This window comes from Chroicocephalus ridibundus, chromosome 1, assembly GCF_963924245.1.
Source record: "Chroicocephalus ridibundus chromosome 1, bChrRid1.1, whole genome shotgun sequence".
NCBI classification, from domain to species: domain Eukaryota; kingdom Metazoa; phylum Chordata; class Aves; order Charadriiformes; family Laridae; genus Chroicocephalus; species Chroicocephalus ridibundus.
Window position 1 is genome coordinate 122,503,387 of NC_086284.1, and position 144,179 is coordinate 122,647,565.

The following is a 144,179-nucleotide window of genomic DNA, read 5'->3' on the forward strand; positions in this document are numbered from 1 at the left end:
CTGCTGGACAGGTGACACAGCTTCACTGGGCTACTGGAGTAATTTCTTTAGCAGACACAGCAGGAGAAGGGTCTGTCATTATGGCAAGCCAGTAACACCTTTGGAGGTGAAAAATAGCATGGAAATGATTGAGCTTTTTAAAAAAGGCATATGGAAATGCAGTGACGAGACTTGGTTGTGGAAATGAAAGGGGATAACATTATGGAAATAGTCATTTTTCAATGAGGTTCAATGAACAGCACAGAAAATGTTTAAAAGATAAAAAAATAGAAATCTACTGCCTGCGTTAGCTAGGAATTTTTGACAAAAACTAGCTAGGGGGAAACAAAATAGGCAAGTTCAGCTCCTAAAAAGGAGGATGCCCCACTGGAAATGGGGCATGATTTATCTAGTGAATATTCTTTGTATTTGTTTTGGGTTTTGCCTCAGCGTTATTTCTCTGTCTTCAGTATAGACCCATAAGAACTGTAGTTTCAGTTAGTTTTTGTAAAGCATCGTTAACACGCTACCACATGCATCATCCAGTGATGCTTTTAGAAGAAAGTTCAAAGTTGCTGGGGTTATTTTTTTTCTTCTTTTTCCTGACTTTTAGCTAGGGAGAATGACAGATATGACAATAAATCCAGATTCTGAATTTTTAGAAGGAATGTCTTAGAAATCTTGATCCTACAGGGAGCAGAAATGGACTAAACAGAAAGGAGGTACCTAGTGGCCAAGAGAAGGTGTGAAAAAATAAAAAGCATTGAGGTTATGAAAGATGAATCCTACAGAAATGCTGTAGCAGCTGGTGGTGTACCCCGAGCACACTATCTTCTCTTCTAATCCCCCTTGCTTTGGTGCAGATTTCAGCAGCAAGCACTGGTGAGCACAAAGGAGAAAGGACCTTTGGTCCTGGAGCAGAGCTCCCTGCAAATGGGAGAAGGAAGAACAGAAAGCAGTGGGAGGGAAACACCACAGACGTTGTCCTTCGTGGTGACAGTCTTCCAAAGGCTTTGGCTAAGAACTTTGTTCCAGGGCTGGAACAGGTTGCCCAGAGGAGCTGTGGAGGCCCCATCCCTGGAAGTGTTCAAGGCCAGGCTGGATGGGGCTGGTCTAGTGGGAGGTGTCCCTGCCCATGGCAGGGGGGTTGGAACTAGATGATCTTTAAGGTCCCTTCCAACCCACACCATTCTATGATTCTATGAAAGGAAAGAGCTAACAAAGCAACATGAGCATGGCAGAGGAGCGGGGCTACCTCTGTCTCTCCCAGCAACTCAGTCTGGATTCCACCTTGCTTTTCGCTAGGACTCTTTTCATGCAGGACAGCGGTTCCTGGTCTGTGGTTTAGTAACTCTACAGGACAGGAATGCCTTGTGCCTACTCCTGTGTGTCATTAAATCCCACTGACTGGTAAATTTTCATCCTGCGTGGCCCCAGCATGCCATTATAAATCTTTTTTCTAGCCAAGTATAAAGAGTGTTTAGTTCTGTTAGACTCAATTTTAGTGAAGATGCTCAAATGGAAGCTTCCTTGTGAGGATCTGACAAACTTAAACTAAAGAAAATTCACAAAATCCTCTAATTTTTCACGAAGCGTGTGGAGGGCATCCGGGACACCTTAGCTTAATAGCTCTGGGATGGTTGTATGTACTTTGCTTATTATGCACTTAATATTCTCCATACAGTAGAGTTTTCACTTTGTGGTCTGCAAATAAACTTATTTGCATGTCAAATATTTCATCCTTCTAGGATGACACAGTCACTGGAAGGCTATATAGCTATTATTGTGTTTTGACCCATGATGAGAATATTTTTTCAAGCTGAGAATGCAGAGGCAAACGACATGCCTTTTTTTTTTTCTTCTCTAGACTCAGGTGAGCAGATTTGCATTGCTGTTACACTCTTAGATATTTTAATTTTCAAACTAATGCACTTGAAAGCCTAATAAACCTTTTTGTCATGGTGGGAAATTGACTTAGATGGCAGGGTGACTTATAATTTAAGCAAAGTTCAAATCACATTAGCAGGCAAGTCTGCTTAAGTGTAACCATCTGTGACAAAAAAACTTGGCAGCCACTGCAACCTAAGGCAGCAAACATGGTACTAAATACAATCACCTTAAGAGGCAATTTTTTTTTTCTTGAGTGTCTCCAAAGTGTATAAAAGTTGCAGTATAAGATTATGGGTCATTTATGCAGCTCTTTTATAAGGGAACCTTAATCTTTTAACACGTCATTTACACAGAATTGCTCCTGAAGTAAATCTTTCCATGGCTAATTAGTGGACAGATTCCCACTCCTGTTGGGACCCGATCCAACTCTCTCAGATATCAGCAGAGAGAGACTCCTACAAAGTGTACAAGCTGAAGCAATCCATTATTTAGCAGTTAGGTTGTTAACACAGGTTCTTTATGGAAAGATTGATCATTGGCCCTATCAGTCTGTTGCACAAGTGAAGATATATAAAATGCTGCTGAGTCTTATTGTAGATGAGGTATGGTACAAGGGCTCTGCTAAACGTACTTCCAGTATGTGAAATGCAGCTCATCTGAATAAAGATACTGGACTTTCAAAACCCAGATAACTGGCACAGAGTGGTCCTGGGTTCTCTGGGTGTTCAGCCTGTGTCAGATAGATTCAGGTCAGGCACACAAAAAAAGTTATCTAGGTTCATCTTTCTTTACAGCCTGTGGCAGATGGATGCTGGTGCCACAGGTTCTGTAAGAGCTTTAAGCAAGTCCTTGGGAAGACTTGCTTCCAGTCCTCTTAAGCTGTTGGCACTGATGAATTACAAGTTTTGGCATGCTGTTCCCTGATTGATGCTCCTTGTATGACAAGACATGATTTTTATTTTGATCTGGTCTGTCATTTTTATCAGGTTTAAGCTTACTGCTGTTTAGGTGATCGTTTTCTTATCTTGTATCCTTTGTAGCTGTGGAGTACAAAAGTAGATTTTTCAGAAGTACTTAACCTTGACCTTATTTCTGTCTTCTTGAGTTAATAGTGTTCGGCCAGTAGAATGCGCTTTCCCTGCCCGTTGCTTGTAATCTGCTTGTTTGCTCCAGGGTGAGGTGCAGATTGTACCTGTCATACACACAGCTGGATGTCATAAATGATTCACACCTATTTTCAAACAAGTGCACTTTTTAGAAAAATCCTTGTAGTAGATGTTTTATAAGCTCAGCAAGCCGATGAGTCTAGCAATGTAAATAGGAAAGAACCAAGAGTCTGCTGTGTGTTTCAGAAGATGAACTTACTTATACTTAAAACAAAATTCTAATCACTGAATCAGCTGCTTCAGCTCAAGCTTCTGAAATTGTGGATCACAAACATGTGGCTTTCCTCTTTTTGTCTCAGGCTCGCCCAGTGCCTGTCTTATCCTGTCACGAGTAACTCTTCTTCTGTGCCTTTATTTTTATACCCTGCTGAGCTTGGCTAAGGGCTCTTTTAAGGATTTCTTTTGCTTTAGATATCTATATTAAAATGTTTGGGTTCACAATAATGATTTTCTTTCCAGCACTGTTAGCATTTCTCCTGCTTCTTTTTCTAATCATGATAACTCCTCATCAACAATAAAGTAACTGCTCCTGCTAGGCAAAGTTTTCCAATCTGAGCCATAAAGAGTTTGTTCAGTCACTAGAGTTGTTTGGGCAGATTCATTACCTATCCAAGTATTTGTGTGAATTTTGTCAACGTTTAAGCTGAAATAGTATCTAAAGTCAACTGCTGAGCCTGGTAAATAGTAGCATACAAAAAAACTAGAAAGGTACAATTGGTAGGGGGAGGGATATCAAAGCATGGGTGACATCTTGTAAAATGCTGAGCACAAACTTAAGAGGAATAAAGAGATACGCTGAAGAGTGCTGGCTTGAAGAAAGTGAGTGTTGAAGAGTTGTGGTATTAACATAGCAAAATCTTTAGCTTCTGCCCTGCGGAGCTGTTTTTCATTGCTTGAAGTCTCAAGGTGGCTCCCTGTTAAGAAGTGCCAAGAAGTGAGTCGCTGCAGGTTGCCTGTTTTGAATTGGAAAGCACTATGGATCAGAAAGGATTGTAGCAACCTAAGCCTTTCGGCTTCTCCAGCAGAAAGCAAGTTAACCGGTATCTTCCAAATGACCTCTGAAAGTCACCTGTAATTCTTCAGCATTCAGGCGGGAGAGCCTGTGGGACACGGTGCTGCTGCAACGCCACCGCAGCGCGCACCACCTCGTGATTAGAGTCTCCCGTAACAATAATCGCCCAGTGCCACCCTCGCTGCCGATGCTACGTAAATGCTAAAATCATTTATGAGGGACCAAAAAAAATATCATTCCCCCTGAAAACAAACTGACTATTCTTTTGTTGTAAACGTGTGGTTTTGTGACAGTATTCACTTTTTCCATCATTTTCAGTCTCATCTCTTTCTGGCATTATATTCATTTCATTTGCATGTCCCTTCTTTGTTCAATCACTTTAAGATATTAAGCCCATTATCTTGGTTCTCAGTCATATTTAATGGACTTTTCTGTGATTTCTTCTATTTTAAGTACCGATTGCCAGTTCTCTTTGTTAATGTATCGTATTTGCTCTTCCTCATTTTTCCTGTGAAATCAGAATCTCTTCAGATCTTATAACATGCTGCCACGTTCTTACATTTGTTACAAATTGAGAAAGTGATATTAGAACAAAATGAAGTCTAATCAACTCCATATATTACCTCTCTCGCTCAAGAGATCGGAGCTTGGTTCATTGGTGTTTACCTGCTCATTTTTGTTCCCTCCACCAATGTGTGCTATTTCAAAATCTTTTTATTTAGTTGGGGGAGGCAGCTGTAGGGCAAGGAAAGATCAATCTGATTGATTCTTGATACTGTTGCCTTTAATTCATAAACTGTTTTCGTAACTTTTTCAGTAGTGGAAATGTCACAGAGAGCCATGTTTGTTGTTCATGTCAGCTAAAACCTGTCTGCTCTCCATGTCCCTCAGCTCCTCCACAAAACACATCAGTTCAGAAGAGTTCGCGCTGAATGTTGTCATTGTCACTGTTCAACAACCCTAATACAGAAGTTTGGTTTCCATGCTTTTATATCTCTTTTTCTTCATTCACCAAGGCCGCAAGCATCAAAGATGAAAGGGGGTTGTTTATGCTATAAATCTTCAATTTATAATTCTTGTATCTCTGTGTTGATGGAAACTATCAGCTTCATCCACTCTTGGCTATTTCAGGATTTGTTCCTTACCAGCTACCTTCCTCCCATGCCTGCCTTTCCTGCTGGCTTGGGATCCAAGTCTGCACTCCAGACTCTGTTTGTCAAGAAAATTCCTTTGCACAGACAAGTGGCAAGCAAAACACACTACATGCAGGACCGAGATGTGCGCACAATTTAGTCTACCTTTCAAGGAGTCTGACTCTGCATTCCCTCCCCACTGATTTAAATGTTTTCTTTTTAGCTATCATCTTTCCAGCACTTAGGTTGGTTAATTGCAGCAGGCAAACATTAGGCACATGTTCAAGTTCCAGTTATTATCAGTGCCATTTCTTGTTTGGTTTATGCTCCATACAAGTTCTTTTTTATTATTATAATTTATTTTTTTTACAGGCCAGGTTCTGCATGTTTTGTGTTACACCGTTGCTAACGCTCTGTGGGTGTTTGGACCCTGGTAATCCTCTGGACTAAATGCCTCATCAGTCTCCTATTATATCTGTCATATTGTTGAACACTCCATTGTTTCAGGTGAATATTTAGATCTGCTGGCTTTCAGACACAGATTCAGCTCATTGTGAGAATCTTTCAGGTGGCGTTAAAGACTTATGCTATCCATACTCTTCCTATTCGGCTGTGTTGCCATATTCCTTTCTGCTTTTCTTAGTAAGTGTCAAACACTAGTTATTAAGAAGTTTTACTTCGGCATCTGTCAGTTATTTCTCCCCTGTCAACATGGTTCCAATGTGTAGGAAATACTTGGCTGATCTGCTGTTGTCTTAAAGGTTTCTGCAATAACCAGAATTTCTGGCTCTGAGCCACTCTCTGAACTCACAAGGCATATATATCAGACCAGCATTCATTGCAGTAGCATATTTGATTCACGCTTACTGTCATCAGATTACAAAGTAAAGTCTATCTGCTGAAACTCTAGCTACATGATTACATTTTTTTACAAGACTGATTTTTTTTTTTAACCTCCCAGATATTCCTCCAGCTTAAAGTGAACTTCACGTTGACCAACCTTTTCTTTAGCTTTTGTCATACGCCAAAAAGTGGCACTGAAGGGCTGAAAAATGCTTGCTCGCTTTGAGGTCCTTGAATAGACAGAGCATCTGTCGCTTCATCAAAACCACCAGAGTGACAGCATCCATCCGAAGTAAAGGCTGTGCATACAAAACTTGACTTTTGTGCTAGCCAATGACTGTAAGTAAATGCAGGAATGACCCTGTTACAATTCATGTGAGTTTCAAAAACAGGCTGCTGCTTCTAGCAGGGCAAGTTGATTGCCTCCCCCTTCTTTAGTACGGCTTACTGTATCTGACGCTACCTGATCTTGAGCAGGAGTGCAAGTGCTGATCAGATGGCTGTGTCAAAAACAACAACAAAAAAATCTGTTTCAGGGTCTGCATTGACCCTCAGTTGCTCCAGTTCATTACAATGACTAATTATACCCCTTCCAATCCTTTCTTCTTGGTTCAGTAGGTGGAGCTGTAACATCTGTTTAAATTTTCCCTTGGCCAAGATGTACCATTGTGGGCGGAGTGACAAGTATAACTTTGGGTTCCCAGCACTGCACATATTTAACCATTTTATACGAGTTGGCATTGTCGCATCGTTTTCAAATTGCACATAAAAAGGAACCTCAAGTTCTGTGCTCAATCTGCTAGTAGTTGGGAAAAGCAATCAGTCTCTGTTTTTAATATGCAGTCTTCATCTCTTGGATGACTATTTTCTACTGTTCAAAAGAGCACAAAACATGTTTCAGCTCAATTTCAAAATGTTGGGCTTTCAGAAAAAATCATCTCTAATTTAGTACATTTTGCTTGTTTTGCTAGTTTCCGGTTTGAAACAGACTCTTTGCAGAAATAAAGAATTCAAGAAATCATTTCATTAATTGTTTTCCATTTTAGAATCATATCCAGTCCACTGGCAATTGTTAGTTTTCATGTTCATGAGTAGTTTACACTTTATAGTATCAATGAAGGCTTTTTAAATAATAGGCGACTATTACATAAATGGACATTTCTGATAATTTTTGCAAAATTGCTCTTAAAAATTCACTGCGAGTGGGGAAAAAAAAGGCACCTGGTAATGAGACAAATTCATTCTTCAAATGTTACAGCATCATTTGAGCATTGTCCCATCCTCTCAAATCATTCTTAATTCTAAGGGCCCTTTTTTCTCTGGAAAGCTTTCTGCAAAGGCAATAAGAATAACCAAATTAATTTTAAAGATCACAAAATTGCTATTTCTTTTTAGAGGAAGAGCTGTCTTCTGTTGATTGCCTGTATGCAAAATTATCTTAATGATATCTTCTTTCATCTTAGTATTCTCCCTTGAGCGATTTGAGTGCTTTCTGGTTCTCTTTGGTTGCAGCTAAATATTTCAAGCGGGTGTCAGAAACATTGCAGTTTTTGGCTTGTCTCCTTTTAGTTCCCAGAGCTTCTTTGGTGGGGGCTGGTGACATCTTTTCTGAATGCACGCTATAAACCAGCAGTTCCCCACCTTTTTCTTTACATTTTATTTTTTGTAGGTCTTTTTAATGACCACGACCTTCTCTTTTTCTGCCAAGTCTCCGCTGCTGCCCGTGGGCTCTCCCATCCCTAGGTGCGCAGCCAGGCTGCTGCTGTGAGTATCTCCAGCCTTGGTCCCTCATCCTTGCCCGGTCCCTTTGGTACACTGTGCTTCCCAGGGGCAGGAGGGATTTAAAGGGGTAGGTCAAAGGATGGAGAAAGGAGGGTTCATTTGCAGTATTAGTGCCTTTTTTGGCTAGCCTGTGTCCACAGTTAATACACCCAGCAGAGCTCAGCAGCTTCTGTCCTGCTCAGCAGTTTGCCTTATACTTTGATGTGTCTCTTGGCTAAGGTGTGTATCAGCTAGAAACCACTAGTATAAACAAGGACTTCTACAAAATTCCTGCTTTTTCTTGCTGGCTGTTGTGCAAGCCTTTTCATGATCTCTAACAATATGCAATTGTATACTCACTTTCAGCTTGAAATATAGCTGACCCTTTTGGAAAACACTATTATCAGCACTGGTGTTATCCAAGAGATTTTATTTGTCTAATCAGTTGAGTTGTCAGGTTGAGTTAGCAAATCCATTTGTATGAATCTAAGAGCAGCCTGTGGCTGTGGTGTACTTTTTTTATGATATTTGTTAGGTAACGCATGCTGGATAGCTTGGATATAGAGATTACAATGCCTTTGCTATAGTCCCATAAATTCAAAACCACATAAGTCATCCTTTTGAAAACAGTACTGCAGAGATGAGAGGAAACTTGTGGATTCGACGTTGGCTTTGGGTGGCAGATAATTTTTTGAGAAACTTGTTTAACATTATAGCTAGCGGGTGCTGTGCATTGTAGAGCCAGGTGTTATTGCTTTGTCAGAAGGTAAATTAATCAAAAGAAGTGTAGTAATGCATTACATAGCCTTTAATGTATTGAGAAACATTGTATGTGCTTGTAACTGTCTTGAGGGGTGTGTAAAATCCACCCTTCGAAGAAAAGCTTATAACGATTTGCTGTACTCCTTCATAGCATGTATCCCTTCATCTCATTCATCATTAAAAAGGCTACAGTGAGTGAAGTTAAAAGGCAAAACACAGTTGAAGATTGGTATGTAGTATCAACCTGTTGTCACTATTTTGCTGCATTGCGTTGCGTGCTCATATCGCTCTTTAGTATGTGCTTGTGGTTTACAAAGGCTAGCTAAGCTTATTTGTCTAACAAAAATCAGTAGTATTTTTATTGTGTAACTTTACACTTTGTTCATAAACCTTCTCTGTACTTGCAGACTCTTAAGACTGTTTGAAAACATTCTAAACATTCTGTAGTGATTACTTTTGGGATAGATAAGTGCGAGATGAGTAGGGAGAGAGTGGTTAAGGGTAAAGTATAAAAGCAGAATGACAATTGACTAAATACATCAGTTTGTTAATACATACAGTTCTTCTGTATATCTTCAATTTAAAGAAAAACACTTCCAAACTTTCTAATTTGATAAACTGATTTGTCCATGGCAATGGACCTAAATTTTAATAACAGCAGTGAACAATTGCTTTAAAAGGAGGAAATTCTCCTTTCTGTGAAGGAATGTTCGTTTCCTTCTCTCTTTCCCCATCATCTTCCTCATCCCTTTGAAAAAACAAAACAAAACTTTTCCCCAAATGCAAATCTACTAATTGCAAACATGTTATTACTGCAAAACTATAGCAAAGGATTGAATTCCAAGTTTCCTAGAAGAGAGAATTGTAAAGCAATTATTCTAAAGCGAACCAAATTACATTTTAGTTATTGCCCCGCCGTCTGGAAGCTATGCAATCCCGTCTCTGGGAAGCAGCCATCTTTTCATCTGTACATCTTCAAGCCTGCCATCCTGTCCCCCTGCGCTTCCCATTTTGGTTTGTCAAAAAGATTCAGCAGTCAGCACGCTCCTCTCCTCGGGAATATATTGGGTTTGTTGAACAAGTGTTTTCTGGCTGTTGCGGGTTGCATTATTCACTGCTCTTCCTGCATCTCTAGGTCTGCAATTCAACTGCATTTCCTCGCTCAGAATGGGCGTGTTGTGAGCCGTCTTGTAACACGAGCGGGCGAATATACCCCTCAGTCCAATAAACCTCTGGCAAATTTTTGTTAGGGTTGCGCATATGACTGAGGCTCTGAGGCTGAGCTTTCGCAGGCGACGATGCCCCTGCCTCCCCCAGCCCCTCTGTCACCCGCAGTGGCTGTAGCTGCGTTCATCCCCAGGCAGCTCCACTCCAAAGGTACCTCCAGGCGGTTTAGGAAGCGCTCCTTGTTGCTGGAAATGCCCGCAGGTGGAAAAGCACTCAGCACCTCACAGATACGAAACTAATGATTTTTTAAATCTAACATGGCCGAGTTGTCATGGCAATTATCAAATGAATGTTCTTATTTCCTGTAAAGATGTGTTTTATAATACCCTAAGCAACACTTTCAGTGGCTAGGCTGTCTAGCCGAACAAGCTGTAAAAGAAGCAAAGTGCCAATTAAAGCATTGGGAAGAACCTCTCGTGCATGAACTCAGCGAGGCACTGTAGCATACATAATGTCTCTTATACAAATTTTGAAATGTTGCCTTTCATTTCCAATATGCCACAGCAACACCTGGGTTATTGGACCCAGGGCATTCCTGTGGAAAATCAACAATGGCGTGCTTTTGGAAAACTACACAGTTTATTTTTAAAGTAATTGTTCCAAACCGTGTTAAGAACAAACCGAATAAAGGCTTTTGAAATTTATCCCACTGGTAGCATTAAACGATAGAGAAGATCAACAGAACAGTTTGCTGTTCATTACATATTTACTCTTACCAAGGAGGAAGTATTTAGTAGCTTTGGGATCAAATGCTATCACTCCTCCAACACAAGGTTTTAAGCAATTGGGCTGATTATACTTTCCTAAGTTTACATGTACTGCATTTTTTATGTTTCCTTATGTTTAAATCAGTTGTATTGTGGGAAACAACAAATAAATATTTTTTCCCACTTACTTCTTTCCCCAGTCTTCTGTCTCTTTGCATGCACACAGGCTCGAATTCTCTCTGTAGTTTCTCCAGGGGGTGATAACAGTAAGGCTTCTTCCCTCTGGAAACATATACGATTTTCCTGAGTTAATAAAAGCATGGAAGAGGAGAACTAGCAGCAGATGCAGGCAGGTAAACCACTGTTAACCATTGAACTTAATTTACTTTCTAAATCTTTATTTTGACAGTGTTCACACTTTCTAGTATTTTTAACTATGTTCCACTGTTTATTTTATTTTTACTTGTCAATGGCATTGGTTTTGTTTCTTTGTTTTTCTCATCTCACAGGACTAGTTTTGCTTTTTATTTTGCCTCTGTGGAAAGTAAATTCCTTCAAGAGGTCAGCATCAGGGTATTCCGCTGTTGCCTTCAGCTCCATCTCTTCTACTGAACAGCGGGAGCAAAGGCTTACCAGCTTTTTCAACTCACTCAGATTCAGTTTCCAGTGGGAAAACATTAAGTAGAAGCACCGGGTCAGCTTTCAGAATAAGGGACAGCTTTGCAAGCAGCATGAGATCCAGACCATTTTCTCTTTTACAGGAGGATGTAACTTGCTCCGTTTTACCTGATGCAAAATTAAGTTGATTTTCCTCTTCCTTCCCCTGATGAAACTGCCTGCTCGAGCTATATTACTATACACTCAGGAAAACACAGAAAGAATGTGTTAGGAGCTTAAAGAGAAACAAAGGCAAGATGCAAACTATGAAAAAAGTGGTTTCTCCATTTAAGGGATGAAAAAAAATGCTGTGGAATAGTTGTAATGCATAAATGAAAGCATCGTTCCCTTTGTTAGAAATGTTGGAGAAAAATTCCCTCTGTTCCTGGGAGACTGAATCAAACCTATGTCAAAGTAGGTCTTCTGGAGCCCCTGCGTGTAGCTGAGCTGCTCGGGACAGCGAGTGTGCAACACACAAGGCTGCCCATAGTCTATAAACTGTATTTTTTCAAGAGGAACATTCTGCTGCTAGACTCCAGCTAGTATTTTCCTGCAATGGTTTCTGGATGCAGCCTGTACTTGCTTCTTTGCCATTTTCTTTGGCTCATAATCCCTACTTTTAGGAATACTTTTATCTGCTAGCGTATTCTCCTGTAAAGTGGGAAGGAAGTAAAGAACCCAGATTGTCTTTTTGGCCAGATCATCTTCCGAGTAGATCTAGGATGTCCTTGGGAATACCTCCTGAGGACAGCAGTATCCTGCAGTATTCTGTCAGTATGCTGAACCCTTTTATTTCCTCCTCAGCAGAGCTGTGGCTTTGTGTTCTCTGGAAGAACACCTGAAATCTAAACAGGTATCTGTTAAAAACTCTACTAATCTTCTGTTTAAGCAAAGTGCTTTGACTTTTCATCTTCGTGATTGCAGTAGAAAATTATTTTGTGGCACTTATTCACTATATCAGCTGCCAGACTGTCTTTGTTATCAGAGAGGATAGGTTTGTAATTTTTTTTTGCTTGGGATTTTGCTATTATTTTGGCTTTCACATTTACAGCAATTCAATGTCAATGATCAAATTCTTTCCAAACACAGCTTGGCAATGGCCATTAAACTGGAAGTGTGCTAAGTATTTAAAAAATAGAAAAGTAACAGCCTGTTCATTTTTCACTATCTAGAAAATTAAGAAAATCAAAGAAGTGCTATCAAATATTTGGAATAAATGAGGAGAACAGAAGTCAGGGTGGATATTTCATTTATAACAACAGCCATGTGATCAGAATGCGTGAAAAATTACAACCCAAAAAGGAGCCACAATCTTAGTAAGTATTCTTGGGGTTTTTTTTTTTAATAAGACCTGGCTTAAAAACTTATATGTGCTTTTCCATGAACCAGCAAATTTTGGCTGGTGACAAGACATTTACCACCATTTAGGATAGCTAAAACTTTATGCCAGGATGAACTCTGTTTTGGGACAGCTGAAAAATAACTAATTTGGTCTTGCTTTTTTTCCAAGTCATCCTGTCTACAAAGTTGTTGATTATGTTATTTCAAGTTGGAGTTTTTGCCTGGGCAAGCTGAGAGCACAGGTGACGTCTCTGTTACACTTCTAGACTCCAAAGGCTTTTCCTTTCTCTCATATGCAACACGTTTTCAGGTTCTTGCCTTATTCTCTGCTCCAAGAGCTTTGGGTTCCAGTTGGTTTTCCTCAGGTGTGGAGCTGGTGCAGTAGGTATGGTGGGTGTGCCTTTACAAGTAATGAGGGCAGACTTTTAGTGGGAATTAAATCCCCGTCCACACAATATAGTTTGGTCAAGCGCTGGAAGGACACGGCAATAAGCAGGTCTTAACTGCTTGGCCCAGCCAAGAAGGGATTCTTTTGTTCTTGTTTTTCATGTGGGGTTTTTTTTGTTGTTGGGTTTTTTTTTTCTTTCTGGATGTCACTGTTAGCCCATTAAACTTATTTGTAAAGCAGAAAGCGAGCACAGGGAGGGTGCACAGGTCAAAAATGGTACCAGTGGCAATTTCTGGAGATTTTTTGCATGCTGACTATAAATGGTAACCAGATAACTGATGTCCTTGCTGTGCAGCTGTCACTTTGTGAATATGCGTGGGAACAAAGACCAGTAAACGCCCTGACACCTCTTAAGAGGTGTATTTTGTGTAGATGGATATTAGCAATTCAAAAGCTAAACTGGGATCTAAGCAAGGTCACTGACTGGCCAGACAGTTTATTTTTGACCTAAGCAGTGTTTAATTTAAGAAGCAGAAGGACTGGGATAAGCAAGTACAAACCTAAATGGGCAGCTCTCTGCCGAGGGATTTTGAAGCTGAGTCATCCTAAAGGGCAGCCAGCCCAGTTGTACCCTCACTCAAGAGAAGAGAAAGGTGAAGACCAGAGTGAGAGAAAGGAGCCCTCGGGACTCCTGTGATGCTTTAGTTGCAGTGAACACAAGCCATTTCTGTTCCACTAGCAAGGAAAGAAAAAAGGAAAGGCAAATACAAAAATATGTAAATTTTAAATAAAATATGCCTATATATGCATGCAAATTAGGTGAGACCCATGGTGTGTCCAAGTTAAAGCAATGTTTTAAAAACGGTAATCTGTTTTTTGTAGAATTTCTTAATTCCATTGTGTGTTACAAATATATGCAGTGTGAATAAAACCTCAGCTTTCTCATAACAACTCAGAAGTGAAAGTAATAAACAATCTTAGTATGGCTTTCTTATAAATAAAACATGCTACTCTGTTTTGTTTAGGGTCTTTAAGTCCTCAGTTCTATGCTGGTGGCTGCAATAATTAGGTTCTGTTTTGAAGGTAGTGATTTTTTTCAATATAAGCATGAATTTATCACTTTGGAAAAAGTGATATTTTTTCTTCTATTTCAGAGATTTTAAATTTTTTTTTGATGGTTTGAGCTTCTTGCATCACCCAGCTCTGCTTCCTGCTAAGTCTAGTTTCCTCATCCTGCACTACCATCAAAAGTGTGCTTTTGGGGAGGGGCTTTTGGCTGCCTCAGAAGAGTCACCGTCTTTTGTACTTCATCTTAGGTTTGCCTGATAGCACTCTCTTTTCTACCTTGGGCACGGAGGTGCTGTTGCAATACTTAAAAGCAGTATCAAATAGATCAGGTGTGACAGAACTCCCCTAACGCTCTGTAAAAAGCTTTTTGCCCAATTCCCTCCTGAAATATCACTGAAGTGGTGTTTGACAGATTTGTGTAGCTATAAAAGCTCTCAATTGCTATTATTACACAGGTCTCTGGAAATATATTGATAGGCTTAAGTCTCCAAATTTCTGATTCCACCCACTAAATGCAGCCCCAGCCCCAGTCTGGCTAACTACCTTTCTCCTCTTGGCCAGATTCATCTGTTAGCTTGACTGGGGAAAGACAAAAACCAAGAAGACAATTGTTATTGCCTTGGCCTCAACTCTAGCTGGGAAGGAAGGGTGGAAGGAATAAAATACTTCCGGTGTTCCAGTGGATGAATCATAAAAGCTGAAGTGGGGTACCTGCTTACTTCGTCAACTCATTTTTGAAAACAGGGAGTCATCCAAGCATGAACTGAACCAGGTAGTTAATCTCCTGTGTAAAGGGAGCTGTAGGTTTGATTTCTGAGAATATTTTATGCAACTTTCCTTCTCTTTCTCATTCCGTTGGCCTTTTTTTTTTTTTGCTATGGCATTTAATTTACCAGTGGTGAGACATAAATGAACCACTTGTTCTCAGTCGGTGAGCCTGGGTATTAGTGACTGCTGTGAAGCCCACGTTCATGCGCAGTGTGAGAACCATCCTCTGGTGACTTCGCCACAGCTCTGAACTCCGTCTGAGAGACCAGACACCTGGGCCGAGGACACATTGTGATATCAGGAACGGTAACATAGAGCAGAGGAGAACAAGGTGCTGCTCATCCTTTTAGGCCGCCAGTACCTGTGAGTGCAGCACTACGGCTTGTTTACTTAATGCTTATGGGATTTAGAAAACTAGTGATAGGCGCTGACTCACACGGGTGACCTCAAAGGTAATTTGGCTCTGGCAAAGCATAAAATTAAGCAAAAATCTCCACTTCTAAAGATGCGTTGAGGCCCATAGCTAACCTGGTCAGATGTGAGAGGCAGCACCTGAGGATGTTTTAAGAAGAGAGGGACCGGATCGGGGCAATGAACTACCAGTTCTGCAGTCACAAGGAGCAAGGGTGGCAATGCGAGCGGAAACAGTCACACAGGGCGTGCTGTCCTTCACCCCATTATGTCACTCTGCAATTGTGCATTTTCTGTGCTGAACACAAACCAGACAGGACTGCCTCGATCATGACATCCAGGTAACTGGGCGTTGGCATTTAGTCCTCAAGTCCATTCACCAGGGACCAGGACAGCACTTTCAGCAGCTCTCAGTAAGCTTCAGACCTACAGCAAGAAAACAAGTTACACCTGTGTGTGTGCCATATACTTTTATTAATTCTTCCTGTACTGTGTCCTCCACATGCTTCATCAAAACAAAATTGTCTCTCCATTTTTCTGAGACAAATTGTGTCAGGCACAATGACAGGATGAGAAATATTTTCTAGAGGTTTACTGACCTCTATTTTTTGACAGTACAGCCATTATACACAAGAGTTTTAGCTCCATTTTAGCCAGCTCCTCATTGTTTTTCCTGTCACACGCTGTGGCTGACTTCTCTGTGTCCTGTCATCTCTTTAAAAAAATACTACAGTCTTTGCCCATGTTGTTATTTTTCATCGCCTCAGGACATCGTAATGTGACTACTGTATTTGCACCTTTGTGATTTGTGGCTTCAGCATGCAGTTCATTTAAAGTTCGCTCATTTACCATTCCTGCAGTATACTGCAATGTGGACCAGTTTTCTGTGCTCCCTGTTCTCCTGTTCATGGGGCTCTAATTTCACCTGTATTCAGCACGAGCAGGACAACACATTCCTTTTGTAAATGTTTTTGAAGTGAGGTGGTTTGGATGTTTATGCTTGGATCAATTGACTCCTGCGGAGATGCTGGCTGGCCATACCAGTGGCCAAAAGGGATAGTTAGGGAAGAGTACAGGGACAGAGTAGGCCTATGGAATGTTCTCCAGAACATTCTCCTAGTATCTTGTAACTTATGGCTTAGGTTGCTCTTGACCAGAGGCAGCATGTTTGCGTTCAGTGGCCTTTGAGGCAACTTTCTTTGATATATTTGTCTAATTGCATTTGAACTCCTGCACAGCTTCAGCATCCAAGCCAGTCTGTGGGAGTATCCCAGCTTAATTCCTTGCGCAAAGACCTCCTTTAGTACCTTTTTCTACCCACTGCCTCTTTCATTTGAGGTCCAATAGTTCTTGCAGTTCTTCCCCATGACTCTCATGTCTTCACAATTTTTTTGCACACCACCACCCTCCCTCCACATCTGTTGACTTTGTTTGCGGTACAAGAAATGCGTGAGCCACTGCACGTTCCCCATATGATGTAAGCATTGGTTACCTAGCACTGACTGGGATGAGGTGGACTACAAAATTCACTAGTGCACAATGGTGATAACTTTGATACTTGATTTGGAGCAGAAAGTAGAGGAAAGACCATTTGGGGCTCTTCCATAATTGACCTCACTCATCATATAAACCATAAGTATCATATGTTCCTGGTAGCAACACACCAAGAAAAAAGACTGTTCTTACGTCAGTCCCATGCCACAGGAATCTCTGTAGGTTAGAGCTTTGTGTAAGCATCTGTTACTGCCTGCAGCAATTTTGGAAGGTGGAACTGGATGACCTAGCTTTGGCATTCAGAAAAAGGGGCTGGAGAAAAGCTCATTTAGTTCAGGGTTCACACTGCCAAAAGTAAGCAACCTTTCAATAAGCTTTCTATTATAAATGCTGAGTCTGTTGAACCAAAGCTATGGCAAAGATACTATGATGGGAAAATCCAGAATATGCAGAAATGCAAGCTGTGCTAACAGTTGCCCGAATGCTATAGACTTATTTTTACTTACTAATGGCACTCTGACTTTGTTTCCCTTTCTTATTTTTTTTTTTAAGGAAGTTCATATGTCACAAAAGATGTTTCAAAAAAATTTGGAAAAAAACCCCAACAGACCAACCCAAAGAGGTCTTTCTCTTACTTGTTCAAAATGTGTATTTTATTTTTGGATACTCTACATGGATTTCTTTGGATTCTGGTTTCTTTTATTTTGACTTTATATATCTATATACTTCTCCTTCTGTGGGGGCATTCTCAGAGCTTGGACAAAGGAATGACAAGTCAGCTTCCCTGTTTGCCTGTGACCTTGAGATTCTCAGCAATTTATTTTTCAAACCTAAATGGCAGTGAGTAAGTTTAGAAATCTTTGGAGTTAGAATCAGTAGAATTTAAGCCCAAAAATTAAATATACAAAGCAACTACATAATTTAAGGATTCCATTATTATTTGCTTTGATATAGACATGTCTATGAAATTGATGAGCACACCTTAAAATTGTATTTTGAATGCTTCAATACAGTTTTTTGGAACTTAAAACACATCTGCATTCAGAAACCTTGCCTGGTCTGTCACTGTTTTTCATAGTAGAAGATTGGAATATATTCAGCTTCAGGGAAAAATGATTTAGTTAAAGTGTAGTGTGAAAGCTCCCATGACACTGCAGTCTTTTTAGGGGGCATATTTTACAAATAGATGCTAAAGTCTCTTCTTTTGTTACAGCTGTATTTTGGTATTTTTGGCAGGTGGGAATGGCTTTCATTTTGAAAAGTATTTAAGGACAGCTGCTTCTGTTGAACAGCTGAGGTGACAAAAAGCCATTGATAGGTAAACAACAACGTGTTTCTGCGGAGTGCTCTTCTAACCACACATCCCCTTTTCCATTTACACGCTAGGCATTTAAAGCATGTCTCTAAATTATAGGTACGCAGGAGTTTTCAACTTACCGAGTGGAGTTTAATGACAAAGAGGTGTTTCCTGTGGATTTGAGGCTTTTCAGAGGACCTAGCAGAAACAAGGTAATCAATCTCACTACTACCCTTACATTCAGTAGGTAGTTAATTGAGAAGAGACAGCCCTGATGCTTTTGTGGCCACTGGAAGAAAGCCCTTTTTCAGGGCAGCATTAACATCACTTAGGCCTGTGTTCTGACACCTACCTGCTCCAGTTGCCTTCCTGTCCATGTGTGCTGCTTGATATAGTTAAAATTTCCTTCCTTGATGTACATTCTTCAACTGTAAACTCTGCAAACTAGTTTTTGTTCTGGCACAGGATAACTGGCTGTATTTTTATTTTCTTTTTTTTTTAAAGCCCAAAGCAGGTAGCTTCATTCTAGAACATGTTTAGTTTGTAGGAGACAAATGGTCTATGAAACCCTCAGAGGCAACTTGTTATAAATGAGGCCAGGCAGCAGAAGTCCCCATTGTTGCTCATTGTGGTGAGCCGATATAATTGGAACTATATAAATTGAAACTGAACTAGGATTTAGCAAAGTAATACCAAAAAAAGTCATGAAAATAAAAGATCTTGCTTCAGCTCTTTCCAGCACCTTAAGAATATACAGCCACAGTCTCATTTGCTTCTTTCTACATATGCTAAGTTTTATTTCTTAATGCTTTCTTGCTTCATTTTTCATCTTTGCCTAAAGAATGTGTCAACATTCTGTAAGGGCTGATTTCATTTTGTCAGTTTTTGTTTAGTCATTTCCAAAGACACAGAAGAGAGACGGCAACAGTTTGGAGCATTGTAGTATACGAGGCTTCATTACTTCAAGAAAGCAATAACAGGCAAAATTTTAAATCTGAGTCTGTAAATTAACCATTATTTTGAATTAACTTCCTAAACTCTTTTTTACAAGTATTGTTATTATATTAATACTTTACAAGTATTATTTAATGGGAACACACAGTAGTGTGCTCCCATTAAAGCTGGCTCACTCCTCCTTCCTTGCATACCAGGGGCGTGCAAGGCTGGACCCTTTATGCTTTCCAGCTGGGAAAGACCAAGTCTGGAGTTAGCAGGCTCATATAGAATCACAGAATCATAGAATTGCTTAGGTTGGAAGGGACCTTTCAGGTCATCTTTTCTAATCATCAATCTAGCCCTGACAAAAACCGTCACTAAACCATATCACTAAGTTGGTTTTGGTTTTGTTGCACTCTTCATACCAGCAGTACGCTGTGAAGAGAGGTCTTGCCAGTTTAATTCAGGTTTACTTTTCAATATTTTTTTTCTCACAGCTTCCAGCCAGCCTATGGCAACAATTATTTTACAGATGGTCAGTTTGATCTTCTGACTTTCTAATAGGAAAGTAATCCCATGTCTCAGTTTATCATAATGCAGTTAACCAAGTACAGCACAAGTCATACTGAAGAACAGAGGAGACAGATGTTCCAAGTCAAAAGTTTAATAAGAGGTGCCTTCATGGAAAAACTCCTGTAATAGGTTTTTTCTTCCCCTCAATGTCTCTGAAATACAATATTTTCTTGATTAAGTTGTCTGTTTTCATGAAGGAGACTACTGTAATAACAGTAAGAGTGAAGAACACAACACTTAAATTGCCTTTATAGTTAAAAAGGAAAAAGACACAGTTGGTGTATAAAATTTTAAATTTCTCTACCTCAGATATGCTTCTCTGCTTCAATGTAGAGTCAAAAATATCAAATTATTTTCTTTATCCATTAGGTACGTATATTTTCATACACTGAAGACTGCAAAATTGTTGCAGCAGAACCGAATATTTCACGTGCACGAGCAACAGCATTTACTGCGCAACCTGGATTAGTGCCAGAAAGGTCTCCACCATGACACAGAAAAACATTGAAAATCATTGAACAAACAGGGCTCGCCAAAATTTGCCTTAGATCATCAGAACCTCATGTTGCTCAACTTCGAAGCAGCATGCAAGGTATACTCGTTTTCAGCTTTAGAAAGACATGAGGTCTTGAATAAATAAATAATAAATCCTGAAATTTAATGTCTGTCTGACTTCCCCAGGGCTCTTCAAATATAAGTGATCACCCTCTGTAGCAAAAACAGTGGAACAGAAAGGCAGCTAGACTGAAGCTGTCTAGAGCTGCTTCTTCCACAAAAATACCACAATTCTTTGTGTATTTCTAAGACTGCTTACTGAAAGTGTTGGAATTCAGTGGAGTAGAAAGGAAAGCCAGCAATGTGAATTTAATACATAGTATTCAATTATTCGAATTGCCCACAGTATGACATTTTGACTGCAGTTTTACTGGTTAGTAATTTCCTAAGTATCTTTAAGATGTTGGACTGATAATTAGAAAAATATTGACTTCTGTCACATAGGAAGCATAATGATTGCTAACATTTAGAAAATATTCTGCCTACTTTATTACGGCTTAAGTCAGACAACAGGCTCTACAAAAGAACAAATTAACTCAGTTTTGACCAAGTAGGAATGAGACGAGTGTAAACATTCAAACTACTGCTAGATGTTCAATGAATTTACAGAAACTGTACCAGGAAAGAAAAATCACATGGTTGAGCCTTTTTGTTTTGTTTTCAAATTTGGATGGGTGAAGGAAGGGGATGATAATTGTTTCAAATAATACACATTAATTATGTAAAAGCCTGGCATGAAATGGCCTCTGTAAGCAGAATTGTATCTACGTATCGTTGCCCTGAAATTCTTATTATGGGCAAAAAAGAAACACACATTATATGTAAAGCCGAGATTATTATTTTTTTTAAGTCCACTTGAAATCCTAACAATTTAATTAAATACTATTTATTACCCCAGATGAAGTCATTACAGGACAAAAAAAATAGTACTGTACAGAAAAAGTACAACATAAAGTTGTCATACACATACTTCCTAGTCTCTGCTACTTTTTCTGATATTACGCTCAGCCTTCCAATGCCCCTTGGGCTCCTAGCATTGAAGGTTTCAGAAAGAAGAGGGGATCATGCAGCTCAAATCCTTAGCCATGAGGAACATGACAGTGTTTACTTCTCCTTCCTCATCTTAGGAGCCTCTTGAACTAATATTTACATGTTTGCTAACGTGCCATACACTGCTCATTCTTTACAGGTTAGTTCATGGTACAACCGAATTACCTATATATAGTGCCTTTCATGTAAATTGGGTGCTTGTTTTTCATTCTTTTTGCACCTCTAAATATGGTTTTCCTTAGCTCTGAGTCTCCATTTCTTCAACTGACTGTCAGTGAGTTGCTTATAGTGCTGGGGCCTCCAGTGTCACCCTATGCTGCATCTCTTACCATCCCATGCCTGCACTTCCCTAGACCACATCCTGTGTCCCCACTTTTCAAGTCCTTTCCTATCATACCATGTCTTCTACAGAGAATACCTATATACAACCATGGTTATAGCATACAGAGATAAGCAAAAATAAACCAAATTAGGCATAATGACCTCATCATGAGAAAAATTGCAATTATAGCTAAGTTGGGAAATTGCAGATAGGTCAAGAGAAGTTGAGACCAAGTAAGCTTGACAAGCTGCTGTCCTGAGGCCTTGCAAACTCTGCGCTGCTGCTAGCATGGGCAATACAGTATTTACTGGGCTACAGGGTTACACTATACCAGCTATGGACTGATATATGTTGTCTTCCTTAGTAATGTGATTCCAGTTAGGGACATTACTCTTGGAAACATTTTGGAACTACGTCAACTAGGTTTTCATATGTCATGTCATTTCTACAGTACCATATTTTCTCTCCTCATAGGATTTATGGCCGCAGATCCTGACTTTTTAATGAGAAGGCTGACAGCAGGTTTCAGTCATTGTGTATGAGCCATCATCTCTCACTCTTTGAGTCACGGCACTTCATCTACCCTGAATGTTAGCCGTTCTGGGATCTGGAGGTAATTCAGGGAATATGAAAAGCAAGCTCCTCCGTGATGGGCTACTTTGAACGTTTGCTTTCTTTTTTTTAATGCCAGCTATTTGCTTAAATTTCTCTTTATACATTAAATTAATACGACCTCCAAGAAATGATTAGGCATGAGGAATGCAGTCAAGCATAGTATCCAGAAGAAATGAAAGATGTGGTACAAGGTTAGACATCAGGTCCCACATTTACCATAATTTGGTAACTGCTTTGGTTTACTTTCTCTGGGTTCCCCCCAGATATGCACCTTACGTGCAGAGTTCAAACATATTTCTCTAGTTTAGAAAGTAGAGAGTCTAAAGACTTACGCAAAAATCCCTAGGGCTTGGGAGGAAAGTAACCTTTCAATTAATTAGTTGAGTCTTTTTGATGTAGTTGTTCCTCTATTAGCTACCTTCAATGTTGCTACAGTAATAAATCACACCCCATAAAAATATATATAGAAAGCAAATGTTGAATGACTTTTTGTGTTTGTGATTTGCTCTGTTATTGTGTAAATATATTGTTATATAGGTATATATGTAGCTATAGAGAATAAAATATCTAGCATCTATTTGCAAGCCACAGCTGACAACTAGTTCCCTAGGATAAGTTCACTCTTGTGATTTAATAATAGTGCATGGTTTTGTTCCATCTCTGCAAACATACAGCAAACATTGAGGTTATGCTCCTATTGGACCCAGCCTAATAGTAAACTTAGCTTTTGAGTCACCCCACTCTTTCTATCATGTTCATGGTCTGAGGACTTCATCCTGGTGAGAGCAAATGGATATATATGACTGAGAGTCAGGTGGCAATGGGATTTTAACAAAAAACTGTTCTGCGTTGGAAGCAATGAGAAATACATCCCGATTTCATGTCTCTGGAGAAAGCTGGGGACCCTTTTCTTTGGGCAGAGGATACAAAACCATGTTGGGGACCAGCATGCCGGGTGCAGTTCTACTCTGAAAAATAACTTTGTAAAAGAAATTTCAGATGAAACCTTACTTCTGGTTGCTCTACTAAAAGAAATTAAGGGACAAGGAAAAGCTGCTGTCCCTGTGATGCTCACCCAGACTTTTCACATCAGTGCTCTGTTCTTGCTGTATGATTTTAGCATAATCTTTAGAAGAAAGTGGCTTTTACCTGCCTTCAGTGCAATTAACAACTATCCTTTTTTGTAGATCTAGTAAGCAATGCTAGTGTACATCCAGTGCGTTTCTCTGAGCAGTCTATGCTTCCTAGAGCTAACAGCTAAAATTAGAAAACCCTATTTTGTCATTTTATGTTAATAGGAATGGTACAGAGTGCATTCAGAGAAAGATCTATTGTATAAAACAAAGCCTTTCTTATAGTCACTCAGGAGAACAATCCCATATGAGAACAGTGCTGTACTTTAAATCATTAAAGATAACTTCTTGCCAGGCGATGCAAGATAATGATAGCACATAATATTCCTCTCTTGCTGCCTCTTTCTCATGTATTGATTGGTCCTATACTGTAGGTGTGATAGACCAGGGTCCTTACCCTCTATTCCTCTGAGCACTTTGAAGAAACTACTACATTTGTCAAATGACAAAAAGAATCACCTTAGAGAGTCAATTGAGAGACATCAAAAGCAACTGGAAAATCTGCAGTCCCGGGTGAGCTGTTACTCGAAGATTATCCAGCTTTCGAGTCATCTGTGGTTTGTCTTTGAAAAGTTCTGCTGAACTCAGAGACCTGGGGTTTTTTGTTTGTCTTCTGGGCTCCCATCCCTCCTTATCTCCTAGGTCGAACAGATAAAAAAGCAGCGTAGTTAAAGGGATTGTGGGCTACATGGTACTTGTCCCATGGCAGCTATGGGGTTACCATTGCCTAGTTAAAGATTGTTTGAACCTGCCTTATTAAAAAAATCATAAAAAAACCCAAAACAGCAAAAACCTCTAAATTGTTCTATTTTTGAAATAAAATATTCTGACTGTAAAAGCATTAAAACAATGAGTGTTTTTTCAAGTTTGTCTCAGCTCACGGTTTTTCAGATAAGCATTAGGGTTCTGGAATCAGCTGCTGTAACCTCTTATCCAAATGCAATGTAGAAGCTAATAACACCTGAAATAATTACATGTTTTTGCTAAACATCAAGTTTGCTGGGAATGAAACTGAGAGTGATCAGTTTGAAAGAGGTAGACCTTCCTCCTCCTATACATGGAATATAGAAACCAGTGTTTGTTTTGAAGTAGTAATACATTTAGGCATTGTGGTTTGCTAGGAATAGGATATGTCAGTAGTTTACCGGCAAGTTGTTTGCAAAATGCCCTTAAGGAATTACCTTCCTTAGTCCATGAAAACAGTGGTCAGGAGCACAAATGTGAGTAAATCTTTCAGGATCTTGAGCCTGCGCCCAGCATTTTGTTTCCAAGGAGAAATTCTGCATCAAGAATTGTTGCATTAGATTAAGGGGCAGAGGGGGTAAATAAACATCTGCTGTTTGCAGGAATTTGCATCACAAAACTATAGTTTAGTGCTTCTTCAGATTACAAAGTGCTTGTTCTCAGAAACAAACTTTTAATAGTGTGAACAAGGACATCTGCTTGTTTCTGCCATATTTAAGGAAGGGAAAATTACTGTTTGGTCAAGTTATCACTTTGTGATATGTAATATCATTCTTTTAATCCTGATTTCCAATTCAATTGTCTTGAGGGAAAAAGAAATCATAAGACTTTCCCTAAATATATTTCACGTCTAATTGCTGTCTTAACAATTGAAATTTTCCTTATCAACTAGATTTGCAGTAGTAGCATAGTTCTAAAAATTACTTAGCGTGTTCATTTTTAGACTACCTCTTTCCATCTTTCTGTCACATCATCCTCTTTATCCAATTATTGTACTATTTTCCAAGAAGGGGCTTGATAGTGTTATTATTAATAATCAGAGATCAAGACATAGTGCCTCACACGTTGTAATTTCTACCCTTTCCTGTGTAGTGATAAAAGGACAGGAAATGGTTTCATGTTTTATTTGTCTATATATAATCGCAAGCTTATATTAAGTGGAGTTCTGTAATTCTCATAAAATCAGTTCTCATACGTCCATTGTGCTGTTGGCTCACAGGCTGTGCAGCATCTCAGTCCGTGCACCCTTCTGGCCCATCCCCAGCAGCTGGAGCACGCTGCGGTGTTTGGGTTCATATTGTGGGACCGTCTGATCTTCAGCTGTACAGGGCTACACCTCCATGAATACTGGTCTCTGGCATCCTGGCATGCTCTGGCCCCATCTACAAGCCCGTCTACTGGAGTTTCCTTCTGAAAGTGGGTTCTCTTCCACCCTAGAGTTTCCAGAGTGGTAAGCGCTCTCTTTTCAAGAGCCCTATTCCACTGCTGGGGCTCCTTTGTGCTTTGTCTTTTTGGACACATGTGATAGTTGAAGAAGACGGATTTTGCACAGGATTTCTAAAATGTTTTTTTTTTTTCTTTCCAGGTCTTTGATCAAGTGGGAAATAAACAGTGTGCCATCATGCCACGGGTCCTTCACCTCTTGCAGGTGTTCTGCAAGGTATGGTTTGATGTCTTCTCACGCTCACTTTCTTTCCTGACTCCATCCCTCCATTACATATCCCTTCAGAAGATCAGGCTTTTCTTCTACAACACGGAGTTTCCTCTCTGTCTTGCTGTTAACCGCATCTTTGTCTGATCCTGATTTTTCAAATTCTCCCTTTTTGCCTGTCCCCAGTTTCACAGCTGATGTGCTTTGTGCCTCTGTAGTGACATCTGTTTATCTGTTGCTTCACTGGATTTTCCCTTCAAGTCACTACATTTTGGGGAAGTTAATTTCATTTGGGGTTTCACCACTGTGCTGAGGGCAGTATCTGTTTGGTCTATTACGGCTTTCTGACCACAGTTTATATTACAATCAGATGCTTGAACATATCTCAAGTCTTGCAAAAGCTATCAGACAAAAGTATGATCACACAAGGATGGTCAGTAGTTGTGTGGATTTTTGAAATCTGTTTTTAATAGAAAACCTGAAATCACTTCAACTACAGGAAAGCACATCACCCCCACCTCTTGTGATGTTCTTTGCTAGGTCGGTAATACTCTTCTCTTCTTTTCTTTTCAGCTTATCTAGTGGTTTTGATCTGTTTTCCTTTCTTCTCTAGAGATTTACAAACAAGTTCCTTAATATGAAACGTCAAATTTTCTTTTCATATTTCTTTCTTTTCTAGAACAAATTACGTCTCCCTACACACTTGATAAATTGATCAGAAAATACCACTAAGTTACAAGTAAAGTTCTTTGTGAGTCAGCATTTCTCCTTTAGTTTGCCAAATTCTCACCTCTTCTGTTCTTAGTATTATTTTCTTAAAATTTCTTCTGGGAATGTTGCTTCTCAGCAGTTAAACAATTGGATTACTCTTCTCTTCATCTAGTTCTCTTTGTTTTATGATGCTTGTCTATTCCAGCATTGATTGTGTTTGTTTATCTTCTGTATGTCTTCTTTATCTTAGTATTTAATTGCCTGAAAGCATAATCTCTGCATTCTATTTAGCCCAATGCTTGCAATTGTTATTTAATCCTGCTTCATTTATGCTAAGTTGTTAGTTCTCCCAAAAGGAATATAAGACAAGGATTTAGTAAAGTTAAGAGTTTAGAACATACAGAATATATGAATTCACTTATGGTTCATAAATGGGGCAAATAAAGATTTCATGAGTCACCATGCACCAGCTATCATAGAAATGCTGAAATTTTACTTTGAAATTTAATTTGGTACATTTGTGTTACTGCCTTACTGGCTATTTGTTTCTTGTAACCTAATCTATTGGCTTTTCATCTACGGGCAATCTCTAACTAGCTCCTAGAACTGCCCCTCCAGAAGGCAGAAAGAGTGCAGGCACTGGGTCATCTCTGCCAAACTGAAAAGCTTCCAGCTATGCAGCTTTTCCTTTTGTTCTTCAGACAGCTTTTTTATCCCATATTCTATTGTACCTTCTGTTTCTTTGATTGAAATCCCTTGCCAAATGCTTTTGGAAAATCTAAATATAACTACGTCCTCTGAATTTGCCTTTGTCTTGGTGGTAAAACCTTCAAGGGACTCCTGCAGGTAAGATAAATGTTCTCTCCACTGTCTGAATTAATATGGAATAACATTTCAGTTGTGCATGGATCCTATGGAAATTTGAAAAATGTACAGGTGTTATCGTGGCAGCTTTATACTACCTCTTTATGCTGCAGTCTTTTCAAGTAAAGCATCTTTGCTGTAACTACAGTCCATTTTTTCAAAATTTTCACTCAAACTTCAGAATCTTTTGAGCATTTTCAGGTGAAGAGGGGTTAAGCTCTTTTTGAATGCTTCTTGAACTTAAGTCACCTATCAAAGAATAATAAATGAATTCCTAAAATGTAGTGATAGCACAATGCAGAAAAGGGATGTGTGATATATACTTTTCAAAATGCAGTACAAACATTTATTTTTATTTTTTTTTAAAGAGAGAGAGAAAAAGAGAAAAAGGAAGGAAGGAAGGATAAATACTTTCATATTTTTGAAAATTTTTATTTGTTTTCATGCATAAATATACTTCAGCTATTTATAGAAAATGTACGAAAAATTTAATGTAAAAAAATTCAGCTGAAAGTAGCTGAAAGCTGTTGCAGAATTATTACATATGGCTTGCCCTGTTCCTGATCTTCCTCAGCATTTTCTTATAGCACTTCTGGGAAGAGAATAGGTGGTGAGATGGGCCCTTGGGCTGAACCATGTCACCAGCTCATCTGTAGTATTTCAGCCTCACGTTTATGAAATTGATACATCCATTTATTCTATCAAGAAGGTATAAACATAACTTTATGCTGTGACCGCTCTTGCAAAGCCCACATTCCTTGTGCAAAGGACATTAGTTAAATAATTTCTCCACATAACATGTTTTATATGTGTTGGAAATGTATACAGAATAGCTCTTAAATAATCACAAGGTGAGCTATAATTTAGATGTTGAACTAGTGTTAATTTATTATGCAAACTGCTCATATTAAAACATATTACTATTCCCATTTTTTAAGAAATATGCATTCCGCTTATCTTGCAGTCTTCTGGATAGTCTAGTTAACACCGAACATCAAGACCTTTGAGAAGCAAAAAATGAAGGGCCATTTCATATTCTTATTTCTTGAGTTTCCTAAAACCAGAAAATACAGAGTTCAGGTGTTCGCTGATGCCCATTGATGCTATCCTGAATTGTCAACAAATGGTAGAAATCTTATGTGTACCGTCCGTATAGTTGCCCTGCCATGGGGGTGAGGAGAGCTGACATGACATCACCTGAACATGCCCACGATGCATCATCTCAGAAAGAGCAGGTGTCCATAGTGACCTTTTTTCTCCACAGGCTTGTAAGGGTAGTTAGAAGTCATTTCGAAAGGGGTTTTGCAGCTTATTTCTGTAGTTGTTTCTTTGTGCTGCTACATCAGGGGGCACACTGAATCTGAGCATTAACTTAAAATGTCAGTTGCTAACCTTTTGAACAGTCATTCAGCAAGCCTTTACCATTTAATGACAGGCATATGTAATTAAGTGCCTAAATTTCATGCTCCTTTTTTCTAGAGGGCTTTTTCATTAGGACCACAAACAGCTCTTTGCTCTGGAGGCAGCAGAGCCCCGGGAACAAATGGATTTCATTGTTTGGTTTCGTGCTTTCTGACAAATACCTACAAAACAGTGCTGGAAGAAGAATGAAAATACTCCACGCACACAGTCAGCTTTTGGCTTTACATCATGCAAAACAGAAGCTTGCCCTCAGAAAAAGTCACATTTCATCTTACGGAGACGGTCTACCTGATTGGAAACTCATTTAGCACTAGCAGGGAACTAGAAAAGGTCAAACTTTACACTTATTCATGAGTTATACTGTAAAATCAAAGACAGACAATTCTCAAATGGACTGGCCAAAGCAGGAGAAGTGCAGGTTTCAGCATAGCTGGCCTCTTCCTTTCTCTAAGGAACAAGTGCGTGGTGGCAAAAGAGTGCACCAAAACCAATTTTCCTTGAGGGATCAGTTCTGTCATTTCTGTGCCTAGACAGCTGTAGGGAGGAAAAGGCCACATGCAAATAGCAGGCTCTAAAGGTGCTGTACTTCAGGACAGAGACTTCCATCCCCAAAGAAAACTAGATCACCTAGATGACCAACATACTCTCTTTCCTTTTTGAACCATGGGGAGCATGCCTATGCTCCTGAGGTACAGCATTGCAATCCCTCATTTCCCTCCTTACTTTAGTTCTGTGTCTGCAGGGTGTTTATTTTGTAACCAGGCAATTTCAAATGTGCTTTCAGAAACATTAAAGATTGTGCAAATACTACCAAAAGTAGTATTCACCGGACCTAATTTGAAGTAATATATTTACCCCTTCTTTGCGAGCCCAGTTACCTCTGCGTGATGGCTAACGCACGCAGCTAGCGAGAGTCTGTGTGCAGATGAGAAGCACGCGAGTGTCCCCAACAGCCTCGGCGGTCCCCTGTGCTGCCTTTTGAGTTGTGTTTTTACGCAGCTGCCTGCGGGCTCTCTAGTGACTAGCTGCTGTGCCACCGTGGTAGCAAACGGTTTCTTCACTAAAGCTCTGCGGACTAAATACCAAGAGATTAAGGCAAGACAAACCTCAGAAAGAGGTTTGTTATATAGCAGAGTCTGATGTGAGGGGACATCAAGTACTGAATCTTGCTTGCTTTAGACACATTACAGAGTAAGTTTCTTGAGGTTCGGATTGTTCTCTGTATTTTTAAAAGGGTCCTTGCCTCCCAAAAAATGTCCTTAAAATGCTGTTGGAGTGTGTATAGTAAATGATTTTGTGTTTTCCTTTCTGACAACGTGAGAAACCTCATTTCACGTTCTGAGGCAGTTTTTAAATAAGTAAGGAATCAAACATTTTCCCCAGGGGATCTGCATTTGTGTTCACAGGCCACAGTGTCACTGAAACACAAGTTTTCCCTTTGTCATTGGACAGCCAGAGCCACAGGGAAGTGGGGACGTGGTAAAAAAATCTGTTCTGTCAAATACCATACAGGCAAGACTCAAAAAATGAGATCAAGCAAAGAGCAGCCTAAGGTGCAAGGCAGTTACTGAAACTTGTGTACAACCTAAGTGGCATTTGATTGTACAGGAAGAATTAACACATTTAGTGTTATGCTGGTTTGGTTAGGCTTTCATACATAAACGATAGCACTGCTTACCATTACAAGGGGTTCTAGTTTCCCTTGAAGAATCTCCAGGTCTGCCAGCAGTAGGTATGCACTCCTCCTGCTGTTGTTACACACCTATTTTTCATGTACCTCTCCGTTTGTTTGACTCACATTTACTGCACACCCAAACACAAATGTATGGTTAGCTCTTGCTGGTGATGTTACCATGGTGGTGGTTCAGGGAACCTTTAATATGTTTCCCTCAAGCATGCAGAAGTTGGTGTGTCTGCTAAAAAGTTGCTCTCCTACGACCTTTACCCTGCGTGGTGTTTTTAGAATTGTAAATATGCTGATTAAATTTTAACATATCTCATTTCTCAGTGAAAAGTTTCCTTGTAATTAGAGACACCGACTACAAATTTTAACATCTTCATTTTGAAACCAGTGTAGCAGTTAAGAGCACAATGATGATTTTTTTTACTGCCCTTGACACTGGCTGTGTGAAACACCAGGTTCAGGAGCATGTGTTTGGTATATACAATATAGTTAGCAAGCGCTTTGGAAAAGGACATTTGTATGCTGAACCACAAACATTTCCACTCATCTTTTAGCTCATGAATGATGATGAAGCTCCTCTTCTGCGTTGGTAATTTTATTACAGTGATCAGATCAACTCAGGATTAATGCTTCTTGGATTTGGCAATAGCCTCTTATGCTGTGATATTGCAGGTCATGCCTTTGACAAGAGGACTAATTACATTGCTCCTGTGAAGGTTTGTCTGTATTTATGTTTTTTCATTAGAATAGCTCCTAAGCCATTTTTCAGTTAGCTTACAGTACTTTGCTACAATTTTTTATTCAGAACAAAAAAGTAACTTTTCTTGAATTAGATTGTTCTCACATTCCCTCAAGCGTCAAAAAGACAGAACCACTTTTATTTCAGATGGCTGAAAATTCCACCCCCCCATACATCTTCCAAGATTAACGGGGGGGGGGGGGGAAGACTAAATAAATGGCTTTGCCTTGGATAGAGACCAGGCCTCCAGCACTACATATTTCATTCCCAAAAGAAAAGGATCAGAATGTTAATGTATATACAATTGGGAAAATAACATTGTGGTGTTATAGCTCCTATAATTCAACTCGCCCAACATTTCTACGTTGTGCTAGAAGAAATAGAATGTCAGAGAGCAGTAAATAAAGTTCTATGTTAATACGAGTCTAAATTATAAGGCACGGCATGAGTAATGCTTGTAGTTAAACTGGCTGGGATAAAAACTTATTGGTGCTGTCAGTCTTCATGCTTCAGGATGTACATCGATCACTCAAAAAGGTCAGGAAAAAATTCATCCCCTCGCAGCCCATTCGTCCTCCTTTCACTGCAAGTTTGTCGAGTATGAGTGTATTGATTGTTTGCATCCTGGTTTATTTGCTTTTGCCTGTTGTTGACTCCTGCTGAGGATTACATGAAATATTGGCTTAACCTGATAAAATAATTCCTGGTCATATCTGCAGCAAGCAGTGGTGAGGAATTATGTGGCCACGTGTGAACCGATTAGCATTTTATTTGTTTTCTGATTTCCTGAGAAAGAGGTGTGTCAGATCTCAGCCTTCGGAAGATTAACCTGTCATTAAGCTAAGTGCTACCAGCAAGACAGAGGGTTGTCAGCCAACAAGCTGTTAATTGAAAACCTGTTTTTTTCTATGACAGTCAACCAGAGAAAGGTAAAAGCATCCAATTTCGACTACATTTTTCTACAAAAACTGCAAGCAGGATGTTGCACAAGGAAACGGTGCTTTAAACACAGAGGCCGCTTGCTTGAAAATTTGGCCCTAAAATCAGAACTGTGAACCAGGATGTTTTAACATGGAGGTGTGTTCCCCAAAATGTCATTTAACAATTTGTCTTAGGTTCTTGTAACTTAATCTATTATGGCAGTGGTTTGTAGGGGAATTTAATTATATCTTTCTAGACAGATGAATCTGTGTTGCTAAACGGGCATGAGATAGCTCTCTGGCTCCACGGTCCTGCTCAGCTCCAGGCAGTGGTGCAGTACACAGTCCAGAAAGGTCCACGCAACATCTCTTCCACGCACCCCAAGCTTTGAGGTATTAAGTTGCATCCGGAACGCAGGGGTGATCCTAAATCCCCTGCTGCTTAAAAAACGTTTTTAAAACTGCTGTCTTACAGTATTGTACTATCATTGAGGATTGAAAGCAGTTGTGTATAAATATGAATTTACCATGTTTCTTGTAAACTGTGGTGGGTTGACCTTGGTTGGATGCCAGGTGCCCACCAAAGCTGCTCTATCACTCTGCCTCTTCAAGGGGAAAGAAAAATATAGCAAAAAGCTCATGGCTGAGATAAGGAGAAGGAGAGATCATTCACTAATTACCGTCACAGGCAAACCAGACTTGACTTGGGGAAATTAGTTTAATTTACTACCAATCAGATCAGTAGAATAATGAGAAATAAAACCAAATTTTAGAACACCTTCCTCCCACCCCTCCCTTCTTCCTGGGCTAGACTTCACTCCCAATTTCTCTACCTCCGTCTTGGAGCTGGCTGGCACTGGCTCTATCAGACATGGGGAAAGCTTCTAGCAGCTTCTCACAGAAGGCACCCATGTAGCCCCCCCCCACTACCAAAACCTTGCCATGCAAACCCATACGCAAACCATGATAAAAGATGCTGTGGCAGGAAAAGTAGCAGGGATGAGCTCTAGCATGGATGGGCTTTCAATGGCTTAAAGCCAGTAATACTCTTAACACAGTGACTGAGCACTCTAAATCGCTGGCTTGGGATATCATTTGCCTTAATTACTTGTGGATCATCTGTCTTAAAGTGCTGACTCGTTCTTGTAAACATGATGTTGGTGATGCAGTGAGAGACAACCTACAAACCTGCTAGAGAAGTTCTTCCTTACAATTAGTTACAAAAATATAATCAACCTAGAATAATATCAAACCCTCTACATAGTAGGTTTATCTTTCCCTTTCTCCCCCTCTCCCTCTCTGAAAGAAAAAAAAAAAAAAAGAAAAGAAAGAAAGCCCACTGATATAGTATATATGAGGTGAAGGCATCTATTATGTATTAACTTTCAGAAATGGAAATCTGATAGCCGGAGGCTAATTTACAAAATTATAAAGAAATACAGGAAAAGTAATTTCCTGACAATAGAGTGAATTGAACACCCCAGAATCAAGAGGGTAAAGCATAAGCAGAGGATAAATCAGGCAAAGTTTAGAAGGTATTAGTAGGTTATTTTCGTGAATTTGTTGTAGCGCTTCACTACAGCGCACAATGGGTCTTTTAGAGTACAAAGAGTATAAAAAAGCCTTCCTAATGTAATTTTTAATTGAACAAAAGAAATCTGCACCAATTTATGACACCTTTGGCAGAGAAAGAGAGGGACTTTCAAGTTGAGGAACAGTTTCTATAATAGCAGTATGGATGGATAGCAGGCTTGCATTAGGAATTAGCAAGTCAATTTAAGAGCAGAATAATCCTGAGCTGATTGAAAGCAAAATAATTTCCTTCCATTAAACTAAATGTCAGTAAAGTTTTGAGTGCTTATAGCACACAACTGTTTCTCATAAGGAATACACGGTCTGGCACTGAGCAAGGCACTAAAGCTGCGTGTCATTTATTATCAAACCTTGGAACTTATCCATTTTGGGGTGATATCGCAGGAAGCTGTTTAGGTTGCACTCCTTTTGGTCAAAATGAACCATTGTTGTGTTGCCTTCGCTTGCATTGTGTTCCATGTTTTTCCTACAAATAAATACCTGTCTATATACAAATAAAGTAACTTTTAAAAGGCAGCGTGTGTGATAGAACTGGAATATAAGTTAGTATCATCTGGCCCAAATTTACAGGTCTTACCAAGTCATGTTACAAATGAAATTGCCTGCTGGCTGTTTCCTCTCTGTAATAGCGGATCTGTGCTGCCGATGTGCAAACAAAAGTCGAGTCCATACACAGTAGTTATTGCTGCTAAGCCAATTCCATCTTGTGAGGACACTTTTTTGTGTTACACTGAAATTTTTATTTTATCACCAAGAATTCACCACGATACAAGTTCTCTGTATCATTTCATCCTAATCTGTCTTTAATGACTGCTTAGACACTATTCTGGTTGTCCTATAAATGACAAATAGCTCTAAGATCCCTACAAATGGTTGTGCTTGAAACATTAACTTTTCAAAGCTACCGCATAATTCTCTCCAGGTATGCCACCCATTACTATGCTTGTCTTTTCTGATTTTTTGTGGGTTTCTTTTAGCCCTTATGCTACTGTCTCAATTTGTTTAAAACGTATGTCTTACCCTAAGACTTGTCTAAACCACAACTACATGATCACCACTGACAATCTAGTCTCAGATTGTTGGTGAACAATCAGGTCAGCTGATCACTGCCTCATGTACCTTTAATTGCTTTTCGATTATGCTGTTCTGTGCTAGAAAATTAACCTAAGTTTTAATTGCTTTGTGTTCCCTTAGCAGCTTCTGTTACCCTAAAGCTGGCAGGTTTTAACCCCACTTCCTTTGCTTAGCTATCTGCACACAGTTCTTCTCTCATTTTTATGTTTCAAAGCCATGAAAACTCTGGCATTTTGGCAGAATAAAAGAAGATCATAATTTCCATTACTACTAGGCTCAGGCTCTTTGTTTGTGAAAACTGGCCTGGGTCGTCTTAAGTTGCTGGATATCTGGCAATTTCACAGGCACTGAAGCTCAGCCATTTAATCTGTCAGATGGAATAACGTAGGATAAGTTTGATGGATAGTTTGCAGAACACATATTATCCCTGTTTCAGGGCTAGCTGAAATGCCTGATAATCATACATTATATCGTGCTTTACCTCATTTTCATGTGCTCAGATAGGTAGTTCATTATTTTTAACGCTTCTCGTCACGCCTGAATGGTGACAATAATAGTTTCAGTATTGCTTTATATTTGTAGGAATGTGATGCTAAGAACTGGAGTAAATTACAACTGTCTTGATCCTTTCTTTCCTTAGAAAGTATGATTTCACTTCCTTTCCACATCTCTTTAATCATCTGTTGGGCCTTGTTGTCATTAGCTATGTCAACACACTTCAGGGAAATGACATAGCTAAGCCTTGTCTAAACTGACTTGAGAACTTACTGTGGCCGTCAGAGGTGAACAGGAGCACTTAATGCTGTTCCTCCTGCTGTCCCCTTCTCATCCATTAATAGCATCCTGCACTTCAGGAGCTCTTTGTTTTCTTTTCTTACATCTTAAAGCTTTAATTGTGGGGAGTTTGAGGTGTTTGTTTGTTTGTTTTTTTCTTTAAGCTAGAAGCTTGCCTGTCTCCTTTTGCGAGCTAATAATTCTTGACTTACCATGACTTCTATACTAGACATCTAGACCTGTAATTAACTTTTGTGGCTGGTCTGATTCGTTCGTAGGTGATAATCAACTTGCTTTTACCACAAAGAAAGTTACAGTACTGTACACGGACACTTTATAAAACCATCGTTCCAGGGTATCTGTACTGGTAAATGACAGTGCACACGGATGGAAGATAATCAATGTCAATTACTCTGTGAAAAAGCCTCTACTATTCTCAAACAGTAACTCCTCTATAATAAAGGCCTGCTGCTACTCTGTTCATATACTCTAAGATAAAGCTTGGTATAATAAACCTAATATCCAAGAGCAAGTGTGAAATTACCCACTCACTTTTCAGTAGGCAATAAAACAGGGCAGTTGAAGCAGTTATGTGCTATATATAAATGACAGGAAACTGTAGGCTAGTACAAATCTATACCTCTGGTCAAGCAGGGGATTCAGTTTCTGTCTCTGATAGACAGCCTGCAAAACCAATCTTGCTTCTGCTTCTTCCTTTTGGACTTTGCATGTAGAAGGGCAGAATGAGCGAAGAGGCTGACCTGCCACTGCCTTGGGCTGTCGGGTGGGAGGTTTGAGCTCTTTCACTCAGCCTTTCACAGCAGATGTTAACAGCATTCTTCCACTTGCAGCACCAGCTGAACCACTTCCCTTAAAGGTCTGCAGATCTGCTTATGATAGCTTTTTAGTAACTGTCAGGATATAGACACATTTAAGATAATTAAGCCAGTCAAAGAGCTTGCAAAAAGCTTAATCTTTTTCACCAACTCCAGTAAAATGCTTTGTGTGTGCACATATATTTCTTTGTTCTATATTGTGGCCGGCAACTGAGTACCCACCAGCCACTTGCTCACACCGCCACCCACCTCCATCCCTCAGGAGACGGGAGAGAGAATGGGAAGAGCAAAAGTAAGAAAAACTTGTGGTTCAAGATAAAGACAGTTTCATCATCTGTTTCATAATAATAATGATGAGCTGGTGTCTGAAAATGCATTGGATTGAAATAGGAAATAACTAGCAAGGAAGTATTTATAGCTCAGCTCTGCCGTTTTGAACCCATTAACATCAGTTTCTGATGACAATAAAAGCAATGGTAAAGTAGGATGCAGTTGCACCTGATGAACCAATAGCATCTGACTCTTGTTAGCTATCTCCATGCTTTTATCAAAAGTTAAGTAGATTAACACATATAAAACTTGACTTTATTGTAAGTGACATTTTATAAACTTTGCTTTAAGATGAGACTGAAGACTTACTTTGGCATGAGGAAAGTTAAGCATAGGCTTTATTGATGGCAGGGAAAAAACTGATGCTCTGAGCTTTAATTTGCATTTGCAAGATTTTATTGCTTTTGAGTGTTTTTTAACAAAACTACTTATATAATAAGACTAAAGCCTCATTTTTCTAGTATGTCATGTGGAACTGCAACTAACCAATCTGAATGCCATCTGCTTGTTACAGATTATTTGCCTTAAAGAAAAGTCATCCTGAAGAGCCTTTTGTTCTGCTTGCACTCAATACAGAGCAATATGATTCTTCTGAATAAGTTCTTTGAAAGAAATGATTGGTAATATTTTTAAAATAATAAGCATGTACAGCTTTACAAAAGGTAGATAGGTTTAAAAGTTCTTTACAGATACCATTTTCAAATAATTCAACTGATGTTCTTGCCCAAGTCTGCAGACTTGTTTGAGAGCAGTGAAAACGTTATGATGTACAAACATGTATTTGATGGGGAAGAAAAGGGAAGTAGCTTGCTGCTTCTAAACCAGACAGGCGAGAAGAGTAGCCATGCTATTTGGAATAGCTGCAGCTAATGATACAAAACATAATGGGATGCATAACATAGATTGTTCTATATGAAAGAATGAGTTAAAAACTGGGGTTAATGATGCCCTCAGGTTTCAGTGATGGGATCTTCCCTGGAGAATTATGTCTGATGTCTTGTATTTATGCTTTATTTTTGGTGACTGCGTAACCGTTAAATCTATTTCATCGATCTTATATACCAAACCAACTGCTAAAAATGTCCTGATTTCCAAAACCATTCAGACTGTTTGTTTTTTTTTTCAGTCAACAGGCACACTGATATATTGGAACAATCTTCAGTATGACATTTAATTTCCAAAATATAAATATTAGAGTATTAGTATTATCCTAGGATTACATGATCAGGCGTATCCTCCTGAGAGTTTACCACCTCCTCATCCCAGAGTCAACTGTGTCATATAACTCTGTTCATAAACCAATTTAGATCCATCTTTTAGTGCAGCAGACAATCAGCAGCCTCTCCTTTTACCAAAAGCAACAGAACATGTTCTCTTTGCTAGCAACCCTTTCCTAGATTTGAGTGTGATCTTAATTGAGCCTTATGTAGGAAATTTGGCCTTCCATACCCATTGAAATGATTCTTTTACCCTTTTAAAGATTTAAATCATAATTCCAGTCAATTTTGAGAAACTAATAATGATTTTACTGTTGACATTTTTCTGTAAATATATGCCTCTTGATGTGAATTAAATCTATAGAATTCTTGTTTATTCTTGTTCTTCTTAATTTCCTGGTACTTTATTTGATAAATATAGGGTTAATACAATAAATCTGACATTCTTCATGAAAACACAGCCTCAATTATTTTCAGAAAGAAGACTTTAAAAGCAGTGAATAAACAGCTATTCCCTAAAATGCCAAAAACCAGAAAAGGTTCTTCTAAGACCCTGCTGTTCATCCAGTACATTAAAGTCAAGGACTTGCCCAAGGTTTCAGATTCCTTAATCGTGCTAGCTTAGCTTCAGTTGTACATTTTTAGCATGTCGTTAGACCAATATAATTACTACTTTATGCAGCTGGGAGAAAATGTGTGTGCCACTGTAGCTGCTTAACTCCAGTGTGCCAAACACAACACGTAGTCTTGCAAAGCTTGGAACAACATCTGCTCTCATAAATTTTCTATAATAAGACTCCCTAGGCCGGGGTTGTTGGATGCCTGACCCTAGTCTTGTCAGGATGGTTAAATGCAATGTAGCATTCAGCCAACTGTCTTGGCTTTGTTGGATGAACGAGTTTAAAGACATGTAGTGTGTTGCTGCGCGGAGGTAAGATACAGGGAAAAGGCCCTTCAGTAACACTAATGCAGGTGTTAAAATAATGCTATATCAGAATAAGGTAGCATCTGGGTGATTAATTTTTCTGCAGTACCTTAGTCATTTATCTTTATGTGGTATCTTGGACTGCTGTTGTCTGCATTATCAATTTCTGCACTTTAGAGTATGTATCAAAACTGGCAATTTTTACTTTGAATTCCTCATGTGCTTCTCTTAAAACTCGGTGAAAGGAAGCCCACTGAATACAGTTTTATTTTTAGCAGATTTCTCAAAGTAATTTAATTTTTTTTGAGAGAGCAACAGTCAGAATATTGGCTTTTCAGTACTAAAATACTAGATATTTTAGTGTAAAATATCCAACATTTTAAGAAAATCCAAAATGCATAACACTAGCTGTTTCTTAAAAGATTTAGTCTGTTTCCCATCTTCCTTATTTCTTTGCAAAAGCACCTATTCACTTGTTACTTGTTTAACTTTTGCACATTTGAGCTAATGAAGTTCTAAGGTTTCACTCCACCAACCACTTCTTATTTGTTCTTTAGTAAAATTTACAACTCTTAATTCACTTTTCTTCCTAGTCCGAAAGTACCTGTCTCCTGTTGGATGGAAGAATAGGTTGAGAGATGCCTTCTGTTCATCCCTGTCTGACATTATCAAACTCCAGCTGGCAAAACAGTTGTTGTAATCAATGTTTTCCTGGCTCAGACTGTGCGTATCACACTCTACCCTACACAGCCAGGCTGTCAAGGAGACCATGCTTTTCCAAGCAACGTATACTCTTGTTCCAAAAGCAAAAGCAGATACTTAATACTTGGGCTGCTTTCAATACACTTCCAAACTCTTCCAGCCCTTTCTGTTCCTGAGAGGTATTAGTACTTCCATAACTTGGAAGGGCTCAGACATATTTGGCCCCATCTGCAAGCCTTTCTGTCAGCCCTTTGTTTTCACTCTGCAGTCTGCTCTTACGACTCGAAATGCACTTTTTCGGCTCCCTGGCTGAAGAGGCTGGGGCAGCCATCCCTTACCCCCTGCTTTCAGGACAGTGTGGGCTTTAGGTTTGTGCTGCAGGGTTGGAGAAAACTGGAGTTCCCCAGTCCAGAGCCCCGGGGGCCAGTGCCCTCAGCCCAGCGGAGGTTTTACTTCCTTCCACAGCCTTGACTCAAAAATAAGGACGGTGCGGTCTCCCTGATTTCAAGTTTTAGTTTGACACTCACTGTGGTGGCTTTAACACGTTAACTGTTAAGAAGGGGATAGGAAGGTTACCTCTGGCTTTCTTTTAAGTTTATTCTGTTCTCTGCTTGATTAGAGTATTGAAGAAATCAGTACCGTTAGACGGGAAGCTGATGCAGTGACAGCATCCATGGGATCTTCCCTGTGCATGTGCAGAAGGACACTGGAAACGCCAACCTCTCATTTAAGGTAAGCTTTTCTATGGCAAATACCTGAGCAATCCCACTGTGCTCATCTTGCGCGCGGGCAGGTTTGAATCCAATTTCAGTCTGTGCTTCAGAGCCTTACGCAGAAATACAGTCAAAGTTTGAGCACTGTACAAAATACCCAGAACACAATAAACATCTGGTCAAGTTTTCACCAGTCTAGGATGTGTCCCCTTGCAGTTTTAGTTAAGCTGAAATTTTCAGGTGCACACGGATCACCTGGTGTGTGATCTTGTAAGACTATGCTTGGGTGAGCATTATGGTTTTGAGGACTTGGCTCCTCTGTGTTGTTTGTTCATGTTGGGGCAATGCTATTCAGGTGCAAGAGCAGATTCGAAATAAGGAAGGGAACGGAGAGATTCGTGCCTTCACAAGCTGAATTCCCATTTTACCACACTATCTAACTCTAATCCTGGTTTCAGCACTTCAGCAGGATGAAAGTGGCAGGTATTTGGCTCCTTTCCTGTCACATCACCATAGTGTAATGGTGGATTTAGCAGGGTGAAACGAGGATTTTCATCTCTTACTACCTCTTATGTCTCTCTCTCAAGCCGGTAATAGCCATGCTCCCCGTGGGTGTTCAGGGCTGTTTTTCAGGGACTGAAAGACTGTTCCTTCTTCTGGACAGTGAACTGAATTAAAAGTAAAGCTGCAACTAGTTTGTCCTTGGATGAGGGAGGAAATCTTTGGTTTAGTGCTGAACTCGGTGGTCAGGAAATAGCACAAATTGAATACGTACGTTTTTGGCAGATGTTGTGTTTCTGCTGGATTTGGAGGAGGAACAGAGGCTTGAGAGTAGAACTTTGAAACATTGTGCTTACAATTTAAACTATATGCGTTGTGGCAGCAGTGATATCTAAAGTCTCTTTGCAACTCTCTCTCACTTTTTACTGCATTTTTAATTTGGCTTGTCATACACTATGTGTTTCACATAGGGAGTAAAATACCAAAGAGATTCACCTGCAGATTTGGCTTCTGCGACTGTCTGCTCTGTAGTAAAAAGGAAAGTGTTATGTCAGGTTCTGAAGACAGAAGCAAAACCAGTTTTAAATATTTTCAGACCATTTATCTCCTGAAGCAAAAAGGAGTGATGTACTAAGCAAATGACAGAATTAGGGCCATATTCCATACTACTATAACATCGATGATCAAAACCAAGAAGCTCTAGGACAGGTATAAAGAGCACCAGGTCCCATAGTAGGCTTCTGCTCTCCAGGAGTATTTTACATTGAACAATCACTGGGTAAAACAGAGCTTAGTAGATTCTTCTTAAGCTAAACAAAAAAATATAGGCAGGAACTAAGATTAAATAGATAAAACTTAACCAGGCTTCTTATTTAAGGATTACCAACTTGTGAAATGAAAAAGTAGAGAGATGAAGAGCTTTAAAGATATTTGTTAACAATATGACGACATTTTTGTTTCAGTGAATATAGTTGCTGTGTCCAGCTACATCATTAAGATTGTTAATATAAGTGCTCTAAGTCATTTTCTGAGAGGAGAAAAACAATTCCTAAATTAGAAGAAACGTTGAAATCACTCAAAAACCTTTTAATAACTTTGACAGAGGAAAAACTGTTGTGTTTTGTTTTGTTATTCTTTGATTCGGTAGATGCAGTTTGTAAGAGCACGAGCACGCTGCAGCTGAACCGTCAGATTTCAGTTCATGCACTAAACAGTCTCTTCAAATGTGTGTTATAAGCATGATACAGCAACCTTACCGTTATTATGTGCGTGAAACTGAGCAGATGTCCAATAAAATCGCCAGAAGTACCAGTGGTTCCCCAAGGTGATTTTTTCTGTCAATAGAGAGAATTGCATTAAATCCAGCCTTTCAACACTGTTCTGTGGGAAAGCACAACTGCCGTAAGGCCAGAAGTACAGGCATCTGAAATGCCACCAGTGTCAGACTTTTTGCAGGTAAAATTAAGCTTGTAAGAAACCGGCTTCCCTTACTCTCTAAGTGCAGTGGCACAATAATTGAATGTGTAAGGTAGGGTCTCACACCAGCTTGCAGTACAGTTTCCAGGTGTGTTAAGCCTCTGTCTGTGATCTGGGTTGCACTTCATTTATTGAAAATAGCATCCACGATTGATTTGCATCCATCTTAAGGCATTCAATAATTCAAGCAGGGTTGTTAGGCAATGCAGACTAGGCAACATGAATATTCTGTCCGAAAGAAGATCCTCCTTCATTCCCTTTCTCTGTTGCTACTAGTACCCTCCTTATCGAACTCACAACCACTGCGTATGCAGATAGTGACATGAGTAAATACACTGTACATTGTTCAGTGGAAGCTGTCGCATCCCTGCAGCAGAAGGCAGCTCTTCTGCACCCCTTCCAAGGACGGAGCAAGTGGAATGGGAGGGAACCTCGTCCCTGAGATGCCAAGTGAATAAGTCCGGTGTCAGATTTGCACATGCTATTTCTGACCCCAGAGTGGTTTCGCTGCAGCTCTGAGGCAAATCTCTTTCTGTGCTGCAGCGTCTTATCTGAAATACAAGGAAACATTTTGTAAAACATGGAATTTTTCCATCATTGATGTAAAAATAAAATAAAAAAAGCTTTATGTTCTCCTGCTGGCACTATGTGGAAAATACATTGATGGCACCGGATAGCACAGACGCATAGTGAAGACACACTGGGTAGCACAAATAGTTGGCCTGCCATCCAGTTCGTTAATTTTAAACACAGCAAGTTACACACGATGGCTGCCAGGTGGTTTAGTATATCTTTAGTATTCATGGTTGAAAAAACAGAATTAATATTCATAAAATTGAGAAGACTTCTCCTACTTAAAAGTGAACTAAATAGGAAACTGCCCACTAGGTAAATTTTCTGCTAGCTTTTCTAACGGGATGGTCTGCACTGAAGTCTTGTAAGTGCACTTTGCCTGTAGGAGGCATTTTCCCAATGTTTCCTTACTCTAAACAGGGGCAATATCCTGCTCTCTTTAGTACTTCCAACAAATAGATGCAGGCAGGGTTCCTATTTCATTGGAAACCGCAGTGACACCGTGTGTGAGCCAACAGAGGCAGGACACAGGAACAACCACAAAACCACAGATGAAATGTAAAGAGTAAATTTAATCTTGATATCTCGCCAACCAGGGTATCTCTGAAGCAGCACCTGGGCAGAGGCGCACAAGCAGGGGACGCAGGCACCGCAGAGCTCGAGAGTCCTTGCTAGAGAGTTTTTGCTTGTTAGCGAGAGAGTCCTTGCTGGAGAAAGAGAGAGAGAGAGAGAGAGCGAGCAAGCTCGAACCTGCTGTTCTTGCCTGTATATCAGGGATACAAGCAGGCGTATTTTTTCACTCTGCTTTGATCTTCTTCAGCAGCAGGGCAGGAATCTCAGGCATGTTTGACAAGGTGTCCCCGAGTCTACCACAGGCCTATGTTATCTAAGTGCAGATGTTCTACTTGTTGAGCACATAAGACTAAACAACAATTAGTGTGATACACGTATTTTCCGACACCCCAGGTGCAAGTCACTTGAGTGTGTTTACAATCCCCCTCATCGATCTTCTGTTACTTTCCCACACACCAACTGACACCTAGACACATGACGACGTTACAGAATTGGTATCAAGACCTGCATTGACACAATTTTTCCAATGAGTTTTGTAAGTGAAGCGATTGGCCTCCTGTTTTTCAGTGTGAGCAGTGTCTGCTTCTGTCCCCATCCTCAGCTGCGCTGAAATTTTGGTTGAAGCAATGTACAGGGTGCAGGTGTTGATGTGCTGGCATCCAGGAGCTCTAGGGGTGGCTCCGACCGACCCACCACAGGGCACGGCTGAGCCCCTCCACCATAGTGATGGCACCCTGGGGAAAGCCTGTGTCAGAAAGGGCAAAATGCTGCACAGTGAGGGGAAGAGCATGAGAAACAGCCCTGCAGCCACCAAAGTCAGAGAAGGAGGAAGGGAGGACGTTCTCCAGGCACTCGCACAGAGATTCTCCTGCAGCCCCTGGAGGAGACCACACTGCAGCAGGCATCCACACTGCAGCCTGTGGAGAGGACCATGCTGGAGGAGGTGGACATGACCTGAAGGAGCTCCGACTCATGGAGAGCCTGGACTGGAGCAGGTTTATCTTGAAGGACTGCAGCCCATGGGAAAGAGCCACCCTAGAGAAGGAGACAAGAGTGCGGAGGACAGAGAGACAGAGAGGAGCTGTTACGGACTGATCACAGGTCCCATTCCCCATCCCCTGCGCTGCCCAGGGCGGGGAGGAAGAGGAGTCAGGAATGAGACAGTGGAGTTGAGCATGGAAAAAAATGGGGCTGTGGGAAGGTGTTGCTTTTATTTGTCTGTCTTTCTCAGCATGGTACTCTATTTTAATTGGGGATAAATTAAATTAATTTTCTCCAAGTCAAGTCTGTTTTCCTCATGACAGTAATTGGTAAGCAATCTCCCTTGCCTTTATCTTGACCCATGAGCTTTGTCATCTTATTTTCTCCCCCATCCTGCTGAGGAGGCAGAATGAGAGAGCGGCTGTGTGGGCATCTGGGCAGCCAGCCATGGTCAACCCACCGAAATAATGTACAACAGAAACTGGTACACTTTAGGAGTCCCGCTTGGTAGGTACAGGTAGTCAGCTTGATTATTTTTACCAGTCCATATTACATGTGCTTAGTTGCTGTGTTTTGTCTCCGTGGACAAATTGTTACCCGCTTGTTTCTGAAACTTTGCAGATGTATGATGAACTCGGAAGACAGGATTACAGTGCCATTCAGAGAAGCTGCAGCTCACTCTACCCCTGTTAATAAGCTGCTTTCCTCTGCCTTCTGCATATTGCTAATCCAATTTAGAAAGGGAAGAGCTTCCAGACATCTTTAAGGTGAAAGGCAAAGATTGGATATTTTCATGCGAAGTCTGAATTGCTTCCCCATCAAGGACTCAAGGAACATATAGATTTGTTTTCAGGAATCCTTTTATATTTTGTCCTACGCTGTCTCGCAGCATCAGGAAAGTTTACTAGCTATGCGCGTTTTCTGGGGGCTTGTGTAACTTTCAGATGCCAGAGGTTTTTTTGTCCAAAGTGCACATTCACATTCTCTGACATTTGTTGCAGTTTATTGAAAACAAAGGTTTTCAAACGTTTCCAGGAATTAAACAGCCTGTTATGGTTCTTCTGGTGAGCTTCATTTTAGATCAAAGGATTTGATACTTATATTGGTATCAGAGGGCAGGTTTACCAGTTGCCCTGGCCTTCTTTTTCTCCAGTACTGCAGACTTATAATTTTTTTAAATACTCCAGTGTCACCTTTAAGGTAAAGGAGGATAACTCGGTTTTGAACATGTCGTTATTCAACAGCTGAGAGTAAAGAGTTAGTTTGCTCACCTAGGGCTTCCATATCCTCCTGAATTTAATTGGTGTTCTCTCCTTTCTCTATTTGCTTTTGTTCAGCTGTTGTTCCTTTACAAACTTGACTCCTTTTATACATGCACATACTACTCACCTCCTGAACATAAATTCTAATTATTTTTCCTTCCAAATAAGAACAACCAGAGATTCCTCCTGAACAATTAAAAAAGTCAGAATCATGCTACATCCATGCTAATAAAAATAAATATCTAAAATTAATTTCTATTCCAAGATGATGTGCCACTAGATATGTGTAATTATTTTTCGTGGATGTTACTTTCCAAGAAAAAGAGCATCCTTTGGTTTATTTTCTTGAATATATTAACAAAAGCATGATTAATACTCCAGAGAGCCTTCTTAAATTATGTGAAGTAGACAAAAAGGTTCTGCTATGGAAAAGAATTTATTAAAATCTTCATGTTCGCTGCTGCATGCTGAATATATGATTTTTAAGGAATAAGAATTTTTTCTTGTCATACCGTATCTTCCTGACACTTTCTACCATTGCAGTGGATATTGTTATTCTCTAAGGAAATGGAAGTTTGGCACAGATTAGAGACTTTATTAAAATGACAGCTAATGAAATTGTAAGATCAGCTGAGGGCTCTATTTCCACCTAACTATAATGGCTGAGAGGAACCTTACTTGTTTCACAGAACATGTAACTTCCACTTCTTAAGCTAGAGAGCACTTTTCATGAAATTAAACCTTCAAACAGTCTTGGAACACAAATCACTCTTTTCCCCTTTGTTTCTTTTCAAATTTTGATTGCAAGCCTGAATCCAATTTTTCAGAGCATAGAGTTCAAGTGGTTTACTCTTAACAGTGAATGTTCCTATGCTGACCTACATGATGATGAAAATGACAAAAATGCAAAAAAAATATCTGTACTACATCAGCAAATTTGCTTGGAAACAGTGATCTTTACTTTCTAAACTCTGAGATTTCCTGTGCCTTTATTTTAATTGCGTGTGCAATTAAAATAAGCACGTACATTCCTCTTCTAAAAGCATCGAAGTTGTGCCTTCCTACTCATAGAGTGCAACTTCTTAGCGAAGAGAAGTACTTCTCTAACATGTATTTTCATCAGTTTTTCAGGCTGAAACACAGAGGAATATTCTTTGTCAATACTCAGTGAAAAAACACTTGAATAAATGTTGTGCCTACTGGGTTTTTTCATATCTTAAAATTTGTCAAGAATTACAGCAGTCAGGAACTATCTTGGAGATTGCTGTGGCGGTGTGAGACAACTTTGCAGCACAGTCAGTGCTGCATCAGCACAGTGGTGAAGAAATTCGTCTTGAGGAACATAAAGTATAAAAGGTCAAAAGATTTTCCTACATCTTTCTTTTAAATTAAATTCCATGCTGGTTTTATTTTTTGTGTATGGCCTCTCAGGATGTAATACCAAATGCTGATAGTAAGATAAAAAGATACCAGTTTTCTTTTTGTTTCCTTTGTCCTGTCCTGTTAACAGATCTTGCTCTCAACTATTTGGGGTCCTTCTGACAGAAAAACAAGAAGGAAAAACCAAAACTTACAAGGTTTTTCAGTCTGACCTCAATAATGTAAAAAACTGGCGTTGTGGCTATCAACAGGCTGGCAAAGGTTCAGAAAAAACTTTTTGGATATGCTATAAAGTAAGTTACTGTAATCACCTGAGTCCATTCTGCATCAGTTGCTGTTGACCAGACGTGAACCTTGGATGCATCTTACAGGCCATTGTTTGCATGTCCTCTGTTATGGGTTGTTAACCATGACGGGTTATTAGCTAGTAATTTATAGGAGTTCTCAGTAGAAATATATTTTAAGGGGAGTATAGGGTTGCCTTTATCCAGGATATAAAACAAAACAGACTCTTTAGATTTGAAAGATTATTTCATTCAATTTAAAATAAAAATTAAAAAAAAAAAGAAAGAGAAAAATTCCGTCCCTCACTTGCTGCATCTACAAAGCAGAGTATGCCAGCAAACCACAGCAAAGCTGTGAGCTGCAAACACAGCTGTTCACGGAAAACTTAGAAGCCTGAGAGGAAAGATGGCAGAATTACTTAATTGCCCTCACAGGGTAAATGACATTTAATTTCAAGTATTTCTTGTTATCGAACAAAAGAAGAAAAATGTGGCCTGACCTGGGCTTCCAGAGTTAGTTGCATGTTCATGTATACACATAGATGCATATAGATAGCATAGATGTCCATCTACGGATTATTTGTGGTCTGGGAGATCTGCCCTGGTGCACTGGAGCTGAATCTGCTCCTGTTTCCCACCGAGTCCCTCTGCACCCAGGTGCTCAGAGGGAACATGGTGCTTTGTGCGCTGTGAATTCCTGTGCCCGTTCACATAGTGCTAATCCCGCCGCTTAGACAATCCCAGACTCTACCCCAGCAAGGATGACAAATTAGATGCAATTAGCGCTGTCAAATCAAATTATGACTTACTTATTAAAAGTTAGATTTCTATTCAAGGCTAGCGGTGCTAAGCATGTTATGTACGTTCTTCAATTTAAGTTTGTATAATTACTTTACAAATAATAATTGTTAATTTTTTTCATTAATACCTTCTGGGGAATTTTATGATATTTAGTGTCTTCTGAAGGATGTATAACTTTCATTTATTCTGTCTCTTTTTTCCACTTATGGTGGGGAGAATGGGATGATTGCCTTTTGTTTGACTGTTTTAAGATAAAATAGTGTCTGTGTTGTATAAGAGTCCCAGAAAGACAATGATGTCACCTTAATACTTTATAAAGGGCTTTAGTAGCATTAGACTATTACTTCAGTAACCTTACCAACAACTTAGAAACAATTTACCGAACTGATTTTAAGACGCATCTAATAACGTTTATGAGAACCACGCAAATTAATTAATTATAATAATAATAAAAACAATAAAAGAGGAACAATTACAGGTTAATTGCCATCTAGTCATCTCCTCAGTGTAGGCTATCATGACTCTTTCTGATTTTTGTTCTCTCATCTGCTGACATCAGTAGAACCCTGTTTTGTCCCTCTATGCGTCTTGACTTTGGTAGAAGACAGATTTCTGCATATGCATTGCTTTGTCACTTAAGAAAACAGATATAGTACATAACACAATAATAAGCCACTAATTTACGAGTTTCTTACTATGTATTCAGAGTTGCATATTTTCACGTACAAGCACACTGAGTTTACAGGCAAATTAAAACAGAAAGGGTCCTAATAAGGAAGCACTAAGCCTGTGTGAAAAAATGATGGGAAGATGCAAATAGAAACTGTACGAAAAAAATAATTTACATCAATGCTTTTATGATAAATGTGAAAATTACAAATAAAATGGGTTTGCCTGCATTGTACCCAGACATCCATCTAAAATAGGATGTTTGAAATAGATTGCTCTTCATTTGGCCAGTCTAAGCACCCGCTGGATAACTATAAACCCATTAAACATTCTTTGGATCATGTCTGGTGTATAAAAATAGCCATGCTTCACTGGTCAGGTCAAAAGTAATCCTAGTCCACTCTCCTGTCTCTGTCAGTAGCCAGGAGCATGTGCCTAGGGAACAGGTAGCCCACAGTAACCCTCTCTGCTTCCAGCAGCCTGTGGCCATTCAATCAAATAATCAAATAACAGGTTCAATAAATGGGTTTAATAGGCTTTTCCTCCATGAAATTGTCTAATTGCTTTTTGAACTCATATTTACTTTTAGCCTCCATACCATCTTTTTTAAAGAAGTCTGAGTGATCCTTTCTCAAATTATTTTGCAGGAATATTTCAAAGAATTCCAGAAAGGCTGTCTTGAGGTTAAAGGAAAATAAGACTTTTCAGTTGGGTGACCTGAAATTTTTATGGCCACAGTTAAGATTGTTGCCTGTCACCGTAGCAAAAGGATCAGATAAAAATTCTAAATGGCACTGTCTTCCTGTGTCCTTAAAATCCAAGCATCTTATTCCTGTGGATTTCAGAGGCTGATGGTGCTAATATATAGCACTGAGAGAGACTTAGTGAGAATTTTGCTATGGGGAAAAAACTGGGGTCTGAGTTTTGTCCCTTGAAACTTCCCCATAAAATAGCTGTTGATTTCTCTGTCCTGATGTTGTTGTTCTTATTGCCTGCGATTTTCATGTTTCGAAGCCTTCATTATGTTTTCCCCTATACTTCATAGCATCATGCATAGAAGACCTGAAACTTCCTAGATGCAGTTTATCAGGGCCTCAAGGGCCTTTATTTTATAACCTGTGTTAGTGGCCTTGAGTCGCTTCTATTACGTATGAAGGTCTAAGCACAGGTGCCATCTGGTACGGTGCTGAGAGGCTCCAGGTGGCCTGGCTTTTTTTTTCCAGCCATGTTCAGAGGAAACTAAGCACATGGTATATATTTGATACAGGCACTACTCAGGCAACAGGTTACTGTGTATGACTGTTGATGCTGGGTTGAAGTCTTCGGAATTAAATTCTGGTTTTCATTCTGATGCGCAAGTTCAGATTCTTCTTTCCAAGGCTCACACTTATTTTATGGCAAAATTTTATTTTTTATCCTTTCTTGAAGTGCCTTACATTCTCAAAGTCCTGTCAGTCTCTCTGCTATGTGTTTCTTTTCCTCTTCGAGCTGCTTTCCCTCCCCTTTACGTTACATGGCCTGCAGACCTACAATTCCAGTTCTTCACCGCTTCTGCATTCTCCCTCATTCTACTTCTGCACTTTGCTTGTAGGGTCATACGCATAAAGAAATATAATCCTCAGCTAACCTGGATGTGCCGATATGATAAATCGGAGAAAACTGTGCTTTACTAGAGAAGTATCTTCTCCTCAGAGTGAAAGAGAGGATAGTATTAAACTGCTAAAAAGAATAGTGTTGCCAGGATAGCCCTTCTCATCTGCGTGTTCTTCATGACTATAGTCCCCCGGTAAAGCTGTCCTAGCAGGAACGTGGCCTACAAGAACTCCTTTAAAATCAGTTTCTTCTCCTACTTGCACTCAATTCTAGCTACCATGTTTCCATTTTATTCTGGGCTATTGCACTGCTTCTTCAAGTCTTCTGGGTGTTCTCGTATTTCTTTTTTTAATTATGACTTTTGCTGATAAGCATTTCGTGTTTGTTCATACACTTATTTTGTCAAATGCTGCAGTGTAAAATTTAAGGTTTTTTCAGATCCTTCAAATAGATAATTTAGAACAGCTTCATGATTATCTTGAAGAGTTACTTAAATAAAATGTGGATTTCTCTGATGTTTTAACCTTGTCTTCTGTAAGGACAAACGCAACAGAATTAGGAGATTCTTCCATGCCATATGAAAGAAATATGCATGTTTTCAAGCACTGCGATGGCTTAGTCTTTGATACTCACATTTAAGCTGTCATACTTTTCAGAAAATTAAAAACATACAAAAAATGATTGTAGACTCCTGTGTTTACAAAAAAATGGTCTATGACTTCTGAAACCTATGGCTGAAATCTTTGATTTTTTTTTTTTCCTTTGAATACTGCTATTACTTCTAGGGGAAAAAAAATGGAACTCTGAGTAACATTTGAGTTTTAAAACAATTTCTCTTTTTGTTGAACAAGAAATTTGGTAGGTATACGCTAGAAAATTCTGTGTCAGCATTTCTAATTACTAGCTATTGAAAATTTAGATTTGATAAGCAAAGATAAAAGACTGAAGATTGCTACTTCAAGCTACCTTTCTTTTGCTTGCTGTTCTTGGTTAGTAAATATACAGTATTCTTTGCCTGCTATTGATATTTTGAAGTGGAGTGTTTCCAAGTACTACTTCATATGTTTCAGATTTATTCTGGTTTTATTCAATATTTTACATAGGTAATCCCTGCTGCTTCTCGGTATTGAAGCTTGATCCTATAACTGACAGCACACTAGCAGACAGCTATTGTTGCTCTGGGAAGACAGTTGAAAGAGGTGCAAGGAAAGACTAGAGATTAGAAAAATCACCTTTTAATGATAGCTACAGTATATGTCGCTATTGAAGTCATCCAGGCATTCATGTGTGCCTTTTTACCCCTTCTCCCCCTCCTCAGCAGCATTGCCCTGACTGGCTGCAGACTTGGGTTTATGCAACATAATTATAAATATACGCTGAAAGCCTGTAGTCACAGCCCAGCTTCTTCCAGCCATCACCTTTTGCAGTGAAGGCTTATACATACTTCTGAGAAATATTTCGCAATTCTGATCTCACACCATTAGTGTCTCCCAGCTCTTGATTTGCCTGTAGAATCAGAGAATTCAAAATACTGGATGGCTACGTGAAGCTGTATGCTGGGACATAGAGCCTGCCCTAAACCTGCTGTTGCCGGGGCAGCTTGCCCAGGTTTGTTACGCCACCCTCACTGTGCGCACCCAACGGATGCACCACCACTAGTGCCTCCTGTCACCAGAAAACCAGGTTTCATGGCACGTCCAATAGTAGCATTCCATTTCTTTGCAGTTTTGAGATCAAATTTGTCTCTCATGGCTGTTGATACCACTTTTCATAGAATAGAATCGTAGAATCATAGAACCGTCTAGGTTGGAAGAGACTTTTAAGATCACAAAGTCCAACCATCAACATAACACTGCCAAAACCACCACTAAACCACGTCCCTGAGCACCACATCTACCTGTCTTTTAAATACCTCCAGGGATGGCGATTCCACCACTTCCCTGGGCAGCCTGTCCCAATGTTTGATAACCCTTTCGGTGAAGAAATTTTTCCTAATATCCAATCTAAACCTCTCCTGGTTTAGCAAAAGCTTCAGTTTTGCAACTGAACCAGCCTGGACTTTGGCGCAGGGGAAAATTCAAGTCATGCAGCTGCACAGCGCTCCAGGGGGCATCCAGACTGCCTTCTGCTCTGCAGAGTGAAGGAGAAATGCTGCTCAGGTAGTGCTCACCTTTCCTCTTGTGAGACACCACATGTGAGTGCCACAGGTGAGACAACACCTTTACGGTTAAGTGTAACAATTATATTTTTACATTCCAACAGTTTAGTCTTTGACTACTGTGTGCCATAGTATATAGTGTAATAATACCATAAAACTGCAAACTGCTGTGTGCCACTACAAGTTTCCACAAGTAATTTAAATCAGCAAAAGAAGCAGTCCTCCACCCCCTCTACTGCTGGCCACCCTCTTCTGTCCTTCCTTAACCTGTTCTCTTGTACAACCCAATGTTTTCTGTGACCAGGAAATGCAAAATTTAAGTAATGTTTTCTAAAGCTAACTACATTAGTATTCAATTTTATTGCAAGCTTTTGCCTGGATCTGTTCTTACAGTTGCTCCCAAGTGCAACCACAAACACTCGTGCTGGCCTAAGGGCAGGGAAAGCACGGGATTAAATGCGCAGTGGCAGTTGGGGAGCAGTTTTTAGGACAATATTGGCTTATGCAAGCCTCAGATGCTTGTAAAACTGCTTTCTAAAAACAATGGCAAGTATTTTGTGCTTAGTGTATAGCTGCTTTCAGGTTTTTTTCAGGATATCCAAGTCAAATCATGTTGCAGTTTTGGCCTAAACTGAGATTTGGACAACAGTATATACAGAAGTAATAAAAATGAAAAGTCAGTTGCTACAAAACAGCTGCACAAAAGGTATCAAAATAGTGAAATGGGGCTGAAGGTTCAGTTAAAACCTTGTGAATTATTAAAACCAAGGTTTAGAAACTACTGTCAAAGTCCCTGTGTGTTTCTTATTCAATATTCATCCAGTTTACTTAGCTTTAGCACCCCAGAGGCCAACGCAAGGTAAGAATCAGCATAATCAGTCCTCATGCCCTGCTGAGGCTCTGCAAACTGACTGTGCACAGACTGTAATCAGCTGATAAAAGCATGGTGCACTAAAACTGGGCACCAGTAATCTTGCTAGGGTGCTATATTTACCTATTCTATATTGGTAGTGACCTGTAAGAGGTTTAAAGTAGCTCTCAAAGGTAGATTTGGTGTTCGAATGATCATTGTTGGGAAGCAAGAACGACTAAATACTGAGAAAGGTTACCTGGTATGTTTGATGCTATGGGTGCTGCTGGATCAGCAGATGATATTAATGCTATGGAAATTCACCACTGGTACACAAAATTTATGAAGGAGTGCCCATCTGGACAACTTTGTCTGCATGAATTTAAACACGTCCTGGATCTACATGGACTTACTCCAGAAGCTAACAGCTATGTTGAACAAGTATTTCACACATTTGACATGAATCAGGTAAGAACTCATGCTTAACTTGCTGGTTTTCTTATGGATGTATCATTTGATGCATTCAGCGACACGTCTCAGAGGGCTGGCAATGCTGACTATTCAGAGGTAATGGAAGTGATTCAGAGGTGATTCGATAGAAAACTACCCGCAAATAAACAGGAGTGGCAGGCAAGCAATTTTGAATGTTCTGTTCCCGGTACATTTTGCCACTTTGAAAATTGCATACAGTCATTCTAATACATGTTGAACAATTTCTCATCTTTGAAACCCAGATTTTATTATTATTTTTAGAGTTTGTTAATAATTGAAAGTTTCATTTATATGACTCTGCTTGGAAAATCTTTTTTTAAAGCAGTAAATGTTTGGCTGGGTCCATAGGTACTATGGATGTTTTAAGAATATGCAACATAGACACAACATGATTCCTTCTGTTGCCACATAAAATACTGCTGGATTCATTCCAAGCACCTTCTGTGGCTTAGTTTGGTATCGGTCAATCCTCCTTTTCCAAAGATGCATTTGTCTGGTTTTGATCCCTCATCAGAATTTTACTGCTTAACCTCACAGGTCATCCCAAAGGCATCCAGGGGCTGTTAGCTGTATTGCTGTATTTTCCAAATCGGTGTTCATAAAGGTTCCTTCTAGTCATGAGACCCATCCAGAAGACTGTGCCTTGTTATTTTCCCCTTAAGCCAAAATAACACTTTCTATCAAATGCTACAAAAGAAGAGGAGAGTCATCTGTAATTGCTACAAAAGTGTTTGTCCTTGACTGAAATAAGGTTTAGGCTGAATTGCCAATACTACACAATCAAAGTCTGCTTCCAGCTAATAGAACAGATGGGCCCATCGTGGTCTAAAACCTTATTTTAAAAAAGTAAAATAAAATAAAGCATTAGTGTTCTCTACCTATGCCATTGATCTCAATGAATTCAGAGATATAATGAAAAATGTGTTATTACATTATATTAATGACTTTAGTGTCAGGTTAAAACTGGTCCAAATTGTAGCCAGAACTACTCCAGACAGTTTCAGTTTCCAGAAACGTCCTTTCTGTTTTTTATTATTAAATGAATTATATTTGTTTCAGAGAATGCTGAGAGTATGAGGTACCTTGTGTGTTTTTACATCCAACTTGTAATTTCTTGTATGGTGCCCAGTAGACTAAGAATTCCCAGAGTCAGTACCATTGTTACACCAAGTTTTCTTGTTATGCTTTTTTCCACACATACCCCCATCCCCAATTCAGCTTGCTTTTTTGGTATTAGGTAATTCTTTCTTACATAATCTTCAAGTAATGTTCCTATAAAATCAGACTCATTGCACGCTCTTTTATTCCCCCATGCCAATTACCAGATGGTTAGATAGAATGGAATTTGATTAAGTAGAATCACCTAACTCAATACATGTGCTAATTACAGTTGGTGAGCAAACTTCAAGTCTATCAATATGAAATTTGAATGGCAGGAATTGTCAGCTTACTGTGTTCTTTTCATTTAATAAATCGATGCATTATGTTCCCCAGTAAAGCTTTAACAATGCTAACTTTCCTGAAAAATGCACATGGACAATGTTTGAACTCATCTAACAGCTTTTTCAGTTTAGCTTTAATGTGCGTTGCAAAAAAAGCCCCTGACATCTGAGTGCTATTGAGAAATATTTGGAAAAATTTCCAAAATTTATTTTAGACAAATACTTCTAAAGCAACTAGTGACTTGAGGATGTTTCAAAAAAATGAGGCCGCAGCTTGTTTTGGTTACTTTTTTAGAAAACTGGAATGTGATCTGGACACTTCTTGAAAATCAGGCTTCTGTCAAGATCATAGCATTCCAGTGCAGGACCAACCACAGACATTGGGAAACTGAGTATTTGCCATGGAATAACTGAGGGTGTGGAGAGGGGAGAAGAAAGCGCCCTTCAAATAATTTTGCACCAACAGAAATGCCTAGGAGAACTTGCCACTACTATTGGTATTGAGCTATATATTTGAAAATATCTATTGTACCCAGCGAACGGTGCATCCAGCACAGGCAGAGAGAGCAGAATGAATTAGACACAAACTTTCAAGTTATGATTGCTCTTTACCACTATTCCATTCAGCCGTCTCTATAATTTGTAGTCCTTGTAATACTTGTGTAATTAAAACTAACAGTTTTCTTCACGTGTTTATATTACTTATTGTATTGAATAGACACTGGCGTTTGCTTTTTATATACTTGTGAAGAATAATTTTCCATATCTAGTTTCTTTAGAGTACCTTTCTGTAAGGTAAAACTATTTTGCGAAAATAGCTAGTCATTCGATATTAAGATATATTAAGTTATTATTAAGAACCTGAGACCTGTCTAAATAGGGAAAGAGCTCCAAACCAAAAAGGTGGGGAGGTTTCTGAAGTTTCAGGTTGGTTTGTGCGTTTGGGTTTTTTGCGGGGGGGCAGGGGTGGTGGTGTCTTTTTGTTGGTTGTTTTTTTACAAGTTACTAATCACAGTGCCTCCCTCCCAGTACAACTAGCTTAGCACCCAGGCAGTAGCTCGCTCAAGTTATCTGATGGATATTAAGACACATGCCCTTAAATTTGTCAGGTTATACACCCATCAGAGTTTAACTGTTACACAGTCCTATCCATCAGGATCTGATCCCCTTGTCCTGTTTCCCCACAACTTCTAAATCAATTGGCATATTTCAATGACATTGTAAAGAGTAGGCATTTCAGATAATTAGTTCCTAAAGTTTTCATAAGAACGGCAGCTGGGTGGCAAGGACACAACCATAATGAATGCACCACTCGTGCAGAATTCAGCTTTTATTCATTGTTTAAGGCAACAGCTGGCTGGCAAAATAATCAGGCACTTGTTCCCTTTTGCCTGGTGAGGATACCGGGTGGAGCTGGGGTACTAGGGTGAGGAGATTCACGGGACAAAAGACAGAGTCTGTACAAATCTAGGCTTTTGTTTTGCTGTTCCCAGAAGAGCTTGTTTAATTAATGTTCCACATTAGACAGAAAAAGATGTTTCAATGTTTTATCCATTTGGAAGTCTTCCCCCCATTTTAATGAAATTAAACAATGACTTGGCCTTTAGGGCTTCATAAAATCCACTATAAAAACCGCTTATGCTTGGCTTATAACTTCATTATTTAATAATGAGCTCCCACTAAAGATCTGATACTCATTTCCAGTTCTGCAAGATGCTGTAACAATCCTCCATTAGCTACTGTAATCTGAGGCATAGATTTTATTGTATATTTTCTTAATTGAGCTGTTGCAGCAATAGGCCCAGGAAAAGTTATTTTAGAAGGCAGGAGTCGAATGGCACATTTAGAATAGTCATATACCTGGGACTGTCTGTACATACCTATACCTATACCTAGTCTGTATCCTTTGCAATGGGAAATAATACAAAGAATGTGGCATCTACTCCCAGATAAAAGGCTGGCAAGTTTTTTTTCCTTGTCCAAACTATTTGTATACTATAGTGTCTGGAAACACTTAAAAACTTAGAGAAATTAATCAAACAAACCATAATGTCGTACCTGGTTGGTTTACTTTCTCATTTTTAATAATAGGAAAAAAAATCAATTTTTGATTAAATAGCAACAGTATAATTTTTAATGAAATGGCAACAGTATAACTAGAAGATTCAGATACAACACAGAGCATCTAGATAAGCTGTAGCTCAGTTTGATTTTTCTCTTGCCTTAAATAAAGTCTTGTAAAAGCCTCAGTGAAAACCCCGTGGCAAACGAGGACCAGGACCTCTCGAGCCACATGCCGGGATTTCATAAGCTTCCCCTTTGGTATTCACACCACATCTGTTTAGTTTGATATGATGTGTATATTTAATTGCTGTAACGTATGTTTCCTGTGAAGTCATTCTAAGCGGCTTCAGGCTGGCTTAGGGAACCAATTTACGTAAGAAGAATAATGAGCTGTTGGTATACCAGCTTGCCAAGCGTTAACGCATACGGGATTTTTACAGCTTGGCACCAGCTTTCTCCGTAACAGTACCCTCATACTATTCTTGATCATTCTGACTATATCGACACTTCTCTAACAAGAGCGTGACTTACGTGTAGTACAATCAAAACTCATTTGTCTTCTGGATTCTGGTCTTAATACAGAAATCCAGCTCAAGAATCCTTTACACGCTTATTAGAGCTGAAGGAGCTTATTTCAAGATGACTCAGCTCTTTGCAGGTTAGATGAACAAAGTCTCTACATCCTCTTCAGTGGAATAACAACCTACCTGATTTGGTCCATGGAAACTATTTAACTCTTTCTTAACAGAATAAGCAGGTATAATTTTTTTTGTGACAGAAATGTCGTGGTTTAACCCCAGACGGCGACCAGGACCACACAGCCATTCACTCACTCCCCGCTCCCCCCGAGTAGGACAGGGAGAAGAGGGAGAAAAAGGAAAAAACCTCATGGGTTGAGACAAAGACAGTTTAATAGAACAGCAATGGAAGAGAAAATAATAATAATAATGGTAAAATACAAATACAAAAATACAAAATGAGTGATGCAATACAATTGCTCACCACCTGGTAATTGGTTGCCCAGCCCATCCCAGGCAGTGATCGTGGATTCCTGTCCCCTGGCCAACCCCCATTCCTGTACTGAGCACGATGTCTATGGTATAGAATATTCCTTTGGCCAGCTTGTCCTGTCTGTGCTCCCTCTCAGCTTCTATGGGAAGCTGAAAAAGTCCTTGACTTAATATAAGCATTACTTAGCAACAACTAAAACAGTATGTGTTATCAACATTATTCTCATACTAAGTCCAAAACACAGCAGCTACTAGGAAGAAAACTAACTCTATCCCAGATGAAAACAAGACAAGAAACTACACGTAAGTCAAGCTTATGAAGTGTCATAACAACTTGCCCACTGCAATGCAATTAAATTTTGAAGTTGAAAATTGCAGCGTTAGTTTTCTTTCTTTTTTTTCTGAAGTCTATATGTTATTTTTTCTTCTGTTAGAGGATCAGATTTTGTCTACTGCCATGATGGGTAAAAATCACTGCCAGGTCTTTGACATCACTAGATGAGGAAAAGAATTTGGGATTTAATCTCTTGCAGCATGTATTCGGCATTTAGGAAGTGAGATTTCAAGCAAATAGCAGACTTTGGTGCTGCAAGCTTCTCCCTGGACCTGAAATTGATGAAGGTGCCTCTGTTAGCTTCCAGTTTCTATGATACTGAAAGTGCCATGCTTTAAATATTCAAATTTATATCACTGTATTATCTGAAAACCCATCCCTGAGACTGTGAACAGAATGCGTGTGCTAAGTGGATTATGCAAACGAAGCAATATGATTACTTTTTAGTGCCTCCCCACACTCTTACTGTTTCAGAATTATATAAATAAGGACATGTTCCAAGTTAGTCTTACCTTAAGATTATATGAAAAGTATTTATCACATGCTTGCTTGAGATGAAACGTTAAGTCAAATTCAAAGTACATACTTTTAATTGGAGAGTCATGAAGAGTCTGCCTTCAGTTAAAAAGTCCCCTTCCTGAGTTTCGCTAGCTCTGATTTATATCCTTTCCTCAGGTTCTAGTCTGTGAATTTCACCAGTTTTTGTATTTAAATAACCTGATATTTCCTGTGAGACATTATCAGAATATCTGTTTTCTGCTAACGTTATGATTCTGTATGGTCTGTTTATATATCTTCCTTCAGCTGGATGAACACTTCCTGGCACACACCAGAGCCACCATACACATCGTTAGTATTTTGCAGGATTTATGATTCTCCCTGTTTTCCAAGGGGCTGAATGCAAAGCCCTCCAAACAAAGCACAGCAACGCCATGTCACGGTTTGGGAAGCATTCAAAGTCATCTTAGCCAGAGCATTTTCAGTGCAAAGCACTGTAAGTCTGGCACATGTAGCGAGGCTGCAAACCTGACATAGGATCTCGCACAACATGAGCACAAATTTCGTGTTTTGTAAGAGCCTCTGCAGAAGCAGGTTGAGCCCTGGGAACACACTGAGGTGTTGAGGTAGCTCTGGCCAGAGAGAAGCACCCAGCTATTCGTAGGCCTGCTTGCGTTCATACAGATCATGAAGGATGATCCTGTGCAGTTTCTATTTTTGCCTAATCCAGATCTGCAGGGATCTTTAAGAGGTTTATGGTAATTTTGCAGCTCCTAGTTTGTTGGCGTATTCTAGCTGGAGGTGAGCCAGGGCACATAGGAGCACTGCGCAAAGGCAAACAGTGTGGCATGGATGGAGAGGAAGGGTAGATGCTGCGATGGGTGCTGGGGAATCAGTTGATGTTGCTGCAATAGACAACAGTCAATGGTACCAGAAATTTCTGAAATACTGCCCCTCTGGGCAACTTACTCTCTATGAGTTTAAGAAAATACTGGGTTTACGTGACATGACCCCTCAGGCGAACCAATATGTTGAGCAGGTGTTTCACATCTTTGACAAGAATCAGGTAAGAAATTTTCTTGGACTATTTTCACCATAAAATGTGTGTGTTAGCATGAAGAGTAGAGGACTTTGGCCTAGTGATAGCAAATAAGAAGTGTTGGGTAACCAGGAATTGGCTTTTTTCTCATTAGTTTCCAGCAGCTGTGCAGCATTACTTAAACTGAGAAAACTGGATTTGCTGGACTGTTTTCAATGTCATTTAGGTTGCTTAAGAGAAGAGCTCTTAAAAAATCTACTAAACAAGATTGATTCCTTCTAGGTAGGACTGGGAAAGAGCCCTAAAACCCTCATGGTCCCTTCTTTCGCTATTGGAAGGTTGTGTGACTCTTTCTGTCTTCCCTCTCTTTTTTAAAAATCATTTCCCCCACCATTTCCAAAGCTAAGTCTCTTCAGATCTATTGAGCTGCATTTTTGGACAGTTACAATGAATCTTTTTCTGGTTTGTTTTTGGTTTTTTGTTTTGTTTTTTTTTATTTTATTTTATTTTTTTATCACCATTTTTATTCTTATTTGTAAAGTTTGTAAAAGAGTGATACAGCTGTTTTGCTTCCGTATCCGCCCCTTAAAAAAAGCCTTTAAAGCTCACCAACGGAAGGAAGGTAGACTTGAATTATTGCATAGATCAGAAATCAGAAGACTCTGTTACTTCTTCTGAAAGATAAATGGAAAGAATCAATAAATGCAGTGGAAAATGTACAGTCAAAAACAGGAACAGGCAAAAATAAGAAAAGTAGATACCAGCCCTCCAGGAGGAAGAAGAAATAAGTGAAATGTAAAACAAACAAAAAATCAAATTAACAAAATTAAGAGACAGGTATAAAGAGATGGAAATAAATCTTCAAAGAGTAAAAGGAAAGAGGAAATAGAGTATCATCCCTTCTTTGTACATTAATTGAAACCCTTGTGAAACTGAAATGCAAGCTATGGAGAAAAAGTGTTGAGAAGTTAGTTAAAATCTTAGCAAGAGAATAATTTTCCATCAGAAACAGAGCTGCTACCTGGACAAAAACATGTGGGAATAAATGTGGTCGTTTGCTCAGCTGCAGTAAGAGGGAGAAGAAGAGGATGGGAATGGCAGGCACAAGATCCAGCCCCTCAGGGTGTCCCTCCACAGGGCCTGCCTCTTCCACTAGCCCAGAAAAGCGCTCGGACAGGGATTACCAGAGAGAAATATCGCCGTGCTCTTTAGCAACCGCAACAAACCCTTGCTTTGCTAACTGGAGCCGCTAGGAGATGCAAGTTGCTCAGTGTCTGGCTCGGTTTGGGGAAGACTTCAGACACCAAGAAGGAGATCATGTTGAATCAAAACAATGGTACCTAATTAAGGAAGACAGCCTCTCCTTTTAATTAAATAATTACTGGTGTCTCTCTCCATTGGCTCAGTTCTCCCTCTTCCAAAATGCTTAACTCTGGATTTTATTGCGGGGGGGGGGGGGAAGAAAAAAGAAAAGAAAAAAGGATGTTTTAATATCCAAAGTTCTTCCAAATAGCTGTGCTGTGTAGGCAGATAAAAACAGGAAGCTGGGATTTAGAGTTGTGTAAGGATGTATACGTAACATCATTAACTGTAAAAAATCCAATTTGTCTAAGCTGAAATCCTTCATGAAAACTGACTGTGGCATCAAAATGTTGTTGGGTTGGGGGTTAATGCTACCCTTAATACTACTACTTAATACTACTCTGGGGACTCTTGAAACAAGACTTTATTAACTTAAATTGAAAATTACTTTTTATAAATTTAAACTAATGGTAGCTACAGACAGTTGAAAATCAAGTATTTTTAAAATTTCAAAATTAAGTATTTGTTTGTTTTTCCCCCCTCTTTCCTCCCCTGGTTATCAGCATGCAAAAGTTGAGGAGTTTCTTTTCTATTTATTTCTCCCAGCTGGAGTCAGAACATTTCATTGATCTCCCAGATTGTCCCTGTATGAGAGGCCTCTTTCCCTTCAGTTCCAGTAAGGCCACTTAAAGTTAACAGTTTAACAGTTTCTCTGCCCTTAATCAGAGGTTGTTAGTCCCCTTGGAGTTCCCTGATGCCCACAAGGCAAAGCACAGCCCAAGCTCTTTGCCAGCCCTGAGTTCAGGAAAATCAGTGAATTTGCAATAGCTACAAAAAGATAGTATTCCTGACTTACTCACCTGACAAAGGAGGCTGCATCTCTTTGGCAACTAGAAACCTTGATGAAAATAACAGCTTCAGGAGTGGGCCCTCATTGTGTTAAGTCTTTAACTTCCAAATGGAAAACGTAAAGTCGGTATCTCAGAGCACTTCCCATAATCACTAACATGAAAACAACTGCACTTCAAATGGTTCTGTGGGAAGTATAAGACTTGTTATTTCATTATGCACGGTCTGCTGGTTATTTATACATACTGGTGCACTGGAGCATGTGTGGCTAACAACACCCACAAAATCACATCTGGAAGTGGTTAGTTTAATGGCAAAAAAAATAGCCTGGGCACACAAAATAGCGCACAAAACTAAGATAAGCACAATTGCTTATCTCATCACCAGGACATGGTTCATTGTGCTTCACTCATAATCTCCATGTCAGGAATAATGAAGCAGTAGTACAAAAAGGAATCAGACATAATAGGCTTCTATAGATGTATTTTTAAATGGTTACTGCCTTGTGTTTCAGTTTTAAATCCATACACAAACCCAAGGAATTAATTGCTTGTAAAAACATAGTAGCAGGCACACAAGGAATGCGATTATGAACTAACAAAGTTGTGCCAGTGCTTGATCAGTTTTTTCAATTATTAAACAATTGTATGTATATTCCTACATACTTTGCTGTGTATAGCATGGTTAAAATGCCATAGAAAGTAGCGATGACATCTCTTTTCCTCATTCCCGTGCTTGAGTTAGTTAGGAAGAATTTGGTGAGTCCTCTTCTCTCAGGCAGGGAGATTAGAAGTTGTGTCCTACTAGAAACTTGCCTCATTGGGGCAAAAGCTTTCTGGTTTATGAAGAAGAGAAAAACAGTCCTTAAAACCAAGCTACCATTCTGATGAAGACACAGGAGGAGGAAAGGCTAGCTTGGTCCTCCTCCTTGTAACCAGCATAGGAGAAGGAGTGCAGAATTTAGAAGCTAAACGTTCAAACAGTTAGAAAAGTGTAGGGTGGGCCATAGGGAAAAGATGGTGATCCTTGGGACCTCACAGTTTTGGACTTGAAAAAAAAAAGAAAAGTTAAAGCCTTCATAGGGTAAAATTTCTGACCAGGATAGGCCATTCCAGCTCTTCCTGGAGGATAACCTCCTCTTTTTATAATTTTGTTTCTTGTCCAAATGACTCTTCCATTTGGGCAGCCTAGGGAGTCCCTCTGAAAACACTTCACCAAGGTCTGCCTGAGCTGGGAGGTAGGTCACATCTCCCTTAACAGAAATAAATGGACTCTGAAGCTGGCTGGAGATGAGGAGTAGCCATGTGCGTGTGGGGAGCTGGCAATGAAGTTAACAGAGGGAGATGGCAGGATAGGGGGAATGAAAGTGTTCTTAAGTCAGCTGGCTAGGCTGGGGCATGGGAACGCCTGCAATGGTGCGTTCTGTGCTCCTCTAGCTCCCGTCTGCAACTGGAAGGAGCAGTGGCAGATCTCCATCTCACTCAGCACTGGTAGGACACAGCATCTGATAGCAGTGAAGTGCAGAGAAGGAAGGGGATGGAAGAAGAGCAAGACAGGGCAAAGTTCAGAGGCACAAGCTGAGTCACGCAGGAGAGAGAAATGGCATTTTTCACAGTAAATGGCAGTCAGAAATTGCTGAGGAAGGAAAAAGGAAATGTGCTGGAGTGAGTCAGAGCGGATTAAAAAATCAAGAGGAAAAGACAAAAAGTTAATTGGCAAAGATGATGCAACTTTTAGATAAAAAAAATAATCTGTAGGTAAGCTTTTTATTCAAATGCATTTAAAACCTAACATTTGTTACTTCAAGTGCTCGCAGTTGTCTTTTTTGTCTTACACTTCAAACAGGTAGCATTCAATTAAATCTATCAGAGTGGAAAGATGTGCGACCTCTTTGTTTCACAAAACAGGGATTTAGCATCTGCTGCCTCCAGCTGAGTTACTGCTGCTTTCACAATACCCAAGAGAAAGTCATCTTTATCATTTTACTTTTCTGCTATTATTTTATATCAAGTTCCTGACCACCCTGCTGTGCGGTTTTGGGTTTTTTTAATTAAATAAAAGAGCCACTGCCACTTTCAAACTCTGTCAAAAAGCTACCTCTTTTTCACTTTTAAAGAAATCTAGATGACATCATCCTTTCCAAGACTAATGAGATTTGATACCATTTTCAGAGCAAGATTAATTAATCTTTTTTTCCCTCATGTTTCCCTACAGAGAGAGTTTTGCTTTACCTGCAGTCTGCATTTTCTGTGTGCCCCATGTTCTTGCTGTGTAGCAACAGTCTGCCCTCGAACAAGCCATCTTCTTTATTACAGGACTGTCATTTTCAGTGCAAGTACATAGTTCCATTGTTGCCTGTTTGTATCTTTTTCTTTTCTCCAGAAAGCTTCTCGGCATCTCTAATGTAGATCTCAATAGATACTGTAATTTCATCTTCGTCTTTTAGCATCAGTTCAGTTTGCTTCAAATAACTCGTTTGGAGTTGCTTCACTGGGCTTCCTATACACAAGCTGGTCTCTATACCCATTGTTTCAGCGTTCTTCAAAATGGCTTTGTCATATTAATTTCATTAGTTCAGCTCCACATTGTTATGAATTTTTCTATTTTTATTTATAAAAGTAGAAATGTCCCATTGCCGCTGGCTTCAGGAACAGGTGATTTCTGTAGAATTTCTACTATCTCAGCTCATGCTTTGTCTGTGAGTTTATTAAATGCTGTCAAACTATGCAGTGGGTTATAAATTCTAGCCTTGTGCTCCATAAAACTCACCTTCCTTTTTTTTGTCAGGTGTAATATCAGCTATTATATACTACTCCAGTCCCCCGCTAGGAGTGAGGGATGCTGTCAGACTGAAGTATAAATCAGATCACTTTTTCTTCAAGCATTTTTGCTGTCTTTTACAGGTATTTCAGTTATTGTTATTAAACTAAAGGGATACTGAAAACAGGTATTGAATTACAGCTGGAATGATTTTAAATTAACATTCTCTTGGAAGCTTTTTACCAGGACGTACGAAATCTGACAAAAATCTGGCTTTTGAGGCCCCGTCTTTAAGTCAGTGCAGTGGTCTCTCTCATGTGCCACAGTGACCACAGGTACGCTTCCCCGAGACTTGCTATTTGGAAGCAAGTAGCAGTAATGTGGTTTTTTTCGGGGGCAGAAAACAGGAGGGAGGGGAGAGGGATGAGCAGATGCGAGCAGCTCCAAAGTTCCCTATGCCTAAGTGGGATCCTGTGAGCGGTGCTTGCACAAGGTCCCGTGAAGAGATGCGAGAGCGCTGTCATTTTCCAAGTGGAAGAGACAAAAGCGGAAGGATGACTAGCACTGGGTGAGTTACCTGATCGTATCATGTAGAGTTTGCAGCCTGCTTAAGTCATGTTCCTGGTGCCCTGTCTTTCTCTGGTGTTTGACACAATGACTGGTCATTGCTTTAAGAGCGTGGCATGATTGGCTGAAGAAGAAAATTCAGGATTTTTGGCAGACTGTGCACACCCAAGAGGTTTGTCTGCTTATTTCCTTTCACCTCCCTTGTCCCCGCTTCCTTTTCACTCACCCCACTGCTCCAGCCGGCGCTCTCCTGCGGACGAGATGCCCACTGGGGTGACACATCAGCTCTAGGGATCAGAGGTGGTCTCTGGGGGAAAGGCAACACACCAACCATCCAGTTTGCTGTGCTGTATGTGCTTTGCCTGCTGGACCAGCTTTGGCTAAAATGATGGCGATGTCTGTATCTGCCTGTTTCATCTTCACAAGTTCACGGGCATTTGAGGTGTGTTCACGCCTTATTACTTGTATGCCACATTTAGAAGTATATGATATTAAACTTAATGATGTCCTTACGGAGAGAGCTGTAGCATAGCCTGTTAAGAGTACGAGAGTCCTTCTCAAAAATTGACCTGATCCTGTGAGGTATCAATTGCCCTCTGGCTTAAGTTGGGCTGGAGGGAGGTTGCCGTTCTTCATGAGGCACTCAGCACCTCACAAGACTGTGCTCTTTAACTTCACCATGTGATTATAGATGAAAAGGATAAGTGAGTGGGAGTGTTTTGTTCCTGCCTTTCTAATGTCCTATAGTTTTACACTGATATTTATAGCTCCGAATTTGTCTGTGCTATAGTAAAGCTCCTGAGCCGCTCATCTCCTTGTATAGAGGTTAATCAGTACAGGAGTAAAACTGATACCTAACCCCTTCCCTGACCATACAGAGGAAGAAGGAATTCAGCTTCTGAAAGCTGTAAAATCAAAAGCAGGACTACAGCACTGACCATCAGCAAGAAAACTTGTATTTAATTCGCTTATCAGACCAAGTCAATTCTTGTTAAATAAGTTACTGTAAAAGATTCCTCTTCCACTCAGGTTCTGTCATGAGGCTGGTAACCAAAATTGTGTGTTTTTTTTCCTGGGGATCCATGCTGAGAGCAAGGAAATAGATGCCACACAGCATGCTCATGATAAGTGCCTCAAGAAGGCGCCTAAAGGGCTCTGTCTTTAGAAAGGCTTAATCCACCTACAACAGAGAAAATGTAATAATGGGCATGTCTTTTTGCAATTCCAACCTTTTCCATCCTTATTTACAGCATAAATTGTAGCTATTCCTTACAGTCAATCCATGATTAGACTTTTACGTGTTGATAGTGGTTTGCAGATAACTCAAAGTCAACCACTTTGAGGACCTCTTCATTTTTCTTTTTCTAACGTGCGTGTTTGTAGTCAGTGGGAGAGCCTGGGTTTTCATGAACTAAAATTCAAGCATGGCTCTCTTTACTTCTACTTTAGGCATATTCCGAAATCCCATCTGGTTTAGAATTGGGCATTAAAGGTAATCTCACATGAGTACAGATAGTTACTAAATAAAAATAGATACTTATATTGTAAGAGGTTTACCGTGGACATTTAAATGCAGTATTTGCCCGAGTTAGGTCATGAGCAAGACTCTGAATCTCAGAGAAATATATGTGAATAGAAAAAAAAAAAAGGGACACTTTCTGCATAGTAACATGGGCGCCAAACAATCATTACCAGGTGACGGCCCTGCCCCAGAGATGCCCCATTATTACAACAAATTTATGAGAGAATGCCCATCTGGGCAACTTTACACAAATTCAAGAAACTCCTGGGCCTGCAAGGTCTGGATCCACAGGGAGATATATACATTAAACGAGTGTTTGATATCTTTGGCCTGAACCAGATAAACCTTCTTTTCTTCATTTCTTTAATCTCATGCTGTTGCTTTGTTTGTGAGTTGTAGCCTGCAGGTTCTTCTTTGCACTCTGCTCACAAAACTGTTACTGGGGACAGGGTTGCCATTATGGTGCATTAGAGGTGAAGAAGTGGGACTGTGCTTTGAGGGCTTTGAGTAGGACTCTTGTTAGTAATTTCCAGAGGCACTTAAAAAATGCTAAGAAACAATTTGGAAAATGAGATGTAATTTGCAGTTCACTGGTTATTTTTCTGTCCTTTGCTTGTCCTGTGCTTGTATGTAAGCATATGAAAATACGCGTATGCTCAAATACAAAGTTAATAAGTCTTTACAGCAATGTTAGGCAGAGAGGAAAATATGGTCTGCACTTAACTGATGATGAAGTGCAGCGTAGATAAACAGATGTCTAAAGCACTGTATTGAACCTATGGCAGAGAGGAAAATGTAACTCAGATGAGGTGATCACACAAAGTGCCCAAATTACAAGACCAAACAGACTACCGAATGAAGAGGTGAAGCAGCTTCTCCAGGCTGTATTTCTAACCTACCCTCCCTGCTACTGCAACAACTGCTTGTGATTGCAATCAGCTCTCTGTTATGTAGCTGGCTCCCAGACAGACAATACATGTTTTCCTTACATGTACAGACAAGGCCAAAGCTACAGCCATCTGCTCCTTGTGTGTAGCACCTTTCACTCCGTGTAGAAGACCTTAGACCATGTCATTGTGGAAAGAGAGGGCAAAAGACATCAGAGAATCAAACAACTGACAGACTGGCAGACAAGTGTCGGCTGTTTCCTAGGTCTGTCTTGAGCATTGCCTTATGCTCATGAGATCCTGGAGCTGGTCACCTTGAGCGCTCCACTCATTGCAATGCCAGATTGTCCCAGGACGCTGCCTGTAAGCACATGCTCCGCAGAGTTGTGAAACCTTCAGATTTGTGAGACCTTCAGATTCTAGATTAATGTAAAAGTGGGGAGAGTGGAATAAAAGCAGGTTTCAGAAAAAGCACCTTTAGTTGCTGTAGCAGTGGCGAAACACACTTAAAACAATTAGCAGGGAACCTCCTGCTAATTGTTGCTTCTCTATCTGGTGTTTCGGAGCTGTGTCACCCTGCTCTGCAGGCTGTCATCACTCTCATACATGAAGTCATCAAGTTGCCAGACAGCAAAGCAACTTTTCCCTTAAGAAGTAGAGGGCAGATGCTTGGGGGGACTTAATACATGTATTTTAAACATGGAGGGACAGTATGTATAGTGTGGAAGACAGAGAGGCAGGAGGAGCTGCACCAGGATTGGCAGCTGGAGAACGGGCTGTCTTTTCAGCATGGCTTTCAGGACCATCCTGAAAGCTCTCAGCTGCTTCGTATGTGTGACTGAACCGCCTCTTTCACCATGAACTTTCTTACTACATCTTTCTGAACTTTACCTTATCGTTGTTGCTATGTTAGGTATTGAGAGGATCAAGCCTGTTAGGGAAGGATGCAAGGCAAAAAAACTGTATCTATCTGGGATGTTTGAAACCAGCACAGATTTTTATTCAGAATAAGAATGGAAAGGAACAAATCAAGATGTAAAATTTATATCATAATCCCACAATTTTTCACAGAGCTTTACAGATTCATTGTATTTTAGTCTCTATTCAGTATAGCGATTGCATTTCTGTTACCATACAGCCTGAATTATTTTCTTTTTCTGACATTGTTAACAGCACTCTGTTTTCATAAGTTTAACTATATTTTTTTCCTTCATTCCAAAATTAATTACCACTATTTTTGAAGTATACTTTTAGAAATAAAAAACATCAGTCAAATGCTTTTTAAGTACACGGATATGATGCTTTTTGTGGTTAAACTGGGAATAAAGTGGCAACAGACCACCCTCTCAGGGCAGGGGAAAGGAACATGTTATTGATGAGGTAAAATAAGAGGAACTCCTTATTCCATGTGGTCACTTTTTGTTTTATACCCTTTTTACAGCTTTTTCTCCTCCCCGGGGTTTTTGGTAAAAATGTAGGCTTTGATCCTGGGAAGTGCTTCCAGCTAAGTACAAATTTGTGAAGAGTGGCCAATGGACGTCTGACTTGGAGTATCACGCTGTGGGCTCTGAAATGGCAGCTACGATTGTACAAATAGGGGGTTATTATCCTTCCAAGAAATTATGTAGAAGGTTTAGGCACTGTGCAATAATAAACAGACGATAAGTTAATGGATGCAAGTGGTTGCCTGCATAATGCACAAATTCAGAATTAATTTGGTTATTTGAGTTTTTGCTTATGTTCAGTTTCCTTTAGTACTACAGCACCTTCTCAGGTTTGTAGATCAAACTTTTATTTCCTTTGCTATTTTATTCTTGTCTGGTTGTTGGTTTCTAATAAAAGGGTCATTACCCCAGTGAGTGGTGAAGTATACAAAACTTCTTGATAGAAATTATTTCCTTTTTCTTAATAGTACCCTTTATATAGAAGCGCTGTTTAGCTAGACAGCAAGCAAACTTGAACCTTTCCCCATGCTTCCCCCAGCTGACTTTTAAAGATACATGATGACCTGATTTTTTCCTTATCTAACTTTTTGTGACCAGGCAATACCATGGTTTAATAGTGGGACTTTTACAGTTTAAAATTATTATGACTTCTATTGCTGAAGCTTATATATAAAAGCGTATCATTTGGGGCCTAGTTTAGAGTTGATCTAAATCTAAAAATCCTGGAAAACTTAAATCATTTAATAAGGTCTTCTACTCTCAGCATAAAATATATTTTTCTTGTGTAGGCTTCTATTTTCTCACAAATAACAATCTGCTTAGAAAGCTGTGCTAAAGTGTTAGGCCTAAATTAATCTACAAGTCCAATTATAGCAGCCTAATGCTCATTAAGTTGGGGTTATCCATGCTTGGAGGTATTCTATCATACAGTAAGATCATAAAACACTCTTAAGAGGTGCACAGATTTTCTCCTCTGTGTTTCATGTATGCCCAGTTTAAAACCTCTAGCAGGTAAGGTGTGGAATGTTAACCTCATAAAACGCCAATTCCACCTCCTTGTTACCCTTGTTGCTTCCAGCTGAAGTCTGTTACAGGCATCCTTCTCCTACTTAGGATTTCCATTTTTAAAAAAAACAACTTGCCAGTAAACTGGAAAGAGTTAAAAAGGAATTATGGCAGCATGGTAGGTTTTTTTGACAACTTGTGACAGATTGAAAACCTAGTGGAAGCTTGTTTCACTCAAGTCATCTATACAAATAGCAACAGGAATTCACTTACAAGCCAAACCTTATCATTCCCTGGATTTCTTTACGTTGGAGATAATAGAGTAGTTCAGCTCACCACTCATGGAAATGACTATGGTGAGTGTACGTACGACAGGGAGGGGTAAATCTTCACAGGACAATTCAATGTCATGTAGAGGTTGAGGTTACCTCTGGTCTTGGCAGCAGGCAGACGACGTAAGCGCAGAGCATTGCACTAACTTACCGTGCCAAAGAGGCAATTCTACTGTAGTTGTATGGCTTCTTGGACCCAGTTATCGTGCATATTTATACGTGGCAAAGCATAGTACTGTGCAGGTATTCAAACCTCTGGCTCAACAGAGTGCATCTCTTCCTACGTACAAAAGCAGTTTCCAGTCAGTGCCTGTTTCCATTGGAGATTAGTGACATAGGCTATGTCCTAAAAGCTTTCTTCTCAGGAACATGCTACACAAATGCTAACCATTTCTGCTGGGTCTCTTGTGCACACCACCAGCTGTTTCATAATTAAATGACCTTATACACCAAGTATGCAAATGTCTTTAATCTTTCCATGTTTCTTAAAAACAAGGGTTCTGTGCCCAGGCTTTTCATCCCTTCCTTGACCTCCGTGGGATGCTTTGCTAATAATTAAGCAAACAAACAAACAAACAAATAAATATGCTAGTGAAGTTTGAAAGTTGTTCTTCATCATTCTTAGCTCCAGTGAAAAATAAAGTTGCTGAACGTTCAGAACTGCAATTACAAAGTTAACTTTCCTTGAGATTATCACTAGGAGTGCAGGAGGTAGCATTTAGGCAAGCGTTTTATTCGTGTCTCATACATTAATACTTGCAAGCATTATTTATATAATGGCATTGGCGGTATAATAAATGGTGGGTTTATCTTTTGCCACAGCTTTCCAATGAAAGCCTTCAAAAATAATGTTTTTATTAAAATACAAGTGCAAGAGAGTTCATTTTTTAAAAGAGTCCCTATATTAGATTATTTTAGGGAAAAATGATCTCAGTCTTCTTCACCCTTAAGCTATTTGTAATACAAAAATGAAAAAGCTGTAACCACATACAAATAAGCTGAATTCCTCTTGCTTTTTTTATTCCCTCTGTATCTCAGTCCACACATAACTGTCATGCAGTCCCAGTTCATGCAGCCTACTGATGAATTTTAGAGAGGAAACAGTTATGTTTATCTAAAATACTTCAGTAGTTGCCAAGTATACTGATGTATACTTGGGTTTCTGTGAGAATATGTATCATATTTCAGAGAGATTATATCCTTCAAAATGAGTTTACACCAATGTTAAAGGAAAGAGCATATCTAGAAAATCGTCTGGGGTATCCATAATATATTGGAAGTGTTAGTTGCTCTTAAACAGAACTAAGGAAACATTCTATAGTCATCACTGCTACTATTTGACACTTACTCTAAAAAAAAAATCCTCTTTCTTCAAATCAGAAACCCAGATCATTGCCATCCACTTCCACTGGCCTGCAGATAGGTTTTGCCACCACTAAAAAAACCCCAACTGAACACTGTAAGGATTGATTAATTGATAAATTGGGTTCTTATGACCTGTGAAGGATAAAATTTGCATAGCCATTTAACATGTGAAGCACTGTACTGAAAATGGGATACTGCAATTTTAGTTCTCTTATTGCTTATTTTGACATTAATTGAAACTAGCTGCAGGAATAAGTGTCCATGGATTTGTAAGAAAATTGAATTTTAAAAAGGCAGGATATACTGTGAAGAGTAAAGAAGATTAATAGGTATGTGGCACCAAAGGAAAATTATGCAAGATCAAGGATCTTCTGTTAACATTCTATAAAGCATTGGATAGTCCAACAGACAACATTATTTTCTGCTACACTTCTCATGCACAGATAAAGTTGGTAGATGCAGAAAAATGGACACTCGACAGCAAAGAGTTTAAAAAAATCTGTAGATAAAGAGCCACCAACTGATGTCAGTCTTTAGTCATGCTTCCAGTTTGTGCTTTTTCATTTAAAATTTAAAGTAGTTCTGTGATAAACTAGAGTTCATCTGACATCACTATGCAGATTAGAACTATAAAAAAAGATTTTAAAAGGAATCCATTTTAAAATCTAAAGAAGAAAGTTAAAACAGGCTGTTTGATGTAGAACAGATAAGAAATGCAAAAATGTGTTACTTCAATAGCACTTTGTTGTGTGTCAAAAAGACTACATAGCAATGTAAACTAAATCACAAGCTACAGTTATTTTAATTTTTTTTTCCTGAAGAGTAAGTTTCCCTTCACTCCTTATACATTGCACAATGCTGACAGATGTTGGGAGGCAGACCACCATTCCTTTTTCCTTATCCCAGCTCCTTCCCCACTGTCCTGCTGTGTCTTTATAGTTCTGATTTTCAGGTAGACTTTTCATCATCTGATTCTGTGTTCTGTCTCTAAATAGATGTCACCCTCTCTGATTATAAGGACATGAATAGGATTAGCCAAGTATATCTTCTCAGGTCTTGTAGTAGATGGAAATGCGAATCATTTTGCCATGAAATTCTCTATGAAAGCAGTGGTTGTACCTCATATTCCAAGAAAAGCGTGCCAATGTTCACAGAAAGATGTAATATTTTTCAGAGATGTTTTGATGATTAATGCTAGTCATTCTTCATTTGACTTTCAATTGTTTTCTCTCTCCACTTTTTCCCCCTTCTTAGGAATTTTGAGGGACAGAGGAATATTCTTTTTATTGATATGAGGCAATTAGTTGCTAGAGATTCTACTGCAGACATTATTTTGTTAAAGATTGACATGGTCCAACTATGCAATTGTTACCTATCACTATGTGATAGCTGCCTTCCATGTTCTTATTGAAGGCATGAAGAGCTCTTAAAAGATAAAATAAAATGACTGCTAGTGAGCGATACTTGGAGCACTACTAGTGAGCACTACCTGGAACTGAAAAATTAATTATAATGGCTCATGACATCTTTGCTAACTGTCTTTTACTGGAAAATTTGATCTTCAGTTGGGCTTCTTTCTCATATTGTGTTGCTCTGATGTGTCCTCAGGACCAGGAATAGCTGCTGTGATATGAATTGTCAGGCTGTCTAAGGAACTGCCTAGACTGTTTGCTGCATCCTTACATGCTTGCAGGCATTACCAAAGTTGGCATAATAGAATTGGGTGCAACAGTTAATAGTTATCCAAAGCAGGGTGAGAGGGGGTGATAATTATAGAAATATTTTCCCAGACTTTCCTGAACAACTTTCCTCTTTTGTATCCTAAGTCTTCAAATAGTTGTGCAAACATAAGTTCAGCTGCACACATAATTTTAGGGACGTCTTCAGGCTGAAGTGACTCTTTGGCCAAGTACACTTTTCTATAGCTTACTCTAACCAGACAGCTTAACCAAGGCAGTAAGGTTGCAGCAGCAACGTCTGCATTACACACTACATTACGGGGCCAAGAGCCACATAAGCAGGTATTGTGGTTGGCAAGACATGCCTCGTTTTATGCTATTCCTTTTCCGCGGTTCTTGTGTTGGCCCAGCACATGTGGATAGCACTACCACTTTGCCCAGAGAAGTCTAACTCTTGCTTTTTCCCATTTTGAACCCCAGAAGAAAATAAGAATCAATATATCTCTTGGCTAGAAAGAATTCTTTTGTCGGAAGTAAAAAAAATCTACAGCTCTTACTTCCTGAAATATTCGGGCTTTTTGGAGTTGACATGTACATGTACAAATCCTTTTCCCATTAGTTTCGGACACAATCCAACAAAAGCAACAAAAACAACAAAGCGAAACTATTTGCTTCCCCTTAATCTCAAGTAATGTTGCATAAAATTACCTCAAATGGAAAGTAACTAGCCTGATTACTGCAAATAAGAAGGAAGTTAAATTATGCTTTGCTGTGTTTAAGGCACTATAGTTACATCGTTTTTCTCAGCATGCTGAAGTGACTTTGAAAGGTACTGTACCCTATGAGAAATTCCATGGAACAGAAACTATGTTCTATGAATATTTCACTTGGTTCCATGAAATGCTACTCTATTTATAGATTGCCTTAAAGAATGTCTTTGTTCTTCTTAACTACCTCCAGAATTTTTTTACATCCAATTTTATATATTGATTCCAAAAAGGAATCTATTATTTTGTAAGGACTTCCCACAATTATTGGTGCAATTTCACAATCTTAATTTTGTTTTCTAGTAGTTTGGCACAGGACTTACTGCTATGATAGTACTAACTTATGCTATAATAATGTGTCATTATCAGCTAAAAGCCTACATTAACATTATCATTAAAATCATCACTTGCTTAATGTCAGTACAGTTGAATTCTTGACTACAGGATTTGATGGTACGAGTTATGATCTAAAAGTTTTAGACTGGAGGTAATTCCCCAGTAGCGGCACAGCACCATCAAGCGTGGAAGGCTGATTCTTTACATGGGACATTGAAGTTAGGTCAGCCGCAGATTTCTATTAGAGGACTGTAGAATTCAGTAGCTTTTTTTTGCATTTCAAAAGGGGTAATCTGAATGTCCAAGAAACTTTCTCTTTAAAAACAAAATTTTGAAATATTCATGTAGGCAAGTGCTATTAAGTAATATTCCAGTTGAATTTGCCTTGCATCACAGTCTTGATGCTGGACTGGATAGGATTAAGCTATGCAATGGGGCAACGGTACTCACAGTGCACATCATGAAGTGTCCCCACCTCACCGAATAGCCCCTTTCTTGCCATCTGTGCAGAGCGTGTCCAGGCTCATGGCCTTTGCAGTAGAGATTTTCTGCACTTGGCCAGTAGGTCCACCACACTGTAGCATGCCTGGATCAAAGACACAGTTTGTGCATGGTGCAAGTCCAAATGAACTACATTCACCAACGCTCTGGCACCTGGCTGCCAGGAGTCCCCTTTCCCACTAGGAGCCAGCACCTGAGATCCACAGGTTAAGAGCATGGACCGTAGGTCCCGTATGAAGCTGTAATGCCAACTATGTTGCACAAGAGACCTAGAGGAAATGAATCACTACATTGGATACAGAGAAATCAGTAGCAAAAACAACTGACAATAAAAATTAAGTACTTAGAGGTTTGGTCAAGTCATTCTTTGGCTTAATATTTTTTCCTTGTTTTTCTCTTTAACATGGATTAAATTAGTATCACATACATTTTTACTGAATGTCCTGCAGAAACAAATGTAGCAAAATTCAATATGAGTCAATATAGAAAGGGAGGAATATGAAAGAATGATGAAGTTCAATTTTTTCTGCAGAATGTCCTGCAGAATGTCCTGCAGAATGTCCTGCAGAAATGTCCTGCAGAAACAAATGTAGCAAAATTCAATATGAGTCAATATAGAAAGGGAGGAATATGAAAGAATGATGAAGTTCAATTTTTTCTAAAAATAATCTTCATTGTCTACGCAGTCTCCCATTGAGTTGTGCTACCTGCGTTCCTACACTTCCTGACTGTTTTTAAAACAAAAGAAAGGGTTTAGAGTTGTTTCCTCTGCAGTTACTCGGTGACAAATATTACACATCAAACTGAAGCAATTACATTTTTCTAACAACATGTTGTTGTGGTTTAACCCCAGCTGGCAACTAAGCACCACACAGCTGCTCGCCCACTTCCCCCTGGTGGGATGGAGGAGAGAATCAAAAGCGTAAAAGTGAGAAAATTTGTGGGTTGAGATAAAGACAGTTTAACAAATAAAGCCAAAGCCGTGCATGCAAGCAAATCAAAATAAGGAATTCATTCACCATTTCCCATCAGCAGCCAGGTGTTCAGCCATCTCCAGGAAAGCAGGGCTCCATCACACGTAATGGTTACTTGGGAAGACAAAATGCCTTAACTCCAAATGTCCCTCGCTTCCTTCTTCTTCCCCCAGTTTTATGTTCCAAGCATGGCGTGATATGGAATATCCCTCTGGTCAGTTGGGGTCAGCTGTCACGGCTGGGTCTCCACCCAACTTCTTGTGCACCTGCTGGTGGGGCGGTGTGAGGAGCAGAAAAGACCCTATGTAAGCACTGCTCAGCAAACTCAGCAATAACTAAAACATCCCTGTATTATCAACACTGTTTCCAGCACAAATCCAAAACATAGCCCCATACTAGCTACTATGAAGAAAATCAACTCTACCCCAGCCAAAACCAGCATGCACATGTAGGGTTTCTTTGAAAATTTCATTTAAGTGTAAACAAATTAGCATGTACTCTGCAGCTTTCACTGCAGCGCTCGGAGCATATTACTACCATTACCAGCTAACACTGTAATTTTGTCACATTACATGAATAGGCAATGAAGACTAACTTTGTACAATTCATCATAATTACTCTTAAATACTACTTGTTAAGTTATGATGTAGATAACAGGGAAAGTAATTTTAACAACAGTTCAGGAATCTGCTATTTTATTTAAAGAAATTTTAAGTAAAACTGCAACTGCCTTTTTTTCTGTTTATTTCCTTATTTATTATGAATAGAGCAGTCAGAGGCTACTCTAGGTTTACGTTTTCTTCTTTTTGCCCTTTATCATTTAAGTGTTGCTTTGAAACATCCGAAACTATGCAATCATGACTCACACATTTGTTGGTGACAATGATGTTGGTGAACCATGCTTTGGGAATAGTACTTGCATAAAAAAATGCAGCAGAAATTGGATGATCTGCTTTAACTAACTTGGCCGCAAACTCATGTTATGACAACAAATTGGTATCTGCTTTCTTGTGACAAAACATGATCTATAATCTCCCATTTTTTACAGAAATAAAAAAATGCCTACTAGATAAAGAAGGTAGAGAGTATTAACTTTTTCCTTCCCTGAGGTCCTTTATCTGATAATACTGAGTAGTTTAGGGAATGATAGTATATGTGTTTAACTCCTGCATACATCCATTGAGACATTAATTTCTAAAAACGTTATTTAAGGAGCACCCGAGATAATCTGCCAACTAGAGCATCTTTGCCACTAGAAGACATGTATGTCTTCAAAGTGCTTTTCCTCGAGGTTTGTCCTGCTATGTTCTTGGGTTTGTCAGCCAAGAAAAATTTGCTTGAATTGTCAGCAAGAAGTTTTCTGAAAAATGGATTATGTGGTCATGGCTATGTTTTTAGTTTTCTCTCTCTTGCCTACCCCTTTGTTTTAAGTTGGGAAAGATGCTCCTAAGAGCACAGGCAGAGGCTCAAAATTAGGGATGTAGAAAGATGAACCCCACCATCCAGGAGATGATGGCAGAGGGCTCTGTTTGAGCACATGCTATCCCCAGTACAGCCCTCCTGGGCACTGCTGTGCCACCCTGCAGGCTGAGCACAGGACCCAGCCTTGGTGACTTCCCCGTCTCCCTGCTTCTCCAGTAATCTTGAAAGAAAACCATGAGTGTTGGCAGGGAGTTGGGGAGTAGTTGTTAATTTTATACAAATAAAATTGCTTGTCATCTTAACATTTTGGATTTCACCAGGTTCTACCAGGGCAGCCTACAAGCCTGAGAGCCAGGATATATAGCTGGCTTTGCATTTCCAGCTCCTCGAACACAAAGGTCCTGGTATTGGTCAAGTCCCCAAACCTTGCAGGTCCTCTTCATCTGGGCAAAGCAGAACCTTGTGTAACAGTCTGGTGAAGACAGCCTCACTTCTTCATATGACTCTGGGCAGGCAACTATCACAGAACCACTTAACGAACTGCAGCTCCTAATTCCCTGCTTCATTCTTCATCCTTATCTAATAGCCTTTGCTTGTTGAGAGTCTCCCCCAACTCCTGACAAGTGCCAGCTTTGTTTACTGAGGAACCTGGTGATTCTGGACACAGCCTGTAGGGAATCTGGAGCTCTCTCCAAGCCCCAAAGTCCAGTATCAGACCTTAGGGACGTGTCACAAGTCACAAGTAGATCTGTATTTCTTCAATAATGCCTGTGCGTCCTTTAAGGAACAGCTGAAAGTCTTCCTTCAGAAGTAAAAAGAAAGCAAGGAAATGGGGGAAGATGAAATGGAACAAAATGAATTCTCCTTTAGGTTTCCAAGGGCAGAGAAAGCTGCGCTATATTTGAAATTGAGTCTAGAGAGAAAGAGATTAGCTGTAAATTTCACAGTTGTTCTGAGCTGTTGTAATCTGCTGTTTGACCTGTGCCTCCTCCTTCTGCCTTATTAGGTTTAAGTAGTATTCTGAAAGACAGGGGGTGGGGAGGGAAGGTGGCTTAATGTCCTAAGCCCTACGTTTGAAATACCGAGACCATCTATATTTGCACACTTGTTAATCCTGTTAAAGCCTGTTGAGCTATTCTCCTGGTGTCAGGTTGGGTTTAGAGATTTTCCAGGAGCAAACCTGAAAACAAGACACTGCTTATTGTGTACAGACTCTTTGCAGAGTCCTCAGTGCGCCAAGTTAAGACGATGGGTTCACTCATCATAGGGTTTTGCGGGGACAGAAATCTGCCCTTTCCACACGCGTAGCCACGGTGTGCTGTGGAAGATGGCTGGCTCACTGTCCCAGTAGCACTGCATCCACACAGATAGGAAATCGCCTTCCAGTAAAGTCCAGGCAGCCAAAACGCCGAGTCCAGATCATTCTGGCTGAACCTCGAGTTACCATGCCATTTAAGATCAGCTGCGTACTCACAGCTGACAAGTCAATTATTTTTAATCCGTATTCAAACAGTTTGAAGCTGTAAATTTTTTAAGGAGCTGTGAAGATTAGCAGGGCTATTCTGGGAACCGTCGGGTAAATGCCCTCCTACGGCTCCAGGACTGGGGTACTTATGGACAGCTGTTGCGTAACGCTGACGTCCCTCCCTGCCCAGCATTGCCCTCACAGGACACACCGAACAAAAGCGAGCAGCCTCCAGCAACTGCACGCAGGCTGACATTCTGAAGCCAAAACATTCCATAAAAATATAAAACTAAATTACTTTCTCCTTGGGAGATCCAGTAGTTAATGAACAACTGAAATGCAGCCTAGGCCTGGGACAGGGGTGGACAGGGGCAGTCAGGGCTAGTGGTACCCTCGGGGCTGTGAGGATCAGTTTCATATCATCAGGAAATTCTCCTTCTTTCATCTTTGTTTTGTGAATCCAACTGTTCCAAGCAGTTTAAAAAACTCACTCATCAGTGAAAGCACAACAAGTTACAAAAACACAGCATCAAAGAGCACAAACACATGCACAACCATAATGAGTCTTTAAGCTTCTAGTTCATCTGGTCAAGCCATTAAAGAGACTAAAAAAAATTATATATTTTTATTAAGTCTACTATGGTAAGCAGAAAGTCCAGAAGACTTTGGGGCGTGTAGAAGAAGTTTTGAAACCTTTTTTTTTTTGGTATCTCTCCGGCCCACTCCTCAGAATTGCAGGAGGAGATTTCTGACCCCCCATTTCACACCACATCCGGGGGGGGTAGGTACCCTGTGCCTTCACCCCAGCTGGCTCTGCAGGGAAGGGAGCAGGACCTCACTGTCCCTCCAGATTCCATGGTATCCCAGTGTAATTGTGCTGCAGCTGACGAAGGCATGGCCAGCGCCATACAGACATGGCAAATAAGCCTTCACAGACAAAAAAACGCAGCCATCACCCAAATCTATCCCGTATCCTAAGCTGCTAAAGATGCAGGTTTCACCAGCATTAACTCAATTTAATAGAACTACTAGAAATTTGCCCTTTGGAATAACACAGTAAAACACCAAAAGTAAATTATTTATATTTTCCACCACTGGTAATCAGTTCTGCTTATTATGTTGTTGGTGGGTTTTTTTTAAATTTTATTTTATTATTGTTTATTTTATTTTTATGGTAGCCCTTTTTGCTTGTGAATTACTGACTTCCTAATGAGCAACAGATACTTTATTACGTGCACTGCACAGAGTGAAGTTTTATACAGCCTGGAGACACGTAAGGACTTACCTAGGTACTTGTATTGTGAATGGTTATAGAGCAGCAGATGGGTAAATCAGCACGGCAGTATTCTTTTAACAACAACATAACACATTTATTGTATTATTTTTTGTACTCACAGAACCACAGGACGATCTTCATAGGTTACTGTAATAGGTTACTATGATTTTTTTCAGTATTTAATGGACTGTTCTGAGGCTCTTGGATGCTACTCTAAAAAGTGCAGTATTTCTCTTTATCTGAGAAAGCTGTGTATATGTGTAACAAGATCGCCACAGCCTTCTGCATCACATAAATGTTTTCTTTTTTACCTACAATATACGTCTGTTGGTGTAGAAAGGAAAAACAGTACATTTCTCATCAATGCTTTTGGGCAGTGCTTCTGGTTCCACATCCTGTAGATAAACATGTCTGCCTTCTCAGTATTTCTACTCCTGGTGCACTGGCTGCTGAAGTTAACGTGTCGCCAGTGGTCTTTGCATGTCTACTGAATGTGGCTGGGGCTTTCCTGGCAACTACAATTTCTCTCAGGTGTTTTTCAGAGGTGGGAGTTTTTTGCCATGGGCCTTCAGTCCATCCGTGCTTGGGGCAGGCTAAATGATGCACCACATCAGAATTACATTCCCTGAACACATTAAGATGATTATGATGTTTTCCAAACTTCTGATATTTTGTAAGAGCAACAACAGTGACACCAAGACACAGGAAGAAAGTGAACAACATACTATTTTCCAAAATCCCAAGTGAAATGTAAGGGAGAAAGAAGAAAACTAATCTCCTCATGGACATCTAGCAATCCTAAAATTAATCTGTAGTTTCAATAAGTAGTATGAAATGCAATAAAAAAGCAGTAATGTGAAATGCATCCAACCACATTCTCAATAGATCTATCAAATCAGATGATGGAAACATAATCAGCTAAACAAACTTTGCCCTCCAGTAAAATACTTGATGAGATGGTTCTTGGAATAATACTTGCAAAATTGAAATTCAAGCTGGTGTGCCAAAAAGAAGTACAAAGTTTGTGGTACATGATGTGTCATTTTTTGGTAAAGCATCTGCTTTTAATACTGGGCGTAATCTTGTTTGAAAACTACATGCAGTTACTGCCAACTTTCATTTAATCCCAAACAGTGGTTGAATGGCGTCTTTGCCTTTGCTGACTTTGCTGTGATTGCAATCACAGTAAATCCAGCAACTGCAGCAGAACCTGCACAAAGAGTCTGTGAAGCTTTTGTGCCTCAGTCTGCATGAGTTGTGCACACACCACTTCTGGCATGTACATTGAATCCAGTGTGTTTGAAACACTGGATTTACCTCTTAGGTGCCACTCTGCTGAACAGCATTGCACAGAAGTCAAAGCAAGCACTTACAAGTATGGCAATGACTCCCACTGCACCTTTACAGGACTTCTTTTCGTTTAGTCTCATAGTGTCTCGAGGGCAGATTAATTCCTGCTGGTTGTAAAATCTCAACTGGCAAGATTTGTGTTTATGTATGACAATAAAAGTAAGTAACATACTAAACCCTCCCAGATGCTCATCCAACCTTCTCAATCACAGGCCATCTGAAACTGATGACAGTCTTTCCAAGGTTTTCCAAGTGATTGGATTCTGACCAACATAAAGATCAGAAGATTAAATTTAACAGCTGTTAATTCTTTTTATATGCGCATGAGAAACAGTTGAAACAAGTACTCTCCAAATTCAGCAACTGTTTCTTCCATCCTCACCACATTTTTACAGAAACAGAACCGTCACAGTGGCTTAGACCACCTGACCACAGAGGCCTGTCACGGAGGTTTCCATAGCTAGCTTTAGAGAAGTGAGCAGAAAATACGGAATTAAATCAATCTGAAATGCTAGTTCCCTATGAATATCCCCCAGTCCTCACTATTTTGAAACTAGTTTATAACTTGAAGGCTTTATATCCTGTGCAAAATGTGTAAGTTGAAGAGACCCGGTGTTTATATGGAAAAAACAGTATTTGGAGTTCACGCCAGGTTATTGGTTACCATGTACAACACTTACTACATGGCTTCTCAGATGAATAACACCTGAAGGAGCTCTGTTGCAATGGAAATCATCCATAGTTCTACAGTACCCATATGAATATAAGCAACTCTGCTGTAGACATCTCAGTAGTACCAAACCAGATATCCCAGACTCCTCTTTTTTTTCACATGTGGAGGTCTACCACAAAACTGTTTCTCTTCTCCTCAGAAAATGTCAATAACAATTGCCCGGAACAGATTTGCCCCCCACCCCTACTGCCCCAAGCTTTCAGAGGAGAACAAAACTGTCTATATTAATGCCCCTTCCTATAGTTCTTCCAGTTGAGCACATCCTTTTTAAACACCACAGGGGATTTCTGTGTTAAGGTCCTTTATAAATCAGTGTGTATTATAGCGAATTCGATGACCTGTTTCTGTGAAATTGCCAGAATCAACAGAAAACCAATGTTGTTAAATAGTTTGTGTTGGTTTTTTTTTTCTCTCTCTCTCTCTTAGGATGGATTTATAGACTTCTTGGAGTTCATAGCTGCAATAAACTTGGTTATACGAGGGAAAATTGACCAAAAACTGAAATGGTATTTTAAGCTATACGATGCTGATGGAAATGGATGTATTGACAAAAAAGAACTATTAAGCATATTCACGGTAAGGAGATTATGACCAATAGCAAGAGCATTTGACATAGTGCATTGCCGTGGAACAGTGGTTCCACCATGTGTTGTAAGTGGATTGACTGTACTTTACCTAATGTTTTACAGTTTGTAAGACCAGAACTGTTCTGGCTAGCGACACTCCTGCCATTAGTTTCTTGCTTATTAAAGTAAACATATCTAAGTAGTATTTTACTTTAAACCATAGTGCTACAGATATAATGCTTAACTGAAAGGGAAAAACTGTAGAAACTGTAGGGACATTATTGTGATAAACTATACTATAAGACAGGGTAGAACTGAAGCAGTATAATGAATAAAACAGCTGGCTACAAGTGTTTGTGCCAGTCTATTGTGGAAAACTGGCTTCTCAAACGGAACTTGCTGCAAGAAATGATATGCATTTTATCAAAATATTCCAATATTTTAATTCTTTGAAATGCTTTTAGATTTGTTTACTACAATGCCATTACCCCTATTTTAAAATTAAATGGGGGAAAATTAATTTTATCATTAAATCGTGCAGTGACATTTAGATACAAATATTGTAGAAAATTTTGCAGAAAATGGGTCTATTTCAAACCCATAAAACCAAAGCAGTGCAATTCTTTCTTCGAAATTATTTCTGTATCTTTCAACTTACTCTAGTGAAATAATATTTTGCAGTTCAGTAGCTGCTTTCATCCAAAAGATATTACAGGGTTCCTTGCAAGTACGAATGACTTAATACTGCTCCCTAAATGTACAGGACTCATTGCAGATCAAGGTTTTGCTGCAGGGAGCATAAAATCTAAATAGGGATTTAATGTCATAATAAACAAGGAACATAATTTGCCTGGATTCTGTATTACTGCTGGTGCCTGGCTAGTCGCTGTTAGAGACTTTCAAGACTTGCTGCCCAAATTAAAAGGAACTGGAGCCAGATGGAGCCACAAGGTCAAACAAATAAAGTTGATGCATCACCTTCTAAAAAGCAGCTTTCTAAAGGTAGAAGGAGAGGCTGCATCTCCCAGATTTCTCCTCATTTAAGCCTAATGACGTCTTTCTTTTGCAGATATTCTCCATCATTTTTCACCCAGAGGCAATGAGGCGACTGTGCTTTGTCTTGAGCTTTATCTGAAAAGAGAATTAAAATCCTTTTAATATAAAGACTTCTTTTACAACATACTTGATTTTAAAACCAGTTTAGAACATGTGTATTTTCTTCTCAAGTATGAGAACTTTAACTTAAACCTGCCTAGCTGATCTGGGCTAGATTAAAATTGGTGGGCTATAAACAAAAATAAAACTACAGGCTCACAGACATTAAGGGCCCTGCTTATACTAAGCATCAGTAAACAAGCACTTGTCCAAAAAGATATTTCATATTTGAGACATTAATTTAAATCACAGAAGTCCTACTAAAACTTCATCTGTCCCTACAGCTATGCAAACTTTGGACCAGCAGGTCATTACCAATCATCAAAATTCCTTCCAGACAACCATGCACCCTCTCAGTGCCTTTTATTATTTTATTTAAGGTGATTCTGTGGTAGTCAGTGATTTAAGTACTTCAGGAACCACTGCTTTACTCTTAGCACTACAATAAATGTAAGTGTGGCAGAGGTACAACCTTACTCTGAAGACTGCATCAGGGTCAGATATCTAAAATACCAAAAGTATCTAAAGAAGAAGAAGTTTATCTACCTGTTTTTGTAGAATTCTTGCTGTCTTTTTGAACTTATTTGTGCAAAGTAACATAAAGACAGTGATAGTCAAGAATTCCACACCAGTGTAGGTTTAACTAAATATAATGAGGTTTCATCTAAATATAAGGAATGCAGGTTTTATCTAAATATAATGAATTCTAAAAAAATATGAGGAATACTGAAGGAAACAACTCACATATACAGTGAATTATCTTAGACAACACAGTTCATCTCAAGACAATTCAAGTGTAGAAAACCAAATCCTATAGTATGCCCATTATAGAACATGTATGCATGTATGTTTATACATACATAGGTATGTATTTTTACAGTCACTTACTAATTGTGATATGACTGTGAGTCCAACTCTGTAAACATATGCTTGTTGCTTCTGGACCACTGGCTATTAACATATAGGCTCCCATTTTATTAATCCGAATGATCACCATAACACAAAAACTACTGTCTCAGTGAACAGGATAAAATTTTGGATAAAATTTTGCAAAAATGTTCATGTATACCTTTACTCCAAACATCGGGTCCCTTTGCCACAGAAAAAGTTGAGGGGAGACTTCTGGTTTTCTTAGTTTCTTTGGAGGACAAGTAAATTTTGCCAACTTCCAGGACTGCTGGTCTGACTTTATTTGTGATTACTAAGTTAAACATGTCTTAATAGAAAAATTACTTAGGCTTTCTCCTCATGTGCTTTCAGCTGTGAAAAATAATACTATATTTAAATCACACAGACCACAGGGCACTCTCCAAAGACACTGAACTCTCTAGGGCCAGATAAAAATGCTGGTGTGGAATCAAAAGTGTATTGCAGAGCAGAGGTGTCACATGGTTTCAGAAGACCTTCAGAGATACGTAAATTAGTCTGTAATCGTCAGGCTGTGTGATGTTAATTAAATTTCCAATCCTCATTACTGAAGATTTACTTGAAATAGCTATTTATTTAGCAATTTTTGAAAGGGTTGGTGAACTAAGAGCTGCATCGCAATTACTGCAGTTGCCAGTGTATTGTTTTTACAACTTGATGGAAAAAAAGTCTGAAAGAACTTTCTGCATTTCTTCCTTCAGGCAATTCAGTCTATTAATGGCCACACCAACATGTCTGCTGAAGAGTTCACAAATATGATATTTCAGAAGATAGATGTGAACAACGATGGTAAGAACCTAGGTTTTCTTGGCATTGTCAGGGATTTTCCCTCATAAGGAAGTGTGGGATCAAGAGGGGGGTCGAAGAACTGAAGAACTGACTTTTAGATGAACTGAAAGCATGAACTTTTTCTTCTTTACCCATATTACATCAGCTTTACAGTGAAGTGTAAATCAACCTACTCTATTAAGTTGACAGAGGGATTACGTCCAGTAAGAGTTAAAACATGGAAGTCTTGCACTGTTCATCCAAAATGCCACTGCTCTTGTTGCAGAGCAAAATGAAAGTGTGATGGAGGTATTTTTTTAGTGTATTTGTGCAGCCTTAATCTATTTAAAATGGATAAGAAAACAAATTAAGATGCATGGTTGCACACGGTTAGCATGTTCTAAAGATTGGACAGCATACTGGATGTCCCTTGAAGTCTGATTGTTAACACATGCTAAGACACATACTACTGTTTTTTCTCAAGATAGATAGATTAAGTCAATTGGACTTACATTTGGAAACTAAAACTTTAACTCACTGCTTCAGAGATGTTTCTAATAGAAAACTTGTCACATACAAATGTCTTCCCCCATATTTCTAATTATGAAGATTCTCTTACCACTGGGAATTACGTTTTACAACAATTACTGCAATCATTGGCAAATTAGGAATATTAGGAAAGCGTTGCAAACCAAAATCAGATCCCAGACGGGAATTTTGTTCATTTTTTTGTTCATTTTTCTGGTCTCATTTGGTGTATTAAGGTTACTTTTTAAAAAGCTGTTTGAGATATATAATCAAAGTATAAAAAATGATCTTGTGATGCATGGGAATAACTTGTAGAGGATTTTTTCCCCAACTGCTTGGTTTATCTTTTGGGTGAAGGCAAATTACCAAAGGACTCCAAATACCTTATAGTCATAGCCTAGAATCTAACCCAAATTCTATGATTATTTGTACTTTGGCCCCTGCTTTGACCATATGCGTACTGCAAGTAATAACTGTATCTAAGTTAGACCATCAGCTGAAAAAATAACTTCTGTCTTACATTTTAGCAATGAAATGCCAGAACATGAATTATTCAGAATTATCTTCATAATACTCCAATTTCAATCTGCTTTCCATAGTTAGTTATTTTTCAAATAGCTGCAAAGCAGCAGGACTAGCTCCACCTGAGGAATGGGACAAATTTTACCAAGTTTAGCTTAAACTATGCTACCTCCTTGTAGCTCCTTATCAAAGAAAAGGGCAAATAGACAAATAAATTGCAATGTTTTTCCTCACATTAAAATGCAAGAAATAATCCCACGGCTGTAGGGAACAATTCTTAAAACAAATCTCCTGATGGCTTTGCAATTTATTTTCATTAGCTCAAGGAAATCTGAGACCCGTCACAGTGAGTCTGGCATGCCAGCGTAATCACACCTCACTGGTAACTGCAGTGGGTTTTGTATGCTTGCATGCTGGTATTGGTACTTTGAAATATAAGCTGGGATCAGGAGGAGGGAATTCAAGACCAGTTGACCTGCATAAGCAGGAAAATGATGCAGCATGTCCATCTGACGAGTCCAGGAATCCCACGCAACTGAAGACCTCAGTCAAAGGCAATACAGAGGGAAGGATACGGGAAGTAAAAGAAGTGTCTGGGATAGGAGGAGACATCGGAGGAAGCGAGCGGATCAGGGGCAAAGCAGTAGGACGCAGACAAGTGTACAGAGATGCCTTGTTCGGTCTCTGCTCTTGGGATGACTATCACCTCCTTGAAAGAGGAGGTGTGAACATCCTCAGGGCACCACGCACCAGACCCTCTCACTGAGGCCTAAGACTTGTGTCAAATGACGTCTTTCCACTTTTAATAGCGTGTATATGAGCCTGCTCACCAGTGCAGTGAGGACACATATGACACATATGAGGAAGCAGCCTTTACTGCCTATGGGGCAGAAAGTGGGTTTCACATTTTTCAAATGCTGATCATTTTCCTTTTTCACATCAGATGAAGTTTCCAAGGTTGCCACAAACAAAAAACAAAACACAAAAAAACCTCCAGGGAGTACTTAAATCCGAAAATAGCCAAAAGTCACCTAGCTAAGCATTCACCAGAAGTGCATGAGACTTGAATTGCTGCTCCCCTGCACCCCAGAGCTCTAATTCATCCAGCTATCTTCCTCTTTGCCTGGCCTCTTGTCATTTATTTCAGTGAGAAATCATTCACTGTTGTGATTTTAACAGAAACTTTAAACCGTTCTCAGAGGAAAGAATCAAGCTCTTCCTGTTAAACTAGGCTCTGTTTCCCCTTTCAGAGAAAAGCAGTATCACTGGAACAACTTTTAACCACAGAATTGTGTAGACTTCTGTGTACCATGTGAGCAGACACATGCCTACAATTGGTCTTTGCCTTTGCTGACAGGGAAGAGAGCAGGAAAAGTGGAATAATGCTAAACGATATTCCCGCTCCTCAATAAAAGAGATTTTATAGCTGGCATGCAACTTCCGAAGTATTAAATGACTTTGACATAAGCCAAAAAAAATCACTCTCTAAACGACCATTTCATTTGCTTGGAAGAATTTATCTAATCAAACCACTTAACCAATTTTTTTACTACATCTTATCGTGGCTCTAAATAATCCTAGTAGTCAACACAGGGAGTATCCCCGGTAATCCTCAGCAAATCACCCACTAATCTCCATTTAAACCAGCTGTAAAATAAATTCCAGTTAGCTCAGTAAGAATCGGTCCATGCAGCTAAATTCAGCCTTGATAAAGGCTTCATTAGTGCCCTTTTTCACACATTTCTGTCACCATAGATACTAAGCATTCATAGTTGTCTTGACTTCTATGAAAGGTGTGTTTGACCTCTTTTAACAGTTTTTTCTGGGAGTGAGTTCTAGGATCTCATGCAAACTGGGAAAACAATATAAAATATTCTGCCTGCATTTGCCTGTCAACAGAGAATGGGGAACCTTCTTGAGGGATTCAATCTGGCATGAATGGCCTTGTGTTGGGCTGAGAGTGATTGCTGGGTTCCTCTGTTCCTAAGGAGTATCTGATTTCCTTTCAGGGGAACTGACTTTAGAAGAATTTATCAATGGTGTGGAAAGTGATGAGGACCTAATGGAATTGATTACGAAAAGTTTTGACCTTTCCAACGTACTCAAAGTCATACAGACTGGAAGGAGACACAGCGTCTGAAGGATCCAGTGACAGATGTGGCATCTGTGTCACCATTTCGAGGATGATAATATTTGATATGTTTGGAGAGCTTTGATGCTGTCAAAGCCTTCCCAGTCAACGCCGAGCAATCTCCTCCAGGAGTAACAATTTTCACTCTTGACTCCATAGCTCTCCTTTTCTTTATTCTTTCCTTTGCAAATGACTGTGGCAGCCACAACACAAACCTTTCCCACATATAATAGAAAACTATTTGATGCAATACAAATAACTTATTTGGTCTCTATGACTGTTCAGAGTAATCAGTAAGACACCGAAAATAATGCAAAATGCAACCTTGCTAGAAGACATGGAGTTAATAAATTTCTTCTTTTAAGTACGGGCTCTTTAACCTGCTATTTAAAGTGTGGACATAAACTTCTAGGTAGGACTGGATTCTACCCAGATCAATTAAGAACGAAGCCTGGTTTGCATTAACTTAACATTTGCTCTAATCAGTACTCAAAATTGGAGTAAGTTCTCTGGCAAACACCTCAGCTTAATATTCCTGAGATGTGCATCCACCTTAACAAACTGTCTACCACTCCTGATTTTGTTACATCTATAAATTGAAATAATGTGATGTTTTGATGGTTTCGGCAGGGTTCAGCTATTGTGCTTTCAAATTAACCTTTCATAGAAGCACTGGAATGAAATTTTGTTATCTTTGTAGAGTAAAATTAGAAGTTCAAAGAATAGCTAAAACCAAATAATTTTGTAAGCACTCTGTTTTCCCAGAGATTTGTGTCCTTTGAATTGTATGTCCTCCTTTTCAAAACAAATCATTTTCACTGGGCGCTTTGCCACAGCTGAATGAGACAAAAGGTAAGAGGTATTGTGACTGGTTCCTGCTGATGGGACTGCTGGCTTCTGCCAAACAGAATGTTTAACAGCTGAATTCTTCCTGCCTTTCCCTGACAGGCAGTACTAATTTAGGTATCTTTGCCCTGCCCAGATACCTGGGCAAAAGCTTTTAGCAATTCTGTCTTTTCGAGACTTACACCTTCTTTCAAACTGGGTTTCAATTGTCTCTGAAGGTGGTAGCTATTAGGAGTGCAGGGAAGGCATTCACAGATGGCATGATCACATATGCCTCATTTTCTTAGGAAATCACACTAAAACCAATTCAACCTTACCTTATAAGTAACAAGATTAATTCTATGAGCTGAAATGGAACTGCACAAACTGTCTGCAAAGGGAAAAATATAGTTCTCTCTGGTTCTGTTGGGACGGATTCTCTCTCACATCTGCAACAAGTTTTATCAAATTACTACATTATATCATAAGAATAAGTTCTCCTTGGCTGACAGTACCCTGCAGGCATCACACACAATATTACTTACTGTTAGAAGCATCAGCTTTACGCAAAATAATTTGTGCACGGATCAGTGCAGGTTGAATGAAACAATTAAGACTTCGATATGAAAATGTTTTTCTTCCAAATCCACTTCAAATCCATGTCCACTTGCACATGAGGTGTGCTTCATCATCTGCAATTATTACCCCAGGTTCTGTTTTGATCAATGGAATATGCTAAGAGTATGCAACAAGCATCACTTGACATTATAAACAGTTCTGACATTATAGTTCTGACATTTGAATCTTTTATATCCTTTCCAAAAAAATGGAGAACGATGTATGAGATTGCTGGTGGTTTGAATTTTAAGTTCTTGTATTTATTTATCATCGACACATTAATATGTCATTGTCAGTATCAGTTTCCTCACACCCAGACTTCAAAAAGTCACTTTTCTTAATCTAAGAGTTTTGCATTTACATCCTATAAGGGTGGTGTCCTTCAGAATTGGCTTTAAAATATTTAAAATGAAATGGTCCCATTTAAGCAATTTGGGTGTATGGGAACAGCTGTGGTTTGGATTTTTGCTTTTAAACTAATGAAGTTACAGACTGAAAAATTACTACTATCTATGTATAGACTCTTTTTTTCATAAAGGGATGTTAGAGAGAGTATTTCCATTTAAACCTGTCCAATTTTTCTGTGTAACTGTAACTATATGAAGTGAATTACCAATTCATGAAGAGCGCCATGTGGTATTAAAAGAATTATCTATGTGAGGAAATTCTTAGCCGTTTTTTGTTAAACTAAATTTTAAAGGAGTAGCTGACATGCTCATTTTCCACACTTTAATCTAAAATCACCTAGCAGAAACCTGTGTAATTAAGAAGCAAGTATCTTTGCTGTTTAATGTAAAAACTCTGGCACATCATTTCCAGAAAGATTTACCTACAGTAACTTCACATGTGTTTGGGACTAGTCATAAGATTCTATCTAGTTTTTTATAAGTTGAATAACATAAATTTCCTTTAGCTACTTAAGCACCATTTGATACACAGCTGCTTGAGAAAGCCGTGTTATGGCCACAATTTTCTATTGGTTTCATTCTTCTAAATTTGTCAGCTGCTCATACAGCCCTGCTGAGAAGGACTTGGAGGTGTTGGTGGATGAGAAGCTCAACATGAGCCAGCAATATGCGCTCGCAGCTCAGAAAGCCAACTGTATCCTGGGCTACATCAAAAGAAGCATTGCCAGCAGGTTGAGGGAGGTGATCCTGCCCTTCTCCTCCGCTCTCCTGAGACCCCACCTGGAGTACTGTGTCCAGCTCTGGAGCCCTCAACACAGGAAAGACGTGGACCTGTTGGAGCGGGTCCAGAGGAGGGCTACAAAGATGATGAGAGGGCTGGAGCACCTCTCCTATGAAGACAGGCTGAGAGAGCTTGGGTTGTTCAGCCTAGAGAAGGGAAGGCTCCGGGGAGACCTTATAGCAGCCTTTCCAGTACCTAAAGGGGGCCTACAGGAGAGATGGGGAGGGACTCTTTATCAGGGAGTGGAGTGATAGGACGAGGGGTAACAGTTTTAAACTGGAAGAGGGTAGATTTAGATTAGATATTAGGAAGAAATTCTTAACTCTGAGGGTGGTGAAGCACTGGAACAGGTTGCCCAGAGAAGTTGTGGATGCCCCATCCCTGGAAGTGTTCAAGGCCAGGCTGGATGGGGCTTTGAGCAACCTGGTCTAGTGGGAGGTGTCCCTGCCCAGGGCAGGGGGGTTGGAATAAGACAATCTTTAAGGTCCCTTCCAACCCAAACCATTCTATGATGATTCTATGATCAAGTGTACCAGTGAAATCAGGTGGCACATGGAAAAACTCGTGTGACTCCCCAAAGTCTTGTTCTAAACCTATGTGAAGCTGCAACTTGTTGTGGTGGAGGTGCTTTGTAATCATGAAGGTATATTGTAAGTTGACCTGACAATTGGAATGCTTATTGCTAGTTCAGCAGGCAGCAGAAAAGGAAAAAGAAAGCCTAATGTTAGCTCATGTTATGTTATACCCCTTAGGAAATACGTGAATGGTTAAGGGGCAGTGCTGAGCTGCGGACCCTGAGGGCTGCCAGAGCCCGCAGGAATGCTTTTGTTTCAAAGCTCTGCATGCATGGGAGAGAAAAACATTACAGCACATGCTCTCAAGAAGAGCCTTTGTCAACAAGATTGACGCAGATGCCAGCTGTGAGTGTCTGGAGAAGCTGGGCTGCCTATATCATCATCACAAGGGGGTAGGTTTTAATTAAGATAGATGTGTACTGAGAATGGTTAATGATTTGTCACTATATTCACCTTGGAAAGAATCACAGGTTTCAAATTCACTCTGTGCAGCTGGGTGAGCTTTGCCAATCAACGGGGTAATTGATAGTTTCTCTTATAATATAAGCTCTTTTACTGTTAAGAAATCCTTATGACTTTATGTTCTTTTTATTGCATCTAAACAGCTAAAGGTAATTAGTATGACAGTCCCCTTTTTCAAACAATTCTTAATTGTCCGAAAATTATCTTGTTTTCTTTTCTGGTTGCTCAATATGCTGGGAAAATACATAGGCACTTTTTCTTCTGAGAATCCAGGAATTCAAAGCCACGAGCAAACTGCCTTTTCTTGTAGATATGAAACTGCTTAAGCATTAACAGGCACGGTTGAACCTCATGCCATAGTTATGCATCCCTGACAAAGTGGGAAGACGGCTTGCTCTGGTGCAGAAAAGATCTCGTAGCTGCATTTAATTTTTGACCTTATGTAAGATTAGCTGTACCATACAGATCGTAACAGATAAATATTCAACCAAATATTCAAAGCTCAGGTTCCCTGTGTGCAAGGGCATATGTCCATTTACTTGATACTGGATCAAGAATTTCCACGTGGTAAGATTTCTAGAAGTCTTGCGTGATTATAGAAATTGCTGACGATATCAGGGAGGGATTTTTAAACACTGTATTTAAAACTCCAGCTAAATACAGTAGAATATTCAAAAAGTTGGAAATGTATGTACTACTGTACGCTGTACTTTTTGACCTGCCCTTATTAGAAAGCTGAGTAAGAAAACAGCTTAGGTATATGACTTTAACATGGCAAAATCTAACTGACTTTAGGTTTTAAGAACTCTGTCTGAAATAACAAGCATAATGAATAACAAGCCTCTGTTGAGACCCCACCTGGAGTACTGCATCCAGCTCTGGAGTCCTCAGCACAAGAAGTACATGGGCCCGTTAGAACGGGTCCAGCTGAGGGCCATGAAGATGATGAGAGGGCTGGAGCACCTCCCCTATGAGGACAGGCTGAGAGAGCTTGGGTTGTTCAGCCTGGAGAAGAGAAGGCTCCGGGGAGAACTTATAGTGGCCTACCAGTACCTAAAGGGGGCCTACAGAAAGGATGGGGAGGGACTCTTTGTCAGGGAATGTAGCAATAGGACAAGGAGTAATGGTTTTAATAAAAGAGGGTAGATTTAGATTAGATATTAGGAAGAAATTCTTAACTCTGAGGGTGGTGAGACACTGGAACAGGTTGCCCAGAGAAGCTGTGGACGCCCCATCCCTGGAGGTGTTCAAGGCCAGGCTGGATGGGGCTTTGAGCAACCTGGTCTAGCGGGAGGTGTCCCTGCCCGTGGCAGGGGGGTTGGAACAAGACGATCTTCAAGGTCCCTTCCAACCCAAACCATTCTATAATGACTGACTGAAACAGGCTCTTTTCTCCAGTCCCTGCCCAAACTGTCTGCATCACTGGTGTTCCTACGTTAGTAACCAGGCTATGGTGAACCTTTGCTTTTTTCTCCAGTGACCTGACAACTTCTTCTGACCTAAAGATTTGGAAAGGAGTCCCTGCTAAGCTGGCACATGTAGCAGGCAGGGAACCTTTTACTTCTGCAGCACGACAGGGACACAAAGATGAAGACAAAGCTCTGGCTTTGAATGACTCCAAAGGTAGATGGGTCGATTTGAAAAGTGACACCTTACGCTTAGGCCTCCACTGATTTTTGCCTTACAGCAGTCATGTGAGAGAAGGTTCAGCCATCAAAGGTAACTTAACTGCCAAAGACAATTGTTATAAAATTTTTCCTGTATCACTGTTTTTATTTTCACCTCCTCTGCAGTACAACTGTAAGAGAACTTACGACAGCTTGGTACGCAGTTGTTACTGCATTTAAAAACAATACTGTAATGAAATACTAGCTTTTGAGTTGCTAAACTATCAAATACTACTGGCTCTGGTTTAAATGTCTGGTTGCCTTTAAAGCAAATGCCTGAACTTCTTGTCGCATTAAGGCTGCACTGTTCACAAAAAACATAGATTAACCCACGTCCCATGCAGAATACTGGAGAGACTGGGAGGGTGGATGGGAGAGGATCGCAGAACACCCAAAAAGACCACAGGGACAAAGAAGCAGGGGAAGAAATCTGAGGAGGTAGAGGAGATCAGGCCCCATGAAAGGGACATCACAGTGTGACAACCTCTGGCCCTAAGGGATGTGCTCCTGAGGGAAGTCCAAATGTCAAAGTATGGAAAAGAGGAAAAGGAGAAGAGACAAGGCTGTGAAGAGGCATGTTCACACCGTGACTGATCCATGTCTCAGATGATACTTGACAACTCAGTTGCTTCTACAAGCTCTCAATGAAACCTTAAACAGAAAGTATACAGTATTTCTTCTGAGAGTCTGTCTGAGATTTGGCATTTCTTGCTGCCCTAATGGAATTGCAAAACTTTTCCAACAATGAACTGTTGAAGGAAGAGCCCAAAAGAGGTCATACGCACTACCCTGTATATGCATATCTCCTGCACAAAGGTACAAACCAAAATTGCCTTCTGAGATTGTCTAGCATTTAGAAAGAATCAGATTAGCAATGTTACAAATGAGGAATCTGAAACACTGATAATCTGCACCAGCAGTTTTTTCCACCTGAGGATAGTGCTAGGGCACTAGTACTATTTCTCAAAGAGCAAGGGAATTAACCACTCAAGATGTCTTCTGTTTCTTCGCAGAGGATGTTCAGCAGCCCAGCAAAACAAATGTACCTTTTGTTGTTCCTCTCTAGATTATTCTCATTAGCTGTCCAAGTTAGTAAGGTACCAACAGGTGTGTTGGCATGCAGAATTTTGCATGCTGTGGAAAACTATTTAGGAAACACAGTAATTTCTTCCTCACAGATCACTGTTCTCTGAATGGCAATGATACTCAAGTACCATTTTTCACAATTGAGTCTGAGCAACTGATCTAAAGAGAAAATGGTTGGCATTCCATTCTCCTATCCCATGAGCCATACAACCTTCTGGCTTTTTCTATATACGTAGCGATTACAGATCTTTTAAGCTCCACCTTTCTTGGAAAACTCAAAGTACACTCAGAATGACAAACAAATTGGACTTACGGACAATTTGTGGTCCCATATATGTCAATGATCCCATTGATTGCATGCTGACGTCTAAAGAATGTATCAAATTCTTGATTTATTCAGAATCTTATTAACCTTTTATGCAGCACAGTATTTCTGTGGGCTACTGCAGAAGCATGTAAGGAAGGAATGAAATAAGTATTTTGAAAACACTTAAAAAAAAGAGTAATGTATTAGAGCCATGATCGTTTTCCTTTTTAAAACAAATGAAATATTCATGGAAAGGGCTGACACAGTTTTGAGTGTATCAAAAGAAACTAAACTCCCATCAGGCTCCAGGCACAGCTTTTCATTCCTAGCATCCATTCACATGTTCCTTCCATCCCTGTCCCCAAGGCAATAAAAATGATGTGGTTTTTTTTACACTGGTAGCATACCTCTGGCACATAGCTTCAGTCATTCTGGACAATATGGGAAGAGTTTGCATTTTTTCTCCTCTTTTTATTTAAATTACAAATATTTGACAAACTGCTTCTATCCTGGAGGTTTTCAAATCTCCTCAAATTTAAAACACAGCTCACTTTTAAAGAGCTGCTAACACTTAGAGGAAAAAGTTGAACATTTGCAATTAAACAGGTTTTTATTGTTCTTTCATTGTTCCTTTATTACACTAAAGGTGCTTATATCAAAAGAGGACCTTTATTCCCTTGCCTTCATTTTTTTTTTTAATTAGGTCAGTCTTCCCTTTGATATCCTGTTTATCAGCTCAGCCTCTTAATGTCAATGTCAGCTAGCAATCAACTTCTGGTGAAGATAATAATAATTTAGTCATCTTCTAAGTAATGCAATGACTTCCAGTAACGTTCCATAAATAGTGAACATCAAACAGCCCACAAAACACAAACTATAACTTAAGACCAGAAGTACCTCCAAGCAGAATACTTTTTCAATTTTTAAAGAAAGTTTGGGCTCTTCCCTAGAACTTCAAAGTGCACAGGGAAAACAAATAGAGAAAAAAAATCCAAGCTTCTTAATTATCAGTCAATTTTTTCTAAGTATCTAAGCTGGTGAGATTCCCAAGCACCCAAGCTAGGAGCTGATTGTCCTTAGACAGTCAGTGGAAAGAGGAAGTTCTTGTAGAGATAGGTCAGCACATCAGAACTACCATCTAAAGAAGCTGATATGAATAATCAAGCAAAATAAAGGTGTAGCGCTGCTCCCCAAAAAGTGAAGCTCCAAAAATGACGCATTCTGCCTGCCAGGCAGTAACTGCCTCTGGAGAACACAATTATAAATGTTAACTTGGTACTTCCTGGTGGGTTTGATTGTTGCAGAAAGCACATTTGTCCCCACTAAAATACAGGATGTGTTCTGCTGTCACCTTCTCTGCCTCCTGTCCAGAAAAGTGCCAAATGCTGCCAGGTCTCTGAAGAAAAGTCAAATGTGCACAACAGGTAAAAAGCTATTCCCAAGACTAACAGGCAGTGCCAACCAGTGATCTTAAAAGAGACCAAAGTGAGGGTGGACACGTAAGAAATGACTGTCCTGCAGGTAGAGAATTTACGGGGAAACGGTTCAACAAATAAACTATATTCTTGTTTCAGATGGAACAGAAATCCTCAAAGCAAAATCCTTCCAGTCCCACCCCCCCTCCCCGAGTTTTTCATGAAAGTGGTGATGGCAAAGTATGTTTGTGGCAAGACGGTCTGCTGCTGGCAGGAAGGAATATTTTATGTGATGAGCAAGCAAATCAGATATGGAGTGAGATAGGTTGTTTGTCCATGTCTTTTCTTCCTGTTCCCACTGTTTTGGTCTGATGTGGCTGAGGTGGGTTTTTTTCCCACTAAATCCTTTCTGCTTTCTTGTCCAAAGTACTACTGGAAGCTCGAGGGAAAAGGAGTCAGACTCTGAGAACAAGCAGGAGAGCGCAGATAAAAATGGCTTTCCAGCATCCGGGGAATAGCTTTGTGCTGGAGAAAACTGTTTACTCACAGATGTGCTACTCCTGCTGCTTATTTTGATTTCTTTCATTTCTGCTTTCCATCGGCATTCAAGGCACACTGAGAAGATGAACTCTCCTGTTTACTGGAGAGATAAAATAAAGCATCTTTTCCTATATATCTAAAACACAGACATCTGGAAATGTGAGCCATGGTGCAAGGAAGCCTTGTGACACTATTCCCATGATAAGGCTCTGCTTATCAGACTGAGAGAAGCATTTCACATGTTGTGGTAATTTGCAGCAAAAATTGCCACAGATGGTGTTAGTTAGTTTTTGTGGCATTTACGAGATTAGTATTTGGCTACAGATCTATTTCCACATGTTTCTGTGATACCAAAAAAGAGTGCAGAGATAGAGAAGCATGAATAAACACAAATTTTTCTTAAAGGAGGTTTTGTTGAAAATCAATTTCACTATAAACTCTGTAGTAGTATGGTAACCAGATACAGTGAGCTATATAAATCCAGCTCTAATTTCCACTCTAAGAGTAATCCTAATCTATATCAGTAAATGATTCCTGATCAGCTTGTGTTTTCACACATGCTGCTAACCTATGTGTGGTATTCCTTTTAAAACATATAAGCAAGAGCCTCAACCCCTTGACTAGCAGCTCCTTTTCTCTCCCGCAGCACCCATCTCCTTGTTGAGATGATTTTACCCCCACCTCATGGTATAGGTCTGTGTCTGCTTTACCAGACCTTCTCTAAATGCAGAGAAATGTCTAAGTAAATAAATGTTAACCTCATGCATCATAAGAGTAAGGCAGAAAATTAGTGCAAAGCAATACTTCCTTTTTCTGTCTAAATTATTTGGGTATATTGTGCCGAAAGGCAGACCTACACTTTCAATTTAACCAAGCGTGGTGATGCGCAATTCTCTAAATATTGGGTTAAGTGATGGGGAGCACAGCATTCAGCTTGTCAAAGCAACCTGATGAGCACATATACAGCTCAGAGTCATGCAAAAAGCACACGTAGCTAAGGGTGTTGGAAGATGTGTGAAGGATCAGGGTATAATAGTGTAGACTGGAAATGTGTCTTCGAATGGGGCATTTTTAAGCATAGGTGCCATTAGGAAGCAGTGTCGTGGCTTGTGTAGCAGGTGTAGCTGGACTAGGGGTCCTCTACTACAAAGATCAGACACATGGTGCCACAGGTGCCTCAGGGCACAACAGCTCTGCAGAACCCTGTGCTCTGCACTTGTCCTTCTGCTTCCTGTTCTATTTGTTTTCATGTGGGGTGATGTAGTTCCTCCTCATTGTCCTGAGAAAAGGGCCTCCAAGCATCCACACTGTGTGCATCTGTTGATGGTTCAAGAAAGTCTTCCAGGCTTTCCTCATGCCTCTTGGCCCTGCTCCTATTTGTACCCACCTCCACCCAAGCTACCCCCATTAATGCATCACAATTTTTTATTTCCTACTCAGCACTTTGCTACCAAGTCTTTATTTATCCCCTTTGATTTTTCTTGTGCAACCCAGTCCTTCAGCCAACTTCACACAGACCCTATTTTATTTTTCAAGCCTTCTTCATATATAAAATTTCTTCCCACTTCCTTGAAGAGAGCCTACAGAAGGCGGCTGGGGGGTAAGAAAGAGGAAGGTCAGAATTCAGAACTCCACACACCAATGCAAGTGTCCTTTATGCCTCAGAAACTGTAAGCCACCCGAAGAAAATTGAAGCCTACACGTCCAGATGGGTTTAATTGCTCAGTTTGTGGTCCACAGTGGTCAGAAGCTTGAGACAAGTAGGACTTGTCTGTAAACCTATGCTGCCCGCCAGCCCTATTCATAGCCATGAATTCTTATGAGCTTTGTAATGGGGGGAGGACACCCACCACACCTTATTTTGAGTAGGATGTAAGTGAATTGTACAACACACAGGTGTACGTGCCATGTACACCTGATTTAGCCAGGTACCTGCTATACAAAAATCCTTGAGAATATGGCAGTGTGTCTGCAGGCTCCCAGGTGTGTGCAGGGGGAGTCCATGCCCTGAGCAACCCTGCCGCCAGTGCTACAGTCCCACCTATTTGGAAGCCACCTGAGATACTGCTGCCCCTGCTACATTCACATCTCCCCTTGCCGGACAGACCCAGCAACGCTTGACTTCCATAAAGCTTGCTTCAGGTATAAAAGAAGCAGAGGATTGAAGGAGGAGGGGAAATAATAGCTCAGACAGCTCTATTTTCTTTTTGTTCTCCACAGCAGCGAGTCTAGCTTAGAAAAGTGTGAATCCTTGCCAACTGCAGCCCAGAAAAACCATTTCCTGTTTTCTCCCAGCAAGCACAAACTTCTTCTGTGCTCTTAAACCACATACAACTTCTATAACCAGACACTGCCACAGCACTTGTGCCAAAATATGCTGTTCTGAAAATGGCCTTTCACTATCTGCATACAGCAGTTCTCTCAGGCAATGGCAAATGTCTATGAGCAGTTTTCTAATAAGGACATTGACATATCCTTTTAATGAAACTAGTCTTTTCTAGCTGAGGAACCATTATAATTTCATCTAGTTTGAGTGACTAGGCATATGTTGTTGAATCATGCAGACCAAATATTTATTTTGACCACTTCAAAAATACCTTGTGGGCTAACTCTGGTTTGCCCAGCTCTTTGTTAAACAATTGCAAATGAGAAACATTCAAAAAAATCACAGCTTGTTTATGCATAATTTGTACACTCACAGAAGAAAGGACTATGTATCTCAGCTAAATCATTTGCAACGAATAATTCCACCATTCGGTACAGATGCAGTGTTGGAAGTTACAGAACATTATGGAAATGTATCTTCCGTCCTCAGGAGATGGGAGAATTTTAATTCCTGGCACTGAAGGCAGGCTTGAATGAGAATATGATTAAACTTTTATAACTGCTTGATGTTTTCTTGGCTCAATCAATATTCTTTTCAATAAGCCCTTGGCCTGTTTCAGAAGTGCTGCCAGTATTTGTTGTTGAGTAAATGTGGTTTTATTTTTCACTCCTGCTGATCTGATCAACAGAATGACATTGATCACAATGAGCGCTGTGTTCAAACATTTTAAAACAATTTAATCTGCTCATGCAGGACAGAGGTTAGGTAGCCATGCTGATTACAGCACATCTTCTAGTGGCCTGTTACAGATGAATATGCTTTGATATCACCTCCAATGTATCCGACTGCAATCTTTCATTTGTGAAAGCTGGCAGGAATGGATGGGGTCATGCAGAATGGTTGCTTCCTTTCTTTCAAAGAAGACCTAAAGAGACATGACAGACAGGCATGTCTACCTCGGGAGCACTAGCATACTGGGGACAGACCCTGAGCCTTCCATCCTGCTGCGTGTGACAGTGCCCAAGGGAATTGGCTACGATTGTTTAGATGTTAGTAGTGTCAGGCAGAGGGATGCTCGACTAGAATTTAGGATGTGGCTACAGCCTAGTCACCAATCTGCCAACAGCATCTGCATAACCTTGGGCAAATCACTTCGCTCTGTGCCTCGGGTTTTCTATCTATCAAGCAAGGTTAGTAATTCTTACTATGGTTTGTGAAACAGTTCTCCATCTATGCAAGAGAGGCGTGCTGTGACTGTTGAGTTGTGGCATTCGTTCAGCACACTGGTGACACTCAGTTCTTTGCCAATCCAGGAAGGAGCTACTTCTACAAAATGCCACAGAGAGTGAAGGGTTTGGAGCAAAAGTCAATCCAGACAGTTTCAGCTGATGCTGAGAAACTGGGGAAAGTGGTGAATAGTGAAAGGGGCAAGAATCGCTCATTCGTTTTCAAGGAAATTCTCATTCTTCGCTTCAGTGGTAGCACAATCCTACCAGGTCTGATTCCTGAGCTTTGCGCCCAGAGTCCTCAATGACAAAAAGTGACTTTTGTTCTCACTTCTCCATTTCCACATGTGATGGAAAAGAGGACTGACCATTTAAAGGTAATGGCCGTCCTAGTAACTGCTTGTCCCTCTATTTACAGACATGGTGGTTGAACTCGGTTCCTGCCTTCATAAATCAGGTTATAGTTGGACATATTTCAGTGATCAGGTGGCTGCAGAAGTAACCAGGTGCTGTGAGTTGAGCCCCTATAGCAGCCAAGGACCCACACACGCCCCAGTGGGACAGGGGGAAGAACAGGAAGAACAAATGCAAGAAAACTCCAGAGTCAAGATAAAGACATTTGAGCAAGTGAAGGAAAGAGGGGGGGAAAAAGTGCTACAAAAACCAAGTGATGCAAAGGCAATGACTCACTACCTCCCACAAACAGAGGTCTCCAAGCAATGGCCAATATGGAAGAAAAAAAGCCTCACCTTCTTCTGCCCCAGCTTTTACTGCTAAGCACGACATCATATGGTATCCCTTTGGTCAGTGTGGGTCAGCTGTCCTGCTGTGTCACCTCCCAACTTCTTACACAGCCCCAGCCAGCTCATACTTACTGGCAGGGGAGAGGCAGCAGAGTGGGGAAAAAGAGAAAGCCTTGCGCTTGCAAGCACTGCTCAGCAATAGCCACATAATTAATGTCTTACCAAGACTGTTTTAGCCACAAATCCAAAACATAGCACCACGGGGCTGCTATGAAGAAAGTTAGCTCCATCCCTGCCAGACCCAGTATACCAGGAGAGAAATGAAAATAGCAAAGTCCCATTGTGGTAGAGGACTGATTAGACTGGAACTGATTAAATTACTCCCACAGATAATTAAATATGCTCTTGAACAACTCAGGGCCATAAAAGCCCTTCAGAGAACGAGCGACCCATCAAGGGCAGCCTCAGAGCCTGCTCCGATTCCCTTCTAGCAGGCCCGCACACAATGTCCAGAAGTTGGGAGCTAAATAATGTTACTCAGCCCAGTATCGTGTTTGGGGGCTCAGCAAAGTATTTGGCTTGAAGGGCAAGATTTTTGATGGCTTCCTGATGGCCAACTGTGGTTGTCTTTTTGTTTTGTTTTCTTTTATGTTTTATATAAGCAAGCAGAGTTGTGGAGTGGTTGGGTGTCTTTAATTATGATAAGGTTTGGAAACAGTTGTCTGTTTAATAGACACTCATGCAGGGACTGCCTTATGTGCAGGAATGAATTTGTGACTTCAGATAAAGTTGTGAGTAAGGAGGAGTAAAATCCCACTTTCTGTCCTACCTCTAGGAGAGCAGGGAAGGCAGGGCTGCTCACAGAAGCGACGGTACACAGCGCCTGCAGCAGCACCTGGCCTATGCTGGCTAATTTCCTGAGGTGTTTTCCCAGGATGCTCATGCTTCGTCTTCCAGAGGCAGACAGCTCTTCTGCATGCCCACAGCTACTCCCCCCTTCCCCCCCCGCTCCACTTCTCAGTGGTTTTTCACAGCCTCTGAATCTCTAATTATATTCACTGAGTTGACAAAAGCTGAGCTGTGCAAGGGTTTCTGGAAAAGAACAGTTATTTTATGTTTTCATACTCCCTTGTACAAAGAGTGAGAGCAGCATGCAATCTGGAAGAAATATACTGAAGAGAGATGAGTTTATCATTTCAATAGTCAATGTGATGTTTTGGCTTTATCTGAAGATCAACATCTACAGAGAATAGATGTGTAAATCGCGTTTTATATGGTTCTTCAGAGGTTGCTCTCAGAAAATGATTTACTGTTCCAGATGCCTACATACTCAAAAGATATTGACTGACTGGAGAGAGTCCAGAGCAGAACAGTAAAAATGATCACTTAATGCAGATGTTTTGATTTATAAAAAAGTGATAAAAAGATTAAAGGCATAAAATACAGTTTGAGGCTAGGCTAACTGATGAGCTAGAGAGGACACAGCTCTTTCCAAACAAGAATAAACACCATGAATGAAGCAATTACACATGGCAGTGTACCACAGGGTAAGCAACGGCACAAACAACTCAGTCCCACAAATTATTCTTCTATAAGTCAAACTAATCAAAGAGAAGTTGAGGTCAAATCTTCTGTGAAACATTTCTGCACAGACCTACTCAATAGAATTGCAGGAGATGTGGAGCTTGGACAGAACAGAGGATGAGCTTCAAGCACTATACAGGCATCAAAGAAGTTTTCTTCTTGAAACGTTTGTGTTTCTGCATGATATTAATTAACAATATTCTCTTTTACAGCAAAAAAAAAAAAAAAAGGCACAATGCCCATGGTTCACTTAATCATAAGATTAAAAAGATCCTGGCTGTCTTCATACCATGGGAAATTTCCTGCTGACATCAGTATGCCCTTCCCCAGTGGCAGAGGAAGAGTGAAAAGCTATCTAAGGGCAAAGCCTCAGAAGTCTTGACTGGGTACTGACTGCGGGACCAGGACATTTTCATTGCTCCGCTGGTACTGTCCAAGACCCATGCTTCCTCATGCCACATAGCACAATTACACCTTTACAACCCAGCCGGTCCCCACTCCGGAACGCAAACCACTTCTCCCAGTATTCAGCTTATTTGTGACTTCAGAAATAATTTTAATGACTTATTAAGTATCTTTATTGGAGTTGAACCTGAGACAAGGACTTCGTTACACTAGGTGCTGCACAAATGAAAGACAAATGGGTAGTCCCTGTTAATTTACAATCTCAATAATTAAGCAAGTGATGGCAAGCAGCAGACACAAAAAGAAGTAGATAGAAGCACTAAGAAAAGACAGGCCATTCTCTGGTCATGCAAGACAAATGACAGCTGCTGTTTCCTATGGGGACCTTAACATCAAGGTTTTAACATTATGGCTCTTCCTTATTTCTTCTCTTTTGCTTGTTTAGCGTTTGATGTTAAGACCTTGCTTTGCAGTCTGCATAAATGCATCACCTGGGCAAAAGCATTCACTAGTATTTGTTGACTTTGTGATTCCTAAGGTCATGGAGTTTGAAATTTTCGGTTACACCTTATCAAATATACCAGTTGCTACTGGTATAGGAGAGTTTTCATGCACAACTGCTGAATGCCACTCCCATTTTCTCACAGGGGTGGTGGAAAAAATTCTTTGCAATTGAGTGCTCCTGTCACTCTACTGAAGTGTAGCATGAATTCCAAATAGCCACAAGTAACTACTGGATAGATTGGTTGAAAGACTGATCTTCTATCAATAAGACTGAAATAACAGGAACATACTTTTATTTTCCTAGGTTAGTGATTACATCAAGTATAAAATAAGTCTGGGGCTATTTCTATTATTTCTAATATAAAATTACATATTAAGAAATTAGAAGACATTGAAGTTGTGAAATGAGTGACTCCTAAGCTAGGGCATGTCAGAGGAAAGTAATTAATCTCATCCTACACGTGCACTGTATTTCAGTCTTTAATTATCCGAGCACTGCAAGGGGATCACAAAACCCCACAATGAAGGCCATGATGATCCTAAACCCTACAGTGAAGAACCAGAGACTATACAAAGCTTTTTTTATAACCAGTGACTTCAGGATGAATTTTCTTCCGCAGGGACAGTGCTTTGTTGGAAGAACTAAATAGTTGTTTACCCAATACTTCCTTTTATCCTTCAAGTGTGAGACTTCAGGTCTTATTTACTACACATCATCTAAAGCTTGCCCTGAACATACATAGACTTACTTGCCTACTAATAAACTTCCTACTTATATACTCACCTATCCTAATATTTGACCATGTTGGAAATACCACAGAATTTATTTTTCCACCATGCAAGGGAGTAAAAGTAGTATTATTATTCCTCTTTTACCCAGAATATTTATATTAAAAAAAAAAACTTAGGAACTTTATATAAGCTTTTATATATTCAAAGCATAGCTTCCATCAAAGTGAACAGCAAGAGAAAAGTGCCGAGAGCTTCTGCAATTCCACTCCCGGATGGGTATCAAGAAAATACAGAATATGCAGTTGTATGACCATCAGTGAGATTCTGGGTTTTAGATTATTTGTTCTGCATTCCTGTACCTGGCTTGCTCACTCCACCCATGTGATTTAACCGCTGAGCACAGGGATTCATGCAGCGGTGGCAGAAAAATCCTACCTTGAAAAAGAGTAAGGCCTTCACGCAGAACCAGAAAAGGGGTAAGGCCTTCATGCAGAACTTGCCAGCTGTGGAAAATTCACAACCACATAATAGCAAGAACGCTTAAAAATGGATGAAACAATGTATTTTTCTTTAGTTCTGCCATTTGAAAAATAAGATTTATTAGAACCGAACTCATAAACTGTAACTAGATAAACACAAATCAGCTTTGGACAAGAAGACACCAGGAAAAATGCATCTATGTCTTTACATTGGCAAAATGACAAATTATTTTATGAGAGCTTCCAGGGAACTTGATGTGCTGACAGCATTTTTATTTTGAAAGCTTTATTTATATAAAAAGAATGGTTGCTTGAACAACGTTGGCGAGGAGTGGGCCGACATCCAAAATATCAGTGCCGGTGGGTGGGCAGGTAACGCTTTCGGCAGTGCCAGTTCCAGCCCTCCTCCTCCTCTGCGCCCTCAGGCCTGCAACCCTACGGGACCAGCTGGAGAATGACTGGAAAGGGCATAACTCGTGGCGGCCATTTAGCATTGAATTCTCCAGTCCTTATTCCTCCGTCTGTTTCTGCGGAACCCAACAGGAGGGTTACATTCTGTGCAGCTTTGCCTGGAGCTCCCCGGCCTGCACCGCTCCCCAGCGGGGGTGGGGGGGTGACAGGGCCTGCGGCCCCAAGGAGCTCGGCGTCTGTTTCACATGAAGTGGCACATCCTATTTTTTAAATACCGCCTTTTTTTCCGACGCCAGGGCAGCACCCTGCGGGGCAAGCGGGACTTCCCCGGTCCCGGCACCCACGGCTTGTCCTCACAGCGACTACCCGCGCGGCGCCTGGGCCGCCACGTTCACTCCAGCAGCGCTCCCGCGAAGGGAGCTCCCCTCAGCGCGGCCCACGGACGGAAAGCGGCAGCAGCAGCACCAGCCTCCCGAAGGGGAGGGACCGACAACCGGGAAGCAGCACAACGTCCGCCGCCACCGGTCCCCTCAGGCCCCTCAGGCTCGGAGCTCGGCAGACTGCGTCCGCCGCTGGCCCCGCAGCCAATGCGAGCTCACGGTGGGCCACTGTTGCTAGGTGGAATAGCAGCTTTGCGCCGCGGCCAAACCCCGACCGGCGGCGAGCCCCGTGCCCAATGGGAGGACTTGGAGGCGTGTTGACTGTGAGGAGGGGGTGGGCGCTCGGCAGCCGTAGCAGCCAATCAGCATGAGAAAGGCTCTCCGCTGCGTACTCGGATGGGCTGCGGCGCTTGAACTGATGTGAGCAAGGCCCAATCAGAGGCGGGACGGAGGCAGTGCGGATGGGAGGTGGCGCGCAGTTTGAATTGGCGTGGGGCGGGGCGGCAGCGTCGGGCGGCAGCGTCTGGCGGCGCGTCAGCGTCTGGCGGCGCGTGGTGGCCGGGGCCGGGGCCGGGGCCGGGGCCGGGGCCGGGGCCGGGGCCGGGGCGCCTGCCGTCACCTGGCGCCGCAGGGAGGAGTTGCCCGCGCGCCACAGCCACAGCCACAGCCAGAGCCACAGCCATAGCCAGAGCCATGGACCTGGACGAGGGGCTGCGGCGGAGCAACGCCCGCTTCCGGGCCTGTATCAACGGCATCTTGGAGCGGGTGAGGGCCACGCTCGCGCGCCCCCTGGCCGTTGGGCAGGGGCGGCTGGGCGGGAGCCGTTGGTAGCGGCTCTCGTCGCCGGCCAGGCGCGGGCGGCGGGGGAGCTCTGTCACAAGGGCGGCCGTGCCCCGTGGGGCCTTCCAGGCTGCCGCCGCCCTGCCGCGCACCTGCCTGCCTGTCCTAGGAGCGCGGTCCCCGATTACGGTTTCTCTTGCCGAAATGGCGTGTGGCGTGGCTTGGCCGGGCCTGGCCGCCCTCCTGTGTCCCTCTGACAGGCTCCGGAAGGCAGCACGGCCCCCTGCCCACCTCGCCTTGGGCTGTGGCAGCGCTCTCTGCTCCCCTCTTTCCTGACCGCCTCTAAGCCCTAGTGTGTCAGTACTGAGGGGTTCAGTTTCCTTTCTGTGCACTAATATGCGGTAACTGACGTTGATTTCTCTTCGTCGATTAATTATGTGTGCTGTCAGAAATACATGTGCTGTCACAAACTCCTATTTTTCCCAGCTACCAAAAGCAGCTGTCAACCAAGGCCTTATGGAGCTTTGCAGCTTGTGCTGGGGCCATGCGCTCCTATGCCTTGGCATGAGTAAGCTAGTAAGCCTCAAATACATCCATAAAACCTAGATCCAAGGTTGCCAGTATTAAATAAGGGACTTAAATATAATTCCAAGTTGTGCCCTTAACCCAAATTAGCTAGCATTAAATGAGATATTTTCAATGAAGCTACAGAAAGTAGTGGGAGACTCCCTCCACGAATCCTCCTTGCTGTAGAGCTATTTTGCGTTAAAGATGTGGGAACCATATGCCTCTGTCCAGAGATGCATGTGTTTATTCAGGAATGTCAGTGACTGGCTTATGCCTTGAAATTGAATTACTGACTTACGTGCTTAAAATGTATGTGTTTCCTCTAGGAATTGGTATTTCCACAGTGCTGAATTCTAACTTGAGCCAATAAAGCAACTTACTGACAAATTCACGGTTTGGTCAAAACAAAATTGTATAAAAACAATACTTAAAATGCCTGTTAAAACCATTGTTTTAATCATTTATTCTAACCTTTAATTGTCCTTTTTCTTTAGTATAATCATCCTTTTGAAGATGATTTACTCATTTCCATGGAAACTCTTACTTACAATACGCCTGATGGTAAGAACTTCTTAAAGCTTCAATATTTACTCACTGTATATTTAGACTTAGTGAAGCATGCAACTGTTGGCAGTTATATAGCATTTAATTGCAACAGATATTGAATTTTGTCCACTCAGGTATGTCATTTCCTATGTAAACTTTGATACGCACAAATAATACCTGGAGAGTTTATTTATATGCACCATTTTAGCTCACTGTGTGCTCTGTTTTAGGCAACAGAAAGGTGTTATTAGCAAAGTTCAGGATAACAATGGTTAATATTTGGACGTCTTGTGAAAAGATGGAGATTAGAAAATGGAGAAAAAATGGAGAAGACTGAGGGGAAACAAAGGAATGGAGATATCAGGAAGTTGATGTGCATGAATAGGTGTTATAGTTTCATCTCCGCTTAGTATTCTGAAGGCTGCTTTGAAAAATTTCTGTTATGTCAAATGTCAGGGTGCACTGGGTAGATAGTCTCTTTAACTTTTCACTGAATGTTCATGCGGTTAGCATAAATTTATACCACATTATGTCATGTCATATTTTTCCAGTATATCATTATAACTGTTAATCCATTATAAAATTGATAATGCTTATGGAGAGCTTATTGTGGAAAAAACCTCTCTTGTTCTAAAATACATTGCTCAGGGTATAAGTGGGACTTGTGACTTAGTACCTTGGTGGCTTCACTGGGAAATGGCATGTTCTGCCAGTTTTTATCATCACTGAAGTGAGGATTATGATATGTAAATTGCCATATCAGTTCTCATATAGAAGAGCTTACTGGACATATACATGAAGTACTACCATAGCATCAAGCCCAATGTAATTGTTGCACCAAATATGATTTACTTTTTAAAGGCTTTTACAGACTGGGAAGTTTGCATTTTATAACGTTTTACATATATTGTCCGTTGAGAGAGGTAGAGGGAGGAAAGATGCATACAGCACTGTAATACAGTCTTCGAATTTGTAAAGTCTTGGTTATGCTTTTGGTTTAGTAACCTCTATTCAATATGGAATGAGTATGCATCTCAGTCCTGTGTAGCCCTAATTGTGCCTTTGAGTAACCTCAGATACCATGTAGTCTGCATGCATGAAATACAATTTAAAAAGAAAAATAATTTGCTTTTTTTCACCTCTTCGTAGCATCTGGGGCTGTAATGCTCTTTGGATTTTAGCTCAGTGTTGTTAGACTCAGCATGTAGTTATATATTTTTTTTCCTGACTTCTTGATTAACTTGCAATTACAAAATTCTCTTCATTTGTTTTCCTCTAAGTTTTTGTTTCAGCAATCGTATTGGAGGCTGTTCAGATTTGATAATGTTCTGTTACTATGTGACATGTTCTTCCTAGATGTTTATGTTTGTTAGAATGATAATCAGTATAAATAGAGTTGTAAGAAAAGCTATGTTTATGTTGATATCTCTTCTTATTTCTAGGACCAAAACAATGGACGGAAGTGTCAACCAAGAAACTTAGACAATGGAAGAAGGAAGTACTTCAGGTATCTAATAATATAGTCCTACAATACAGTCAAAATGTAGCAATATTTTTTTTTTCATATATAATATAAAAAAATGGACTGGTGGCGTTCACCGTCCTGAGGGATATGGGTCAGGCAAAGAGTAAAGTCAGGACCGTGAATTTTAGGAAAGCAAAATTCCAGCTCTTCAAGGAGTTAGTCATTAGGACCCCCTGGGAAACTGCCTTCAGGGACAAGGGAGCAGAACAGAACTGGCAGATCTTTAAGGACACTTTCCATAGACCACAAAAGCTCTTGATCCCGAGGTGTAAGAAATCAGGAAAGAAGGGCAAGAAACTGTCATGGCTGATTGAAGACCTGCTGGTCAAACGAAAGTGCAAGAAAGAGATGCGCAGGCAGTGGAAGCAGGGACAGATATCCTGTGAAGAGTATAGGAACACTGACCAGTTGTGTAGGGATGGGGTCAGGAAGGCCAAGGCGCAGCTGGAGCTGAACTTGGCAAGGAATGCAAAGAATAATAATAAGGGCTTCTACAGGGATGTCAACCAGAAAAGAAAGGTCAAAGAAAGAGTACCCCTGCAAAGAATTGAACAAGACTGTCAAACTGGTAACAACAGATGAGGAGAAGGATGAGGTTCTCAGCGACTTTTTTGTCTCAGTCTTCACTGGCATACTCTCTTTGAGTAGACAGACCACAAGGCAGGGACTGAGAGAGCAAAGCACCTCCCACTGTAAGAGAAGATCAGGTTTGTGACCACCTGAGGAACATGAACATGCATAAATCTATGGAACCTGATGAGATGTATACCAGACTCCAAAGGTAATTGACTGATGTAGTTGCCAAGCCACTCTCCATGATATTTGAAAAGTCGTGGCAGTCAGGTAAAGTCCCTAGTGACTGGAAAAAGGGAAACACTGCACCCATTTTTTAAAAAAGGTAGAAAGGAGGACCTGAGAATTGCCAACCTGTCAGCCTCACCTCTGTGCCTGGGAAGGTCATGGAACAGATTCTCCTAGAAGCTATGCTAGGGCACATGGAGGACAGGGAGATGATTTGAGACAGCGAGCATGGTTTCACCAAGGGCAAGTCCTGCCTGACCAACTTAGCGGCCTTCTGTGATGGATTGACTACATCAGTGGACAAGGGAAGAACTGCGAATGTTGTCTGTCTGGACTTCTGTTAGGCCTTTGACACATTCCCCCACATCTTTCCCTCTAAATTGGAGAGATATGGATTTGATGGGTGAACTGTTTAGTGGATGAGGTTGCATCCAGAGGGTAGTGGTCAATGGCTCAATGTCCAAATGGAGATCAGTGACCCTGGAAACATTCAAGGTCAGGTTGGACAGGGCTCTGAACAACCTAATCTAGTTGAAGATGTCCCTGCTCATCCGCAGGGGGATTGGACTAGATAACCTTAAAAGGTCCCTTCCAACCCAAACTATTCTATGATTCTCTCTATAGGAACATTCTACTCTTGCTGTGCTGTATATTTGCAAGAGGTATTAATCAATTAAGTCAACATCTGTTTTAAAACAGGGTTCTGGGATAGATTGGTTAAGACTGTCAGATGAGATGGACTAAAATAGATGACGGTTTACCAGCGGGTAGCACCGCTAGTAAACCTGGAAAGATATCTACTTGGTTTTTTTTAAAAAAAACACTGTCTGATGGGGACGTGGACTTTCTGATCTCGTCAGAATATTGTTGTTGAAGTTAAGATGCATTGAATCAATTTATCTTGGTTCAGGTAATCTGCCTTTCAATTCCGAAGGGCTTACTGGTTTCATCTTTATATTTTTTTCTGTAAAATAATGCTAGGCTAATTAAAGTATCTTTTTGGTCTCAGCATTCGCTGTCTGTGTCATGCTAAAGCCATCACTGTTATGGGCATATGATCTGTATTTTTTATTCTGAGTATTTACGTTAAACAAGCAGTTGCTTCTTTTTCTATTTCCTAAAATCACCAAAAGGACTCTAACAGTGAATTTAATGAAAATCTCAGTGTTTCTCACATAACTGTCAAAAGTCACCTTGCTGCTACATTTCTAGTGTCTGTCTAAAAAGCAAAGTTGTGGTAGCATGCCTTGGTAGTTAACACAGGAGCTGTTCTGAACCCCACAGAGTGAGGAGTGAAATTCAGTCTTGGGGAACAAGGGTGGATTTAATGGAGTCAGAAAAGGGGCTAGTTTTCCCTTTCCTTTTCCACTCCTGGTAATACCTTGTGCATCATCTACTAAGCATTGCTGCACAACTTTACAAACTAAATCCATTAAGGACTGTAAGAGGAGTTCTCTGTCTTAGCCTCTTACGTGGACTAAGATAGCTGTAGCTTATATTCTTGTTGTGATTTCAACAGCAACGGTATGACAAGAAGTGAATGGTCAGGTAAGTTTTACCGTGTATTGTGGCTTTTCTCGTCAGGCCATGGGAAACCTGAAGGAAACTGAATGGCTATTTAGGAAGTGCCTAGTTGTGAGATATACCAAAGTAAATATGGGCACTGGTTAAAATAGCTTTATTATTCTAAGATTCTTCTGACGTGGCTTTTTTTCCTTTTTCTAATTGCAGCGTAATAGAAATCAAAGGAATGCAGGTAAAGTGTTTAAAAAAAAAAAAAAAAGTAAGTGCTATAAATTGTCTTATCCAAAGAGTCTTGATTTAACAGAAGACATCCTAGTTTCATGCTAAGCTCTTTAGGATACTCACTGTTGTGTTTTTTTGGGGGGGAACCACTCAAAAAACCAACAGTACTTATGTTCATAAGGATTGCGAAATGTAGTTTAAAATGTTTAAGATGAGTAAATACATTATAATTGGTGTTGCTATCATTACAAGTTGATTAAAATAATCTCCCCACATCAATTAAACATTAAGCTTTTTGTTGTATTTGAAAGTTTTGTCAGATGTTCACTCAACACAAAAATTCCAACGCTGACTTATGTGGCTGTACAAGTGGAGAAATTAGGAAGTTGCTAGCTTTTTGAAAATAACTAGATAAGTAGGCATATTAAAAAAATCTGTGTTAAAAGGTTCTCATGAAGTCACATGATGAGCTATCAAAAATTTAGCAGATAATATATTCTGTATATTGAATGAATCAGACTGCCTGCAGGAAGAAGTAGTGTGTAGTTATTTCATTAGAGATCAAGTATCATGATGGAAGTCAAATCAAGACTGCACATCAAAGCGTAATTCTGATACTACTTAGGGAGATGTATGACATCTGAAGATTTTTTCATTGCTCTGAAAAGGAGCTGTATGTTCCAACAAAATACGTGTTTTTACTGGGATAAATGATGGGGGGAAATTATGATGTGTAGTACAGCGCAGGTATGTTGGGCTTTATTTTCTGAAGGTTTTGAGGTGATTTTTTTGATGTTGTTTATTTTATGACATTCATCTGAGAAACTTTTATGCTGAACACCTGAGGACAAAACACAACCTAGTGTCTCTCTCCCTCTACAATCCTACCAAAAACTTTGTCCATACAGGGTTCGGGTATAGACTTTGAATCAGCCTATGAAATAAAAATGTTGAGCCGGGGAATAAGAGTTTGATACAAAAAGATTCAGATGGTCCATACCTTTGCCTCTAATTTTTAGAAAATATGTGCTGATGGGTCTGAATAGTACAATAAATGACTAGCTACAATCTGCGATAAAACTCAGAAAGGAACAGCAGCTAGCAGTTAGTTTTTTAAAAGATACAGTATTTGAAGTCTTTTAGAAGTAATTTTTTTGTTAATTTTTTGTGTTTTGACCTAAGGTTTGAATGCCTTAAAAGTTCTTACTGAAGGAATTTACTTGGAGTTTCTTTAATGCTACAAAGGCTTGATCTAATTAATTTTAAATTTAGTGTACTGCATTACAGATAAGGTAGAAAAGCTTAGACACATTACACATTTTTTCCAAATTTTAATTTAATATAACTTGAGCAAAGTCTTTATAATTTAATTAGGTTTTAAGTTATCCTAGGGAAAAATTACTTAACTAAATATTGAAGGTGTGGGAATAGCACTAGTGTTGACAGCTTTTGTTATAAGGAAAAACGTGCTTTTTACAGACTTATATGTATTTATATGCTATAAAAGATAGAATCTCATGGATTTTGTTCAATTTAAGCAAATCATATCTTGCACTGACTTTTTTATTTGGAATACAAAAGTACATGGAATAAGCATTTGAGCTGTCTGATTGTGGTTGGTCTTACCCTTTAAATCCCAAAACACACACCAAAAAAAACCCCAACCCAAGAACAACAACAACAAAAAAATGCTGCTTCTGGCTATGGATTATTAAAGCTAATGTGCACATTTTACCTGTTCTTGTTCTATACTTTTAGATGGGCCTGATGTGTGTTTTCAATTAGGATACATAAAGTTCTGCGCTATGAAGTGCGAACATTTGAAATCTCTTTATAAGACCCAGATACTTATTCCAAGAGAAGGAGTTCATTAATATAACTTGTGTTATTTTTTCCAACTCACAATTCTGAATTTTTGCTGGAATCTAGTTCTACTATTTGGTTAAAATATCTGGTACCCCTATGACGTTTTACCTGGTAAAATGACAATCTTTTGAGTGTTGGTTTTGGTTTTTTTGTTGTGTTTTTTTTTGTTTTTTTAATATATGTCAGTTCTGAGTATGGGAGGACCAACTATGTTAAATTTCAGTTTCCAAGAAGAGCAATATTTCTGTTATATATTAGCCACTTAAAATTGTTTCTTTCCTTGAGAATTTTTTTTAAACGAAACACTCTCAGTGGTGTTTCATAGATCTTGCTCGGTAAGCAATTTCAATGGGACATTACCATGTTATTCTGATTTCCTGTGTTCCTAATCAGGAAATGTTTGGAAAATGCTTTATTCAGCTTCTGGGAAAAAAAATGCTAATATATTCTAAAGGAAGCATTACTGTAGTTTTTTGCAAAGTAGTGAACATAAATTTCCTGAGAAGGTTACGAGCTGGAGCCAGAGCCTTCTAGTTATATAATATGCTTCATTAACTTTATATGAGAGAGTGGCTTTATGCCTGGTTTCCAACTGGTTGGAAGACTGTGCCTAGAATAGTTAGCAATGGTCTGTGTGCAAACTGAAGGGAAAAATGATGGATTTTTTTTCTCAGGACTTGTCCTGAGCAAATTACTAGTTTATACTTTCATTAACTAAATAGTAAAAGAGGGGATACCCTTAATTAATTCACAGATGATACCAAGTAGGGATGGCCACTGTGAAAGATGGTCTGACAAATTGGGGCTAAAACTAAAATTAAACTTTGTGTAATTTCATGCAGAGAATTTCAAAGTATTAGACTTATGTAGGAATAACCAATTGCAGGAAAAGGCAATTTTGAAGGCTACTTCAGCCAATCAAGAATGTCACTCTGTTGTGAAAATAGTGCACGCTGTGCTAGAGGATATGCACAGATGCCCAGTATACAAAGCACACAAAACAGGTTTTCTGTACTGTTCCAACAGTGATAAAACTTGTGGTGGAGTTCTTTGTTTTGTATTCGATAGTAGCTTGACTAGCTAGAGAGAGTCAGAAAAAGGCAAAAATTACTAAATGATAGGGGATGGGTTTGGGGAGAACAAAAGAGAGCCTCTAGGTTTCTGGTTTGAGCTGGGATAGAGTTAATTTGTTTTTTTTCTAGTGGTTGCTGTGTTTCAGATTTGGTGCAAAAGCAATGTCAATAATGCATATTGGTTTTAGTTGTTGCCAGGTGCTGTTCATATTTTTCAAGGACTTTTTCCAGCTAAATAAATATTAGAAAAGCTTTCCAAATGTAAACATAAGGAAGTCCTGAAATACCTTTCTTAGACATTATGGAGTTGCTCTTAAGAATGGGTAAGACTTCTCCTAGAGGTAAGTTAGGTATAGTTGTTCCACTTTAAAATGGAAGAAGGAACAGATGACATCTTTAGGTTCCTTTCCATATGCTTTAAGCCTTTAGAAAACTGGATGTATTATTTAATAGTGCCAAGCATATGAGGTATTTATAGGAGGAAATAATACCTATGTGCTTGAGTTAGGTATGAGAAGTTTTCTCAACATTTAACCAAAAAAAAAGTAAATCACTTGTGATATTTGACATCAATTTATCTGGAAACAGAAATGTACAAAAAAGCAAGGACAACAATTCTTCATTAAACAGAAACTTGTTTGATGACGGTCTTGAGTAGGGTAAACGTATCTGCTACAGCACATGTATTATTTTTATAATTTAAGTCTATCACATGCATCCAATCATGAGATGTCACACCACAGCTTTACTATCAGCAGAGTCGTACGTTTAGAAATACAGATCTTCTCTTTTGGGAAAGATTAAATTTCTGTAATTTATGCAGTATTAGCTCTAGACTTAGGCAATAATTCTTACATGCAAATCATAATCATATGCACTGCATGCAGACCAGAGAGCTTGTCGCTTGTTATAGATACCTTTTCTAAATCTACAAGGCAATGGTTAGAAATGTAACTTTTTTCAGTATCATCAAAACAGTTTGCAGTCTGAGTAGTTTTAATAGCAACAATATCTGGCTTAGAAGCTAATTGTGAAGTAAGCTTATATGGAAGTCACATTTATTTGAAGGTAGCTACTTTCTGTGGTCTAATGCGTTTGGGGTTTTATTTAAGTCTGAGTTGCAATAGCTAATGAAGAACAAAGTATAGATTCAAATGTAAAAAGGGGAGATGTCTGCTAAATTAAACAGTTCTTATACTCTTTGTATTTCTTCTGCTTCTTATGAAATAAAGGGCGGGGGGGCACAAAGTTTGTGGGTGGGTCTATCTGTGCAGGAAGACAGGCATAGCAGTTTTGGAAGGCTCCCTTGCCAAAAATCATGAAAAAGATGCAATAGAGGTTTGGGGCTCTACCCTCAGGCTTCGGGAGTAGTTAATCTTTGTCTTATTCTTTTCAATATATGCAAAGAAAAATGCACAAAAAGTTTGTATTTGTCTTCCTTTTCTACAAGTGATACCACCTGATAAAGGGCCAAATTGTATTTTCTCTGGTGCTTCATGGGTTAAGAAGAAAATATGTAATATGGTAGATGTGCACCTCTGATAGAAATTAGTCTGCCATATTTGACTAGGATGTTGTTCTGTCACTTGTCTGTCCTTTGTTTCAGTCTATGCATGTTCTCCATTTGTTAAATGTTTGTGTTAAATATTTTTCAAAATAAATAAGAGTATATACAAATGAAGAATTAATGAGTTCAGGTACAAAATTGATCTGTGATCTATCAAATTGAAATAGAATTATTTTTTGCCTCCCACGCATGCTAAGATATCTCAAAACAACAGACTTCTGAAGCAACAGATTTTGAAGATGGACATTCAACAATACATCAGGTATGGGCACCACATTGCATCTACTTTTAGAAAGCCTCTTTGTAAAAAGTGTATTTATGTAGTTAAAAACTAAAAAATTAATCATGAGCAGGTGGTCCTGTACCATAGCTGTAAAGTTAGATTTTTAAAGACCTACTAATTGCTGAATTGAATCATTTTATTCTCCTTACATAAGTACTTCTGAAAAAATTGAGGGCATAAAGTATTTTGCTGCAGTTCTTCAAACCTCATGTATCTCCAAACCTCAGGTATCTTATTAAACAATTGCTTTCTATTTCCCCTCATATAGTTCCCCACGTGTAGTGCATTATTTTATGAAAGATGTGTCTTTACCTACCAGGTACATGATTGTGTAAAATTAAAATGTTCATATTCTGGTTAATGTTGATCATCTAATATACTTCCCCTGATTGTTTCCTCCCCCCGATAGGCTCTGTGCTTTGAGTCGGTGATAAATTCAAGTTCTGGACATCTGTATGTGGTGGTCTAATACATTTTGTGATGGTGGATTCATGCAATTTTAATTTACTTTTATTTTTACTATGTCCCTATTCATGTTGTTTATGTGGTAGGCTTCACGTATGTTTTATATAATTATATATCCTCCCATTGTGATATTTGGGGTATTGAATAACAGCCATTGTATCAGCCATGGATTTCACCTGAATTCTGCTCTTCTTTTAAGTTTATTTTAAGGGAGGTAGAGCAGTTAGACATAGGCTTTAAACCACCATCAAGTGTCTTTTCAGTTAAGCAATATGTGTGTCTAACTTTTTTAAATTATGATGTGTACAGTCTGTGGTTGTATGGAACAACTTCTTTTGACTCCATCTTTTTACGGAGAAAATATTCAGCATTTGAAGGGTGATATGGGCCATCTCACTGGTCACTCCTAATTATTTGTTCTACATAGATGGTAGTTAGGATTGTCTTACTTTATTGGTGTCATTTTAACACACACTGATTTTGTGATTGAACTGGACAGAATAGATTTAGACTTTTTTAAAAGACATTCTGAAGAATGTGATGTTAGATGTAGATTGCAAACATTTAGAAAAGGCTCCTTTTCTGTGAAAATGAGCTTTTTATGCAACTATCAAGACTTCTACAAAATAGAGCAAAAAACTATTTGAAATATAACTTATGCTACTAAGTCTTAAAATTCCTTTCATGTGCTTTTAAGGTGTCTCCTGAGGAATCTCATGTGGATGCATCTGACATAGGTGAGTATTTTAATTTACTTTTTAGCTACCATTTTTTTTAACTTTTTGAAAAAGATTGCAAGTAACTTTTTCACAATTTTCTAATATAGTAATAATAAATTTAATACGTGTTCTGTACCCTTACAGAAAGTAGAGAATAGGAATAACAAGAGACTGAGGTACTGGTAGTACTTTGAAATCAATATCCACATTCCTCCACATTCAGTTCTGAATTCCTGACATGTTGGAAAGTCAATGTGGAATATGTTCAGTTGCCTTTTCTTAATAAAGAAAGGAACAGTGAAATTAAAACTTCGGCATAAATGGGAATAGAAGATTTATTAATAATTAGTATACATTAATTTGTAGTGGTCTGGTAAACATGGATATGGCATTCAGCTGCAACAATACGTCTTCAGGAGAGTTTGTAACAGTTTCAGCATCAGTCTTCTGGCCTGTCTGCAAAGTTTTGTGTGGTTTTGACCTTGTGTTCCCAAATAATTATTTGATTGTATTAGTTAGTGATAACAATATCTGAATGAATATTTTTGAAATATTTAAAACTGGTATTACTCAAGATCTTTAGATTCTTGTGCATATAAAAACTTACTATTTTGCATAAATTAGACTATGTCTAGGAGGTAACCAGCATTTAATGATTAAAAGAGCAGTTGCAGCAAAATATGGGTAGCTAGGGTTTAAACGCTCTGATATGAATTAGGTGCTTCATACACATAACTATCTCCAAGGCAGATGATGACCTCTCTGTTGAGGAAAAATAGAAAAGAGCAATCTGAAATTTGTCCTCCTGTCATTTGAGAGGATAACTTCAAGTATCTATTTGAATGATAAAATAATTTCTGCAAATTTAGAAAATGTGACTTCTTTTTTTCTTAACCTGCGCAATTAAATAAAGGAAGCAAATTTCAGAGGTATCTGTAGCTTAGCTTCTATAAGTGTCCTCTCATGGGATGACTGACTGATGCGGTTCAGACTCTGGTACCTTCATAGCAGCATACAGTAATATAATTAGAGACCCCTCCTCCTTCTCTTGTGAATGTTGTAGGAAGAGACTGGAGGGGAGCTGCCTTGGTAAGTCCCAGCTATCTCCAAATACAGTAAGACCTAGAAATTAGTTTCTTAGAGATGTGGCATTGGATTCCTCACTTAAAAATGGAATTCACCTAGATGTTTTGGGTTTTTTTGTTGGGTTTTTTTTTTGGTTTTTTTGTTGGGTTTTTTTTAAATATCTAAAAGGTTAGCAATAGGGCATGCTAACTGTTAAGAAAAAAGCATGTCTTCAGCTGCTTTAGCTAAAACTTTAGCTTTGGCAGTTTTTTTCCATTTTTAATATTCATACAGAATGCTTCACACTTCTCAGTGAAGCCAGTGTTTCTTCCAGGTATGATACAGTATTTTTGTCCTAAAAGTATGCAAAGACTATCAACAGCAAGTACAAATTAAGTGAAACCGCTATCACCTATATCTGCAAGTATTGGTCTGCCCTTACTAGGGAAAATTATTAGGTCTACCTCCTTTGGTTTCACAAAAAGTAGCATGGCAAAGGATAGTGATATCTGAACGATTTCCTATGTCTATTAGGATACTATCACAGAAAAAAGTCATTTATTTAGAGAGAAAGGGGAAAGTTCAGTCTGAATTGTATATTTATCTAAGAGTATTTAAGTTTATAAGATCACATCAAAGTCAAACTTAAAATTTACAGTAACCCCCTTACTAACATGTTCATCTTTTAAATAAGATAATCTTTTAGGTAATTATAGTGTATCGAGTACATGTCCAGTGAAATAACTTTCTGTATTATAGGTCAAATTTTCCAGAGAGAAAGGTGTGAGTTTTCATTTTTCCTATCTTCTTCACTTGTGGAACGAAGGTATTCCTGAGTTTCCCTTTTGGCCTTTAAAAACACATTAAAGTTCCCTGAAGAAGATACTTCACTTTTGCCATGCTGTGCCATGTTCCTCTGCTAATAATTAATGTTCCAGTGATTTGAAGTATGACTGAAAATACATTGAAGACATACTAAAATTACACTTTTGTGAGGTTTGAGACCTAGAAGAGTATTCAACTTGTATACAGATCAATTCATTCTATGATACAAGCTGTTTTCTAATTATTTGTAATTGGCACGATGGAGTTGACCATTCCTGAACACTGGAATTGTTACCTTTATCTCGAGAACCTCCCATTTTTGTAGCAGTTTAGTCTGGTCATCTCAGTGACCATTTAGGGAGCAGTTTGCGAGTTTCGTGCCCAATTCTACTGGAGGAAGAAGAGTGTGCGGTAGAAAGAGAGTATCAGCTGTTACAAGACAAACTGGAGGCTGAAAATTTTCCAGATTAAAACATTAATATTCTTACTGCTTCCTCCACTATTGATGCTTAGTAACTGATTTCCTGTGGATAAAGTGACCACAACTTTGTCTTCCTTTAGTCATGCGGGAAGAAACTTTGATAATCTGACAGGTCTGGGTTTCAGTTCTAATAAAATAATCCTACTGGGGTCAGGTAGACTGTCAAAGCCAACCATCTTATTACTCAACATTTTTACCGGAAGATGTGAAATTGTGTTGTATTATTAGTATACCACCCACAAAGATAGTATTTCTTTCATATGTGTCTTTATCCTAGCTCTATGGCAGCAGCTGTCCACAGAGTTTTAGATGATGATTGCACTGACAGGGAACAAAAAAGGAAGATGGGATTAGCTGGAAAAGATTTTCATTCTTTTTTTTTGGTAATTTAAGAATAGTATGAAGAGGCAGTGATGTGGTAGGTATTGTAACCAAGATGTTTTTTTCATTCATTGGTTTCCTTTACAGGGTTATTCTCTTCTTTCCCTCATGGTGAACACGATTGTGGGACAAAGATATAACAGGGAAATTTAGAAATCGGGGCTTACAGTGCAATCACGTGTTTTATGATCGTGAAAGACTGAAGCTTTAGCTAATGATGAATTGGAAGGTCTGTCTACATCTAGCAAAAAAATGTTTTGTTGCATTTCATTCACAAAAATACTCAAAATATCTAAAAATTGAGTTGAAGATTTGGACTTGGTTTTTAATATTCTCAAATCTGTCTTATTTCTCACCTTGGTAGTCCTAAGGCAGTCTTGACAATAAGAAACTAAGAAAAGGAAGCATGGTAGAAGGTCCTTACTATCTTTGTTGAGATATTTAAGAATGTAGTGGGAAATAAGTGGGAATGATACATAATGAATAGTGAATCTTGCAGAGCAATGCTTTTGAAAATATTTTACTCTCTGAAATGGTTAACATAAATCTTGAAGAACTGGTTGCAAACAAGTTCTCTTTACTTTTCTTTGTTCCCCTCGAGTGATTTATGAACCTATAAACCACGCTTTTCAATTGGACTTGAAACAGATAAAAAGTTTTGGTGTAGAAAACTGGTTTCTAAAATGAAATTTCTAAAATGAAACCAGTTTAGTCTATAAGTTATACAGTGTATGTTTAAAAATATTTCTGTTTTGGTTTTGAATTCAACTAGATTTTATTTAGTGTTTATCTTTAAATTGTAGATGAAGAAAGTGATGCTGATATAGTTTCAGTAAGAAGAAAATTTGAAGACATTCACTTCCAGGTAAAAATTTCTGATGCCTAATATAATGGCATAATTTTGTATTCAATAGAAACGATTGAACTATTTGAATAGCTTACGTGTGTCTGATGAGTTGATGCACATCAACAGAAGACTCTATGTAGTCTGCATCTTACTGCACATTTTTAGTAATACAGCAAATGAGATGTTAAGTAAATAATATCATGAAGACCAATATGAAGTAATATTATGTCTTGGTATTATTAGTATACCAGAGGAAGCCATACAATGTATTGCATAGAACAGGCAACCATGAGAAAGGCTATTACAGGTATGGGAAAAGAAGAACCAGATGAATCACAAAGTGAAAACACTTATAAAAATATGATGGCTCACCTGAGAGTCTAGCATAAACAGGCAACATCATTTAAAAAAAAAAAAAAAAAGTAAATCTGAAATAATGGCTACCATAACAAAAGCAGACGGGAATCTTCTGCTGTTGTTTCCCAAACTAGACTATGCGTATCAGGACTACACAGAGTAGTTACATTGATGAAGAAAAGTACAAGACACGCTTTGTGTGTTCAGCCATTCTAATCCTGTGTTCTGCTTGCTCAAATACAATTACCAAAAATTTAATTTACTTTCTTTACTTGTTTAGCATAGTGCTAGGCATTGTTATGTCTCTGACAACAGCTAATACAAACTGCTTCTAAAAGTGAGACTTTTATTAATGAAAAACATTTGCCATTTATCACCAAATGCTTTTAGATTTTACATAGAGCTGCATTACGGAGTAGACCTTAATTTGTATATGAATTAATGGGATGTTAATAATACATATAAAGATTTGCAGCTGTAATTACCAGTGCTTTGCAACCTAATACTAGTACTTTTTTTTCTTTTTTGGGTTTGTTTGTTTGTTTTTATCAGTGAGTCTTCTGAAGCAGTGTGTGTGCTTTTCATTGCATCAATAAACTAGCTAGTTATCTCTTTTTATATGTCTTCACATACAGTTCCTTCTCAGGATTTTTTTTCTTTTTGACATGAAATGTATACATTCAAAATAAGTTTATGCTAGTTCGATATCTTCATCTGAATAATACTATTTTGAAACAAATCTTAAGTAATATGTTTGGGTTCATCAGTGTCAGTAAATTCTGTGGGTTTTAATTATTTTTTTCCCCTCTCTAAGAATGCGTATGTACATGATGAGAATACTCAAGAGAAAGGAACCATTCAACTGGATGCGCTAGTGCAAGACGATGCTAGAAAAATTCCCAAATGGATTACGGTAATATATATCTCCTGTTTTAAGTTATTAGCTAATTAGAATAAAATAAGAACTCTAACTGCAGTACAATGAATTCTAATACAATTTCTCTGCTGTTCCATCATTGTTCCTCTCCTGCTTGCTGTCTGTATAAATATCACAGTATATCAGGTCTCTGACAGCAATGATTTGTAAGAAACAAACAGAGCAGGTGATTTTTACTCATTTTTTTTTTTTTACTTTTATGCTTTGTTCTTTGAACAAAGTGTGTTATGTGCAAGTTTATCTTCACTTCAGTAAGTTTTCTGAAAAGCCTAAATTTGAGGTTTGTAGAGAAAAAAGGAGTTTTAGCTATATTTTGGTTTGGGGGTGAGAGGGATTGGGGACGAAGGGTTACGTTACATGGTACAGCTTCTGTTTCCTACTGGAGTTGCCAGAGATGTATAGATTATCCGGGTATATATATCCATATATAAATTCTCATATTTGCGAAAGGGATTAAAATATGATACATAATGTAGAAGCTGAAAAGATGATAAATAATTTTCCAAGATTTAACTGATAACTCTTAAAAATTGTTAATGAAGTCTTAAACTAGACTTTTTCTTCCTTGAAGCCCCTTAGAACCATAACTTTGTCCAGGACCTAGTATAGTAGTGACCTAGTATATTAAGGAGAGAGAGTAGGAGGAGTCACAAATAAGGTTTTGATGTTACCTTTAACAAGCAAAAAATTCAGGGTATTAGATTATGTGACTCTTTTTTTTTTTTTTTTTTTTTTTTTTTCCCCCCCCTGTTTGTTTTTCAGAGAGTACCTCAAGAGGTGTCAGAAGGTCCTCATTTAGCTTCACCACAGCAAGAACTTATTGGTATGACTAAATCTTTTGGGTGTTGGTCAAAAATGTTAGTTACGAAATCTGTTTTTATTAAAATTTATTAGAAATAAATAGTTAATTTATTGAAAGCACAGAGGCACTTTTTATCCAACAGAAAAGTTCAACAGGCTGGATTCTTGAAGAAAAGTTAGACGTGATTTTCCGTATGGCAAAATGTATTTGAAAACTAGAAAATAAATAACTTGCATGTGTAAAACCACCTTCTCTTAAATAGCCTAAGAAAAAAATGCATATTTACAGAGTTCAGCAGCATTAAGCTTAATTAAATGAAACCATTATTTTCTGTTTCTACTTATTTTAAATTCAAGAAATGTATTGAATGGCTTTGGGTCTGCTGGTAACTGGTACTTTGCTAGTAAACTAACTTTCTTCAGAAGCTCTCTAGACTTGATGCAAACCTAAGATACAATTTTGATGTAAATATTTCAAGCCTAACAACTACAGAAACTATTTTCTTCATTGTGCTTTTTGGCAAGAAAAGCTGCACTGGCACTAGCCAAGTACAAAGCTTTCAAATAATATGGAAATAGACTAACAAAACCCGTAGGATAAGGCTGTTCCTCCTGGTCAGAAATCACAATGAGCAAAGCAGTCTGCCTCTACAATGAAAATATTTTATATCTGTTTATTAAGCTATTTTAAAATATATTTTTTTCCAGCACATATAGCATTGGAATAATATGCTAATTCAATATAGTTAGGAAAAACGTTTTAATTCTTTCTTAATGGATTATGTTAATCATCCGTTTAGCCTGTCAAAAAAGCTTAATGAAATATACTAAGTATATTCTTATATACTTAGTAAGACTATCTGTGCCACGTGCAATTGTTTCTAAGTCATGTAATGCATTACTGGAAGTGCCCTAATGGGTTAGGGTTTTTTTTTTTTCTTCTTCTAGTTTTGTTTTGTGATTCACTTGCGTTTTGTTTTGTTTTTTTTTTAATAGGCAACCAAGTCGCTGTTTGCAGAGAGAAAGTAGAGTTGTCAAATAAATATTTTTCATCCAGACCTCTACAGTTACAATTTTCTGCTGTTCACATTTCACCAAATACAATAACCGTACCCAGGCATCGACCTTCTCCAGAACTGAATAAAACTTGCTATGATAGTATCTTGGAAGAATACCAGTCTGCAGATGAGGAATGCTCCTGGAGCAATGTAACTCTTGCAGACTTGTATCCGGCGATGGTAGAGGTACTTACAAGGCTCATGACAAAGCAATCTCAGAGAAGAGCGTTAAAATACATATTTGGACAATTAAGGCACAGAAGATGGCATTCTAGAAGACCAAAACTCAATGTCACTGTAGACAAAATAAGAAGGTTCAGACCTCTCAAACTGAAGAATGCACTACCCAGCATATGCAGCAGTAGAAGTGAAGACATCCAGAATCAAACTTTCATAAATGAGAACAGAGAACTTTGTGATGACAAGTGTTCCAGTAATAATTTATCTGGTCTAGTACCTTATTCTTACATTGATACAAATGAAATCAAAATGGACTACTCTTCCTCAAGTTTAGAACATCATTTGGTATCTGGAAAAGGCCAGAAAGTCTCCAAACAGACTTTTCCTAATGATATGGCTAAAATGGGAGAGACATTTCTAGTTGAAGATGAGTCACAGACTACTGTCTCGCTGAAGAATTCAAAATGCAAAGAAAGTGAAAAATTGGCTTACAAATGTTCCTCAGAATACCATTTTATAACACCTGCTGCCAGTTCAGGGTCAACAGCACTTCATCTGGAAAAAGAGAGTAAAACTCAAAAAATTGACTTTCTTTGTGGTGATACCTCAGAGTTGTGTTCATCTACTTGCAGTTCCTATGGCAATAGTAACACTTTTACACCCGTCACAAACTGTTCTCTTGCAAGAGCATCAAATACTTTGCTCATAAATCCTGAAAAAATAATTTCTGAGGGACGAATTTCTTCCCAGCGCAAGCACTCATTTTCTTCATTGTCTGTGGTGCAGAGTCCTTCAAAGATGCCTCATAAATACAAAGATGCATTTGAAAAACTCTACTACAAACTGTGTTCCAAAGACATCCAGAAGCCTTTGATATTGACAAGACCTCTTTCAAATTCACAGAACCTTGAAGAGAAAGGAAGATTAGTGAAGAGTAATTTAAGTGATTCTGTGAGGTCCAATATGCAGTTTGGTAGAGAATTTGACACCATCTATGAGCAATTGTGTAGTGAGACTGTTCCAAAACTTCCTGTGTTTCAGAGAGCTTCAAATTTAAGGAAATACGAAGGGATACACATGTCTGAAACTGTAAATGCTCTTGTTAACTCACCTGTTCGAACTTTATCTGCAATTCCCAGAGTTAAAAGACTAGGAAATTTTCAAAATGATCTTCCTTGTTCACCAGTAAAGAGACTGAAAAATATACCAGAACATTACTTTCCTTCAACAAAATGTCAACAGACTTCTCACAGAAAAAATGCTAATCTTCAGACAGTTGGCATGGATTTTTTGAGCACATACAGTTGCAGTAACCCCAGCTTTTTTGACAGTCTCAACTGTCAGAGTCAGGTACTTAAGGACCTTGTAAAAAGAAAAAAAAATTGTGCACTTTTGCTGGTATTTGGAGAAGGGCTTAAAAACGGATTAGAGCTGGAAGCTGTTTAAACTAGTGACAGTATACTTCTTGTGCTATTTGGTCAGTAGGATGGTTTTACAGGTTTGGGGGATTTCTATTTGCTAAAATCTAAGTTGTATGAGGTCTCCTGGATCGTGTGAGGAAGCTCACTGTATTTAATAAACTTGAAAATGGTTATAAAACGCTCATTAGAAGATTTTGTTACCTCTTAATAGACTGTGTCACTGGTTAAAATAATCTCAAACAGTGACCCTGCTAATTAAGGTGTTGTCCTTCTGAAATGATGACTTTTTATTCATTTTATAGGTGGACAAGATGAGGTAGACAAATTAGGCTTTACTCGGTTCCATTGGAATCATTAGACTTGTTGATTTAAATTTTAAATCAGGCCCTTATTTCCAGGTTCCTAGTCATTTTTTTTTTTTGAGGCAAACTGTTAAATAATATCTGAGTTTTTCCATCGATGTAATCTGTTGATACTTTATTTTCAGGACTCTGGATTTCATGTTTCTTCAGATAAAACTTTTCTTGCTATTCCTGGTACTTCCCTACAAGGTTAGTTTCAGAGACTTTATGAATTACTACTTCAGCAATCACAAGCCATTCTTCAAAGGGTAAATCTACAGATCTCAATAGACCACTGTCTAGGTGACAGCTCTTCTTCCTCAGTAATAATTGGGTTTGTTTAAGTGTTCCTTTAAGTAAGGAATCTATACAGAAAAGGGGTTTCTGAATCACTAATGTTTATTTTCCATTTTTTTATTTTTATGAACCTTATCATCAAGATAGGGTTCACCAAGATAACTAACTAATATGTAAAGGAAAATAGTGAAGAAGGTGACTTGAAATATCGTCAACTGGTATACAAGAAGAAAATGTCAGAAGAAATGCATTTGTTTGCATGGTTCTTGCCTTGCTGCGTTTTCATTACTGATTAATTGTAAAGAATTTGATTATTTGAGGTGGATTTATCCCATCTGTCTTATTTTGTTGCCTTCAAATTTTAACTCGTATTTATGTGTTACATTTGTTCTGGTATCAGCAGTTTCTTCTACTTTTACTTTTTTCTAATGGTGACAATTTATAAGCATTTTGAAGAAACCTAGCTTATACCTAAATATTTTCATAAGGAAATTTGCTCATTGAAGTATGCCAATGAAGTGTTACCAATGTCTTAATAGGCTAATATTTTCATAACGTACTGTAGTGTTCATGCTACTCAGCGTTGTTCTTAGCCTTTTCATACTACTGTTTTTCATCACCAGAATCTGGGATTGCAGATGGCCAGTCTGTTCGGTTCTCAGCCATGAAGAATTACAGCTGTCCCAAAAATGCACAGAAGAGTCACCAAGGGTAAGTGCCTTTTGAGAAAAGAAATTTCAAAAGAAATTCTTGCTGCTCTACATCTGTATTAAAGGTATGGAGGTTGTCGGCTACATGCGTGCTTCTAGAATGAAAATGAGCACGGGTGCTTGGGAGAGCCCAAGATAATCAAACCTGCAGACTTCAACACCAGGAGGCAAGTGTCTGTGGACAAAACTAGGCAGAGACCAGCATGGATGGCCAGTGAACACAAGTTAGTAAAATGGCCTAACAGAATAGCTACTCTAGTCCTTATTTTGTGTTAATTATAGAGACATTTATTATTTTGAATATAACCGGAATTGTTTTGATTCTGTGTGTTTCAGCCAACAAGTCCTCTCAGATCCTTAGGCTGTGGAGAGTGTAGCATATTGCCATTGAAAAGGACTTCCAAAAGTTAGCTTCTGTGTGGTTTGAGCATAGTTACCCGCATTTTGGCTCTGTTGGAAGATATCTGACATCCTCTGCTATTATCACTATTGGCAGTGGTTTTAGATCTCTGCAAGGAGAACGCACCTTCTTGCTCACTGGATACTGGCCTACTACACCTGCTTTTCTTAGAAAATGTGTGATTTTTAAAGGATTCTCAAGTTTCAGATCTCTTGGGGTTTTAATTACAAACCAATTTAATAGGCAGCATGATTAAAAAGCATTAAAAGTTATCTAAACAGTTTCTCATTTTTATTTTCCAAAACACTTTTGGCATTTTTTTTTTTTTTTTCCAAAAAGTCTACTTTGGCACCACAAGATCTGCTACCTTCCCAAACTCAGTCAAGAAATATTTTCGCCATTCTTGAGATGATCATAGAGCTAATAACAAAATTTTCTGACAATGTTCAAATTAAAACTTAAAAGGAAGCCTGAATGTATTTTTAAACTACTTGTATGGAGAACTTAACTGGAAAAGAGGCTGTATGATTTAAGGAAAAAAAAAAAAGTTTCAGTTTAAGCAAAGATGGAATTAAAACATGGGGCTTCAGAAATATATAACAATATTGATGAAGATGGTATCTGGATTATTATTGATATAATGGAAGATTGGAGGCAAGCTGATGAGTATACAATGATGTTTCTGTGATGTTGAGTATGCCCACTTAGCTAAGTAAATTTCTGTTCAGTTCTTGGATTCCCTCTTTTTTTTTCCCCTCACTTATTTTTCCTGACTCCATGCAAAATAGCCCTCCCTTATGAGATTAGTAATTGTTCTGAAGGAAGGAATGGTTTTCCTTTCGTTAATGCATGTAAGTGGAGAAGTTTGAGAAAGAGTAGGAAATCAGGACTTCAGAGTGCTTTCTTGCCAAGACATCTGGAATAAAATCTATTTCTTTTTTCCTTAATTACGCAAATGCGTGTTTGTTGATTTGGAGCCAAAATGGAATGTCAGCTGGCTAGCTTTCTTAGGCCTGTGGGGGTGATGTTCTTAGCCTTCTATGGTTCCCAGGAGTGAAGGTCGTCTTTAATGACTTCAGGGCCCTCAAGTTTTATGCCTAAGCCATGTGGCAAAATGCTCTACGTTGTAACGAATAGTTCTGGAAAGAAAAGGAATATTGTCTTCCTGTCTGTAACTTGATTGCCTTTAGAAGATGTTTATGAATGAGATTTCAGAACAGGAAATGTTCATAACTAATAAACTTTTCTTCAGCTCTGTGAGTGCTGTCCTACAGCAGCAATATATATTGCTATACTTAATTGCCAGATATAAACGGAAGTAGTTTAAAATAGATGTTAAAAAATTACACCATTTCTTAAGTAATATGCAAGGAAATAATTGTGTTCTCACTTGTATCTTCCATGTTTAGCTATTTGTGAATACATTCAAAGATTACATCTCAAAGTTTAATAGATATTTATGTAATTTAGGTTAATATAGTTGCATTACTGAGACACTAAAATGACATTAGATGAAAAGTTCCCCCCCCCAGCTGAAAGCACAAAGCAATGCAGACAAGGAGTCCTGCTGCTGTTCACAGTCAAGATGTTCAGATATCGTGTTTTGGTGATAGGTTTCAATTTCATTCTGTTCATCGGAGTTTCAGTAAGCATGCTATTTTTGTGTAATTTGCTTTATCATCTAAACAATTCTTTTCTCTAGGGTATCCAGAAAACTAAGTTACACTGATGAGAGAGACCAAAATCCTAGCAATTCCTTGGATGACTTCTAGATCAAAGCTCACCAAGAAGCACTCGTGGATGACTACATTGATTTTTAAAGTTTGGTTTTGTTTTGTTTTTCTTTCCTCTTCCAAGAACCAAGGATGTGTTTTATATATATACATATGTAATACACAATTAGTCCTGACTTATACGTCCCTGTAGGATAAATCTTCAGGAACTGATTTGTCCCTTCTGGCAGGGCACTTCTTACTCCTTTGGCTTCATCAGGTATTGCAGGGAATCACAGTTGTTTTCTATGGCCAAGTTTAAATTACGTATTTAGTAGTGTTTATAATAACAGAATGTGATCTGTATTAACTTTTAATCTGCTGATAAGCTTTGATTCTTAACGTATTAATAATAAGTAACAAGCTCTTTCTGCTGCATTCCTGCCTATTCATGCTTTATAGATGTATCAGCATTAAATGAAAAAATCTAAACTGGGCTGGATGATGCAACTGCAGTATTATATGTTGCGACTTGTAATATGCCTGCAATTAAATTTTTATGTTAAATTTTCTAAGTCACTCACCAACGCTGACTGTTCAATAAAATTTTATAATTTTAATTGTATTTGATAGTTACGTTCTGTGTTCTGACAAAATTCTGTGTGACACAATATATATTCTAAATAAAAATCTATTCTGAACAAATGCCTGCTTTCAACATTGTATTTCAGGTATGTGAATTCTCAGGAGGAGTTTGCATACCTACACCAAATACATGAGCATGATGTGGCAGGGTCCCACGGGTTTTCATTGCTGTGTTCTTTCTTGGCAAGGAGATTGTTTTACTGGTGTCAGGTCAAGTACATTGTTTTATCGGCAAGTACATTGTTTTATCGGCATTGCCCCTTGTCAGCTTTCTGAGCTCCAGAAAAGGGGAAAAAATAAAATAAAATCAACATTTTCCTTTCACTGTACTTCATTTCTGGGCAGATGGGAGTGTTTTATGTTATTTTTAACCCTTAAAACCGAGATCTACTTACCTTAATGTTGTTCTTGAATGGAACAAGGAGCCAGCTTCACTGAGGTTTGCTCTGCAATAAGACTAGAACTTGTGCAATATACCCACGCACATTCTATCCCTCATCGCTTGTATATTATGTTTCCTTCAACAACAGCAACAAAAGATTGTCTTTTAGAAATGCCTTTGTGGCTCATTTTACTTCCTGTTCCAGACATGGATGAACTGTAGGGAATATGCTTTATGAGCTGTCTTCCCCTTGGAATTGTTGAGGTAATTATTTCCCAATATTTCTTGATACACCAGTACTGAGAGATTACATAAATCCATTAATGTTTTGTGTTCTAAAGTAACTTAAAGGCAACCTGGAATTGAGTTTTGGACATGTTCTGACTCTAGATATGACTTCTACGCAGCAACCTGAATGCAGGCTTACCCAGGTACGAAGGTAGGTTTATTTAAACAACATAGCAATTGTTCATTGTCTCCAAGAAAATTACTTTAAAAGAATTTGAAGAGGTAGTTCTTGAAAACCCTTGAGGTGTTGGAAGGTAAGCTGATCCCAGTGCCACCTTTATGATGTTAGCAGTAGCAAAAAATGGGAGAAAGTTACACAATTATTTTTAGAGTTTGATCCTCCAACATCCACTCTTGGTCTGAAGAGCAGACTCTTCAGTATGATGTAGCCAAAAGTCTGTGGTTTTTTTCCTAACAATACTGTTTCAACAGATGCATCTGCAGTGACTGTCAGATGCTTTAATGACTACTGGAGCATACCCGTCTTACACTTACAAAGATTTCGTGCTACTAGTTGATGTCTCTTCTGTTTCGAGCTCTGTTCTTCTCCTCTTCCAAACGATTTTACTTCTTCCACCATATTCCTTCCTGTTTACTCTTTCTTCCATTGAACTGACACTTGAATGCTAAGCTTACTGTTAATAAAAATAGCTTCGCGCTGCTTCCCTCTGCTTCAAAATTTTTGTAAAGAACACTGGAAAAACAGAGTAGTTTAGAGACAGTATAAACCCAGACCTAGCATCTCCTTTTCTTATTTTGTTGTAATTAGTTGAAACTCTCTTTCTACACAAAGAATTTAACTAATATATGATTTTTTATGTAGGTCTTTCTCCAATGGCTTGAAGATGGAGGAATAACGAACATGCTCTTTCATGTATGAACTCAGTAGTCGTTTGAAAACTAACACAAAAAGTCATTAAAAAAAAAAAGGTAATTCTTTTGCTTATTTAAGCAGACATAGGGTAAAGAGCTGGAGGAATAAAGCTAAACGTGGACTATGGCAGGACTAGAAGTGCCTTGGAAACAGTTGACAGGCCATTAAAGATGATCCTGAAGCAGACTCTGAGAGCTGCAGTGAATAATTTAATGGAAGCAATGATTAAATGTGGAAAGGAAGTACCTACTGGAGGAGAATGTTTACAAAAGTGCTTTGCTTTTTTAGCAAGCTGTGTTGCAAAGGAAAGCAGCTGCTGATAATTGGCGTAAATAAATAGTTGGACTAAACAAGGAAGAATCATAATAGAGAGGAAACTAGATGTACCTAAATCCTGGACTTACTGTTACGTGTACGCTCCACGAGAGAAATGCGTACTTCATTTCCATTACATGAATGATCAGGCTGAAAAGACAGGTTGAATTTCAGTAACTCATAGAAGTTCTTTGACTTTGGACTTTTTAGAGGAAAGGCATAGTCAGAGTGCAAATGCTGTGAGGAAATTGGGAAATGGCAACTCTTGTACAAACTGTACACAGATTTTATTAAAAGAATACGCAGAAAATACTTGTTTCATGTGTATGTCGGAAAATAGTAACAAATAGTCTTTGGGCCTGTGCTTATTTGCTTGAGAGATTGTTTAAGAAAGCTTTTTCTTGTAATCATCTCAGAGGGCTGAGTATTGCATCCGATTTGGTGCCAGCTAAATAGAAATAATTTATATAAATATTGTTCATATTAATGCTATTCAAACAGTTTTGATATGTGAGTCTAAGCAAGAGTATGTTGATATGTATTTTATTACTTATTTTGTTCCTGCTAAGGAACAAAGTATAATAACTTTCCAATCTAATAAAATTAAGTTGGTACTTCATGCGCTGATATCTTGGTGTTTAGCTTTGGATCCTTGGCTTTGGCTTTCCCTTCCTTCTTTCCCTCCTTAGGATCTTAGTCAGGGTCGTTGTTTAATATGGTTCTCCATTAAAGTGCTTTTTATCGATTCTTCAACAGTATTTATTTTTGCTTATCCAATGGGAGTTGCTCTAAGGCCATGATAACGCAGTCACCCTGGCTTTCAACCCTGCCTTGCTTCTGCGGTGTAACAGCAAACATACGTATATTGACTTGATTTCTGCGCACAAAAGCAGGCGCTAGCATGAGACGGGCAGTGACGCTGGGCAGCTCTGGCTGCAGGGCTTGCCCCTTCTCCTTCTGGTCTAGCATAGAGGAAAAGAGGCTCACTAACTGTGTGCTAAACTAAACACCAACCAGGCTGTCGAAGAACTGGGGGTTTTTTACATTGATTTTTTTTTTTTTTATTATCCTTCATAAGTTCATCCCATCTCTGGACATGTCCATCCACTTCTGCTTTTAGAGGAGGCATTGGCTCTTTGGGTGTTTTGGTTTTCGTAACTGCTTTCAGGACTACCTCCTCCAGGGCCTGAAACACTTGCAGGGCGCTCTCTGTGCTCAGGAGTTTCAAGCCCCTTGCCACTGTGCTCTGTGTGGATTTTAAAGGCATTAATATCCTTTTTTTTTTTTGAGAAGGCAGAACTCTCTGACACCTAGAGGTAAGCATATTACATCAACATGCCTTACTGTTTCCTGCTACTACGACTTAATGACTCCCAGAATATAAAAATAAATCCCTGCTCCATAAAAGCTTACCATCTGATGAGTTTGAAGTCTTAAGATGAATGTGCACACGGTACACGAATTATTTGGGGAAATAAAAAGCTCTTTCTGCTTTTGTAAAATAGTTGGTAACAATGGCAATGTAAAACCCAATAGGAAGTTAAGCATTTCTCCCTAGGAGATTTATTGTTACAGATTATTTGCCAATATCTTTGTGGACTCTTGAATACGGCTGGATACGATGTTATATCAGTAGAGGAGTTGAGATTTGAGATGTATTTCGGTATGGCTCACAGAAGGAAACTAAAGAAATATAAGGATATTGTTAAATCTTGCAAGACGTACCATTGCTACTTTAAATAAGCTGTTTTAATTATTCTGTAATTATTCTCCAATTAGCTTTAGATATATTGTGTTATTACCATAGACCAGTCACAGTGGGAAAGTACAAAATGTTGAAGAGCAGAGCAGTTTTTAATTGGGAAAACAACTAAATCATTATATGTGCAAGTACGAAACACGATTTCCTTCCAAAAGTATCATTAAAACCTACATAGAAGTACAGTTATACTCTGCTAGAGTTCTACAGACAACAGAGTGGGTCCTTTGGGACTAGTTGAAAGTCGATGGCTGTTTTAAACAAAGGATTAATTGTTACCGGAATCAATACAATGTGAATGCTGAGATACCAGCTTCTACAACTCCCTTTCAAAATGTCTTCAGAAGGGCAGGTCCTTCAAAGTGGCAGTCTGGATCTTATTTCTTGCTTATTCTGTAAATGCATTTGGAAGACACTTTGGAACACTTACCCATTTTATACCACTGTCTGGTATGTCATTTTGCCGGGATATTATCTCTAATCATTCACTGTTCCTCCAGAATGAACAAGCAAGTCTCGCCTTATGATTACATATTTGGTTCATGAAGCTACTTCAAATGTTCTCTCCTTTCGTAGTATGAATGAAACCCATTAATCTGATGGGATCATCGTGAATGGCTTCTACTGCTGTGTTTTCAGCAGCCAGCTGCTCGCTATTCAGGTAAATGCTGACTTTGGAAGCCACCGCGGTGGGGTTAGATGATCTTTCTTCTTCATCCCCCTGTAACGAAGGGTCTGTCTTCCTCCTTGGTTTTCTGCGTTTTCCCTTGACGCTGTGATCAAGTGAGGCATAACACATCTGACTGGCAGGCTCCACCTAGAAGGAAATTCACTGCACGTTTAACGTTCAGTAATCACGCTTGCTTTAAAATTACATCTAAGGCTTTGAGTATGTCTGCTCTGTAACCATAATAATGGCTGAAATTTACCCAAACTAGCTGTAAATGAACTCATTAAAAGTACAAATGATTAAGCTATGGCACCACAGAAAACAGACCAACGTTACCTAACGGTAAATGATTCATGTTCTTAGGACAGTGGCAGTAAGGAAAAATTCATCAAGGTACTATTGGAAAGATTCTCTATGGGAATTGGGGGTGGCTTATATAATCGGTCCAAGTTCTTTGGGATGCAAGACATTATTTGATCTGTCTTTCTTCCCACCTTTTTTTTTTTTTTAATTTAATTAGAGTCCAATTATTAGCAACATTTTTCACAGGCTTTTGTCTGTGCAGAAAACCAAAGATGAGTGATTCCTGTCTGTATATACAATCTAATTTCCAGTGCAAAATGTATACTTTATATGTCTTTTCCTGGCTCTCTCTGTGTTCTTTCAAGCCAAATTGTCAAGCACTTTTAAGGAATTTCCATAGATTATTCTGTTTCCATGAAGTTAACAAAAACAAACGTCTCAATAAGAAAAGGATATTTCTACCCCCTGGAAGCCAGAAATCGATCCTTATGAAAAACCTGGAAATCAACTCAGGAAGTTGATACTAGGAATGCTTCAATTACAGACAAATTTCAGTGGAAGCTTGCATGCTTTTAGGCATACGAGTATCTCAACAAAATACGTATCAATTGAAAAATAGTCTTCTTTCATCTGTTAAGGCATATAGATTTTGCACTGGGCAGGAGAGCAACAGTCAAACTCGTGATTATCATGTGACGCAGCTTGTGTTTTCACTTGGTTGATGTTCAAAATAAACTAAATCAATTCTTTACCTAAACTATGGAGGCAGATGCAGGTTTAATTCAGCCTGATCTTGCGTGCCTGTGACCTGAGCTTTGTCACGCCATATGAATGGAAATGAGCTGTCTGTAATTCTTCTCTCTCGTTAATGACCCAAATTGAATGAAAGGTCAAGTCTGTTCTTAAATTCCCTGATGAACTGAGACTCTAATGCATGGCAATTTTTGTGATAAGCAGTGTGAAGATTTTTATTATATATCATCAGGGGATAAACACAAGATAAAAACAAGACAGACTACATTACCCTCATTCAGAAATACAGAATTAAAATTAAATATACCTGTAGTTGGTTAACTGGCCTTTGAGGGGGGGACTTCATCTGCTCGTAACAACATTCCTCTGTAATTTATCAAAGTAGAAAAATGTTTTAGTTAAGACACACTACCGAGTCTTAAAAGATCAGACCAAAAGATCCTCCCTGGTACAGAACTAACTCCCTCCAGTTTACTTTGGTAGAAGTTTATTTTGTTTTGAAATCACACACAGATCTCTCCCTCTATTTATAGAGGGGCAAATAGCTAAGAAATTCAGACACACGTACTGTGAAAATGAAAATCATTTTCTGTTCATATGGATGGGAAGTTTCTCATTATTGTCTAGTTGGGCATGATTTTAGACTGCCAGGAGGACGTCTTGCAATTAGAGGGTAACCACATACTGATGTATTTTTCAGCGTAGGCAATCTTTTCTTTGGCTGAGAAAAAGGCTGTGAGCTGCAGCAGCTGGTGATTAAATTCTATTCCTGACTCTACTTTCAGTTTTCTGTAAATTCGGTGCAAGTTATTTCCTCATGCCATGTCTCATTGTAGCCATGAGTAAAACAGATTACTTACAGTAAACTTACAGTTTTCAGGCTTTTGTAGTGTCAACGTATTTGAGTGTTGGCTTAGTTTAATTTATGCAAACTGCATATGAAAAAGTTGGGGGTCTCTTTTCCCCTGCAGTTTAAGTACTTCCGTTTTGCTTAACCCCAAACAAGGCCAGCAAAAAAAGTTGTGTTCGTTCTACTTAAATACTGCTTTAACACCATAAGGGCTTCGAGAGACATACCCTCAGTAAATCTAGCTCTAGCTGCAGTGATATGATGTTACTGCCTTCAATTGTGGTATCTCTCTGCCAAGGATTATTAACTTCAGCCCAGTAAAGCAGAGAAAAGCTATTTCTGCCCACCGTTCAGCCACTGGGCTTGGTTCAGCATATTTGTCAATGTCGGTGGTGATCTGTGGATAGCCACGGCAGAGGGCTGCTACGTGTTTGTTTCTGCCTGCTTCTGTGGGAGCACTGACTTTGGGCAGTGAGCGACACGTGTCTCAGATTGCTTTAACGTGCGTGGATCGAGCTGTTATTTCAATTGGTGCAGCTTTATACGTAGAAAAGCTCTTGGTTTTGAGATATTGGGCTGAACGAGACCATTTGGACTATAAGAAGCCAAATTCAGTACATGATCTGGTCTTACAAAGAGTAGTGCAGGAGGATGGTTTGCAGTTCTATCCCAAGTAGGTATTAATACAGCAATTGAAAAGGGGCAAATTCTCAAGTTTGCGGTTTGAGAAACGCAGAAACTGTTGGTCGGTCAGCTTTTAACCATACATTTATTATAGCCTCTGAACAGACACATGTTCTTCAAGTGAAGCTTACCTAAAATACCTTGATTGAGATTGCTGTAAACTGGGTCATCTTCTGTGCAATAGTCATCATAGCTAGAAGGGGAGTGGAAAAATACCTTTAATGCACAGAATATGCTTTATTTAGGACCCCACTATAAGGCGGGGGGCATGGAGGGGACAGAAATACTAGTTTTGCAGAAGGAGAAGAAATGGCAATGTCTGTATTCTGGAGAGAGATTTGTTATCTGGCCAAGAATTGAACACTTTTTTTCCTGTAACTCAGTTACGTATAAAGCCAATCTCCAGACTACTAAGCTACTGTTTGATATAGTTCTAGAAATATTAACGATCACTGAAAGGAACCCAGTTCATGTCCTCTGAGACCAGTTTGCAATACAAACTAAAGCACTAAGTGAGTCTTTTGAGGAGGTGTTCTTAAAAAGTCCCGTCTTGATTGAACTAAAATACTTACATCAACACAACTAGAGAAGACCAAAGCAAAGTTCAACTTTGGCTATTTAATGGTATTCTCTGTTTCATTACCTGGTGTTTCTTGAAAATGTTTTTAAGCATGTTTGTAAAAGTGGGAATTGTTAGTGGGAAACATTGTGTAATCTGATGCCTATTGCATCCCTATACCGTGCCTTGTCAAGGGAATGAAGTAATGCAATCTAACACCACTTTTAGAGTGGTATTTTTCAGCTGAACAGGCAGTAATAGACAAGCACAGACTCCCCAGCTTCAAGTACATTTGTAATTGAGGATTGGTTTGGGGGAACAGCTGAAGGCTTTTATATTTTTGTTTCAAGAGACTTTCATATTTAGGTGGAGATGATGCCCTTTCCATCTCTGTTTTCTAAAGCTTTGGTGAGGTTTTTTAATGTGGAATAAGAGAAACAGCCTGTATACAGTAGCTATAAACAGACTCTGTTTTATTGCTTTTGAATATCATATGTAAAAGAAGTCTATGAAACGTAAATACATATAAATTATTGCTCCTCAAGTATTAAATATCAGACTATAATTTATCATTGTTTTCTGAGAGTTCTTTTTTGTTATTATAGACTTATTGAGTTTGATAGCAAATAGCGTTTTAGCTCAATATCCTGCACTTCCTTCAGCTTATAAAATTATCATTTAGCATGCAATTATTTCATTGTTGATAAAAGGACTGGAGTACGTCTCTCCCACATGAATTTTTTTTTTCTTGTTTTCTTTGGAAAACTTTTTTTCCACAACCATCCTCCTCTCCAACATTTCCAGGCAGGCTGCATGAGACATTGGATTTTCCTCTATGCTGTCCCTCCAAAGCCATCTGTCATTATTTATTCCTTATTTCACCCTTGCCAGAAAGAAACTTTTTTATTCAACTTACCTTGGATTGTTGTCTTCATAGTCTTTATATCTTTTAGCTGGAAAATTTGTTAAAAAAAAATAAAGTTAAAAGAAAATGAAACGTGCTATTTTAGAACATTTCAGATAATTGTCTTCAGTGAATTGCTTTTGATTTCACTGTAGAGAGTAAAATTGAAAGCTCTTGGCTCTCAGGACCTTCAGTTGTCCCCCTGCTTTTCTCAAATACTTTTGACTAATACAAGAAATGTTTGTGTTATAACTCTGCTGTGGCTGCAAATTCTCTGTTAGTTCACAAGATCCCAAAATGTATTGTAACACATGCAATTAATTCCTTGTTTCCTCCTCCTTCTGCTTCTACCTCATCTTTTTCTCTGCCTAGGGAGATGTTTATATTGCAAGGTGAAATGTTCATATATTTTACTAGTTCTGTTGCTTGTGTCTCTGAAAGAGATATCCTGTGAGCCACACAGATGAAGAAACTGAAGCAGAGAGGCAGTGGCTACAAAGAGATTTCTTGCTAGAGCTTGATTCTTAACTCAGGAATGCCTGACTTTCTACCCTCTGCTCCAGGACTCCAGAATTTACCACGGTAAGCTCTGATTCCATGAGCAATGCACCGTCAGCCAATCTGACCAAAACCTTGCTCAAGGCTAGTTTTATAAATGGACGTGATTTTTCATCTTGGAAATATCTGCCTAGTAGGACTAAAAGACAAAATAACCCAAAAAGGTACGCCCCTCTGTCCCGCAACACTCCGGCAGCTCTTTTAATATTCTGTAGTCATAGTTATTCTCCTACACTTGGTGAGTTCCGTTTATAAGCATAGGCCTTCTGTTTATGTAGATTTTGTATGTATGTGTATTTAAGGAGGTTGAATCCACCAATGTTTGCTCGCCTGTCCATACACATATAGCAGAGGTGTGATTTTCCCTGCGAAAAGGTAGTTTATCCCTGAATGGGAGCAGTGAGGATTGTACAACTTAATAACTATAGACTTCTATGCGTAAGAGAGGTTGTGCTGGCATAATCAATTTTTTTTAAAAAGTCATAGTTAATTTTAAACCAAAACCAGAATATGGCTGTAGTCACCCTCTAACGTAAATTAAACAAATGAGTTCCTTATTGTGAGTGACACATTGGTTTAAGAGCTACGTTAGGATCCCATGATGAAAGGCAATTAGAACTTTTTTTTCAAAATAAACTGATTAAGCATAAAATGTGTATGAAAACTGAAATTCAAATAAGCATTCAGGAATTTTGGGAGGAGAAATTTTTCTCAAGTGTATTTTGTATTAGTGCAGCTACTTAAAATAATTTTTAAATTAAATACAAATAATAACCAGTTAGATGAAATATACACTTTAAAAAAGGAAATTACAGGTGTTAAAAATATCCTTTAAAAATGAAAATTTAGCCAGAACTCAATTCTTCACCACGTACATGTTCTGTTGTTTGTCTTCAGTGAATGGATTTGGGTAGCTGTTTTTAGCAGCAGCCTGGGCAGCTAGCAATCATTCCGTAATCATACCTGACTCTCTTCTAAAAAATTTTAAAAGTTACATCCTCCCTACTAGAACCATTCTTGCTGAAACATAACTTTGAGATTCAAAAGAATCAATTGGTTGCCTTGAAATCTCCCGGCAGTGATGCCTTTCTCTACAGACACTTTAAAGACTCAAACTCCATTCCTTCCAGAGAGACAACGATACTTACCTTGCTTCTTTTTCATATAGTGTGAAATGTTCAGTACCAACGAAACAACCAGAGCCAAACTCACAAGGGCCAAAATTCCCCAGACAGAAAAATGGCAGTGCATTTCTGTAACTGAAAGAAAATAACGTTATTGTTTGTGTTGTCTCACAGTTTTACCGTATTCTCTGTGGTTGGTTGATTTTTGCTTTCTTTAATTCCAGCTGCTGTTTTGTTGTTTACTCTGTGACAGACATTGCTATACAAGCAATAATTATTATTGCAAGCAAATAATTAATATCAAAAGTAGATGCTAAATAATAAGAAAACAACATCAATAAACTCTTAGCAGAACTACTGTTTCATAGGAATTCAGCCAAAGGTTGAGATATTGGTTTGCCCATAAGATGCAGTAAAAATCAGAAATTGCTAAAGAAAAAAGTCATTTTAGTGAATAGCTTTGAAATTATTTTTGTAATTGTCTTTAACTTACTATTTGCAGTAAATTTTTGGCTAAATCCTAGAGTCCATGAATGCAGTTCTGAAGATGAATTCAGACAAAACAACTTACTTCACTGGAAACGTCCATCATGTTATAGCAATCCCTGCAACAAATTTCAAAGGTTGGTTATGTGTTTTCTTACATCTCCTATTAAACCCCCTGACTTTATTCATGTCCTCACCCTCCTTTCTGAGAACGCAGAGGATGTAGTGGCAAAGGATGAGCAGTAGCTGGGAACCAATGAGCCCCCCAGAACTACTGCAGAGAGAAACCCAAACAGTTCCTGAAGAATCACTTGGTAAAAGCCAGGCAACTTAATTGAACAAAGCCTCCCTTTGCACTGAACTTGCCTCTCTTTGGATTCCAAAACACAGGAAGGAAACAACAAACCCCAAACGTATTCTGTCATTTAATGAATTCTTCGATTAACCTAGCTCATAGAAATTTTGCATCACAAACCGTGCTGAAGAAAATAGCCTGTGATGGTCTAATGGCCAAAAACGATCAGCGTTGCTGCAAATGGCCTGCAAAACCCTTCCTTGACAGAGGAAATGCTAAGCCAAATATATGAGTGAAAGGAGCTTGAATCTACATTTTTCACTTTCCCCAGAAGCATGTTTCATGTTCTTCTAAATTTGGAGTGCTTGAAATAAAGCCTCATCCAAAAAAATCATGAACTCCACAAAAAAAAGTCTAGCCGGAGCAGAGCAGTCAAGTGGAGGGAGTGAGATTTGAGCAGGTCCATAATGCTCTTGTTTGGTTTTGATGTAGCTGGATTCCTTCAGGAGGCTGCCGTTCTGTTTGCTTCTTAAAGGAAAGCTGACTTAAAGGAATACGGGGATACACACTCCCATGTTGCTGGCCGGGGGTGGTGGGGGACAATGGATCAGCTCCTGATGAGAAGACAGAGCTTTGTTCCTTGACTGACCAGATCCAGTTCACCTTAGGAACTGCCCCTTACAGGCTTTGTTCCCTACTTGGGCTGGTGTTGCAAAAGCTCTTTTAGTTGTGTTTTATTCCAAGCCACAGATGTTTTGATGATGATGAAACAAGATAAGATAATCCTTGGTAGTAAAAAATCACAAATTGCGTGGGCTTCTATGATGCAGGTTTCCTTCCTTATCAGAACCCTCTTTTAAAAGGAACAAAACAGAGCAAATAAGCTGTAACCGTCTGACAAGACTTGTAACTGGGGTTTGCCCATGGTAATTCCAGTGCCCATTTATCCTTCCTTTTAAACTAAACATCCAATTTCCATTCCTTTCTTTTCTCCTACCTGAGTTCTGCCAAAGGTGTTTGAGGGTTCTCCATCACTGCAATACTACTTTTCAGATCGAGAGGCATGTTTTTGCAATGAAATTCATGAGGAGAGACACCACCACCATGAAGCAGCTATATATTATTCCAATTTTTCAGAGTAGGAATTAAAAGAGAGAGAGATCTCACCTTGAGAAGACGTTATCGGGCCACATCAAGAACCACCGGTGTTTGGAATCTGGTTACTCTACAATTAGTCATTCAACAACATTTGCATTCTACACAACCTGTCTCCAAAACTACAAGAAGTCTACGTCAAAGTCAAGTGCTTTTATGTCTCAATGTATTGTCTGAATAATCAGAGTCATTCTTCCTTCTGTCCTTTTATATTTTCTGCAGTGATTCCTTCCCTTTTTTCTTATATTCATTTCATATTTATTTTCCTACAATTTTGTTTTTTTTCAGTGAGCAAAAGCAGTATTGTGGCCTAAAAGAAGGGAAGCACGCGTAACTGTGATAGAAACTACAGCCCTATGATTCATTAGAATAAGAAGAGTGAGTAGATACCTCAAGCACAGCTGGAACCTAAGTTTGTACTTTTTTCTTGATATTGAATGCTGCCATTTATCTTTCTGATTTAGGAATCCTATTTTTCCCTGGTGTTTCCAGAGCAGGAGGAGAACTCTTAGTTTCAAATTGAAAATTGTCAGCCCTTAAGTGAAGCGGAGGAAGTAACCAGATTTTTGATGACAATTATTTTTTTGTGTGTTTCAGCTTCTGATTTAAATTGGAATTATTACCTGGAAAATAGTAGAGGTTGGAAAAAAGTTGTTTTCCTTTTCAGTTTCAAGTTCAATTTTTACGATATTTGAGCAATCCCACTTCTCTAGGACTTTAAAGATATTCTAGCAAAACAAAAGGCATGAAACTTGGATTTCTAATAAAACATACCAATTTTTTAAACCTCACAATCTATAGCTCCTTCTTAATCATGGTTTAGAAAACTGCATGGGTATGAGGTATAAGAAGATCAAAAAAACATTTCAATTTTTTCCCAGCTGAACACTACTTAGTTTATTTTTAAATTTATTTTCCACAACTCTAACTTAAACATCTGCTTGTATTTCAGTAGAACGTACACAAACATACCTGTGACTTCAGTATCTTCTTTTTTGTCTTTGCAATATGAGCTATTTGTTTCTCAGACAACACTACTTATATTTCAGGAACAACAGCACTTTTCATTTACCCCATAAAACCATAGTAAAGGCCTTAATCGGAGACACACGAGTGCTGCTCTGAGCGCTCTATGCTTTTCTAAAGTCAGTTTCAAGTTAATCTTACTGTCCAAGTACAAAAAAGTGAAAGATTTTGAATTTATAACTCAGCTTTACAGATATACAACTCCCTGCTCTTTCCCAGGTGTT

The 144,179-nt window shown here is 39.2% G+C and overlaps 3 protein-coding genes across 6 annotated transcripts in view; 2 read left to right on the forward strand and 1 right to left on the reverse strand.

Annotated features, from left to right (window-relative positions):
* The first annotated feature begins 53,352 nt into the window (after window positions 1-53,352).
* GUCA1C (guanylate cyclase activator 1C) lies at window positions 53,353-89,110 on the forward strand. The gene is made up of 4 exons (XM_063319632.1): window positions 53,353-53,556; window positions 82,931-83,080; window positions 85,854-85,941; window positions 88,980-89,110. Exons 1-4 carry the CDS (start codon window positions 53,353-53,355, stop codon window positions 89,108-89,110), a joined length of 573 nt encoding a protein of 190 aa, XP_063175702.1.
* Window positions 89,111-107,267: 18,157 nt separating this feature from the next.
* LOC134519834 (uncharacterized) lies at window positions 107,268-130,917 on the forward strand. The gene is made up of 14 exons (XM_063344937.1): window positions 107,268-107,339; window positions 108,416-108,482; window positions 109,910-109,974; window positions 112,525-112,549; window positions 117,243-117,307; window positions 117,597-117,647; window positions 118,491-118,530; window positions 122,068-122,129; window positions 123,283-123,381; window positions 124,168-124,228; window positions 125,203-126,794; window positions 127,353-127,416; window positions 128,127-128,214; window positions 130,316-130,917. The coding sequence occupies exons 1-14, from the start codon at window positions 107,268-107,270 to the stop codon at window positions 130,383-130,385; spliced, it is 2,421 nt and encodes an 806-aa protein (XP_063201007.1). The 3' UTR covers window positions 130,386-130,917.
* Window positions 130,918-134,414: 3,497 nt separating this feature from the next.
* The window catches only part of LOC134508403 (T-cell receptor-associated transmembrane adapter 1), a 12,261-nt gene continuing 2,496 nt past the window's right edge, over window positions 134,415-144,179 (reverse strand). Inside the window, exons 1-7 of one of the 4 annotated variants that reach the window (XM_063320214.1) lie at window positions 143,320-143,487; window positions 141,487-141,598; window positions 141,018-141,128; window positions 139,324-139,360; window positions 137,980-138,041; window positions 136,622-136,680; window positions 134,415-135,405 (exon numbers count right to left, since the gene is read on the reverse strand). In XM_063320214.1, the coding sequence (XP_063176284.1) occupies window positions 135,142-135,405; window positions 136,622-136,680; window positions 137,980-138,041; window positions 139,324-139,360; window positions 141,018-141,120 (525 nt within the window). In that variant the 5' untranslated portion in view covers window positions 141,121-141,128; window positions 141,487-141,598; window positions 143,320-143,487 and the 3' untranslated portion in view covers window positions 134,415-135,141. Of the gene's footprint in view, window positions 135,406-136,621; window positions 136,681-137,979; window positions 138,042-139,323; window positions 139,361-141,017; window positions 141,129-141,486; window positions 141,599-143,319; window positions 143,488-144,179 lie in introns of those variants that run through there. The other 3 variants (XM_063320130.1, XM_063320040.1, XM_063320290.1) reach the window with 3 other exon arrangements.

Excerpts from the sequence above, each read along its gene's own strand:
- LOC134519834 (XM_063344937.1), top strand. The coding sequence starts at position 107,268 with ATGGACCTGGACGAGGGGCTGCGGCGGAGCAACGCCCGCTTCCGGGCC. Across the intron at positions 109,975-112,524 it reads GGAAGAAGGAAGTACTTCAG|CGTAATAGAAATCAAAGGAA; the intron begins GTATCTAATAAT and ends TTCTAATTGCAG. Across the intron at positions 122,130-123,282 it reads TTGAAGACATTCACTTCCAG|AATGCGTATGTACATGATGA; the intron begins GTAAAAATTTCT and ends CCCCTCTCTAAG.
- GUCA1C (XM_063319632.1), top strand. The coding sequence starts at position 53,353 with ATGTTTGATGCTATGGGTGCTGCTGGATCAGCAGATGATATTAATGCT. Across the intron at positions 83,081-85,853 it reads AACTATTAAGCATATTCACG|GCAATTCAGTCTATTAATGG; the intron begins GTAAGGAGATTA and ends TTCTTCCTTCAG. Across the intron at positions 85,942-88,979 it reads GATAGATGTGAACAACGATG|GGGAACTGACTTTAGAAGAA; the intron begins GTAAGAACCTAG and ends ATTTCCTTTCAG.